This window comes from Castor canadensis, chromosome 7, assembly GCF_047511655.1.
Source record: "Castor canadensis chromosome 7, mCasCan1.hap1v2, whole genome shotgun sequence".
In the NCBI taxonomy this organism is placed as follows: domain Eukaryota; kingdom Metazoa; phylum Chordata; class Mammalia; order Rodentia; family Castoridae; genus Castor; species Castor canadensis.
In genome coordinates this window covers 130,244,600-130,388,778 of record NC_133392.1, presented here as the reverse complement: position 1 = coordinate 130,388,778, position 144,179 = coordinate 130,244,600, and the positions used below count along the sequence as shown (strand labels likewise).

General features: G+C 41.3%; 5 protein-coding genes and 1 non-coding gene across 7 annotated transcripts; 2 read left to right on the top strand and 4 right to left on the bottom strand.

Moving 5' to 3' along the window:
• The first annotated feature begins 27,241 nt into the window (after window positions 1-27,241).
• Window positions 27,242-27,372, top strand: LOC141425308 (small nucleolar RNA SNORA36 family). Its single transcript, XR_012450377.1, has one exon. It is a non-coding gene; the product is annotated as a small nucleolar RNA SNORA36 family (small nucleolar RNA).
• Window positions 27,373-51,294: 23,922 nt separating this feature from the next.
• Window positions 51,295-57,479, bottom strand: LOC109678621 (L-amino-acid oxidase-like). Its single transcript, XM_020154119.2, has 7 exons — window positions 57,449-57,479; window positions 55,620-55,834; window positions 55,010-55,122; window positions 53,697-53,898; window positions 53,024-53,092; window positions 52,676-52,812; window positions 51,295-52,150 (listed from the first exon to the last, which is right to left on the bottom strand). The coding sequence occupies exons 1-7, from the start codon at window positions 57,477-57,479 to the stop codon at window positions 51,295-51,297; spliced, it is 1,623 nt and encodes a 540-aa protein (XP_020009708.1).
• Window positions 57,480-68,988: 11,509 nt separating this feature from the next.
• LOC109678620 (olfactory receptor 2A12-like) lies at window positions 68,989-69,933 on the top strand. The gene has a single exon (XM_020154118.2). The coding sequence runs from the start codon at window positions 68,989-68,991 to the stop codon at window positions 69,931-69,933; it is 945 nt and encodes a 314-aa protein (XP_020009707.2).
• A 5,874-nt stretch (window positions 69,934-75,807) lies between these two features.
• LOC141424681 (putative olfactory receptor 2B3) lies at window positions 75,808-76,755 on the bottom strand. The gene has a single exon (XM_074077956.1). It carries the CDS (start codon window positions 76,753-76,755, stop codon window positions 75,808-75,810), a length of 948 nt encoding a protein of 315 aa, XP_073934057.1.
• A 22,685-nt stretch (window positions 76,756-99,440) lies between these two features.
• LOC141424680 (olfactory receptor 2B2-like) lies at window positions 99,441-102,827 on the bottom strand. Of its 2 annotated transcripts, XM_074077954.1 has the most exons (2): window positions 102,814-102,827; window positions 99,441-100,368 (listed from the first exon to the last, which is right to left on the bottom strand). In XM_074077954.1, exons 1-2 carry the CDS (start codon window positions 102,825-102,827, stop codon window positions 99,441-99,443), a joined length of 942 nt encoding a protein of 313 aa, XP_073934055.1. The 2 variants fall into 2 exon arrangements, with proteins under 2 accessions (XP_073934055.1, XP_073934056.1); XM_074077955.1 differs by lacking the exon at window positions 102,814-102,827 and having other exon boundaries at window positions 99,441-100,382.
• A 32,580-nt stretch (window positions 102,828-135,407) lies between these two features.
• Window positions 135,408-136,346, bottom strand: LOC109679546 (olfactory receptor 2A7-like). Its single transcript, XM_020154718.1, has one exon. The coding sequence runs from the start codon at window positions 136,344-136,346 to the stop codon at window positions 135,408-135,410; it is 939 nt and encodes a 312-aa protein (XP_020010307.1).
• Window positions 136,347-144,179: the final 7,833 nt, after the last annotated feature.

Below are 144,179 nucleotides of genomic sequence, written 5' to 3'. Positions count from 1 at the left end.
TTTAAAGAGAGCCATTTTCAGCTTAGATGTCCAGAAGAGAATGACCAGGTCTTTCAACTGTTCCTTCTCTTCCTTCCTCTTCTACCACCCCCACCCATTCACTCATTCATTGATTTTTCTTCCATTTGCTTATCACTTATCCATTCTTCATAGATTTAAGTTCCTCTTTCAGCTGGAAAAGAGATTCCCTGGAGGAATATGTTCTGTAAATCATGGGAAGGAGGAAATAGAACTGTTTTTGCAGTCAATCCTCTGAACAGAAATGGAGCTTATGGGTACAAGTGAGTAAGAGGTGAACTGGAAGTTTTCTACCCCTGGGTGCCACTGGGTGATGAGTCTGGCTGTCCTGGGAGGTCTCTCTCTTAGAAGTATGTGATCAGAGATGTGAAAGAGGAGGCCACAAGGAGGCTTTTGGCATTGAGTGGACAGTCAGTTGGGGTTGGCCTTTCACCCTGAGCTGCATTGAGCCTGGGAGGGGGAGTGAGGACTGTTGAACCATCACCTGTAGTGCTAGGGGAGTGGAGAGGAGACCATGCAGTTGGGGTTTGGTGCCCTCACCTTACAATCAAAGCAACTCCAATTATTTTATACAATGGGATTCTTCATTAGTTTATTTTGGAAAGGCAGCCCCCTCCCCAAAAGAGAATATTTTTCATTGCCATTGGAAAAAAAATTAATCCCAAAACTAAGAGCTTATTAAATTCCTGTGAAATAATCATTTGTAGGATTTGGGACTCATTTTTCCCCTCCCTCTATAAAAAATAAGCCCATTAAAATTACAGCCTAAGCCTTTGTTTTGCACTTTTAAATCCAGATATAATTGAGAGCAAGAGTTAAAGAATAACAAGTGTGGCAGGATAATGGATTGAGATGTTATTTTGTGCCGGTGGTTTTTGTCCTTCATTCCAAGCAGAGAATGGTGCCTTTGGGTTTTGCCTCAAGGGGTACTATCAGAAGTCTCTGGGTAGACAACTGGTTTTTCAGGCTTTGGTTGATTGATGGTTTGAGTTTACTGAGGGGATTGTGCTGTGAGAAAGTAAAAGAAGGAATGAGTTAGGTTGGGTGGGCAGGTCCTGGAAGGATCCCAGAGGGTAGTTAGTATCTGCTCCATTCTCTTCAGGGAGGTGGGTCCCCAGGCACCTTTGATCCTTGGAAGCCAGTGCTGTCAGTCTTGGGGAAGGGAATGGGTAGGTATTTGGGGTTTCTAGAGGACCATTGTGGTTTGAAGTCTACTGTGTTTCTCAAACATTAAAGTGCCCACAAATAACCTGGGAATTCTGATAAAATGCAGAGTGTGGTTCAGCAAGTCTGAGTGGGTTCCTGAGATAATACATTTCTTACAAGATCCCAGGGATTCTTATGCTTCTGGTTCTTAGACCACACTTTTTGAGTAGCAAGGACCTGAAAGGGTCCTCTCATGTTTTCTGGGCACAATGTCAGCCTTCTAAATTCTTGCATTCCTAGAGCAGGGAGGACCCTCCCAATAATAACAGACCTGGAATTTCCCATCAGCACAGGATGAAGGGATACACCATCAGTTTTAACTTTATTTGGAAGAATCACTTGAGTTTTTGATTATAAACTCATAACTGCTGCCAGGTTAGGTTGCAGCTTTATGGAAATTCAAAGGTTATTGACTTTCTTCTTGTTCTGGGATTGGATTTACCAAGTGGAGTCCATCTGTCCTCCCTTCCCAGGGTAAGAAATTCTTTGGGCATGGTATCCATTGTTTTGGATTTTCAGGGAAGGTCTGGAGCTAGGAGTTAGAGACCTCTTCTCCAGATTTAAATCCCTTTAACTGGTTGCTTATCTTGATTTCTTAGGCTGGAATTTTATCTGCTCTTTATCTTGTCCTTGCCTGGAGGCACAAAATCCCTCTTTAACCCATCTCCAGAGCTACTCCAGCCTAGGATAAGAGATAAACCAAAGAATTGTGAAAATACTCTGCACTCCCCTGCCAGGTGGCCTCTTTCTTTTAGGAGCAGAGTTTGTGTCAACTGGGCTTTTTGACATGGTCATCTCTACTTTTTTTGCCTCCTTAATGTTTTACCTGGGAGTATTTATTATTTTGTAAAGAATAGACAAAAAAACAAAAAACAATACAAAAACCACCAAACAACCTTTCCCAGATTAGCCCTCTTAGTACTTATAGTCAATATCAGAAAACAAGGCAATGCTGGGGATCAAATCTAGGGCCTTGCTCATGCTAGACCCTAGATTCTACCACTGACTTACAAGAAAACAGTTCTTTGGCTCAACTGGTAGAGCACTTGTCTAGCAAGTGCAAGCCCCTCCCCCCTTTTTCTGCAGCACTCTGAAAAAAAAGAAAATAATTCTTCTTAAACAGGACTCCCCTCCTTTCTATAGAATATCATGGAATAATGTGTACTGTTGCAGGAAAAGGAACAGCATCTTATATTTGCATAGCACTTGACACTTTTCCAAGGGATCTAAGATTAATTAAGCATCTATTTGTGATAGGGCAGCATCTCATTTAATCCTCTCAACAGCCCCTTTGAGGAGATATTGCTTGAATCTTCCTGGTTTAAGGAAAAGCTGCAGAAACAAAAGTGGATGCATTGACTGCAAAAAAAAAAAAAAAAAAAAGAAGGAAAAATGAAGTTTAAAGGGGAGGGCCTCTGGCTGTTTTAGCCCACTGACTGGGGATGACAGAGGCTTACCTCACCCCTCTTAGTGTCTGTGGGTAGGACCAAGCCAAGGATGATGATCACAAAGTGCTGAGGTGGTGGTAGTAAGGTAGCAGCTTCTGACTTCCCAGAGGGTCAAAGCCAGCAGAAACTTCTCTCCTTGGGCTATCTGTGGGTCCATTCTCCAGAAGGTAGAGAAAGTGGCTTGGGCAAATTCCTGGACTCTGTCAGTGTCAGGAGCCTGGTTGTGCTGCATCCTGTGTCTAAAGAGGTAAGAGATTTAGAGCAGGGCTGTGCCTAAGCTTGGAAACCAGGTGATAGGACTTGTCCAGAAGTATTGGTGCCAGGAGACTTGTACCTAGCTCAGCTCTTCCACTGACTAACCATGCATGGGTCTCTGGCCATGCATCACTTTTAGGCTCTATGCCTCACTTTCCCCTTGTTGAAAGTGGATTGATTGGATGGGATGCTCTTAAGGTCTGAGACTCTTCTGATTTGGGCTTAAGAAGGAAATAGCTTTCTTTCCTTGAAGACAATGACCTGCTTGCCTTATGGGGTGTGAGGTGGGGAATATACCCACATACACACATGTAGAAATTCACACAGGGGCTAGAGATATAGCAGCGAGTGACAGATGGGTTCTTAGTCTTTATTCTTGTGGAGGTGGCAGAAAGTCAGGAAGAATAGACAGTGAACAAGTAATTAAACAGCTAGAGATTAAGAGAGACTGCAATGATGAGAAGGAACCCACATGTGAAGGGCAAAAGAAAGTTCTAGCATGTGCAGGGCCATAGGCAGACAAGACCACCATGTTTGAGAGGCAGAGGAAGCCTGAGTGTCACAGGGCTGAGAGGAGATGAATGGGCAGTGGCATCTTCCACATCCTGACTTAGGTACAAGGTCCTAATTGGAGGCAAGAGACTGGACTAGGTGACTGTCTCTTTCTATTCTTTGCTTAGGAAGGACACACACACACACACACACACACATACACACATGTTACAACATTGGGAGTTTTGGGTTCAGTCAGGTAGAAGCTGCTGTTCCTCAGTGGAGCTTTGTGGCAGATTATTCAAGTCAGGAAAAACTCTGTTCTTCTCCCTCCCACTCCCACCGGTGGGGGGACCTTGGGGTCTCGCCCAAGAAAGGAAGCACTGCTTCCTGGTTTATGTTGAGATGGGAAAGACTTGCCCAAGAACAATGGCATTTTTGCAAAACACCACTTTGTTCTGGTGAGACCAGGAGGGGGTTTCCTTCGGGACCTAACCTGGTCCCACTGCCCCTCGCCTGCCAACCACAACAGCCACATGGCGTTCTCTCTCTGACCCACCTTTCATCTGAGATAATTGCTCATGCATGGCCCAGGCTGGCTTAACCCTTTGGACTCCTCCCTGCCCAGGGGGTGGCATCTCAGGGCATATGGAAACCTTCCTGGAGATCTCAGGATGTGCTGACCAGGGGAGTTAAGGCTGATGGGATGGGGGAACCAGTCAGACTTGACAATCTGTTTTCCCACTTAAAAGGACTTTCTGGAAAAAGAAAGAACTCAGACCTGTCCTGGAAAATGTCTCAATTCCAAAAATCTTGAAAGCACCAAAGTCAGAAGGCCATCCCTCTATTGTAGATGGGAAACATGTAGAAAAAAGAAAGTGAGTTTCCCAAAGGCACACAGAGGGTTAGTGCTAGAACCAAGGCTAGGATGCAGAGCTCTGACTTACGGACTAGTGGTCTGTCCATGGACTGTTCTGCTCTAGAGGAGGGTGAAGTTTGGGGAGCAAAAGGGAGAATACGTTAGAGTGGCAGATGGATCTGTAGAGGGTAAGAATGTCTGGAAGGAGGTGAGTGGGAAAAGGGCATACAGTGTTGAGAACTAGGCTTCTTGATGTCACAAGCAGTAGGAGGTAACTCCTGTAACCACTCCTGTGTTTTCCAGGTATGCATGGCTCTTTCTCTGTGAATCGCTAAGCAGACTAATTTAGTGAAGCAATTATGTCTGTTCAGAGGGGGACATTAATGGGAAGTGAGTGGGCATATATTGTGTAGACAGAACAATAACTTAGAATAACTTTGCTTTGTCTCCAGCTGTTATTTTCACATTCTGCCTGGCATAGTAACAGGCACAGGTAAACAGTGAAAGTTTCTCATTCCAGTGAAAAGGTATGGTGTTGGTTGCAGCGTAGGGGTTATGGAGGGCTAATGGTGGTAGTTACAACTATGTGGTGGTTATAGTGATGCTAGTGTTGATTGTAATTCTGACAAAATTAGTATTGGTTACAACTGATGGCAGTGAATTTTGTGCTATGTTAGTGTTGGTGGTGTTGGTGTAATGGTGGTGGTTATAGCTCAGGTAAGAATGAAAGCAATGAAGGTGGTGGTGGGTAATGAGAGAGTGATGGTGGTATTGACTGTGGTCATGGAATGGTGGATGTGATGGCAAGCATAATGATGCTGGTATTGGTTAGTGGTAAAGGAGATGGTGTTGGTGCTATCAATGATGGTCATATGTTTGGTGGTAAATGACAATGACAGTTATCTTGGATGACCGTAACTGGGATGTTGGGGTTGGAATAAAGATGAAGAAGGTAGTGTTGAACAAAATGATCTTTTTCTTTTGTGGTACTGGGGTTTGAACTCAGGGCCTACACCTTGAGCCACTCCACCAGCCCTTTTTTCGTGATGGATTTTTTTGAGACAGTGTCTTTCGAGCTATTTGCCTGGGTTGTCTTTGAACCTCGATCCTCCTAATCTCTGCCTCCTGAGTAGCTACGATTACAGGTGTGAGCCACCTGTGCCCAGATGAACAAAATGATCTTAATGATGTTTGTCTTGGCATAATGATGATGGTATTGGTGTTAGTGCTAGTGATGACAATGTTTTTAATGGAGTTGGTGACACCTGCCTGTCCTAGTTGTGACTGCTAAAGTTTGAGGTTGTACCCTCCATAAGGTCATGTTTTGAAAGCTTAATCCTCAAAATCATATGTTAATGGTATTTGGAGATAGGGCCTTTGGGAAGTAACTAGGATTAGATGAGGTCATGAGGATGGGGTCCCTGTGATGGCACTGTGGCTTATTAAGAAGGGGAAGGGAGACCTGAGCTAGTACATTTTCTCTGTCTTGCCAGCAAAAAGGCCCTCATCAGATGCCCAGAAGATGTCAGTGCCATGCTCTTGGACTTCCCAGCCTCCAGAACTTTGAGATAAATAAACTTCTATTCTATATAAATCACCCAGTCTCAGGTATTTTGTTACATCATCAGAAAGTGAACTGAGTGACATTAATGGAAGTGGTAGTGGTGTGGGTGCTGATATCAATGGTGAACTTGATAGTAGCCTTGCTTTTGTGGCTGAGTCGTGGTGGCAGGGCTAGTGGTCACAGCAGTAGTGGTAGTAATAAGGAGAGTGGAGGTGGGTTAGCAATGGTAGTGGTGGTGGTAGAGACAGAGATGGTGACCAGGATTATATTGCCAGTGCTAGAAGCAGTGACCCTAGGAGCCTCCGGCTGTCCACAAGCTCTCTTCTCAAGCTGGCAGAGTTACTGAATGTGGAGAAGATCTGCGCCCATCTGCCCCCAAGCCCTGCTTCCCCACTGGCTGCAGTCCTGGCTGGAATTTCTTCTCTGCACAGGAGAGATGTCTGTTTTCTGGGGGTCAATAGGGACAGTGATGAGAAGCAGGCCTGTGCCTGGGAAAGAGGACAGAGAGGGAGGCTCAGGATTGCTGTATGGGGCAGGTCAGCAGCACAGAGGCACGTGAGGGCATGCCGATGGTGGGGGCCGCACTGGAGCAGGAGGGAGGCTGGTGGCTGCTGGTGTGCAGGGGCTCACGTAGCTGGCAGAGCAAGGGCTGTATTTCCTGCTGACTCAGCAGAGCAGGCTGGGACCAATTCTCCTGTCTTCTCCCAGGGATTAGCTCACACAGTTCTGACTGGGAAAGGGGGAGGGAGACAGCCTCTCCCATCTCCCCAGGTTTAGGAGCCCTTGGAGGGACCCTACATAGACCATGGGGTCTAGCAGAGCTCTCTACATCCTTGACCTCATTCTCAATGGGTCCTATTTGGCTGGCAGGGAGCCAGTCACCTCAAGTATCAGGTGACATAGCTGCCCTACCCCTCTAAACCCATCTCACATGGCTGGTTTACCCTGCATTCACATTCCAGCTCTGCAAAGACAGCATAGCGCTGGGGTGAAACAAGTAAACTCAAGTGAAACTTTCGAACCTCAATTTCCAGGTCTCTCACCAGGTAACTGTGAGACAGACTGCATCATGGGTCACTTGTGACTGTGCTGCTCATGGGCTCCTGTGGGGACAGATGAGTTAAGACACGCAAAGTGTTTAAAGAGGGACTGGTAGGAGCTTTGAAGAGGGAGTTAGCAGTTCTTGTTACTATAGAAAGCTGAGCAACTAGGTGAGACTGTTAACCTCTCTGAACCTCAGTTTTCTCACCAGTATAATGGCGATAAGTCTTAATGTACCTGATAAGAGAGTCAAAAATGATTAAAAGGGCAAGAGCACCCTGTACAAAATAACATGTTAGCTGTTACTATCCTTGGTGTTGTTAGCACAGGGACCAGCCTGGGGTCTTCCCTGGAGCAGGGGCCCATGTGCCTTTCAGGGCTTTGGGTACTTAAACTGCTGCTATCTTGTAAATGCAGGATCTAGTGACAGCCCCTGCTGCCTCATGATAAGAGAGGCAAGCAACTCCTCATGAGAGTAGGAGGTTTGAGATCAGAAGTTATGTGAGCTGCTTGCTTCCTTCCTCCTGCCCCAGCCAAGGATTCATGTCCTGGATGGGATAGAGAAAAGACAAGAATGTTCTCGGGGAGTCTCCTTTACTAAGTCTTCCGCTGGAATCTTTTTAGTTTCATTTCTTTATCTTAAGCACCCTCATTCTTTCTTTCTCCTCTTCCCTTCTTTGTTCACATATTCACTTATTTCTCTACAGGACATGGAAGTCTTGGGGTCTGGCCTGGAGGAGCTCCTAAATTCCCAGTCTCAGGGAGAATATGATTCAGGTTCTAATCAGGGCTTCCTCAATGATTCTGGCATGCATGCAATTTGATATGGCGGCATGTCAAATGAAAATTTAGCTTTCCTTTTTGTTGAGGAAAATAATAATGATACTGTTTAGATAGCATAAAACTGACACCTAAAGAAGAGAATGACTGTAAGTATTGGGTATCTTAAACTGTAAAGAGATCAAAAGGATACACTTCCATAGATTTGATTGTTTTTGTTTTTGTGTGTTTGGATTTTGGGTCCATATAGAATTGAGTCTTTGCTAATGTAATTTTCCTCTTCTTTCCAGATTCTCATTCCCATTCCTTATGCCTTTGCTCACTCCAACGTGCTTTAAAACATGTCCTTAAAATGTGTTTGTCTTTATAAAATATGCATTGATGGAGTTAATTTGCACAAGTGGCCTTCTGCTAAAAACATCCTAGTCTATACTTTTTTTACTCATCACAATTTTCAGATCCACTCGTGTTGCTGTATGTGCATTGACCTCGTTCTCATTGCAACTACACAGTATTTTATCATAAGCATCCAACATGCTTCATGCATTCATTTCCCCAAGTGATAGACACCTCTCTACACAGGCTGATGGAATTATTGACAATATTACACAGAGATCCCTTAATCCTGGGCCTGTCCAAAGTTCCCGTTCAATAAAGTCAGCTGTTGTTACTGGTGTATGATTATTGTTTATGTTCGTGCCCTAAGCTCTGTTGTTTCCATAACAGTTAGCAATCTGTTGCATGAGTACTCTTGCTATTCCTCACCATGATAAGCACAATTATTCTTTCACAGACCACTGGTGCTCACTTGATTCATGTTCAGGGTTGGGTTCAGGATTCAAGAGATTTTACAAGGCCCCTGTCCTGGATGAGCTCACAACCTGAGCACATAGATAATTCAGGACAGTGGTTAGACACAAAGGGTCAGTGATGGGTTCTGTTCATGGGGAACAGAGAAGGTTTTCTAAGGGTGGAGCCACCCGGCTTTGAAAGATGAATAGGAGCTTACCAGGTGGACAGCAAGGAGGAAGAAGTGGGGAAGTGATGCTCCAAATAGAGGGAGCATAATATGTAAAGAATCAGATGCATGCAGCAGCTTAGTATGCTTGGGAAACTTAATGGTTTTGTTATGGCTGAGGCAAAGGGGATGAAAAGGAAGGGACAAGAGACAACAATTGTTGTTTTGAGATAGGGTCTTACTACATAGCCCAGGTTGGTCTCAAACTCTCTATGTAGCCCAGACTGGCATCAAACTGGTGATTCTTCTGCTTCAGCTTGCTGAATGCTGGGATTACAGGTGTGTATTGCCACACCCAGCACAATAGCCAACATTTGTTGTGTTCTTATCGTGTTCCAGGCACTGTTCCACATGATTCAGTACTAGACCTCTTAAAGCCACATCACAATCTTAAGAGGGCACTGTTACCATCCTCATTTTACAGGCAGCAGAGGCTCAGAGGTTAGTGGCCCACAGCCACATAGCTGACTCAAAAACTGCATCAGGGCATGTGGGCTCATAAGGACACAGCTATCACCTCGAAAAGATGGGGAAGGTGATGAGGTCAGGGGTGAGCCATTGAGGGGCAAGGGTAAGGCACCATATAAAGGCCTGGGTGGCAGTGAGTGAGTGTGGGGGACCATGAGAGCACATGAGGGTGCCTGAGCTGCTAGGGCTATATATGAGAGTGTGTCTGAGTGCAGATGAGGGTGACAGGGTGCGGGTGTCTGTGTCATAGTGTTTGGCCCATGTGTTTGTGAAACTGGGTGAGTATGCATGAGTGTGCGTGAGAGAGAGAGAGAGAGAGAGAGAGAGAGAGAGAGAGAGAGAGAGACTGTGCATATCTCTGAGCATGTGTTTCTGGACGTGTAAGTGTGAGCTTTGGTATTCCTGCCACCATGGAGCCCCAGGGAAGCTGTCAGAGCCCGTCAGCCTAGCCGGCTATGAGGGGCCAGTCTTGGCTGCAGAAGCTATGTAGGAACACATCAAAGGCTGCCTGAGCCTAGGACCAGTGGGGCAGAATAATTTAATGAGGAGCCAGTACAGAGGCTGGGCTGCTGGGGGTTGGGAAGGGTGTCAGTTTGTGCCCAGAGCTTCTCTCAGTCTCCACAGCCTGCCATCTAGGAGCTATGTGTGTGTTAGGAAGTGGGGTAGGGCTGGCTGGGCTGGGTGTCTGCCCTATGCAGTGGAAAAACAAACCACACCTGAACCCAGAGATGCCCCACCTCTGCCTGGACACCAATCTAGTCTCTAGGAGTCCCAAGGAATTGTAAGGGAAATGGAACACCATCTCTAAGGCTGTTCTGACACTTCCAGATATCAGATGGAACACACAGAATCATTCCAGACCCACTAGTCTAACTCACTTGCCTTACAGAGCAAAACTGAAACCCTCAGAGGGGTAGGGAATTCCCTGAGGTTACCCAGCAAAATGGAGTCTGGACCAGGCTTAGAATCCAGAGCTTCTGAGTCCAAGGCCAGCCATGTTTTTATACTTCAGGGCCAGGACCAAACCATATAAACATCAGCAAATGGCAAGGTTGTTCATTTGGTGGCCTCTTCTTCTGGGTCCTTGTCACTTCCTCCACTTCTGTGGAATGGAAGCTATTTCTTTAGAGCCTGCACACAAGGGCCTTGCAAGGCAGGTCAGACACAGAGGCTGGACAGAGAGTTTCTTCATCTTCCCCAGACAACAGAAGTGTGTGTGTGTGTGTGTGTGTGTGTGTGTGTGTGTGTGTGTGTGTGTGTGTGCGCGCGCCTACATTCATGCTGTGATGGGGTCAGGACAAGCCTCACCTATCCAATGACCACAGTGTGAGAGCTTTCTCCTGGGAGGCTCCTGTGGCCATTGTCCATTCATGGCAAGAACCTCCCATGGGTCTCAGACCCACCTACAGGATCACAGTTAAGCGTGTTTACCTTTACACGCAATTTGGTTTCTCCTAAGTCTAAGGTCCAGTTCTGGAGTGCAGAACTTGGATTTATAAATTCAAGGTATACCATCTGATCCCAGTCCCAAACTGAAGTGATTTCTTGGCTGTCACAGGATTAAAAGTAGACTTGATGTAAAAGCTTTAGATAGGGCCAAGCATCTCCTATTAGACATAAGATTCCCTATTGGTTTACACCCTCCCTTTTCACTCATCTATAGCAGTTGCTGCCTAAAGTATTTACATTTAAGGCTCTTTTTTTGTTTGTTTTATTTTTGGAGGTAGTAGGGTTTGAACTCAGGGCCCACACCTTGAGCCACTCCACCAGCCCTTTTTTGTAATAGGTTTTTTCAAGATAGGGTCTCACTTTTTGCCAGGGCTGGCCTCAAACCTTGTCCTGATCTCTGCCTCTTGGGTAGCTAGGATTATAGGCATGAGCCACTGGTGCCCTGCAAGATGTTGGGTATTTTTGAGATAGAGTCTCAGGAATTATTTGTCTTGGCAACCTTTGAACCTTGATCCTCCTGATCTCTGCTTCCCAAGTAACACCAGATTACAGGTGTGAGCCACCAGTGCCCAGTCATTTAAGGCTCTTGAACTTGAGTTCTTTGGGACACAGGTTTAGGTATTTTGTGTCACAACTTGTACACAGTAGGTGCCTGATAAATGTTTGTTGAATAATGGTCTCCAATTGGCCTCCACTCCTGCACCTTCAGTCCACCTCATCCACATTTAAGATGTTCTCTGAAACAATTTTTCCTCTGCCTGTACAGCTCTCAGTGAACTGAAGCCTGTCTCTGATCCAACTTGGCTGTCCTCTGTCCCATGCTTATCTGTTAATAGACTGACAGCTGTCACCATTCTGAGGCTAGGTTTTGAGATTAGTTTGTTTGTACAAACACTATGTACATAGTGCTTCAGTCATTAGTAAGGCTTACTTGGCTTAATTGATCCATCTCAAAGTGTCATTCAGAAGTCTGAGTTAGCAGGTTGACCAACTTTGGTAAATCCTATTAGTAGCTTTGAGTGTTTTGTCCCCAAATCCTGGAATCTTGACCTTCATCTCACAGTCAGTATAGCAAGTGGCCTCATGATTCAAGGTCTGGCCCTTTGAGGGAGGAGAGTGCTTGGAATAGCTCTAGGCAGAAGACAAATAGCAAACAAGCTTGGACCAGCCTTGTTCCTATCCTGGACTGGCCACCCCTGGCCTATGACTTGGCACTTTCTAGGGCTACCTGTTAGGCTTGGCCAAGAGAATGTGGGGCGAGTTGCCTGGGCCTGTGAAGAATTGATGGCAGAACCTACTCCCCAGGGCTGCTGATGGCAATGCCAATGTGCACCCACGCAGTGCCACGCTGGTTCTAAGGCTCCCTCTCTTAAAGACTTAGGGTGTAACTTCTACCAGTGTCTAGCTTTAGCTGGGCAGGGTCCTGGTCAGGATCAGCTTATCTCTTGTGCAGCAAGAGGGTGGGTACATGTGAGTGTGGGAGAGGGAACATAGGTGTGAACTATGCATGTGTGTGAGGGTAGGTACATGAGTGTAAGGATTGTGTGTGAATGAGTGGACACAGATGGACATTGTGTATCATATATGCCCAGGTATGTGTTTGTGCCTGTGTGTGATGAGTCCATGTACGCAATGGTGTGTGTGCAGGCATACAAACAGAAGTGAGTATAGGTGAAGTATGATTGTGGGTACAAAGTGTATGTGTATACTCAGGTTTTGGATAAGACTTTACATGCAAACCGTGAGGTATTCGTGTATATACACACGTGACGGTGAGACCATGGAGGTGTGAATTCTATCCTGGTTCTGCCATTTCCTAATTGTTGAAAACTTAAACAACTCCTTTCCCAACTTTCTGTAAAATGGAGTGATCAGGGCAAGGTGATCGCTTAAGTTTCCTTTGAGCTTTGATATTTAATAACTGGTTTAGGAGTTGAGAACAAGTGTGTGACAGTTCTGTTTCCCTGTGTGTGAGCAGCAGGGAAGTTCTGTGCAAAGGGTATTACCCTGAGTTCTGATTCCACACTTAATAGCCTTGAGTCTCACATTAGCCTTTCCTCTCTCTGAGCCTTAGTCTCCTCTTCTGTCAGATGATGCTAATTGCTACTTTGAGGGCCAGAAAAACTGTAATCTGCCTAACCCAGAATCTGGCCCAGATCTTTCTCTGGGAAGTGTGTGTGTGTGTGTATGTGTGTGTACACTCACATGTTTGTGCAGTGTGATGGCCCAGAAGCAGAGCAACTACTCTAGATCACTCTTGCACTGTGGGGCCTTTCATTTCTGTGTTGGCAGCAGAATTAGGCAGACAGCCTCCCAACTCCCCACCTGAACCCATGTGGTCCTGAGGACTCCCTGTTGCCCCAGACTGGCCATCACATGGGTGCAGTGGCCTGGAAATGAGGATTGGTACAGGCAGGAGATGGGCCCCCAAATCCGATTAGTGCCCACCCCACCATCCGGGGTATTAGAGCCTAAAAAGATTCTTCTTCTTAAAGGGTCACCTGCTAGCATGGGATGGTGACTGAGCCAAGCATGAGATCCTACACCCATCCAGAATGAGGCTTCAGAGTGGAAACCAGGAGTAGACAGAGCCCTGACCTCAGAGAGCTCATAGCGGATAAAGAGAACCAGGAGAGACAGGCTGATTCGTGCCTGCTGTGGCTTCAGGGCAGGAACTGCTCAAACCCTGGCCTGGAAAAGGGGAAGGGGGAGGAGCTTGAGGAACTGCTAGAAACTGGGAAGGGAAAGAGACAAGGGCATTCTCCATAGGAAGATCAGTGTGGGCAAAAGTGTGAACACTGGAGTGGGAACTGTGTGTGTGGGTGAGTATGTGTGTGTGCATGTGCACCAGGGAGTGAATGGTATAAGGGACTTGGAGAATATCAAAACCAACCCTTCCATTTTATTGGTGAGGAAACTGAAGCTAGAACAGGGAAGAGACATGCCTCTGTACACAGTAAGATCACAACTGATTTCCAGTTTAAGTATAGAATCTGCCCCACATTCCTGGGCTGAAGAGGGATGTCAAACTGAGCTGCCATGGTCCCTCCCTTTGCTAGTCCAGAGGGGTCTTGGTGAGCTAGAACAGTGATGTCCGCCTTCTGGCCAGTGGTAGGGGCTGGGGTTGGACACCACATTCCTGTCTAGGGTTACCAGATCATCCCACAGTGGCTGTTCACATCTGGACCTGATCCACCAGGGCAGATTCAAACCCAGACCCTGAACACCCAGAGAAGATCCCCACACTGGACCATACACACTGGCTGGGCTCCAAAAGAGCCCCAACAACCTGACCCAGAGACCAATACAGCACCTGGACCCTGAACACAGAGAACCGCTAGCCATCCCTGGACCAGATCATTTATACAGGCTTCCATTGCAAACCTAGCAGTGGATTTCTACAACTGGATCCAGAAACTCAGTGAATATCTCAGCATCCACATGAAAACACCCAACCCCCAAAACCTGAATACTGAGAGATGATCTCAACACCTGGACCAGCCCCACCTGCCTTGGCTTCCAAGCCAGGCCCAGAAGACCCTGATTGAACTGCTACCACCTGACCCACAACCCCCAGAGGCTGCATCACTGGGATGGACTCCCCTAGCCTACTTCTCCCACCTATCCTCCGTCCCACCTGTCGTCAGTCCCACCTATCCTCTAATGAGCTCATCGGGGAGATTTCCCAAGTTTCAAGGCTTTTTATAGAGAAATCAGGATGGAGGAAGGACCACGCCCCTGGGGGGGTGGCAGGGTGGTCTAGTTTGGGGGACTGGGGTGGGAGCCAGCAGGCGGGAGCCCGAAGTTGGGGCGAAAATCGTGCGCCCTCAGTGGCCAGGCTGTCCCCATGCCGTGTGCCCCCCAAGCAGCCCGCCGGGCGCTGGGCGCGGGGCCAGGAAATCCGGCGCCGGCCCTTGAAGCGGCACGGGGACAGGCGGGGGTGGGGTGGGCTCTGGCACCGCGGCCGCCCGCCGAGCAACGTGACCGTGGGGCCCCACTGGGACAAGGCGGCCTCTGTGCCGACCCAGCTGATCCCCTCGGTCTGCAAATCCTTTCCGGCAGACAGCCCCGAGACTGGAGTCTGGGGCGAGCAGCGTGGGAATGGGTAGTGCGGCTAGGGGCCAGGTGGGTGCGGAAAAGGGGAACCCATTGGCTGGGCAGAGGGCTCTAGAAGCCTGCGGCTCTGTACACTGGGGTTTCAACATCTCAGGTTTGCAGGTATTATCATTTTCCGCACAGGTAAACTGAGGCTGAGGCTGAGGAAAGGCTGAATCACAAGTGGAATGTTACACAGCCGGTTTCTTGGTTAAAGCCAGGGTTCTAAATTAGGCTTCCTGATAAAGTATGCACGTTTGAGAATTAGGTGGCATTATTGTTATTCCCAATTTATAAACTAGGGATCTGAGGCTCAGAGTTGAAACCACCTGCCCAAATATAAAGCAAGGCTGGGACTGAAGTCCACCCTTGTCCACTCCAAACACGGGAGCCAGGTGCAAGAAGACATCTAATTATCTAGAGGGAGGTTCTGCATGGGTTTAGGTCACAGGTCTCGTGCTCAAGGTTTTATGTCTGCTTTTTCAGTGTGTTGGATTTAGTAAATGTGTTCAGTCAATCTCTTGTACAACTGTAGGGCTGAAGGGGGTAATGGTGAGGGTGGAGATGATAGGTGGAGTGGATTGGGTATTGGAGGGGTTATGAGTCAAGGACACAACTTTACAGGTGCCCCTGTGCTCTGCTCCCATTGCTGGGGACAAAGCAGGAATGCCAGAGCCTGGAGAATGGACTGTGTGTGTGTGAGTGGAGGGAGGAGGAGGTGTGTGTGTGTGTGGGGACAATGGCTGCTCTAACATCCAGCCTGGCCTCCTGGGAACAAGATGTGGATTGTTCAGTGAATTCTTTGGAATTAAAAAATGGCACCTTCTCTATAGAGGGAGCTCGGCTGTCTCCTGAGTGTTGTCTAGCTTCTGTCCTGCCTCCTGGGACTCTGTAGCTCAGGACTTTCCTCCATTCCTCGACCAATGTTTGATGTAGGGAAGCCAGGGGCAGGGGGGAGGATGGCAAGGGCCTGGGTGTGATCTCCGACTTTTGCTGGGTGGTCTCTCACTTTTGGTTGGAATGTGAATTCTGATGGGAAAGTGCCTGTGTGTGTGCAAGAGTGACTATCTCTGTGAAGAATTCTTCTGTCATATCTCTAAAGGGGTGGGTATATTATATCGGTGTGTCATTTGTATCTGGGATCCTTCATCTTATCGGGATCTGTGTTAGCTCTCCAGGTCCTGTGTGTTTGTGGTTGAACCCTTATCTGGAAGTCTTTGTGTTTATCTGGGTCTCTGCTCCTATTCCCTCCTCTCCTCCCACCCCCAACAGGACCCTCAATGCCATTTTGCTGCCTGAACTGAACGTGCAGAGGAATGTGGAGGGTGAGGAGAGAGGGGCGTACATGCCCTGAACTGCTGGCCTGTTGACTATGGAAAACTACTGAGGCCTCCCAGAGCTGAGCAGGCCAAGCCCGGCCCAGAGCCAGGCTCCGCAGCTTTTGCCCTTCCAGGCTCCTCCTACCCTTTTCTCTGCAGGCCGGGGACCTGCTGAGATGGGTCCTCCATTTAGGCAGAGCACTGGCCTCCCTCCCACCGCTCCCAGTTGGTTTGCCAGGCCTCTGTTCCTCCCTGGGCGTTGGCATCCCTGGGGGGAAAGTGAGGTGGTGATTATTTTTCTCTCTGAAGTCTGTCCCTGGCCTGAATTTCTCTTCATTCTGTGAATGTTTAAGGGATTCAAACCAAGGCCAACTTCACCTACATTTCAGGACCTCATGAAAACACAAGGTCCTTGGCTTTTAGAGCAAGAAGGGCTCATCAAGATTATCTGGTCCCACCTCTTCCATCTTAAAGATGGGAAAACTGAGGTCCAGAGTAAGTGATCCAGTTCCTCCATTCACCTTCCAGAAGGGCAAGAACCAAGTTCTCAGGTCCAATGTGTCCCAGTTGCAGGTCTGTCCTCCACTGGGGCTGTTTTTAGTGCGTTCTGCCTTGCATGGAGGATAAGACATTTGAGATGGCTTGAAAGTGGGGAGCATTTTGGCACTATGGGAGTGGGGTCCAGTTGAGAAGCACTCCAGGTGGCATTGGTTAGGGGTGAAAGTGGGCAGGTAGGAGTACGGTCAGGATGGAGAGTAGCAGGGGGACTCACTGGGTGATAGGACTGAGAAGGTGTGCCTGAGCTAAAAGCAGTCCTCAGAGGCCACTTTATCCTGTGGGAAGTTGTGCTGAAGAGGCAAAGTAGCAATGTAGCAGAGTGCTTCAGAGCAGATGCTTTGCAACTAGACCTGACTAATTATGCAAATTCCAACTCTAAGACTTCAGTAACTCTGTAACTAACTCTATAACCCTGATTGGGTCTCTAATTCCACCCCCACTTTTCTCACCTTTGACATGGAGATAACAATAGTACTTCTTTCACATGGTTGTACTGAGGAATAAACAAATAAGCAAGGATCTAGGTAAGGCCCTTGCCTGATACATGGTACCTGCCCAATATAGTAACAACCATCCTGATGTTGCAACCTGTAATTTTAGGTCAGTCTAAAAGGGAGGGAGACCAGAAGGGAGTCCATGGAGGTCATGAGAGGTCTAGAGGGCCATGATGATGTCTCCTGAATGAATAAAGTGATAGACCAATAATGTCGCCATTTTGTGAATCGGCCAAAATGGCAGCCCCGCCCTTAAACAAATTCCCTCGCTCTAAGACAGCCCCACCCCTACCAGAGTCTACTGCGCATGCCCTAACCGTCTTACCCTCCCCCTTCTATAAAAGCCACTGCTCGCCCAGACTCGGTGCTGCGCCATCTTTTCCCAGCCAGCCTGGCAGTTTGGGCCTGCCATTAAACTTTGCTCTATGGACGTGAGACTTTTCTCGTGAGCTTTCTTTGCGAGCGGCGTTTTCCCTAACATAAAGAGCCAGTGGAGTCCTCAGAAAGGCTTTTGGGCTGCAGGAAGGTGGGCAGAACCCTCCCACAAAATGGCTGTGGGTTTGGACCTGGGAAGCCATGTTTGGAGTAGATGGTGGAGGAGGATTAGTGGGATGGGGCCTGAGGGGACTGAGGAGAGAAGGGGCTCAGTTCTCCATGTGCTCAGTGTAGGTGGGGCCTCATCTGAATTCTGGGTCAAGCCTCGGGCTCTGGAGGTAGATTTGGGCTGGACAGGGAAGTGTGTGCATGGTGGTGAAGTTGTTGGTTTGGGTAAGGTCATCCAAGTGACACTAAAGAGAGAGAATGTGGGAAACCCCTACACAAGGGAGCTTGTCCTTGACACAAGCAGCAGTCAGAAGGGTTGAGGAAATGGAGTTGAGGTGACATAGGAGGATTTGGGAAGAGTGTACTTCAAGAAGGAGACACTCAGATAACCCCATGCTGGGAGGTTGTGAGGGACGCAGAGAGGAGGTGGAGACAAAGGGAAGACAGCATGGTTTTGGCCTTGTTGGTGAAGAGACTGCCAATGACCCCTGTGTAATCTAGCATGCAGAGGGGCAAAACCCAAGCTGGGGCGAGGTGAGGGGTTCATCAGCAGGATGGGGAAGTGAGGCAGAGGCAGCGCTCCACTACTGTTCAGAAGCTTAACTGAGGCCACAGGGACACTGGAAGCAGCTAGCTGGGGAAGGTTCTGAGCCTCCAGGTGAAAGGGAGACAGGGCTTATTCTCCCTGAATTTCAGGTAGAGAAGTTGAGTTTCAGAGAAGTTAAAGGACTTGTGCAGAATCACAATGTATTAATGGGGAAAATTTCCAACTTTTAGTGGATAATTGAAATAGTATAACATGCGCACAGACACACAGAAATTACTGGTTCTGGTCATAGAAGTAAAACGTTCATTGGAGAAATCTAGAAATGCACAAGCGTGTAAGGGAAAATTGTAAAACTCCCCTGTAATATTCTCTTTACACCCCACAGATAATAAGCATTTTTGTCATGTGTGTCAAGAGCTTCATTTTTCCTCCTGCCAGTATGCATCCATAAATACACACTGAGGTCATGTTGTATTTGCTGCTCCATAAATTCCATTTTATTTTGCAACATATTATAAATGCTTTTCCATAGTCATAAATATTTCTTGAGATATTCCCCCTATTTTAGTTTCCAGCAAAGTCAGGGAAACAAGACTTGTGTATGGTAGTCAAGAGCAGAATAACTTAGGCCAGTGGCTCACGCCTGTAATCCTAGCTATTCAGGAGGCAGAGATCAGGATGATCATAGTTTGAGGCCAGTCCTGGCCAAAAGAGAGAACCTATCTCAAAAATATCCAACACAAAAGGACTGATGGAGTGACTCAAATGTTAGAGCACCTGCCTTGCAAGCATGAGACTCTTAAGTTCAAACTCCAGTACTCCCCTCTTCCCAAAAAAAGGCAGAATAATGAGGATGAGGCAGTGGGGGCAATGGGTAGATGGACCATTAAGAACACAGTGAGCTGGCTCTTTAGGTCCTAAATTGGTCATTGACATGCTGGGTTAAGATAGATGCCCTCTCTTTGCCTTGGAATCCTAGAATCTCAAAAGGGTTAATGATAAGTTTCTCAAGGCCAGCTGCCATCATTCTAAAATATTGAGACAGAGACTTAGAAAACGAAACTACTGTTCCCATCATGATTCTTCAAGTTTCACAGAATGCCTTTGAGCCTCAGTTTCGTTTCTTAATCTGAACATTGGGAATCATGTTTACCTCTCTTCCTGCCAGGACTGGTGAGCATCAAATTAGATTCATCCTTATTAATTTTTTGAGACAAGGTCTCAATACAAAGGCTAAGTTGGCCTTGAACAGCCATTCTCCTGCTTCCATCTCCAGAGTGCTGGGTTTATAGGCATGATCACCACACCCAGCTAGATTCATTATTTCGATGCCTAAGAACAGTTAATATTTGGAAAATGGTTTTGGTGTTTACCCACATTATCTCATTTCATCATTTCAACAGCCCTATGGGGTGCATTCCACTTTTGTGTCATAGTTTTCCAGATAAGAAAACCACAGCTTGGAGAGATGAGATTGCTTTTTCAAGGTCATAGGTAGTAAGAGGTAGAGTTGGGATTCAACAGTCATGCAGCCTTGTGCTGCACTATTTGCAGGGAGTTGCTGCCCTCTGGTGGTGTATGTGTGATATGTCCTGCAAGGAGAAGAGTAGCAATCTGTCCTGGTAGAGAGGAGCTGGGATAAGCCCAGAATACCTCAATTCTTCCTTTCAGAATCAGGGCAGGGCTAGTGAGCATCTCACCTAACTGCTCTGGGAAGATGCTTGGTAGATATTTGCTCCCTATCTGGGTGTCCTCTTGTGAGGTTACTGCCCCTTTGCAAGCATTCTGACTCAAGTGCTAGTTAGATGAGGGTTACAGTTTACTTATTTTAAAGCTCCACATTAATGTTTCTATGTATTTCTGTGTCTACGATTAAGATCAAGAGAGAACAGAATTTTTTTTGCAGTCCATATAGGGCAACATTTACTTGGGACTGACAAACCTTTTGGCATTGGAGTAGCATCAGCTTGCAGAGTGCTTAGGCAACTCCTGAAGATATGTGCTGCAAAGAGCTCCTCTTATAGTCACCATAACCTTCTGAAGAAGGTGTTCATTTTCATTTTATTTATGAGAAGATAGGCTCAAGGTCAACCCTGGCCTGCTTGAAACCAGGGAAGTTTCCAAGACTCCACACTGCCCCCTTGTGGCAAACTGACGCGGTTACTGAGTAAATAGGCCATGGCAGTGTGCCCCATGAGGGGATAGGTTACCTCCCCAATCCAAAGGTTCTAAGTTTCTTCCTTTGTGTTTGGAGATGCCCCATGTAACAACTGTCCTTCATTTTCAGGAGGGATGTTTTGGTATATTACAGACCACTGGAAGAAAGAAATTTCAGCAAGGTGGTAAGCACCTTAATTTTTGTGGAATTTCTTCCATGCCCGCGGACATATACATAGGCAGGTGTCTTACTAGGGTGGCTTGGGTATCAAGTACTATTTACACAGCCCAATCAATATCAAGTTACCAGTGTAGTAAGTCAGCATGATCTGTGAAATGGCGGAATGACTGAGGTCCTTGCAGGCTAGGTTTTGACAGCAGGCTGAAGAGAAGAGAGTGAAGATAGAGCTGGGTGCCAGTGGCTCACGCCATTAATCCTACCTACTTAAGAGGCAGAGATCAGGAGGATCATGGTTCGAAATCAGCCAGGGCAAATAGTTTGTGAGACGCTATCTAAAAAAAAAAAACCCCATCACAAAAAAGGACTGGTAGAGTGGCTCAAGGTGTAAGCCCTGATTTCAAACCTCATACTGCAGAAAAGGAAAAAAACACAAGAGAATGAAGGGAGATTGTTAACTTTGCTAGCTAAAGGCTCTCTGCTGCTGGAGGCCTTACTGACTGGCATTCCTGGCTTGTTAAGCCTTTGGATATCTTGTTCTACAGTGTACTAATGAAGTTTTGGCATCTCTCCTTAACTTAATATAGGCAACCAGTAGGTCCAAATTTCAGTTAACTACCATGGTAAGCTCTTACAGACACTTTCAGTTCCTTTTCTTTTCTTTCTTTTTTAAAAAGAGTCAATGGAATTTCTTTTTAGTTTGTTTTTTATTTTTTATGGTGCTGGGGCTTGAACACAGGTTCTCATGCATCCTAACCATGTGTTCTACCACTAAGCCATTCTTCCAGTCCTGTACTCTCAGTGTCTTGAGCTAATGTCTATTTGACAAATTCAGTACAATCAAAACTACATTTTTCTCTCTTTCTGGTTTAGTGCCCTTGGAATCTATTTCTGTAAGTATTCCCCAAGTTTTTGCTGATAAAAACTGGTAAAATCTTGTGGTTCTTTTGTTGTTTTTGGTACCCATTCTCCAGTCACATTTTGTAGTCATTCTCTTTGGATCTGTTAGGATTTGAGTGTCGTCATGTGTCTGCAAGCAAAGAGTGGTCATGACTGAGGGTTTGGAGAATAATCAGCATGCCTGTTCAAGGCAATTACTTCAGTCAAGGGGATCATAGAATCATCAGGAAAGGGGAGGTTAAGATCTTCAGATAAATGCTGGCTTGGTTAGCAAAGGAGGACTGGTATGATCTGAGGATTGACAGGGATTGGAAACAACCCAAAAGTCCCTATTACAGTTCTCAGAGCCCAGCTGGGCATGGTGGTGCACACCTGTAACCCCAGCTACTCAGGAGGCTGATGCAGGAGAATTACAAGTTTGAGACACCAAGACTCTGTTTCAAAAAGAAAGGAAAGAAAGGTAGGAAGGAAGAAGAAAGAAAGAAAGAAAGAAAAAGCAGGCAAGCAAGCAAGCAAGCAAGAAAAGACATAAGGATTCCTTCAAAGCAGTCATGTTTTCTGGCTTCCTATCCATGTAGTCGTCTGAGAATTTAAAGCTCTGACCTTGTTATGTTCTTTCACCAAGTTCTCCAGCATATCAGAAGAAGCCCCTGCATTCTTTATTTCTACCATAGGGTTCCATTACTATAGCTACTTGGTTTTTGAAAGCCTTGCCTCTTATAGGTCTTTGGCTATAGCCATTTGCAGTAATAATTCAAATAACCGTATTACCATTGCATGCCATGGACTAGCAGTGTCTCTTTTTCTAATATGTACAAGGTCATTACTATTTTCTGTCATAAGTAGATCAGAAAACAAATTCCAGAACACTTTCGGTACAAAAGACTTTCAGAGTTTGGCTAGAAGCCACTCTATGTATTCTGGGAATAAAAGGTTTAATACAGATTTAGAAAGTCCCAGGACTGTGGGAGGAGCGGAGCTGAGGGTGCTGCCAAGGTGAGAGTAGCTGCACTGAAGTCCAGATGAGCTGACACAGAGGCTCTCTCCCTAAAACCATGAAGTGCACGATTCCCAAAAGCTGGCTGGGACCTTCTTCTATTCTCACAAATCTCTGAGAAGCTTCCTACCATCTCAATCTGCAACAACAAAGGAGGCATTCTCAAGAGCTGTGGGAGACTCTTGTGTATTCCTGTGTCTAGCTGCAACTTTCTCCAGAGAGTAATGGACTGCTTCTTCAATTCTGTCTTCTAAATCTTGTGAGAATTCCTCTTATGTGTCCAACGAATCTGGAGCCAGATGGGAGAGGGGATTCTGGGAAAGGTAGTTCTCAGCCTTAGAAGGGAGTGGTGGTGGTTGAAAACGGACATGAACTCATGACAAGAGAATCTGAACACACTCACCGCTGTGCCTCAGAGTCAAGTTAACTAACTCTTCTGCTCCGTGTTAATAGTTGTCACACGTTGACATCATTCTACAGAATGTCTTGCTGTCCGCTATCCTCATGGTGCCGTGGTCAGTAGACCCATGAGCCAGAGATGTCAGACATGCTGGGAAGCTCAGTGAGCTGGTGCCATCCCTGACCCTGCCATAGAGGCATAATACCTTCTCGAGGCCATGAAGTCACAAGCACCTAGACGAAAGCGAAGCAGTTTTGCTTAAGTTCAGGATGGATTAACAGGGACCAAATTTATCCTACTTCCTTGAAACAATTTAAAAAAACAACAAAATATAGGAAACAGTGTTTTTTAGCCACTGAACATAAGGCAATGCAAGAACAATTCCCAAAAAAGGAGAAACAAATATGGCAAGTCTTATCGTTGTCTAACCTTAGTGACTGAAGGGAATTTATTGGCCATAGCACAAAGAGGAGGAAGCCAGTGGAAGGCTGGAATGTCTCTGAGTTGAGGAGACAGAAAACTGTGGAGACTGAGGTAGCTAGAATTTGCAGGGCAGGATATTGGAGAGAAAAGATCTGTTCAGAGAAAATCTGTGGAGTGTCTCCCTCAAGCATGCAGCTTGAGCTACAAACTGACTAGCATATGTATGTGAGAAACAAGTCAAGGTAAGAAAAAGGATCACCTGAAAGACATAGAGAGAATAATTTCTGGCTCTCTGAGAGAGAGAGAGAGAGAGAGAGAGAGAGAGAGAGAGAGAGAGAGAATAATTTGTGTTCCTAACTAGCCTGAGCAGAAAACTACATAATTCATTATGTCAGCTCCATCCTCAAATTTATTTTACACCATATTGTCAAACTTTCATTCCAGTCATACAGATGACTTGTTCTCCAAAGACATAATGCTCTTTATACATTCTGTTCCTTGTGCCTAAAATGCTTCTCCACAAGTTGTCTGCTGTTTTTTTAATCAATGCCGGTGACCATGGACTGAACCTCTGAAACTGTGAGCCAAAGTAAAGCTTTGCTTCTTATAAGTTGTTTACCTCAGTATTTGTCACACTGACAGAAAGCTGACAGCTACCTTGGTAGAAATAACGTTTGTGAGAACAATTGTGTGATGTAGAATGCGTTCTGCTCATCTGCGGCTGTGAAGAAGGAAGCAACCCCTCCTGACCTGAGAGCTCTTTCCCCAGCAATTAGAAGGACCTATATTTTGAGGGCTAAACAGTGAAATTCCTCTAATTGGCAGTGGAAAAAAAAACAAACATGAGAGGCACAAAACTTACAGTGTGGAAAGAGAAAAGGGATATTAACTCACAGGATATGGTGATGTTTATTAGGTTGACCAAAAATGACTATTTTGTAGTCTTAGCTAATTTAAAGAGCTGGGAATCATATAAAGTATCTTTTCTGACCACACTGGGATAAAACTAGAAATCAATAAAGGGAGGAATTTTGGAAAATTCACAAGTTTGTTAAACAATCAACAGGAGAAATTAAAAAGCATCTTGAGACCAAAGAAAATGGCCACACAGCATACCAAAACTTATGGAATGCAACAAAAGCAGTTCTAAAAGGGAAGTTTATAGCAATAAATGCCTACATACAAAAGGAAAAAGGTTCCAAATAAACAAGTTAATCTTATAGCTCAGGGAACCAGGCAAAGAACAAAGTACACCCATAGTTAATAAAAGGAAGGAACTAATAAAGATCAGAGCAGAAATAAATGAGAGACTAGAAAAACAATAGAAAAGAGCAACAAATGAAAAGGTTTTTTTTTTATAAGACAAAAATCTATAAACCTTTAGCTAGACTGACTCAAATAAAATCAGGAATGAAAGAGGAGACATTGCAGCTTATACCGCTGAAATACAAAGGATTAAAAAAGACTACTATGTATAATTAGATATCCAACAAATTAGAGAATCCAGAAGACATAAATTCCTGGACACATGTAGCCTCCCAAGACCGAATCATGAAGAAATAGAAAATTGGAACAGACCAAGTAGAGCAAGGAGATAGAATCAGCACTAAAAAGTCTCCTGTCAGAGACCTGCTGGTGTAACTGCTGAATTCTACCAAATTTTCAAGATGAATTAATAATAATACTTCTCAAAAATTAAGGAGAGAGACTACTTCCAAACTCATTTTATGAGGTTGGCATTACCTGTATGCCAAAGGCAGACAAGTACGATACAAGAAAAAGGAGAAAGAAAAAATTCAGGTTAATATCCCTGATGAACATGCATGCAAAAAATCCTCAACAAAACCCTACAAAATCAAATGCAACAGCACATTTAAAGGGCTATTCACCATAATCAAGTGGGATTTGCTCCACAGATGCAAGGATGGTTTAATGCATGAAAATCTACAAATATGATGCGTATCACTCAAAGGATAAAAATCAGATGATCATCTCAACAGATGCAGCCATCATGGACAGTCATATGGAGGTGCCTCAAAAGATTAAAAATAGACCCATATATGATCAAGTAATCCCACTACAGGCTTTACTACCAAAGAAAACGAAAACAGTCTGTCAAATAAATACCAGCACTCCATCTCCCATCGGCACACTTTTCACAATAGCAAAGATAACATGTTAGGTGCTGTGAGCTTTGGGACCTGGCAGAGGGCAGGTGAGCAAGGCTACCACGTAGTATTGCTCACGTGGTAGGCCCAGAAATGTGAAGGGAGGATTTTTATACACTGAGGCTACCTTGTATTTTGTGATTCAGTGTCTCTCTTTCACTCATCTCACACCATCCTCAGTTGCTTCCCTGTAAATTAGAATGATAATCTCTTCAGAATTTTGCAGCAGATTAGGGTGTGTACAGGTATCTTAGCCAGCAGATCCTAAGTGCCAAGCACACTGCTTATGTCCTATCTAGCCCCAAACTCTGAGTGCCCCATGGCTTCCACGCCTACTGCCTCCCTGTGTTCACTATGAGCCTCTGCAGGGGGATGATTCTTCCCATTGAATTCCTAAGGGAGCTGAGACTCATAACCCTAAGCTGGTCACTGAAGGAAGTCAGCCTACATCTACTGCACCCTTGGTTCCATGTCACCAAAAAGGAGACACTGGTGTGGAAAGTGGTATGGAAGAAGTGGAATTTATGCTAGATCTTGAAAAGTAAAGAGAAGATGTAGAAGATATTCCTTGGGCAAGAGAGCAAGAACAAAAGGACGGAGGGTTTGTCAGGCATGTGTGGGGTTTGGTAAAACCTACTTGATTAGAGAAGACAGATTGTGGTTGGCAACTGGGAAGTGAGTACTGTTGAGTGGTACTAAGTACCGAGAGGTTGGCACTGACTGAGAGAGATAGAAAATTCAGCAAGAGGGTTTGGATTTAAGGTGATAGAAATTAAGTCACAGCAGACTGTGAGCACAGCGCTTCTTTGACAAAAGCAATGCTTTGGCAAGATAAGTTTAATAACTACAGAGCAAGGAAGATTCCATCCTTCCCAAACTCCACCCTAAACCTTTAGGGCGTTGGTTCTCAAGCGTTTCAGGGGCATGAATTCCTTCAAGAATATACTGCAAATACTGGACTTTTTCCTCAGGAAAGCACAAACTCCAAATTTGGCACATATTCCCTTAAGACCAAGGATTCCAAGATCTTTTCCAACTTTAAGAATTGAATGGATTTTAGCAAGATTGAAATGGTTATCATATTTTGAATATTAACTATTGAGTAGGCAGTATTTTTGCTGTATTCAGTCATAGCTCAATATAAGTGTTATATCTTGAGTTCTTATTTAATGTGCCCTAACAATTTTCCATATTGTTGCGGTCTTAAAATTTAATTTTAGTTATTACTTAATATCTCACTGAATGGACATTTCCTTGTAGTTGTTCATCTAGGTGGTTTTCAGCTTTTCTTTTTAGAGACTGGGTAAAAAACAACTTTGTGCAAATAACTTTTCCATTATTTTGGATTACTATGGTGGGATAAATTCCCAGGAGAGGTCAAAGTGTTTGAGCATTTTACTTGACGGAGAGTTCCAAGTTTTTCTCCAAATGAAAGGACTGTCACTCATTACGAAAAAGTAATTGTTATTGTCATTTGCTTTTCTGATTGCCATTGTTAATATTTTTTCACATGCTTATTTACTCATTTGATTTGCTTTTATAGAAGTTATTTACATAAAAGTTCATTATAGCTGGGAGCTGGTGGCTCACTCCTATAATCCTAGCTACTCAGGAGCCAGAGATGGAGAGGATTGCAATTTGAGGCCAGCCAGGACAAATAGTTTGCAAGACTCTATCTTGAAAATACTCAACATAAAAAAGGACTGGTGGAGTGGCTTAAGTGGTAGAGGACCTGTTTAGTAAGCATGAGGTCCTGAGTTCAAATCCCAGTACCTCCTCCCCCATTGTCCATTAAAAATTGACAAAAATTCATTTCATTAGCAAAGCCTCAGTTGATAAAGGTATCTTTAGAAAGAAAGAGAGCTTCCAAATTGTTGAGTTAAAGTTCAGGGAAGCTTCTCTGTTCTGTTAATTAAACTTTGTGACATTGAAATCCTCTAGGAGAGATGATTGGATAAAATATTACTCTATTCATTCACCTCCCAGCCTACAGTATAAAAAAAAGAAAGAGAGAAGCTCATTTCTAGACGTGGGTGAAGGAGTAGCTTCTTCTAGAGGGAGGGCACGTATAATATTGGTAAAGAACTCTTTCCTTGGTTAAGAACAAGACATGTGAATTCAGATTTGGTATTTCAGATGCTAGAGTGGTTTATGTTGTATCATCTATTTTCAGAGGCTGCTGAAAAAGGTTCCTTTCTCCCAGAGAAAGGACATTTCCAGGTACAGAAAGTGGGAAATGAAGATTTGTCCCAACTTCCCAACTAGTGCGGGGAAGTGTGTGCTCAGAGCAGGAGCTGGCTGTGTGAAGCCAGTGTGTGGACAGTGACAGCAGCAATGCTCATAAATGGGCACTGCCCAGAAATTCAAAGCAAAGGCTTATTTCCCTGTCAAGACTAGGACATGTAAACTTCGAATTGTTCTGTCTAAAAAAGATGTAACTAATCACAATTATAGAACAAGAAAGCCAGAATGTTCTCTTTGCAGTTTTTAAACTCAGGGGTTCTAGCTGCAGGTATTTGTATTTAAGAACCTAATTCCTTTTTGCCTCAGTTTCCTTATCATAAAATGGAGCCAACCACAGCACCTACCTCACGTGATTATTGTGAAAATACTTAGGACCCCGATACCACACAAGAGTTGGGAAATCACATTATTTTTAAATTTTAATTTCTTTTGGCAGTACGGGGGGTTGAACTCAGGGCTTTGCTCTTGCTAGGCAGGCATTTAAACACTTTAGCCATGCTGCCAGATCTGTTGGCTTTGGTTATTTATTTATTTAATGGTACTGGGGTTTGAACTTAGGGCTTGTTAGGCAGGCGCTCTTGCCATTTGAGCCATGTTTCCAGCCCCTGCTTTGGTTATTTTTTGAGACAGGGTCTTGCTTTATACTTTGGCCAGCCTGGGCTATGATCCTTTTATTTGTACTTCATGTAGCTGGAATGACAGGTGCACACCACCAGACAAAGCCATTAGTTGAGATGGGGTCTCGCTAACTTTTTGCCTGGGCTGGCCTCCAACTGCAACCCTCCTGATCTCTGTCCCTCAAGTTGCTATGATTTGAGTCACTGTACCCAGCCCTATTAGCATCAGTACAGAAACTATTAGGTTAGAATTAGATTAGAAATTTAATATCTTTTATAATAATTCTAGTGTTTACAAACATATGAAAAAAGTCTAGATGATTATACATCCAAAAATCATTATTAAGGAAAAAAAACAATAGAGGGTGAAGAAAATCAAATTGTTCACATAATAGTCAGAGAAGGGCTAGCCGTGTGTGTGTGTGTGTGTGTGTGTGTGTGCATGTGTGTAGTGTGTGTGTTGCATGGTAAATGAGTTGGATCTTGGGTTACCAATTCCTATGTGATTTTTTTCTTAGTCTGGTGCCAAGCCATCTGAATAACTTATACAAATAATAAATGTATTTAATAATAACAAATACCTATAGCAATACTAAAATACATAGGAATAACCAAAAATTGATACTAATGATTGAGTTATTTGATGTTGAGAATTTGGCTTTGAGACTGTGTTTATGCAGTTGTGTCGTTCCCCTGGAGGGTTTTTGTCATTGACTCTCAAGTACAGATAAAATCTTCGTGACTTCAAGATGTGACCCACTCATATTTAGCCCTGCAGAGTGGTCAAGGAAGGTAAGCTGGATTAGATAACGAAAGGTCTTGCACACCACTAAAATATGACTTTGCTATTGACATATGACTTCATCCTGAGGACCGTGGGATCCTTAGAAGGATTTGTTTTCATTTTTATTTGGTTATATTCATTGTACGGGGGGATTCACTGTGGCAATTCTGAATAGGCTTACATTGTAAATTGGTTAGATCACCCCCACCATCTCTGCTCCCTGCAACCCTCTCCCTGCCCCATTTAAAGCAATTGCAAGAGGTTTCATTGTTCTATTTCTTATACATATATGAAGCCCATCAACCATTTTCCCTCACCTCCCTGAAAGGATTTTAAAAAGGGAGTAGTAGTCAGATTTTACAAAAATCCTCTTGCTAACAGTGTGGAAAATCAAGGAGGTAAGCAAGTGAGGGTACACAGAGGTCAGTTGGAAGGCTATTTCGGTGGCCAGGGAGAGAGAGTAAATATAGGTCTGTAGATATCATTTATTGTCGGGTGTTATCTAAATACTTCACGAACACATTGTCTTGTTTATTGCTCTCACAACCTTGTGAGATCAGCGTTATCTTCATCATATAGATTAGGAAATCAGGTAGGTTACTTGCTCAAGGTCACATGGCTTCTGACTCAGGAGCTGGGTGTCTAATCCTGCTGTCTGATTGCAAAGCCTGTGCTGTTGACCAGCAATTGCTTCCATTATCCTCCTGCATGAGTTATAATAGGAATAATGGAGAAGTTAGAAAGAAGTGGCCAAATGAGGGAGACAGTAGAGAGGAGGCACAAGAAGGTTTGACTGATGAGGGAGGGATTCTAGGAACCAGAGTTGACGTCAGGCATTGGATGGACTCGGTTCTTAATTGCTTCTATGTGAACAAAATTTTGAAAAGAAATCCTTCTGTCTTTTCTTGCTTCCTCACTTATTTCTTCTTCAAGGAGAGAAAATGTGGCTAACCTGATGAGTTTGGGAAAAAAGTCAAACTATTTGGCTCAGCTCTTTCATCTCTCCTCTGTGGGGTCAGTCCCCTCTTCTGTGTTGTTAAGTCTCACTAGGATAGGTCAAGCCGGAGGCCCGAAGTTGCCCAGAGCTGTCTTTGCATGGATGTGTCAGTTAAGATGAACTTCACTGAAAATAACAGAAATTCAAAAACAAAGCAAAAACCAACAACCCCCCCCCCAACCAAACCAAGCCAAAATCCCCAGAGATTTAGGTGGGTGAGTATTTTCTAGTTTCCTACATAATATCCAGAAGTGGGCAGCACAGGGCTAGTATGGTGGCTTAGTCTCCCAAAGTCCTTGAGGTCCCAACTGCTTCTTGCTCACTTGTCAGTTAAATCACTCCTGTTTCCAAGCATCAAGGTGGCAGAAGGGATGAAAGGAGGAAGAAGGCACAGAAAACAGATCTTAGGGATGTTTTTCCTGAAGCCTTGAAGAACTGCTGTCTTTCATTGTCCTGTGCACCTTGCTACAAAAGAAACTTGAAGATTTATCTTTATTCTACACAGCCATTTCCTTAGCCCCAAATTAAGATGCCTATTAAAGTGAAAGAGAGAATGGATATTGGGGTACAAGCAGCACCCCCTTCCACAGTTGGTGTGAGCCTGTCTAATTCAGGGTGCCAACCTAAGTAACAAAAACAATGAGGGAGAGATTCGCCAAAGAATACTGATGTTTATTTGGGAGTAGTGGAAGTGCATTGCAACTGGAACATGCCTTAGTCAACTGTGAAAGGAGGAAGAGCCACAGGGAAGGTCATAAAAATGAAAAATGAGGTTGCTCATGCCAGATATTTTGAAACAGTAATCTGTGGCCACGGTGATTAATAACAATGGTGGCATCAGTCCAAGTTTGAACAGACAGTTGCCAGGCCGATGTTCTTGTAGAAGTACCTTTTGTATAAGGTTTTGGTGGCCTCTGTGCAAGCTTGTGGACTGAGAATCCTTTGTGACAGTTACTATCAGGCAATCATGGGTCCGAATCTTCCCTTTGTAACCTTTCAGCTTTATTTACTCTTTTTGGTTAGGAGTGACATAAGCAACTCCATTTTGATTCTGACAACTTTCACATTTCTTTTATATTCCCCTTTTTTGGTCAAGATTTTTCTTGAAAACATCACTGATCAACCATCCTGCAGTTAGGTTTTTATGGTCCCTCATTGCCAGGATGGACCTGTTTTGGAGGTTGGTCTGTTCTCCCACATTGGAGGGGACAGTTGGGAGTCAGTGTCAAAACCCTTTTAACCACAGTTGAGCAACACAGAGGTTTACAGGGAGTGGCTTGCAGGTCAAGTTTACCTGGTTAAGTTCCATTTTGTCTTTCATGTAGATGACGAGCATCATCTCAAAGGTCTGGGTCAGATGATGTTTTCATTAGTAATCTGGTCAAGTAGGTGCCATGAAGATTTTACTGACAGGAAAATGGATTGAGGGTGAGATCCTGCTTGGGGTCACGGGTTGGTGAGTGATCATGATGTTCTATGGCTTTTTGCATGTGGATCACAAAACCCACTAGATCAGGCCCCCTTATGCTTCACACCCTCATGGTTAATCCAAGACTAATTAGACTTTTCCTTGACAAATTCTTTTTTTTTATTGTTTTATTATTCATATGTGCATACAAGGCTTGGGTCATTTCTCCCCACTGCCCCCACCCCCTCCCTTACCACCCACTCCTCCCCCTCCCTCTCCCCCCACCCCCCCAATACCCAGCAGAAACTATTTTGCCCTTATTTCTAATTTTGTTGAAGAGAGAGTATAGGTAATAATAGGAAGGAACAAGTGTTCCTGGTTGAGATAAGGATAGCTATACAGGGAGTTGACTCACATTAATTTCCTGTGTGTGTGTGTTACTTTCTAGGTTAATTCTTTTTGATCTAACCTTTTCTCTAGTTCCTGGTCCCCTTTTCCTATTGGCCTCAGTTGCTTTTAAGGTATCTGCTTTAGTTTCTCTGTGTTAAGGGCAACAAATGCTAGCTAGTTTTTTAGGTGTCTTACCTATCCTCACCCCTCCCTTGTGTGCTCTTGCTTTTATCATGTGCTCAAAGTCCAATCCCCTTGTTGTGTTTGCCCTTGATCTAATGTCCACATATGAGGGAGAACATATGATTTTTGGTCTTTTGGGCCAGGCTAACCTCACTCAGAATGCTGTTCTCCAATTCCATCCATTTATCAGCGAATGATAACATTTCGTTCTTCTTCATGGCTGCATAAAATTCCATTCTGTATAGATACCACATTTTCTTGATCCATTCATCAGTGGTGGGGCATCTTGGCTGTTTCCATAACTTGGCTATTGTGAATAGTGCTGCAATAAACATGGGTGTGCAGGTGCCTCTGGAGTAACCTGTGCCTTGACAAACTCTTAACTGTCCCTCCTGGTTCAGGCTCGGGATGACAGGGAAGTGGTAGTGAAAGATAGCTGATTTTTATGGTAGGTGTTTTCTAAAGTTGTTTGGTATGTTTGGCTCTCAGATTTCTATCATTACTTAGTAACTTACTATCCTGAGATTGTGAAATTAGGGTCAGTGACAAAGTGCCAGGAGATATAGAATGTTAGGATTGCAGCTTGTATGCTGAAGCCATTCAAAATTCGATTGTCCTGTGGAGGTAAACTCCCACCAGATGTCATCACAATGTCTGTGCTGAGCTGTACAAAAGGTCAGATTGTCTACTGCCATACATATTCCATTTGTTTAGAGCAACAAAACTCTACAAAAATAGAACCTTCTGTTGAGCAATTAAATCTAAGCAAAGTTCTCGTGTGCTATATACAAAGCTGTTATTTGCAAAGTAAGCTATTCAAATAAATGACTCAATTATCATGATTTATTTATTAAGAACTATTATGACAAGCATTTTACCAAGTGTTGTGTTTATACTTAACTGTTTTGTTTTATAATGACAGTATCATAGCTTCTGTTAATATGGATTCTGTTACTGAGAGAAGTTAAGTGACTTTTTTTTTTCAAGCAGTACTAGGATTTGAACTCAGGGCTTCAGAATTACTAGGCAGGTGCTCTACCACTTGAGCCACACCTCCAGCCTTTTTGCTTGGTTATTCCCTTCCTTCCTTCCTTCCTTCCTTCCTTCCTTCCTTCCTTCCTTCCTTCCTTCCTTCCTTCCTTCCTTATTATTTGGGGGCTTCATCTGATGTTAGGCCTCTGAGAGTAAATTTCTTTTGAATCCAGAGCCTTCTAATCTTATAAGAAGGGAAATGTTTGTCTTTATTCTTTGAAGACTTTTTGTATCCTTCTTATAGTAGAAGCAAGAAAAAAAAGAGTTGAAATTGTTGTAGAGTATGAAAGAAAAGTAAACCCTCAGAATCTGGAGAAATTTCTTTATGACTATTTTTTCTTTTGGGGATATATTTCTGTTTTCTCCTGTCAGGAAGTGCATTTGCTTGTGTATACAGTAGTTAATTGCATGGGTAGAAGTTTGTATGTAGAAATATTTACTGTTTTAAAATCACATATTATAATCTAAATATTAACAGGAACTGAGTCCCAGCAGTGTACTGTGACCCAGGGAAGCAGGTATAAGCAATAGGTGAGTGGTGAGCTAGTTCACTGGCTCAGGCCTACTTGATTGGTTTCATGCAGTAAAGCAGACTCATGCTGCCAGAGCTTCTAAATTTTTAGTAGATAGAAATGAGGATATTTTTCTTGGTGAAATCTCCTGGAAGCAGCCCTGGAGAGCCATGCCCCCAGGTTGATTTTGAGCTCTTGATCCTCATACCTCAGCCTTCCTAGTGCTGGAATTATAGGCATGGACCAGTATACTCAACTATTTTTCTTTATAGCTGGCAGAAATGGCTCAAGTGATTTTTACTGTTCCAGGAGTGGCTCATCAAGGGGACGGCACTGGGTTTTGCTCTGGTTAATCAGATGACTGGAGGTGAATTCACTGCAGTGCGGGATGTTATTTTGTATTTTTTAAATGGCTGTTATCTTTTTTTTTCAGGTATTTTTACTATGTGATTATTTATTATGATTTTTTTTTTGTGGTACTGGCGCTTGAACTCAGGGCCTTCACCTTGAGCCATTCCACCAGCCCTATTTTTGCGAAGGGTTTTCGAGATAGGGTCTGGCAAACCCTATCTCGAAACCCTATTTTCCTGGGCTGGCTTCAAACCACGATCCTTCTGATCTCTGCCTCCTGAGTAGCTAGGATTACAGGCGTGAGCCACTGGTGCCCAACTATTAGGATTCTTGATGCATAGCACCATTAAATCTTTCCATATTTATTTATTTATTTTTATTTTTATTTATTTTTTCTTTTATTATTCATATGTGCATACAAGGCTTGGGTCATTTCACCCCCCTGCCCCCACCCCCTCCCTTACCACCCACTCCGCCTCCTCCCTCTCCCCCAATCTTTCCATATTTAAGCCCTGGTTCCTCAGCCTTTTATTAATTCTGTGAACCCTTATAAATTCCCTTTTTGCAGAATTGAATTCTTATGACCAAGAACCCTTTTTGGTACAATTACTGCTGGTAAATACAGCAAAACTATTGATTTTTTTCCTTTTTATTGACACATAATTGTACTTATTTATGGGATTCAGTGTGATATTTCAATACGTTTTTACAATGTATGATGATCAAATCAGTGAAATTAGCATTTCCATTTCCTTATCATTTCTTTGCGTTTGGATCCCTCAAACTCCTCTCTTAGTTTTTCATAAAATAAAATAATAGATTGTTGAAAGCTTCAGTTACCTTACTATGCTGAAGAATTTTGGCACTTCTTATCCAACCATATTTTGGTACCCATTATCTGACTACCTTCTCTATCCTCCCTACCCTTTCTAGCCTCCAGCAATCACTATTCTCCTCTCTTCTTTCTGGAGATCAACTTTTTTAGCTTCCACATACAAGAACATGTGATATTTATCTTTCTGTGTCTGACATATTTTGCTTTATGTAACATCCATCCATTTTGATGCAAATGACAGTTTCATTCTTTTTTATGGCTGAATAATATTCCAATGTGTATATATGTGACACCTTTTCTTTATTGATTCATCTGCCCATGGACACCTAGGCTGATTCTGTATCTTGGCTATTATAAATAGTCTTGCAAAAATGAATGTGCAGGTATTGCTTTGATATACTGATTCCATTTCCTGTGGATTTCATATCCAAAGGATTGCTGGATCATATGGCAGTTCTATTTTTAGATTTTTTAGGCACTTCCATATCATTCTCCATAATAGCTGTACTAATGTACATTCCCAATAGCAGTGTATGATGAGTTCTTTCTTCCCATCCTTGCTACCATTTGTTGTTTATTTACTTTGCCTTTTTGATAAGAGTCATTCCAGTTGGGGTGAGATGTTATTTCATTGTGGTTTTGATTTTCATGTCTCTGATGACTAGTGATAAAACTTTGACCTTTTTATGTTATTTTATATCACACCATCTTAGTAACATTCAATTTAAATATTGGTCCTGAATTTAGATGTGAGTTCTAATAGCTGTCCCAGTTAGTTATCTTGATTCAGATTTTCTGGCTCTTCAGATAATCTGCAAACCATATGAAGAAGAGTTTTCTCTGTTTTTCTAGTATCTATACCACTAGATTCCTGTTCTAGACTTATTGCATTAAGTAGGACATCCAGAAAAATACTGAATAGGTCAGTGATAATGGACCTCCTTAGAAAGGATATTCTCTGTAGGTTTTTAAAATGTACACAAGGCTTACCCATGTATCTTGCTATGTGTCACCAACATCAAATGAATGCTCATTTTTATGAAATGCCTTTTCAGTTGCAGTTGAGGTAATCATGGTTTTCCTCTTCTTGTGTGTGTGTGAAGTCAAACCATACTTGCATTCCAGTGGTGATGATAATGTTGACAGTTGACATTTACTAAACATTTGTTGTACACCAGTGTTCTGAGTTCTTTATGTTCCATTCATCACCATAATCCTATGGTGATAAACAACAGGTTATTTTGTTGTTTTACAGATGAAGAAAATGAGTTGCTGAAGAGTTTAGAAACTTACCTAAGTTACTCAGCTGCTTCCTGGGCATGACATTATTAAGCTTTAGAACTTGCTGGTCTTAGCTTTCTTATTCTTGTTTTCAGGAATTTTACATCTATATTTATAAATGGAATTGGTCTATAGTTTTCTAGTTTTTGTGTGCTATCATCTGGTTTAAATGTGAGGGTTATATCTTTATTGAAACATTAGAAGTGTTCTTATTCTGTGCTCTGCTATTCCCTAGTTTCATTTTCTAATTTAGTTGGAATTATGCTTAATAGTAACCACTCACTGAGATCTTACTTGAGTTAGGCAGTGTGTAAAACCCTTTGCGTACATTATTTTTTTCCTCACAGTTAAAAAATTCCTTAGTTTTACTTACTGGATTTTGGTTTTGGTGGTACTAGGGATAGAACCCAGGGCCTTGCACATGCTAGGCAAGGTACTCTACCTCTTGAATCATATCCTTGGCCCTTTGTTTTATTTTTGTTTAGTTTTTTTGAGATAGGGTTTGCTAACTTTGTTGGGACTGGTCTTGAACTTGTGATCTTCCTACTCTGCCTCTCGAGTAACTGGGGTTGTAGACACATACCACCACATCTAGCTGCTTACTAGATTTTTTGAATGAGGTTGAATTAGCAGCTAAGTGTGCAGCTAAAATGGATAGATGTGGGTGTGAATCTGGGCTGTCTGAACCAGAACTTGTATAAACTCTTCTATACTGTCTTCTCTCTGCCTCTCTTTACCATCAAGTCTACACAAGATAGACCACCTCTGTTTCTGCTTCTCCATTTCATGATTTTTCTGCTTCAGCTGTTTCTTTGTGCTGTTTCTAAGTTATAGCTCCCTATGTGCCAATGTTATAAACCTGTGGTGGAAATTAGAAATGTCACGCTGGATGTATGCTTTGACCTACGACTTTTACTTCATGGTTTAAACTTAGAACAAATTATACAAATAGAATTTTTTTACATGAATGGAGATGTATTGTGCCACTTTTTTGCTTTCTATTTACTTTTATTTATTTGTTTATTTTTTCAGTGCTGAGAATAGAGTCCAGGGCTGTGTGCATGCTGGGCAAGGGCCCTAGCACTTGGTTGTACCCCCAGCCCATGTGCTATTTGTTTTTAAAAGGAAAATTAGAAACAACTAATGTGCTCATTGAATGGTGATTACTTAAAAGAAAACACAGTTTTCTTAAGATAGTGCTAATTATCTATTAAGAAATTATGTGTTAGGCATCCTGAAAGTTCATTTTAGGTACTAGTTCATTTAATTTTCCTAATTTTTATTGTGGATGTTATAATTTCCTTTTCACACATAATGGAACTAAAGCTGAGAGAGATTTAATAATTTAGCTGAGGTCCCCCTTCTAGTACATGGTGGAGTCAGGGTTTGAATTCATGACTGTTTGGTTCAGAAGAAGGTACTTGTAACCACTGCATTTTAATACATGTAATAGAATACCAAGAAGCAAATAACAAATAATATATATCCACAGTTTAGGCATAGGAAGAGGCTATTTTATGTTGAAGTGAAAAAACAGATCGGCAAATATCATAGGTAGGATGAATCTATATCCATGCTGTTTTTTTTTTTTTTAATACAGAATGTAGCCCAGGCTGGCCTTGAATTCATGATTCTCCTATTTCAGCATCCTGAGTGCTGGAATTATAGGTGTGTGCACCACGCCAGTCACATATACTATTTTTGTCATTAGTAAAAACCCCAATGTTTTATGTTTGAAAAGTAATACCAAATATTTAGGTGTCACCAGTCCAGAACCCTAAGGTAAGGAAGCCCTCCTTAATAACAAAACAAAATTGATCAGCCCCTTAATCCTGATCCTGAACTCCTTAAGATAAAGAAAACTAACTCTATTTTATCTTATTCTGAGATCAAAAGCAAGAAAAAAGACAATGCTTTGGAAGTCTTTGCTGAATGGTGCATTTCTTTTTCTTCTTTTCTTTTGCAGTGTTGTGGATTGAAGCTTTGTGTACACTGGACCTTGTGTACACTGGGCAAGTGCTCTCCCCTGAGCTATACTTCCAGTCCTTAGTTTCACTGAGTAGCTGAGACTGGACTTGAATTTCCTATATAGCCCAGGTCTTGAACTCATGATTCTCCTGCCTGGGATTGCAGGTGTGTGTCTCCACTCCTGGCTTCTTGGGTTTTACGCTTTGATTCAGTCTAAATGGCTATCTTAAGTGATACACTTCAATTAGCCTATGGTTTTTGCATGCACTAAATGGTTCAGGAGGTCTTAACTTCATAGCAAGGTAGGGAACATACCTAGGCCAGTGAGAAACAGGGAAACCAGGGTGTCAGTCATGAAGAAAAGGCTACTTCCCAGCTTGAGTCAGAGAACCTCCATCAGGGCAGTGTGACTTGCATTCACCACAACCTAGACACAGACAGGTTGTCTGGTCCAGTTTTCCAGCAGAGCTAGAGGCAGAAACGCTCTCATTTGCATTTTCTACATTGAAGAAGATATAGTGGCTTTTTGTGATGCTGTTGCATCTGGAGTAGCTCTTCTGTGTGTTGAATGGTACTGGATAAGAGAAGGAGGTTGCTGTGTGAGATTTGGTTAACCTAGCTGGCAGGTTAACTAACTCCAGGCTAACTGGCAGGAGTCAGCACTTGGTGGAGGGAAGGTATTATACATTGTGAGTAAGAATGATATCTTTTCATAGCTACTTCATCCTTTCTCGCTAGAAAAAACTTGCTCCTTCAATCCTCAGGGTCTTTATTTTACAAGCCACAAGTTGAGATTTATATTCTGACAAAGGGCTAGATATTTGGAAGTAAACTGTCCCTAGAGTCCTTTAGTGTATAGTTCCGGATAATGGTCATTGAATCCTTGGAAATAGTTGGATAACATGTAATTCTGACATGGAAACTGTTTTGCTCTCTCTGTTCACATACATTTGAATGTCCTCTTAGGCAATATCCTTGTGAAAATGTTCAGTATGGTAGAAATGTAAGCAGGTATATAACAAGAAGTTTTAGATCTTGAATCTGTTTTAAACATTTGTAAATTATATTCCAGCATTTATAAATTCTCAGAGTTATATAAATCAGAGCTAATGCTCTTGCAAGTAATGAGTGACCAAGTTAATGTAGAATTCCATTTGGGAATAAATGATTCTTTGAGTGCAACTTGATCTGTGCATCTTGCCTGTGACTCCTGGACAATTACATCGTTGTAAAGGATGGTTAAATCAGTGCTGCAAGGAAGGTTGATCCAAAGATGTTTCTGATCTGAAAATCAAGTGTAGAGACAGGACTGATAAATGTGACATCATTGTATGTTCCTCTGTGAAACTATATTCAAAAGGAAGCTTGAAAAAATTGTGATTCACATTCATGATGCTGGAGCAAGAGCTTGCTATTAGAACTTTCAAGGTACTTCTAGGGTTATAAGGTTTGATTTTGCGATCATAAAAGTCATAGCATGTTATCTTGCATGTCGTTAAATGTCCCAGTCCTTTTTCCCAGCCCTATTATTCCCCCCTGCATCACTTTGAAAACCTTCAGTACTTTTGATTTTTTTTTTGTTTTTGGTGGTACTGTGGTTTGGACTCAGGGTCTCACATTTGCTAGGCAGGTGCTCTACCACTTGAGCCGCTCTGCCAGCGCAGTAACTTCTGGTTTTTTAATTATAGCTGCATCAGATAATTGCTATGTGGCCTTGGGAAAATTATTAATTTTTGTGCTTCAGTTTCTTTATCAGTCAGACGAAGGGTAAAATAAATATCTCCTTCATAGAGGTGTTGTGAAGATTTAATGCATATATGAAAAGGACTTAGAAAAAATGACTGGAAAATAGTGTGCTCTCAATAAAGGTTACTTGTTAAAAAATTTTTAATCCTTCTGATTTGGTGATCCATTCGTGCTTAGAAGCTCAGAGGGGATTGACCTAATTAAGTCTGAGGAAAGGCTCAACTTTATCACTTAGCATAATTTGAAGGTCTTGATGCCTGGGTGGGGTACTGAGAAAAGCAGGTTGAGTTTGGACAGTGAACTCTATTGTGCTATTTCCTTATTAGTACGGGTTGTTTGAATACAGTGTTTCCCTTGAGTATTTCTATTGACCTAAGCTTTAGGTTGTATAGAGACTTGCAGAGTCTTCCTTTTTCATGTGTTTCCTGGGGCAAGGCTCATTGTTTTGTGTAGTCTTTCCTAGAACTGAAATGGGCCTTCTGTCCTCAGTTCCCAAGAATTTTGATAAAAATATGAACCAGACTTTGGGATTAAATTTCAGATGGATAAAAGCTATAAGTGAGTTTGAGAGTTGATTCACTATAATTGGACATTTTCTCCTCTTTTATGTGTATATGTTTATTTTTTAAAATTCTGAAATATTTTTAAAACACTGAAAAATATAGAATTGAATACAAAAAGAATATAACAATCATCCTGGTGCCCACCATGCAGATTTAATACATTTTGATTTTTGCTACTTATGTCTTAATCCATTCTTGTCTAGAAGAGAACACTATTCTAAAGTTAGTGTGTGTTCTTCTGTCCATGTTTGTATAGTTTTTAATCAAGTATGAATGAATTAAAATTTACAGTATTATTTTGTTCTTAGATTTAATATATAATGATATATGTTTTATTGTTTTTCTATTTTTCCTCACTCACCATTGTGTGTGTGTGTGTGTGTGTGTGTGGTGCTGGGGTTTGAACCCAGGACCTCATGCTAAGCACACACACAGAGCTACATCTGAACCCAATTTTTAAAGACTTTTCTAAGATGACACATAGATAATTGAGCTCTTTCATTTTTAACTGCTGCCTAGAATTTCACATTGCCTAAATATACCACAATTTATTTATTTACTCCCCTACCGAAGGACACGCAGTAGGGGAGTATAGTAGTATAGACAATCTATGATTTCCATCCACCTTACTCCCTAGTTTTCTATGTAGTTATTACTAAGTTGTTCTCTGACTTTTCCCACTATTGTCTAGATTTCCTCTTAAATTCAAATATATCAGACTTTCTTAAAATTCTGTGATATTTGAGACATCTCTTCAGGAACCTTCAGACCTTCTGATCTGCCATCACCCTGAAACCTTGCTCTTCTGTCTAATTAAGTGTTCTCTCTTTTCCTCTCTCTTGTGCTAGATTCTCTTTCCTATGCCTCATGCTCCATGTTCACACAAGGGGCTGTAAGGGAAGGATTAGAAGCATGGGTTTCAGAAGAAGAATACCTGGGCTGAGTTTTGGTTTTTTACAATTATGAGCAAATTTATTCCCTTTACTGATCCTCAGTTTCCTCATTTATAAAATAAACATAAAACATCTACCACAGGGGATTAAGTAAAATGTGCATATATATAGACACACACACACACATATATATATTATTTTCTTTCAGGCTGTGGTATAACTTTTCAGTTTGTTTGAAGTTATATTTGATGCCTAGTTATTTATATTTTATTTGTAATGTGATTTGCATTTTAGGTGTTTTGTACAGGTAATCTTTCCCTAGTTCATGAAGGTTATTGTTATCATTCTGAAAGTTTTAAGGTTTTGCCTTCACAATAAACTTAATCCACTTGGAGTTGATCTGTTTATGGGGTGATATAGATGGGGCTTCATTTTTTTCTTTATATGGATAACAAATTTTCCTGAGATCAGATGCTGACTACATCATCCTTCTTTCCTTTGACTTGCAGGGATTACTTTTCTCATATTCTTATTCCATATTCTTAGGTCTGTCTCTGGGCTCTTTATTATGTTTTGTTGATCTAATTCCACATGGTCTTAATTACCATAATTTAAAAATAAATTTCGATGTTTTCAAAAATTGCTTTGGTTATTTTAGACATTTTTGTCCTTTGGCAAAAGTGATAAAATGCCACATGAATTTATATCATACTTCGTATTTTCTCTTGGAGTTTCTGTGTAGGCAGTGATATTATCTGTGAACAGTGGCAGTTTTATTCCTTCTTACCAATTCTTATACTTTATATTTGTTTTTATTGCCTTCTTTCACTAGCTAGGAACAACAGTTGGGGCATCTTTGTTTAGCTCCTGTTTTGGGGGGATTACATCTAATATTTCACCATGAATCTTGAAGTTTTCTTTATAGTTTTGGGAGATACCCTCTGTTGGTTTAAGGAAGTGTCTTTTAATTCCTTTTATTAAGAGAATAATAAATTTTAATTCCTTTTATTAAGAAAATAATAATTTTTTATTTTGTACATATGGCATATGGTCTGCTGACATATCACTTCTCTTTACATCTCTGTTTTAAATTGTTCTGAAATTGGTCTAAATCTTTTCTTTCTTCAACTTTCTCTTCCTAGTTTTGGTATCCAATTATATTTGCCACCTAAAATGAATTTGTGAACATTCTTGTTTTCAAGGATTTTGAACAGTCTGTGTAAAATTGCGATCATATATAACTTAGGCATTTGCCTGAACTTGCCCTTAAGGCTTCCAAGACTTGTTTTGGGGGAAGCAGTAGATTATTATGAACTTCTTTTCTGTTCCACATGTGAGAGAGAACACGTGATATTTGTCTTTTTCAAATGACTTATTTCACTTAAAATGATGATTTCTAGTTCCATCCATTTTCTTGCAAACAACACAGTTTCATTGTTTTTTAATGATGGAATAATACTCCATTGTGTATGTGTATAACATTTTCCTTATCCATTCATCAGTTGATGGTCACCGAGGCTATAGTGAACAGTACTGTTATAAACATGGGTGTGTCGGTATCTCTAGTGTATGTAGATTTACGTTACTTCAGATGTATACCTGGGAGTGGTATAGCAGGATCATATGGTAGTTCTGCTTTTACTTTTTTGAAGAACCTGTATACTAATTTCCATAGTGGCTAAACTAATTTACATTATTTTCCTGATAACTCCCTCAGCTTATTCACTACTGCTATATAGAAAAACTAGACTTTTTTATAGGTGGATTTGATATCTTGTTATTTTTCTGAAGGGTTTATCAGATCCAAGAGATTTTTGGTGGAGTCTTTAGGTCTTTTATGTGTTAGATCATACCATCTGCAAATAAGAGTAATTTGATTTCTACCTTTCCTATTTATAGCCTTTTAATTTCTTTCTCTTGCCTTATTGGTTTGGCTAGGAATTCAAGCACTGTATTGAATAAGAGTGGAAAGAATAGACACCCTTATCTTGTTCTTGACTTTAAAGAAAATGGTTTCTGTTTTTTCCCCATTTGGTATGATGCTGGCTATAGGTTTGTCATATATAGCCTTCATTATGTTGAGGCAAGATCCTTCTTTTATCATGAAGGGATGTTGAGTTTTTGTCAAAGACCTTTTCAGCTGAGATGATCTTGTGAATTTTGTTCTTCATTCTGTTTATGTGCTGTTTATTTTATATATGTTGAACCAATCTTGTATCCTTGGAATGAAACCAACTTACCATGGTGTATATTATTCCATGTTCATAAAGGAAATTAGTGTATAATTTTTTTGGTCATGTTCTTATCTGGCTTTGTTATTAGGGTAATTCTGGCTTCATAGAATAAATTTGGTAGCATTCCTTTTCTTTCCATTTTATGGAGTAATTTGAGGAGCATTGGTATTATTAGTTCTTTAAAAGTCTAGGAGAATTCAGCAGTGGATCCTAGGCTTCTTTGTTGGAACTCTTTATTACTGCTTCAATTTCATTGCTTGTTATATAGTGTTTAAGTGGTTTGTATTTTGCTGATTCAACTTTGGTAGTTTATATGTGTCTAGAAACTTGCCTATTTCTTGTGGATTTTCCAGTTTATTAGAATATATTTTTTTAAAGCATTCCCTAATAGTCCTCTGAATTTCATTGGCATTAGTTGTGATATCCCCTTTCTCATCGCTAACTCTATTAATTTAGGTCTTCTCCTTCTTTCTGTTAGTTGTTTTGGCTATGGGTTTGTCAAGCTTGTTTATTTTTTCAAAAACCAAATTTTTGTCTCATTGACTCTTTGCATTGTTCTTTTAGTCTCCATTTCATTAATTTCTGACCTGATCGTTTTTATTTCTTTCTGTATACTGCTTCTGGGTTTGGATTGTTTCTTGTTTTTCTAACAGCTTGAGGTATATTATTAGGTTGTTTATTTGGGGCCTCTGATTTTCTTTAAATGAAGGCACTCATAGCGATAAACTTCCCTCTTAGCACTGCATTTGATGTGTTCCAAAAGTTCTGGCAAGTGATGTTTTCATTTTTGTTTGATTCTAGGAACTTTTTGATTTCTCCCTTACTTCTTTGATAACCCACTGATCATTCAAGAGTGGACTGTTCAGTCTCCATGTGTTAGGATATTTTCTGTAGTTTCTCTTATTATTGATTTCTAGTGTTCTTATAAAACACAGGAAATTATTTCAATTTTCTTGTATTTTTAAAACTTGCTTTATGTCCTAAGATATGATCTATTTTGGAGAAAGTTTCCTGGGATGCAGAGAAAAATGGATATTCTGCAACTGTTGGGTGGAATAGTCTGTAGAAGTCTGTTAAGACCATTTGCTCAATAATGTCATTTTGTTCTGATGTTTCCTTATTGATTATTTTGTCTGGATAACCTATCTATTGGTGAGAGTGGTGTATTAAAGTTACCCACTACTTTTGTATTGAGATCTACCTGCATTATATCCAGTAATATTTGCTTTATGAAACTGGGTGTGCCATCATTTAGTGTGTATATGCTTAAATTGTTATCTCTTCATGCTGGATTGTTCCCTTTATCAATATGAAGTGATCGTCTTTGTTTCTTCTGACTAATTTTTGCTTGAACTCTGCTTTTTCAGATATAAGTATGGCTACTCCTGTTTGCTTTTGGGCTCCATTTTCTTGGAAAATATTTTTCCATTCTTTATCCTAAGCCTATGTTTGTCTTTGCCATTAAGGCACATTTCTTGTAGGTTACAAATGGTTATTTTTAAAAAATTTAATCTACCAGTCCATGTCTTTTGATTGGAAAATTGAGACCATCAACATTCACAGTTATTATTAAAAGGTATGTGGTGATTCATGCTATTTTATTGGTTTTGTTGTTCTTGATTCTTCCTTACTCCTTATTTGGTTATCTATTCATCTAATGAGATTTATTTTTTCCCACACTTTTGTGATTGCTTTTATCTTCCTCTTCTGTGTGTAAGATTTCTTTAAGTATTTTCTGCAGCACTGGTTTATTGGTCATGAGTTGCATTAGTTTTTATTAATTGTGGGATTTTTTATGTCTCTTTCAGTTATGAAGGATAGCTTTATGGGTATAGGAAATAGATTGGAAATTATTTTTCTTTTAGGGCTTGAAATCCATCATCTCATGTCCTTCTTGCTTTTAGAAATCTGCTGTTACTCTGATAGGGTTACCTTAATAGGTGACTTAACACTTCTCTCTTGCAGCTTTCAATATTTTTTTTTCTTGTTCTGTATGCTTAATGTTTTGACTATAGTATGAAATGGGAATGTTCTTTCTTGGTCTTATCTTTTTGGAGTCCTAAAAGCTTCCTTTGCCTGAATGATCATCTCTTTCTCAAGATTTTGAAAACTTTCTGCTATTATTTTATTGATTATGTTTTCTATTTCTTTAGCTTATACCTATTCTATCTTGTCTTCAAGTCCTGATATTCTCTCTTCTATTTAATCTTCTATTTGATTGGAGAGATTTTTGACTGAGTTTTTAATTTGACTTATTGAACTTTTTATTTTCAGAATTTCAATCTGATTTTTTGAATTTCTATCACTTTATTCCTCTTCCATGTTCTGTATTGTCTTCTTTATTTAATTTAGCTCTTTGAGGTTTTTAAAAATTCATTTAGGCATTTATTCATGTTCTCTTTAGTTTCATTGATCATTTTTGTAATCAGTTTTTAAATTCTTTGTCTAAGATTACATCTGCTTCTTGTCATTAGTGTTCATTACTGTGGAGTTGTTGAGTTTTAGAGGAGTGATGTTCTTTTTTTTTTTTCATATTTCTGAGGCAAAGTCATTGGTTAGAAGTTCAGTTGAAATTAGTCTCAGTGTTCAGGCAGGACAGTGTAAGTAGCTGAGTTGAGGTGCTATTTCTCAGCACTGGAGTTAGGGTGTGGCTCAGTAGCTAAGCAGTCACCCATGTGCTCAGGGCACTGGGCCTGATCCTCAGCACTGCTGAGATCAAAGTAATCTAGTTGGAGTCTCTTGTAGAAGGGTTGGCTGCACAGGTTCCCACTTTCTCCATAAGCTACCCAGTTTGTGTCCTCAGGAGCAGCAAGCATTCAAGCCTTGGGGTAACCCCAAAATGCATCAGAATGGGAGGAGCACACAGAGCATTGAGTTCTGCACTGGCTATGGGAGAACTGTGGGACATAGTCATTCCGTCTCTGGTCTCAATGTTTACAGACCCTGTCTAGCAATTCACCTCCTTGTGGGAAGGAGGAGGAAGTCTCATGATTTTAAGGGTCTGGACTCAGACCTGCCTGAAGGCAAACCCGTGTTGAGATTAAGTTCCCAGAGATGGGTCCCAGTGCTTTCAAGCCCCACCCAGCAGTAGATCTCCCTGTCGTGGAAGTCACATGATTTGGGTGGTCTTAGCTCAGAACCCTTGGACTGGCTTGGCAGCTAATACACACCAGGATGCAGTTCCTAGAGGTGGGCCTCAGTGGTTTCAGACCCTGCCCAGCAGTTCACCTCACCATTCAGGGGGAGAAGGTAAGCCTCCTCCACATGATTTGGCAGGCCTGGGCTGGGAGTCCTTACACCCACTTAGAAAGGAACTAGACTTATGAGTCAGACACTCTGGCTGCAAATTCTCCCTTATCAGTAACTGGCAAACATTCAGCAAGTCACTCAATCCCACAGAACCTGGAGTCCTCACCTTTAAACTGAGGATACTTTATCTTATTAGAGGTCAAGGTCCTACTTAATGCATATAATCAGTAAGTACATTTTATAAATACTCTCTAATTCCCTCAGCCATGATATGATGGGATGTTATTCTTACTATACAGAGGATAGACTAATGAGGAAGAGATATCTTGTGTCCCTCCTGCTCAACCTTTGGGGCATCACCTGATGTTCATTTCATGGTTGCTCAGTGTCAATCCCTGTTACCAACTGGGAAATCTACTATTGGAAATCTACTATTTTATGGAAGGTACCATCTTATCTCCCATTATGATTTGAACATGAAGTGTTCTTCCAAAAGGTTCATGTGTTGAATGCTTGGTCTCCAGCTAATGGCATTATTAAGAGTTAATTAGGAGAAAGGGTAGAGGAGAGAGGGAGAGGGCAGGGGATGGGGGGAGATATGACCCAAACAATGTATGCACATGTGAATAAACAAATAAAAAAAAGAGTTAATTAGGGGTTGGGGATGTGGCTCAAGTGGTAGAGTACCTGCCTAGCAAGCATGAAGCCCTGAGCTCAAACTCTTGTATTGCTCTCCCAAAAGAGAGTTAATTATATTATGGAGCTCTAACCTTATCAATGAATTAATCCACTGATGAGTTGGCTATGGTGAAGGAGCCTAATTGGAGGAAGTGGATCACTGGCAGTGCACCTTTGAAGGGTAAATCTTGTTCCTGGCCTTTTCCTCTTGCACTTTCTGTTTTCTGTCCACCATGAGTTGAGCAGCTTTGCTCTACCATGTACTCCACGCCATGATGTTCTTATTCCCCACAGTCCAATGGACCCAAATGACCATGGATTGAATCCTCTGAAACCATGTGCCAAAATAAACATTTCCTTCTTTAAGTTGATTTACTCAGGTATTTTTTGTCACAGTGATGGAAAACTGACTAACACACCTCCCAACTCTCAAATGAAAGAATGTTGTTGGTTGGTTCCCTGATCTCTCTGACTCTCAGGAGCCAGGGACTGGGCACTGACCTAGACTTAGTCAATTTTAAACTTCCATCTGGGACTTTGAATCTGGGAGGAGAGACATAAAGAAGCAGTGGACAATTGGCAATTTGCTGTGGTAGCAATGGTAGCATCTTGTGGCCCATGGTAGTGGTCACAGTGGTTGCAGTCAGTGCTCAGTGGCCACAGTGCCATCTATCAGGCTTCTCCTACAATTTGACTTTGGCTGTGGCTCAGGCCATGTGGTCTACTTTGCAAGACTGTTTTTTAGCCTTCCCATCAATTCTGTGAGCCTCTTTATATTCTTCTGCAATTTCCTCTCCAAACTTGAGTGGTTCAGATTTGGTTTCTGTTATTTATAGTCCAGAATCCCATGTGGTAGCTCTGTATCCTAGTGAGAATCCCTTGCTATCTCTGAGATTTTTTTGTCTTCTGCTTAATACTTCCATCCAAATGCTAGGAGTCATTTACCTCTGAGCCACAGATTCATCAGTCTTTCACTATCCATTCTTCCCTCATCCTGCTCCCTCCTCTCTGCACAGCTTACTCTGTGCCTTTTGGGGGTTCATCATTTTTATAGCCAGTGGACAGAGACCAGCAAGGAATTGTTGTTTCTGGTAAACTCACTGTCCAGTTCATTGCCCTGTTCTCTTCTCTGACTTGTTTCTTTAAGAACCTGTGAATTCTTAGGAATTCATGGTGTCTTGTGTTGAGCTCTTCCTCAGAGCCCTTCCTATCCAATGGTCATGCCTTCTGCTTCTTTCTCTGGCTGGTCTTCACTGGATCAAGACTCCTCTCAGACTGGCTCTGAGAATCTTAAGACTTTTGTGAAAATCTTAAGGGGAAAGTATCAAATCTAAACAGGAGACAGTTTTGAAACAGACTCCTCCCTTGATGGGGCCAGGTTCTAGAGTGCAGTTTACTTGGCCTCTGGTTCTCCATGTGTATTGTGACTCTGTTGATGGTGAGTCATGTAGTGTTGGAGGACTGAGCGAGTTGGCTTATCCAAGCTCTGGAGTAGTTTGGCTGTATTCCTTAGCCCAAATATGGCATCAAGAGGAGTTGCAATTTGTGAGTTCATCTATTATTTTAATCTGCCCAGAATATTGTTTTTAAGGACTTGTCCCTCTTTCCATTTCTGGTGGCCACTGGAATTGCCAGTCAAAAGACACACTTCTAAGCTAAGGGGTGGCTCCTTGATCAAGAAGGAGGATGGGCAGAATAGAAATATATATGAAGACTTGGGAAGAGAGGAACTCTTTCTTTTCTCTTGTATGACAACATATAAAAAACATGATCTTGGAATTGCTTCTGACTGGGTTCTTTTCCAGAAGAAAAGCAGAAGAAGGGGTTGGAGATGTGGCTCAAGCACTACAGTTCAAACCCCAATACCACCACAAAAACAAAAACAAAAAAAATCTTGAGAAAGTCTTTCAAAAATATGTATCAAATTAAAAAAAGAAAAGAAAAGCAGAAGGAAGCTGTATTGGTTTTCTAGGGATGCTGTAATAAACATCACAAAATTGGATAGCATAAACAAGAGAAATTTATTTTCTTATAGTTCTAGAGGCTAGAAGTTTAAAATTAATGTGTCAGCAGGCTTGACTCCTACTGGGGCTTTGAGGGAAACTCTGTTCTATCTCCCCTACATTTTGGTGTTTTCTGGAAATCTTTGGCATTCCTTGCTTTGTAGATGCATGTATCTGCCTCTATTCAAATGACTGTCTTCTCTCTGTGTATATCTGGGTTCAAATTTCCTTCTTCTTATCATTTGACCTCGATCACATTTACCTAGATCATATTTCTAAGTAAGATTATATGCATTTATTCTAATGAATTTGAAGTATGCTATTCAACCCAATACAGAGGCTACATTAGAAAAGCAGCCAGGAGATGGGAAGACAGAGAACTCTGATGACAGCTTTTCTGTTCTGAGCCCAGTCTTTCTAGGTAAAGCCAGCTTCATCCTGAATGTCCTAGATATGAGAGCCAAAACATTATCTCCTTTTTCCTTAAGCTAGTTTGAATTTGATTTCTGACACTTGAAAGTAAAAACATCCCAACTAATGTAGTGGTGAATAGAAACCCAGAAAAAAGCAGTACAGGGTCTTAACAATTGACTAAATTTTAGTAAGAAAATGTGATTTTTTTCTTTTCCTCCTTCCTGTACCATCTGCCAGTCTTAACATTGAACTCCCTACCAATACTTTACTGTGCTTGTCTCTAGTGCCTTCCAGGGTCTCTCTGGTGGGACTGTTTTCCAGGGAGAGAGCTTATGACTTGACTTACTTTTTCTTTTGCCTAATTGGACTCAAATATCCAGGAATATCCCTTGGTCTCCAAGAATTGAGGACAAAACTTGAGCTGGATTTGCAAGCCGATGCAGGGAAATATTTGGGACATAAGAGAGAGTAGAGGGCTGATTCATAATGCTACTCCTTCTTGGCATTTCTGGTGCCCAACACAATGCCAGACATGCAGTAGAAGTTTAATAACTACTGACAGGCTGAAGGAAATAGCATGTATTTGATGGTTATAAAGGAAAATGTGAACAAACTCATGAAAGATATGATCGCAGCCCTTGGGAGCCCTCAGTATATTTGGAGAGATAATACACACCTATGAAGTACTTATATAATAGCATAATAAGAGTTGCAGCCTAAATGTTTGGGACTCTGGAAGGAAAGAGCTGTGGATCAAAGGAGAGAGGTCACTGAATATTGGGGAGCCATCAGGCAAGGACTTGGGGAGGGGGAATAACTTAAATTGGGTCTAGAAAGACAGAGTAGCTTTTAGAAAGGAGAAGAGTAGAGAAGAACATATAGAAAGAGCTTGGCATCCTTCCAGGATGATGTGTAGACCGGGTAGGTGGAGGTGGTGGGGTTCTGGTTGGTGATGGGGAAGTGAGGGTGAAGAGGAAAAGCCTTTGGACCCTCAGGCTCTGGGAAGCCAAGATCCCACTCAGTAACCCTAAAGAAGAGCAGAATAGAATCATTTCCTCTCCCAGTCATCTAGACTTCACATTGGACAAGATGTGAGGTCCTATAATGGGGTTTTGTGTGTGTTGTGGGTTGTGCTCAGGTTGTCAACCTGCGGTTTAATGTTGCTGTGGTTTGAGTTTTGTCTGTTTCTTTAAGGACTTCTAGCTGTATGTGACAGAAATTAGGCATTGTTGAACCTTTTCCTTTTTGCTTGTTATTAGTTTGCAGCAGGAGACAAGTTCCTCCAAGCTCAGGGCTGATTCTAGCATTCTCTACCCTTATCCTCCCGTATACTCTAACTTTACTGCTTCCTTTCTGCGGGGGCTGGCAGGGGAGGGAAATAGGTAAGGGGATGATGTTTCTTGCCAATTTTCCAGCTGGGTTCTATGTCTGGCATTTTTGGGTTCCTGCTTGTGGGCGAGAGAGACCAAAGGTGACCTCTCTCCTGGATTGCTGCCTATCCCTCCCATCTCCCAGCCTGCTCCTGCCAGACTCCCTCAGGGATTGCTCTTAGGAAAGAAACTGTCTTGGATGTTGGTGAAAGGCTTCTGCTGAGGCATCTGTCCTCCTGTGGCCTCCTTGTCCACAGCAGCCTGGATGTCCCTGGCAGCCCGGATGCCGGACTTAATGGCAGTGTCGATCCAGGCATGGGGCAGGCAAGTATGCTCACCAGCAAAGTAGATTTGGCCCTCTGGCTGGAAAAGCTGCTTTGAATAGTCCACAAATTGGTAGGGTGTGAACTCAGCAAAGGCACCAATGGTGAGAGGGTCCAATGACCAGTGTTTGACCACTGAGGAGGGGCACATGCGCTGCAGCAACTCCTTGGGTATCTGGTGCACTGCTGCCAGGTCATCCAGGACAATATCCACCACCTGCTCCTGCTTCATGGCAGTGAAGAAGAGCGAATCATCATCCACTGTGTAGGAGGCCAGCAGAATGCCCTTGCCACCTGGGAAGCTGTGGCTGGGGTAGTGGATGTAGCGGGAGGGCCGGTCAGTGATGGAGACTCCTCCCTGAATGCCATCCCGTTCCCAGAAGCGCTCATCACAGATCAAAACTACTTTGGTAGCACTGGTGTAGTGCACTGAGCGCAGGGCATCTCTCTTGTCAGGGGACAGAGGTGGCTGGAAGGTGATGAGGCGAGTAGCCTTGGCTGAGGCAGAGATGATGACATAGTCAGCGGTGAGATTGTGCAGCAATGAAGTGGGCCCGCCTGTGCGGTACAAAACTTGAACTTCAGGCCCATCCCTCACTACCATCTCCACCTTGGACCCCAAATGGATGGTACCAGGCTTCAGGCTGGAGCAGAGGGCACTGGGGAGCTGGTCAAAGCCACCAGTGATCTCAGAAAATCTGCAGGGGTGAAGAGAGCGTGAAAGTGGGAGACACTACCAGGCTTGTGTGACCCATTGCCAGACGTGTTCCTGGTCTAAAAAGGGAGGGAACCAGCTCCCTACACCTTGTGCAGGACACTTCATATACCATAATCATAATTAATATAGAGTGCTGTGTCAGGAAGGGATTGCTGCTTAATTTGATAGCTTGGATAACTGACCCAGAGAGAAGAGATTTTCCCAAGATCACATACGCAGTCTAATGCTGGAGCCCATGAATTCAGCTGCCTTGTAATTCTCCTTCTGAGCAGTCCTACAGATCTGGGTTTGGAGTCTGGCTTCAGCCCTAGCCCAAGTTGTGTGAACTTGGGTAAATTTTATAATAACTTAGCATCATCACCTATGAATTAGCTTGGAATAATAGTATCTACCTTTCAGGGTATCCTTAGCATTAAATGTGACAATGCCTGGAAAGTGCTCTGCACAGCACCTGGCATATACCCAATGGGAGTGGAGTCCCATTTGGGCCCCAGATGAGCCTTACTCGTCACTCTTGGAGAAGATGCTGGCAATCCTCAGGGACTCCAGGAGGGACTTTTGGTATCCAGCATTCTCGTTCATCACATCCCCAATCATCTGCACTGCTCCTCTGCTCAGCATCCCTTCTTTTAGCAGGAAAGCCTGTTGGTAGGGGGTTGGGGGGGCACACCATAGAAGGAAGTGTAGTATAGAGGGCCCAGTGTAAAGGAAGGGGCCTGCAAGGGTGGGACTGGACTCCAGGAAGGCAAAGGCTTTGTCAGTGAGAAGAGAGCATCCTGGTATGTAGAGGAGAATAGGCCAAGCACAGAGCCCATCACCCCACCTCCATCCTGGGGCTTTTTATCTCACTCACCTTGGTGGAGTAGGAATCATAAAAAGACATCAGGTGGCTACAGTTGAATGTCTTCAGACTTTGTTTGAGCTGCAGAAGGGGAGGAAAGACACCACCATCAAGGTGGGCCTCCTAGTCACAAGGAGCATTCAAGCTGCTGTGGACAAGGAGCTATGGGGATTGGGCAACGGGGAGCTATGGGGATTGGGTAACGGGCACCTATGCATGCCTTTAGATGAGTTCTCTAGGTGTCCCTGGAAGAGGTAAGGACAAGGAAGAGGGGTGATGAAAGGACCAGGGGAAGGGTTCTTCTAGGAGCTCCTACATGCTTTTCTTCCTCTAAGTTTCTCCTCTTTGTTTAAAGACCTTTTTGAGACTAAAGTTTAGGACAAAGATCTTCACTATGACTCAGGAGAATTGATCACCACCAAGAATTGGCTGATCCCAATCTAGTAGTCTCTTTCCTCCCACTGTTGCTGACTAAGTAATGGGCCATTGGACCACCCAGGGACAGGAAAAGAGAGGGAGCTAGATGTGGGGTTGAGGGTAGGACAGTCTTATAGGAGGAAAGTGGACCAATCACAGAAGCACCAGGTAAAAGTCAGAGGACCTGAGTCCATCCACTAACTTGTTGGGCTACATTAGGCCAGACCCTTTTCCTTCCAGACCCTAGCTGGGATAATGTAGTAGGCACCTGGGTGATGGACTGGTGCAAGAGATTCATAGCACTCTTGCCCCTCTCTTTGGGGTTCATGGAATAGCCCAAGAGCTCTGGGTTTTCCTTGATCTCCCAGGCACGATAGTGTCGTTGGTTGATAAGGTACCAGGTGTTTTTATCATATTGGATGAACTTGTTCAGCTTCAGGCCAAGCTTCTTGATATAGCTGTGAACCAGCCTAGAGCAGAGACAGACATAATGTGGTCACTATCCTTGTTCCTGTTGGTCCCATAGTAGAAACTGCTTCCGGGAAAATCCATTTCTTCTTGTGCCCAGGGGGCTCAGCCTAACTGCTTGCTCAATTCTAATCTCATTTTCCTCTTGCTATAGGCATTGTTTTTTTCCCCCTTCTGGTTTGCCCTGGGGATATAGGGGGTGGGAAATTCACCCATCACTCAATTAAGACCCTTTAGGAAATCCTAGATAATAGGACTCAAAAGTAGAGCTAGAGGCCTTTTAGTTTGGACAATTTTTGAAATTCCATTTTCCATTTCTAAGTAAGTTTGAGGCTGTATCTAATGACTCACAGTTTGGGCTGGTTGAGTTGTTTTTTGCTTTTTGTGGTTTGGAGGGAAACTTTGGGTTCAATTTACATAAAAGGCAAAAAATAAAAAAAACCAGAAGTCATATTTGTGGAGGTATGTGGGATGCCAGGTTGGAGATCTTTGTTTTGTTTTGGAAGCCTCAGAATCCGGGGCTTTGTTCTCTTCTGGAGTCAAATATGGTTTAGGAGTCAGGCATATGATTTGATTTTGAGGAGCTCCATCACTTTCTCTTAGGAGAAACTAGAGTGAGTCACTTAACATCCCTGAGCCCATTTCTTGATTTGTAAATGAGAATAAGAGTGTCAAAATACAGGGTGGTGAGGATCAACAACTCCATAATTAATATAAAATACCAATTAATATAAATATAATGCTTAGCACAGGGCCTGGCACAGCTAGTGCTCAACACTTGGTAGCTATTAATAGTAACTATTATTGTAATTTCACAGCCTAATGTGATATAATTGACATATAAGAAACTGCCTATATTTAAGCTGTACAATTTGATGAGTTAATGGCAACGGTTATAATTTGTTTGGGATCTGTCATTTCCCATGTGACTCTCAGCTTTGAGCCCTAATCTCCTCTGTTAAATGGAAGAAAAGCATTAGTCTTGACTTACTGAGTTGAATCGCCTGATGCAGTGAACCTGAAAGGGCTTTGACATGATGGTGGCAGGGTCCCTCCCAGCTCTTCCTTATCCCTCCTACCTGCCCTTTGCTCCCTCTCTCTCCCTCGACTCACCTGTGGGATTTGGGGATTCTCATGGGCCCGAGTTCATAGTACCAGCCTTCCTCCTTGTTCCTGAATGTGACCACTCGACCTCCAACATGGTCACTGGCTTCCAAGATGGTTACCTAGAGTCCAGAGAGGCTGCTGTCATTTCTAGAGATGATCTGTCCCTTCTCCCCTCCCTCTGCTTCCACCTCCACATGGCCATGTGCTGTGGCCTAGAATCCTCAGCATCAGGCCCCACACGGGCAGGACAGCTTTACCGGGTCTGGTTCCTCCAGAGGAGTCCTGAGTAATGTAAATGAATCTGAAGAGACCCTGTTGGCCAGGGATAGGCATCTCTTGGCCCTATCTAGGCCAAGATATGTGATATAATTGACATATAAGAAACATACTAGACATACTAGATAGGGACAAGAGATGCCCTATCTAGTAGCACAGCTCTTTGCTTTTGTTTCCATGAGAACACAAATGGCCCTTAGCAATGATTTAAGGGTGAAGAGTTTCAGAGACCCAGTGGGTTATGTGCAGAGAGTTGGCTGTAATTCCATCCTTTTTTTTTTCCCCACCCAAGGAGGCAAATTGGAGGCAAATGATTGAGATCCCTCCAAGGACTCCTCACCTGGTGACCAGCGTCCTGAAGAGTCTTAGCTGCTGTCAGGCCTGCCATGCCAGCTCCCACTATAACCACACGCTTGGACAGTGGGGAGGTGTGGAGTCCATCCTGGGCTGTGATGAGGAAGGACTCATAATCTGGGTCCTGGAAGCACTTGGCCAGGTCCTCATAGTAGGAAAGGCAGTTGGAGGCAGCCAACAGAAGTCCCAAGATCAGAATTCCTGTGGGCAGAAAAAGCAATAGATGTGGCCTTTCTGGGGCCCAAGCTCTGGACTCTACCCGCCCTGCCCAGGATGAGCTTGACTGTGTGAACAGGTATAGGAAAACCAGATCAGGACAGTGTCTGGTGAGTATGTGGTTGTAGATGGGTGTATTTGTGACTGTGTCTATGTAGGAGTGATTGTGTTGTGTGGGGTATAGATGCATGTGTGAACTGTAGTGGTGTTAGTTTGTGATTAGTGTGTGATTGTGAATGTGGCTTGCAAGTTTATGTGTGTGCATGTGATTGGAAATTCATGGGTATGACAGGTTGATATTTGATTGTGCCTGCTTCTGTTGGTGAGTGAATATGTGGGTTTGTCTGTGAGTGTGTAAAGGACTGATTCTGTACACAAGTCAGTTTGTGAGCACGTTTATGTTACTGCTCTGTACAGCTGTGTATTGTTCATGATTGTATGTGAGGAGCATGTTTGTGGAATGCTGTGGGCATATGAACCTGTATGGGAAGGCAAGACGGACTGAGAACTGGAGTGTGTGGACCTGGATTTGAAAGAGTGAGGGTAACGAGCCTGAATGCGAATATGGGTGCTGGTGTGCATTCTGTGCATGCATTTTGAGAGTGAGGATATCTGTATTCGGGAATGTATGTATTTGTGAGTGTGTGTACCTGTGTGCAAAAGAAAGGGTGTGTGCAGGCATAGTTCTCTTAGGAGGTAGGGAGTGAGGAGTGACCTGTAGAAAACTGGCAGTCTTACTATTCTCCAGCCTTACAATATTTTCCCCAAAGCTTTTTTAGGTATTGAATGTAACACTAAGATTAGAAACCATTGCTCAGGGAGTTGATGACCACCATGCAAAAAGTCCTGAGTGATTTGATTTTCTTCCTAGAGAAACACATTTGGGAGCCTAACACTGTGGTCTCCTCAGTGTCTGTCAACTGCTCCCAAGTGGAACAGGCAGGAACTATGTACATTGCACTCCTACTAGCTCTAGATCTTTGGCAGGTGAGAACCTTTCAGTTCAGTCTTTGTACTGGTGGCATAACTGAAGCTTCCAGAAGGAAAGGGAATTTCAGGGAGTACCTGCTGAGGATGAAGCAGGAGACCCAGACAGCTCACAGTGCATACCTTTCCCAATATCAGGAGAGCCTTCCACTGGGCCAACCCTTCAGGAAAGAGGAAAGGGGTCACCAAGCCCAAGGGAAAGAATCCCCAAGCCTCATCTCCTCTTTCCACACCAGATCTACCTCAATCTCCCTAGTCCATTTTTCTCTCCTGGCAAATTTCTCTATCTCCCTGAACTATTGCCATTTCTGTCTCAACCCCGTGTCCTCCCACTTGAGTGGACGCAACCTCAAGACTTGTTCTCCAGACCCATCTCCATTCTATTGGCCTGCTTTCAACACCTCTACCCATCCTCAGCCCCTGGATGAGCTTCTATTCCTTCCCCATCTTCCTTCCCCGTGCACACTCCTAAACTCAGACTTGTCCTCAGACCCATGTCAAATCCTTTGACGTATATCCCTCCTCCTGGTACAGTTCCTCTCTCAGTTTCAGTGTCCAATACCTCCATCTCAGGCTCTTCCTTCTCAGACCTAGAGGAGGGACTCCACTTACCATTCATCTTGGCCATGGCCCTGAAGCTCATGCTGGGCCCTAGGCAGTTCCCCTCTCTTTATGAGGAGCTAGCTCACTTTACCAGTAATTGGCTCTTGTCCCGGCAGCCTGCCCATTGGCTGGGTCAAGCAGGACAGCCCTGCCCTCAAGGCTTGGTCTGTCAGGTGAGATGACCATGGTGACTAACTCCACCCTCAGTTTCATCTTCCCTCCTAGGAAAAGCCCCTTCTCAGCCCAGATCCTAGCTTTGGGTGCCAATTGGGAGAGGGGATGTAGGAGCAGGAGGGCCATCCCAGACCTGCTATGATCACCTCCCACCAAGAGGTGAGGGCTGGCTAGACACTCAAGTGTCTGGGCTCCCATTACAGACCAAATTTCCTGACTGCTCCCAACAGACAAAGTCCCGCTCCCACTGGTGTTCCACGTATGGGCTCTTCTGCTCTGCTGTGAGTCTATGGAGGGGATCTGCCAGGCGCTCCAGTGGAAAGGCCATGCCCTCCTTGCCCCTCTTAGGGGCATCTGGCAGTCAGACAGAGTTCTCTGGCCTGACCTATTTGCAGAGGAGAGTATCTTTTGCCCCTTCCTCTGGGCCCTCCAGGGTTTCCTTAGGCACAGTGGGGCTCTTTGGCACTGGAGCTCCTTCCCCTGTGAATGAGGCCAGCTAGCTGAAGTGCCAAGGCCAGTTTTTCCTCTGTGCACTGCGGGGGATGGGGGTTGGAGGGGAGGGCAGGAGGAGGGAGACAGGCTGGCTAACAAGAGAAGTGGGCAGAAAGGGTGCACCACCAATCAGAACTATGGAGCTAGGGAGGGGGCAGGAGGGGCACAGTTAGGGGCACTGTGTAGCCAGGGCCCAGGTCTCTGATCCTGGCACCAAGGGTGGCTAGTCTTGAACTCATGATCCTCTTGCTTCAGCCTCCCAAATGCTGGGATTATAGAAGTGAACCACCACACTCATCTTCCTAGGATGTTTTAAGGGTGAACTGAGATTTTTTGAATGAAGAGTCTGGCATAGCACCTTGCACTTGGTAGTTACCTAAGTTGGTTTTCTTTTTTCCTGTTGGAGCTAGGATTTGGACTGAGACCAGACGGCAAAAACTGTAATACCTTTGAAATGGCATTAATTCTTCTACCACAGGGCTTCTGGGAGGAACCAGTGCAAGTGGAGACTTACTGTATGAACTGCAGGGCTTTGGACATAGGTCAGGCTCTCTCTTTTTCTCTCCCTCTCTTTTTTCCATTTCCTTTATTTTTTGTAATAGCTCTATTGAGACATAATTCACTTGTTTAAAGTGTATTCAGAGTTGTGAAAACATCACCACAATCAATTTTAGAACATTTTCATCACTCCTAAAAGTGATGAAATATGGTATTTTTCAAGCCACCACTTCCCACTCTCCCCATCCCCAGCTCTAAGCCACCAATAATCTGCTTTCTGATTCTGGAGATGCTTATCCTGGAAATTTCATATGACTAGAAGAATAAATACATGGTCTCTGTGGCTCACTTCTTTCAGGTAACGTCTTCAAGCTTCATCTATGTTGCAGTATGTACTGGTATTCACTCCTTTTCATGGCTAAACAGTATTCTGTTTGTGAATATGCCACATTTTATGGATCCACTGATTAGTTGATGGCTATTTGTCTTTTTTCCACTTTCTGGCTTTTATGAATGATGCCGCTCTAATCATTCAATACTTTGAATTCAATACTTTGAATGTTTAGATTCTTGTCCATACATGATTTTGTGTGGACATAGTCTTTCCTTTCTCTTGGAATTATACTTAGGAATAGAATTGCTGAGTTGTATATCTACATTTAACATTTTAAGGAACTGGTAGACAGGTTTTTAAAGTGGCTGCACCATTTTACTCCCCACTAACAATGGGTGAGAGCTCCAATTTCTCTTCATCTTCACCAACAGTTTTCATTATCTGTGTTTTTGATTACATTCCTCCTTGTGGGTGTGAAATGGTATCTTGCCATGGCTTTGATTTCTATTTCCCTGAGCGCTATTGATGTTGGATATCTTCATGTTCTTCTTGGCCATATGTCTTCTTTGGAGAAATGTCTGTTCAAATCCTTCCCTAGTTTTTAAATGGGTTATCTCTATCTTAATTATTGGGTTGTTCTTTATATACTGTAGATACAAGTACTTTATCAGATATATGATTTGTAAGTATCTTCTCCTGTAGGGTTTCTTGATGGTTTCCTTTATAGCACACACAGAAGTATTTATTTTGATAAAATCTAATTTATCTGTTTTTTTTCCTTGTAGCTTTTGGAGTAGATCTAAGAAACCATTGCCTGATCTAAGGTCATGACATTTTACCCTTAGGTTTTATTTAGGTCTTTGGTCCATTTTGGAGTAATTTTGTATATGATATATGGTAGGAGTCTAATTTCATTCTTTTTCATGTGAATATTTGTCTCAGCATCTTTTTTTAAAGAGACTATCTTTTCCTCCATTGAATAGTCTTTGTGTCCTTGTCAGTATCACTTGACAATTAATTTTAGGGTGTATGTCTGAACTGTCAATTCTAGTACATTAAATTGCATGTCGGTCTTTATGCCAGCACTATACTGTTTTAGGTACTATAGCTTTGTAGTAGGTTTTGACACTGGAGGCATTAGTCTTCCAACTTTCTTCTTTAAGAATGTTTTACCTATAATGGGTTCCTTGAACTTTCTTATGAATTTTCGGGTGAGTCTGTCATTTTCTGAAAATGACAGAATTATGATAGTGATGTATTGAATCTGTTGATCAGTTTAGGGTATACAGACGTCTTAACCATTTAAAATCTTCTGACGTATGAACCATGAACCACCAAATTGCCATGTGACCGGAACTCCCCTCATGAAGTAGGTGATATTTGACTTACAAGGTACTGGGGTATGCACAGTAGCTCCACAGAATCAAATGATAGTGCACAAAAAGTTGGGCTTTAGCAGGCCCTGAAGGCATAAGTGGCCCAAGCAGCCTACTCCTGCTACCTTGCCCTCCATAGCCTGAACCTGCTGCCTCCTGTGGAGTCCTATGATTGATGCATGAAGAAGGGAAAACTCATGCCTGGTTTTCAAATGATTCTGCATATTGTGCAGGCACCTGAAAGTGGACATCTGCAGCATTATGGCCCCTGTCTGGGATACCCCTGAAGACTATGTGGAAGAGAAATCTTTCCAGGGGAAGAACACCAAGCAGGGCACTTGGTGGTTCCTTTAGTATGGACAGGAAAATGAGTTAGAGGTGAGAGTCTGTACTGTTCAATGCACTGTGGCCAATGGGTTGGCTAGATGGTCAGGGAGCTGGACAGAACGTGATTGGAAAATTGGTGAGAATGAGTGTGGGAGAGACAGCACTCTTTGAACTGGAAAATGTTGTGAATATGTCTGTGTCCCATGCAAATGCTCACTAAAGGATGCCCTCACGAAAGAGGGCTTTTAACAACCAAGTGGATACAATGACCTTTGTGAATGGCCAGTCAGCCTCTTTCTCTGGCCATTCCTGTTACTGCCCAATGGATTCATGAACAAACTGGCCAAGATGTCAGGGATGGAGGTTACACTTGGGCTCAGCAACATGGACTCTGACTTACCAGACTTAAAAAGCAGGCTTGGTTTTATTCTTTTTTGTCTTCTTTCTTTCTGGGTGGCTGGTTGTTAACCATTTACCACCTGTTAAATCTCAGACTGCCATTACTAATTCTCTGTAACTCTTTCCTCACCTGAAAGTGATGACAATAATACGAGGTCTCACAGAAATGTTTTGAATATTAAATGAGTTATTACAAGTAAACACTTAGAAGAATACCAGGTACCCCGTAAGAAACACCCTATAAGATTTTGCTATTATTTTCATCATCACCGTCATTTTGCTGTTATTTTTATTCTATTAGTTTGTCAGATCTGTGTGTCCTTCTGTTGACTCACACAGAATTGCCTGGGGAAATACAAACACCAGGACTCAACATGTAGAGGATATACAGGATCAGATCCCTGTGATTAAATAATTATTGCTGGGCAGATGGACAGCTCTTTCTTCAGTTTCCCAGAGAGGAAGGCAGATGAGATAACCTGGGGGTGGGGCAACAGAAAGGGCTCATAGCTGGGAGGCAAGACATTGAGATTCTAGTCTGCTACACTAACCCTGGTTCAGAGTCACTTTTCTTTTGGGGGTTTTAATTCGCATGGCTGTAAAAGAGTAGGGATATGGATATATTGAAAGCCTTTTCTGACTCAAAGTAGCTCAGTGACCAACAACAGTGTGAGTGACTTCCTCAGGTTTGGCTCACGATAGATGCTCAGTATCTGTCATCATTATTGCCACCGTCATCATCAGACCATGATCACCGTCTATGAAACGGGACCATAAGGCCTCCCTCTCACGAGTGCTGGGAGGACCCGGTGAGAAAATATACGTGAAAGTGCTTTGTAAAGGTCTGTGAGGATCCCAAGGGACCAGTAAGATACTCTTCATCATTAGTATCATTACCACCTCCTGATATTCCCTTTAGCTTCCCTCCCCAGACACAAACCCAGAAAACTTTCTGGGTTACTTATCTTACTAAATGGACTAATTCCCAGAAGAGCCCTTCCAGAGGCATTCTCAGCCTGGGGACAATTAGGGACTCCTAGGTTGTTAGGATTGACACAGCCCCTAGCTTTTTCTTGTCATTGTCTTCTCCTTGAAACCTATGGGCCACTTCATTCAGAATCAAACCTTTAGAGTCTGCTTCTTTCTTTTTCTCTTTTGGGGTACGGGATTTGAACTCAGACCTCACACTTGTTAAGCAGGTGTACTACCACTTCAGCCACTCTCCAACCTTCGACTGGCCTCATCTCCACTGGTGATCATGACCAGAAGGGACTTTGGTTACAGTTCAGGTACAACCATTAGTTTAGACCTAGATACGTAAGCACATAATATTACAAATTCAGCCCCCGCCCAAGAGGCAAGTGCTGGGTTCTGGTGTTGGCTCTACATTGTCTAGCTGCAATTTGACCTTTGCCAAATCCCTCTCATTTTCCTGGTGTGGTTCACTTCTCTGGGAAATAGGCAAATAGGACCACACTTGTCCATCTTTGAGTAATTCTGTTATTAAAAAAATTAGAGTGGCCCAAGTTTCATCCTATTTATGACCCTAGATGGATTCTGACCTCAGGCAAGTCACTGCATTTCCCTGAGCCTCAGTTTCCTCTTCTATTCAATGGGGAGATGAATCTCTACCTGAACTAGACCACCTCTTCAGAGCTGAAGTGAGGGTCAATTACAAGTGTGAGAAGAGTTCAGGCCAGTGGTATGCCATAAGTACTTAACATTCAGCATTGGAAGGGGCCCAGAGCTGGGGGTGGTTCTAATTTGTGTTCTTTGCCAGGTTTTGTGGTATAAATATACCCATCATGGCCAATGCCAAGGTAGTAACAATAGGTCACTCTGCACAGTAGCACATTAATATATAGTATTTCCACCAAATAAATCCAGTAGACATATGAAACCTCTAGAACACAGGCAGCATTAAGATGTAGCCAAACAATTAAGATGTGCAGAGTTTTAAGCATCTATTGCCTTTGTAGTTTTTTTTTTTTCAGTGCTGGAAATTGAACCTTTAACAGGCTAGGCAGGCACTATATACCTCTGCATTTTATCCACATTGCTTCTGATGAAATTTATTTAATTATAGTGTTATAGTTTAACTTTAAAAGTGGATATGTTCACAACATTTCTAAAACTTTAACAATTGCTCCAGGGTCCTGAGGCAGAGTAGAAAGGACTGCAGAGAGTCCAATCTGCTCCTTCTGAATAGTTGGGAACCAAGGCCCAGAAAGAGGCAGGGACCAGCACTGATTGTCCTGGAAAGTTGGCTAGGACTTGTGCCATGGTTGTCAACATTTCATTTAATCTTCCCAGCAACCCCAGAAGAGATTACTATTAACATTTTACAGAGGACTGAGGTAGAATAACAGCAATTTTTAGAGAACAGAAACTAAAGCTTGACAGATCTGAATGTGAATTCTGGTTCTGCCCCTGTAAGATGTGAGCTCCTGAGCAAGTACCGTCACTTCACTGGGCCTCCATAGCCTTGTGTGTGACATAGGGATGATGTTGCTTACATTTGACAGAACTTAGTTTGGGACTTGATATAGGGCAGGTCTTATTATCAGCAGAGAGAATCACCTGTTCAAGGTATTCTACTGGTAGAGAATGCCAGATGACTTTGATTTGCCCAATGTAGTTCAGGAAGAAATAGAGTGACTCAAACATGGTCTATTTGACAAGTCAGGTCTCAGGAGTTTGAGCAGTAAAAGCATAATTGGAATGAGAACTTAAATTCTTGACATGTCTACCAAGTGACCAGGTGCCACCCCCTCTCACCTGAACTACTTATATCTCCTAAGAAGGCTAGAAAAGGAAATAGGTCACTCTCTCTCCCTCTGGGGGGTTGTTTCCTCCTGCTCTGTCCCCAAAGGCCTCTTCTTTGTAGGGTTCTGTTGACAGTATTCAGGGAATTCTATCTTGGCATCCTCTCTAGGGACAGGGGCAGCACCCCCCCCTCGGTCTCCCAGGAAGGCCAGATGAAGAGGCAGGACCATAAAACCTTAGCAGCTTGTCTCACTGGGAGGGGCTGAAATGGTTGAGTCTTCTCCATCAGCATCCAAAGACCCAATGGTCAAGGTCTTCAGGAGTCAGGGTTGGTTTGGCCGGGTGCAGAGAGCACCTCCATAGAGAAAAGGCAGGAGCGCAGTCCCTGACTCTCAGAAACCTTGGGCTTTTCTGGAGACTGGGCTAACTAGAATTCTGAGTCCCTGGACTCAGTTGCCAAAGAAACTTCCTGGTTAGTTTCTTTTCCTTAAAAGCAAAGAACAACCTTTCAGTGGATCCATGGGGAATAAGATGCTTGGGGCTGTGGGTAGGATCCCAGGCATCTGTGGGGTTGGAGGTCAGAAGTAGCCAAGCCATCCATCCCCAGGTCCTCTGTGTGCCTACATCTCAACACCTCTCTAGCCCTTCCCTCACTGCCCACTGTTCTTTCCTAACCACCTTGTATCTCAACCCCCTCTCATTTGTTCCTCCTTCCTGGTCCTTATTTTATTCATTTATTATTTTTTACTGTAGTTCTCTGAATCAAGTCATATTCTAGGTAGTAGAAACAAGGAAGCAAATAATACAATGACTTAAACTTAAAGGTATTCAAGTTAAGTGGAAAGACACATTCATGAAAGGACAGTGATGGTCCACATCCTGGAAGGAGCCTTCTACTGTCCCAGAGACCCACCTCCAGGCTCTTTAGGGGTCTGGGGTATTGTAAGTGAACACAGAGACTGCTGGGCTGGAAAATCTTGGAAGACTTTGTGGACTAGATGGTGTCCCCCATCTCATGGAAAATTAAGTTTGACTCAGAGAGAGAGGCTTTTACAAAAATTTACTAAACCCCAGATGGTCATAAGTTCCCAACTCTCCTTCCATTGATTCTCTTTCAATACAACCCCATAGCCTCCCACATTCAAGTACTGATGGAGGCAATCTTGTAAACAGAAGTGGTTTGTCCCTACCACTTCAGTCCTATGTCCTGGGAGGGTTCTGGTACAATCTTGTATGGTCACCTTACCTCCCCCTCTGAATTCCACATAGACCATGATTCTATAGTATCCCATGTTAAACCTCAATAAGCTCAAATTCATGTGCCAATGGGGGAAATTTGCATTCTTCACTTTTTCTACTTAAGAGACTGGTTGCTGGAGGTAGGAGAAGGTGATGATTAAGAATATGCTTTAAAGTAAGTTTGCCTCAATTCAAATCCAAGGTCCACCATACCACCATGTAATCTGGAAGAAGCCACTTGCTTCTCTATGCTTTAGTTTTATCACCTATAAGGTGTGGGCAAAAATAGTTCCTTCAATGAGATATTGTGAGGTTGAGCTGAAGTTAGTGTAATAATGCCTGGCAGACATAAATTACTCATTAAAATAGCCATTATCATTATTGAAAGGAAAGTTATGAATTCACTCTTTTAGTTGTACTTTATTGCAGGTATGCTATTTCCATTATCTGGGAATTTGGTTAACAGGAGAGGAAGAAAGTTTTTCCAAGTTATTGGGTCTGTGAGGTCTCAGCAGATGCTCTCCAGGTATCTGATATTAGAACTCTATAGGATTCTTAAGATCATAATTTGCCAGTAGACAAGAAATAGAAATATGCACCTTATCTGGGTTTGGGAGTGGGAGGTGATTTGACTGGTCAGGGAAGGATTTCTGCATGAGCCAAGTCCAAATGTGGAGGAGATGGAGATGCTGCTGTGGGCAACAGGGCTGTAGGAGGTGGTTCTCCTCCATGCTGAGGGTGTAGACAAGGGTCTGAAGGTGTAGAGAGGAGAGACATGCAGGATGTGGTCTGATGGTGTAGCCAGGGATGAGCTCTAGAAGTGTCCTGCCAGGGATACAGGGAGTAAATTATCAATATTTCATTATTTGGTTGGACATTTGCTGCTGCTTCTTTCACTGGAGATAAGTGTTATCACATCATGAAACTACATATTTCTTTTAGTTAGTATTTGTGTGATATTTTCTTCTGTTTTGCCTTTCTGTTGTATTTATGTTCTTAAAGTGTTGTTCTTATAAGCAATATGTAGGTTTTAATTTTACTTAGTCTAAAAATGTCTTTTAATGAAGATCTTTGGTCAACTTACATTTAAATTAATTACATATACACCTAAGTTATATTTACCATCTTTCTATGTATTTTTATTTGAACTACCCTTTTCATCTTTTTTTTCCTCTCAATTAGAATATTATTTTGGGTAAAGCATATTTTATCAGTCCATTTTTGAAAGAGTAGTTTGTTAGATAAACCTTCATTATGTATTCTTTAGTAATTTCTCTAGCTATTAAAATAAAAATTCTTGGTTTATTATAGTCCAACACAATTATGCTAAATTACGCTAACTACTTAGACCACGCTGACTTCATTCACGGCCTCCATTTTCTTATGCCCTTGTTGTCATGATCTTTAATTTTCATTTATTTTAAAACTCACAAGACCTTATTACTGTGCCGTACTAATTAACTTCTATTTATCCACATATTTTTCCTTTCCTTGAGGTTGTTTCATTCCTTTTTGCATTTTTGTGATTCTTCACTTTCTTTCAGCCTGAATAATTCCCTTTAAATTATCCCATGTTTTATTTGCCTGAAAAAAGTTTTTATTTCACATTTAAAATTTTTTAACTTCAAAAAATTTGATTTCAAAATAACTTCAAACTTACAGAAAAATTGCAAGAATAGTACAAAGAAATCTTATATGCCTAGTTCCTAGGTTTATTAATTTTTAGCATTGTAACACATGTTATAATTCTTTATATAAATATGTTTTATTGTTATAGATTTTAGAACCATTTGAGAGTAATTTGAAAATATCATGTTCCTTTACCCCTTAATGATTTAATGAATAATTCCTAAGAACAAGGATGCTATCTTATACAGGAGTTACCAAATTCAGGATATTTAACATTGAAAAACTACTTTTATATAATCAAATATAATCCAATTCATGTTCCACGGTTATCAATTACAATAATACTATTTGCAGCATCCCTCCTTTTACATAGTGCATTAGTTGTGGTTGTCTCTGTGTCTATTATACAGTCTCTTTTTTTGTTTTTGGTGGTACTGGGGTTTGCACTCAGGGCCTCAGGCTTGCTAGACAGGAGTTCTACCAACTTGAGCCAGTCCACCAGTTATATTCTCATATTTACTTTTCATTGATATTTTAAAGATTATAAACTTGTTAGTTTTATGGGGCATTCTTCAATTTGGGTTTCCTTGATGTTTCTTCATGATTAGATTAAAGTTTTATGTTTTCAGCTCAAATGACATATAATGGTATATTCTTTGGATTTCACATCTGGAGGTACATTTATGTCTACTTGCTCCTCATTGATGATAGTTATGATCACTCAGTTAAGATGTTGTCTAATTTTCCTACTGCATATTCATTATTTTTAAATTTTTAAAATTGATGCTTTGAGGATAGATAGCTTGCAACTAAGTAAATATTCTGTTCTTTATAAACTCACTTCTTACAGATTGAACATCTTTATCAGTAATGATTTAGTCAGGAGGCAGAGCAGACCAGTAATTTGAACAGGGAAAAGTCAATATAACGAATTGTTAATCAGTAAAAAAGTGGGCACTAGCTAAGCACTGGTGACTCACACCTGTAATCCTAGCTATTTGGAAGGCTGATATCAGGAGGACCACAGTTCAAGGTCAGCCAGGGCATAAAGTTGGCCAGAACCCATCTCTAAAATAACCAGAGCAAAATGAACTGGAGGTGAGGCTCAAGTGGTAGAGAGCCTGCTTTGCAAGTGCCAAGCCCTGAGTTCAAACCCCAGTCCAACAAAAAAAACCTAAAAAACAAAAAACAAAAAAACAGACACTGAAAGGGGGTAAAATAGAACTCTGAAGCAATTCAGAAGTAGCAAGGGGAAAAATAAACAAAAATAAAAACACCTACTTCCTCTAGGCTGAAAAAGAGTACACACTAAAGGAACTAAAAATTTAAGAGATGTCTTCTTCCCTTCCCTGTTCCTAACCAAAAAAAAAAAAAAAAAGGAACCAAAAAATGCTTGAGATTCAGACTCTTTCATAGAGTTGTTGACTCACAGGAGCAATAGCCTGCCAGTGGGCAGAGTTTGCATAGAAGTGGCCATTCTGTGGGGAAAGTGTTGCCTAGGGGGTGGTCAGGTTGGCAGAGGTGATTGTTGGGTGGAAGAATGGGGTCCGATGGTGTAGCTAGGGCTGGTCTCTAGTGTCCTGCCAGGTGGGGAAACAGTTGCCTGAGAGTATGGCCATGAAAGCAACCTGCTAGAGCTGCCAAGGGTGCAGTTGCTGGATGGGAACAGTGTGGCTGAGGTGCATGACTAGTGTTGGTCCTTTGAGGTCAGTTGTGGTGACTGCTACCAACTCTTCCACGAACTACTTGCTGACTCTCAACCTGGTGTGGACTGATGCCAACTGGAAGCCAACAACTGTTGCTGTTGTAGTTCAGTGCTCTCCATTGCCCTCTATTGACAAAGCCTCATATTACACCACCTGGCCAAGGAGAAATGTTTGCAGGTGTGAGGAGAAGCATGTAGCACAGCCAGTGTTCTCAAGGGGGAGGGGAACTGCCTGTCTAAGAGGTTTGGGGTCTGGGGCTGATATGGTATAAACTGGTTGTTGCTAGATCTGTAAGTGACCAGTTGTGTACTACAGGGTCGGGAATGAGAGTAGGGACATTACATACAAATATTTTGTGTGTTATTTAGTATTTGAAGACATTAGTTTATATGTTTCACATACATTGTAAAAATACAGAGAGATGGGTGCTATTAACCACATTTTATAGCTGGAGAGATTGAAGCTCCAAGAGGTTAAGCCACTTGTTCATAGAAACTGAGCAGTGGGTCCAGAATCGAAATCTTAGCCTACCTTATATCTGGCATTCTTGTTAAGCCACCATACATTAGATGACATGTAAATTAATGTGATTTTCTTAAAGGCTTTGCCATGTGGATGCTTCCAGGGAAGAACCAAAGTTGGGTTTCTGAATTCATTCTGCTTGGCTTCTCCGGTGACCCTACGTCCAACAGGATCCTTTTTATTGCCTTCCTTTTCATCTACCTGAGCTCAGTCCTGGGCAATGGGCTCATTGTCACCTTGATCTGCCTGGACACATATCTCCACACTCCCATGTACTTCTTCCTCTGTATCCTCTCCTTGCTAGATATGGGCTACATCACTACCACCATACCCCAGATGTTGGTGCATCTTCTTGCTCATTCTCAGACTATTTCCTTTGCTGGTTGTTGGCTGCAGATGTATGTGTTTGGTGCCCTGGGCCTGACTGAGTGCATCTTCTTTGTAGTCATGGCTTATGACCGATACGTGGCCATTTGCTACCCACTGCATTATACTGCCATTCTCAGTCGGGGCTTGTGTATGCAGTTGGCAGCTGGGACATGGGCCTGTGGTTTTATCTTCTCTCTGATTCATACCTTCCTCACCATGAGGCTTCCATATTGTGGGCCTAATATGGTCAACCACTACTTGTGTGAAGGCCCCTCAGTACGGAGCTTGGCTTGCATGGATACTCATCTCATTGAGATGGTGGACCAAGTCCTCAGTGTCTTTGTGGTTGTTACCCCACTTTCCTTCATTTTGGCCTCCTACATTCGTATTGTTCTGGCCATTCTCAAGATCAAGTCCACCCAGGGCCGTTGCAAGGCTTTCTCTACCTGTGCCTCCCACCTGACTGTGGTCACACTATTCTATACTCCAGCGGGTTACATCTACATGAAGCCCAACTCCAGCTACTTCCCTGAACAAGACAAGAAGTTCTCACTTTTTTATAATGTCTTCACAACCCTGCTCAACCCTGTGGTTTACAGTCTGAGGAACAAGGACATTAAGGAGGCTTTTCTCAAGGTGATAGGGCATGGTAGAGTGGCCTAATCAGTAGAAAGCTAGGGGAAGCTTGGGGTAGAATGTTCAATGTTGAAGAAAGGGTAGGCATCTGTAATACAAGCAACCAACATTGTGCATTTGAACCAACATACTATTTGATTAGTGGAACAAATGTTCATGAACCCAATAGGTTTGCCTTATTTAACTTGCTACATTGTGGTATAACAACAAACCTGTTTCAGTGGCTTACAAACAACAAAAATTCATTGATTGTTCATGTTTCATGTTAGTTGTGGGTTGGTAGTGACCTGTAGTTTCAGATCCACTCTGAAGGAGGAGCCCTTATCTGGAATATGCTATTCCATGACAGAGAGAAAGGAACAATAAAAAAAAAAAAAAACTCATGATGACTCAAATCTTCTCAGAAGTGACACACATATCTTTGCACACATTTCATTGGCCAAAGCAAGTTTTGTGGTCAAGCCTGATGATGAAGGGGTGGGAAGTATTTTCTTCCTACAAAGAAGTAATGTAGGTCACATGGCAATGAACAGGTATGTACAGTTCCTCTACAGGGAAGGAAGCAAATAATAACAATAATCTAACCTACTAAAGCATCACAGAAACCAGTAGAATACATGTCACCAACGTGAAAGATGAGAGCTGTAAGTAACATGGTAACGGAAACAGAAGACAGCTAAGGTGATATAAGCAAAATAGAATATATAAATTATATGCATTGCTAATATTGAAACTTAAGTCAATAGTATGTGGAACCTAATACAGTCCAGAGAGCTAACTTGGTGCATGAAATCAATGTGGTTCATGGGATAATATGGTGCTCTACATTGTGTCGTTAAGGACGCAATGCTAAGGGACCTGGTTCCTCATCGCAACTTGCCAGTTTGCTGTGTGTCTGTGTGACTTTGGACAAGTTGCTTCTTCTCTCTGGATCTCAATTTATTCATCTATAAAAATTAGCTCCTTGAATTAATTGTCTCCAAAAGTGCTATGATAGGTGATAGAATGGGCACAGTGTACAAAATTAAAGTGTAATAAATTTGTGAATACTAGAGAATAGTATCTCTCTCTCTCTGTCACACACACACACACACACACACACACACACACACACAGGAACACAACCAGAGGATGGTCATCAAAATGCTAGGACAGCCCTCACCAGAACCTGATGATGTTGCTGGCCTGACCTCAGACTTTGTAATAGCTAATCTTAGGTGTAACTTGACTGGATTGAGAGATGCCTAGAAAATTCGTAAAGCATACTTCTTGTGTAGATGAGGGCGCTTCCAGAGACAATGGCATGTGGATTCCTGAACTGAGGGAGGAAGACACACCCTGAATATGGGTGGCACTGCCCTATAGGCTGGAACAAAAAGTGGCAGAAGGGGAAAGCTCACCCACACTCAAGCTCAGGTGTGTTTTTGCTGCTGCAGTAGCTGGTAGATTTCAGACTTCAGCTTCTTCAGCCTTTGAACATGGATTCATACCAGTGACTCTCTAGGGAGCTTCAAGGCCTTCATTCTGGGGCTGCATCATTGATGCCTCTTGTACTGAGACTTCCAGCTTTTTGGATTGAGCAGCTTCTTGAACTACTAGATTCCCTGGCTCTCCAGCCTGAAGATAGCCATTGTGGGACTCTGTGTAAGCCGATCTGATAAATTCACCTTTTATAATTATACATGCATATTGTATTAGTTGTATTCCTCCAGAGGAAACTACCCCCAACAACCCTCCCCACACACAGGACATGTGGTGTCTGTCCCTAGAGAGAATTCAGGTTGAAGTTGTTGGGAGGAGGATGTTTGTTGGTTGTGTTGCTGGAGTTTGTATGACAAGAAGAGGGAAAACTGGAGAAGAGCAAAAGTGAGATAAGCAGAGTGCTCAATGAGAAATGGAAGTCTGGGGATAATGGATGACTGAGATTTTCTGGCAATTTCTGGCCTGGGCCATAGGCTTAGAATGCACATTGACTTTGCAACCTCAGGTTATGGCCATCCTCTCAGCATGGAAACCAGAGCCCCACACAGCCAGCCACCTGCGTGATTCCCTCAGGAAATCTTGGTGTGCAACTACCTGATGGACTCATTCAGCAAGCCCCCAACATGGTGCCCAAAGTCTACAGGGTCACACCTAGAAGCTATTTTTTCTGCAAGCCCACCCACCGTGAAAGGCTTTCTGCTCCCACGGGCAGCAAGCATTCAAGTTCATGTCTACACAGTTGATTGCTGAGTGCCTGCTCTCTTATTTATATTTGGGGGAAGGGTATAGTTTGCTTATCAGTTCCAGAGAAGCTCTGGCATGGCTAATCAGAAAATTCCATTGCAAGTCATTGCCTGAACCATATCTTTTCTAATGAGGTCTGAACCTCTTCCAAGTTTGTCCTTCTTTAACCTCTACCTCTTGGCCCTTGGGTACTATTTATTGGTAGTTAATACCTATTTAAAAATTTTTTTTGTTTAACCACTGAGTGGTTTCTAACTTCTGATTAGACACGGGAGATACAGTTTTTCTTTATTTATTTTACTGAATGAAAGACAAAACCGAAACTCAGAAAACTGAGTTTTCTGGTGCTCAGAGTTTTAGGGGCCATATCCAAAGTCCTACAGCTAGTAAATGAAGGAGATAGGATTTCCACCTTGCTCTGTTTACTCCATTTATTATCATTACCACCCAAAATATTCACCCTAAAGCATCCATCCATCCCATATATTCTTTCTCAGGTTGAATTTAATCTCCTCTTTTTAAAATCACTTTTCTTAGAATTAAGGCACATTCAAAATTTCTCCACTGAATGAGGGAAAGCCTAAATTTGGAGGTCACACATCTGAACAATACATTGTTAGTTTCCCACTAGCTGTGCAGTGAATAACACCTATGCTGTGTGGAGTATGATAAAAGTTGCCTAGATTACCTTGCAGGGTGTTGAAGGCCACTTTTGCTGGCCTGCAGATGTCCAATGGGGTGTAAATGCTTGGCATCTGTCTTCTTATTCTGTTTATCTCCTTTGTGACCTTAACCTTTGGGTCACATCTTAGTCAACTCTGCATGTAGACATGTTGCACACCTGAGAAATGTTTTGTACAGAACTATAATACAGGGTTAACTTGACTTAGACTTGCCTAGTGTCTTTTTCTCCCTGCTTCAAAGCTAATGACACCTACGAGCCACCATGACCAGAAGCACCAGACCTTGAAAGAGATGGCACCCAAGCTCCTGGAAGATCTCCACCTATTTCCAATAAAGACATGGATATCCACTCCCTTTATTAGTCAGTGCCTCACCCTCATTATTCCTATCCTATATCAGTAACCTATTAAACCCTCTGGAGTTGAGAAATTGAGAACTCCTTTTTTTCTGTTCTTAGGCCACTGAATAAAACCTTTCTTTCTTTCCAATATTCATATATCAGACAGTGATTTTTCTGAGGGATAAGCTTCTGGACCTGCGTCTAGTCAAAATGTTCCCTTCATTTCCTTGCCAAAATTTGAATTTCTTAGGAACTGTACTCTTGGTTGGGCCTTTTTATAATCACTTAGAAGCTTTCCTGCTCTGAAATCTAAATCCTGTATTGCTCACTGTTCCAGCAACAACCCCTGCTCTCTCCCATCCTTACTTCCACCATATCTGTTCTCTGACCTAGTTAAATACATTTGTCCTCTCATCTCTTCTTAATGTACCACTCTTATCTTTTTTATTTTATCCTGATGTAGGCCAGATAGCATGATCAAACCCTCTAATATTTCTACAAGTTTTCCCTTGTCCTTGTGATTTGGAGGTTTGTGACATAAACCAATCTTTCTATATGGTTGCTGCCAGCTCCATGTCCCATTATTCCCAGCCTTGTCTTCAAGTTCCCTTCCTTAATATTTTCCAAAACATGGTCAGCAAATGCCCAGTAACCAGCTGTGAAATGTGAAGCCAAATATTATTCTTCCTTAAACCAGTTATAATCACCATAACTGTCATCAATACCATAGCCATCATTGTTTTCCTTACTGAGTTCAAACTCTTTTCAATGATATCTGATCAGACTAAATCATTATCACCTTCATCAGGGCCATCACTATATTATTGAGGACTGTTAGTTAATGAAGGTTCCATAATTCTTATCTTAAAGAAGCTGACTATGAAAAGTTTTAAACTTTCCTTTGTGCTCAAAGCAAGAATCTGACTGTTTTCTCATGGCAGCATTTTCTTGAATAACCTGCCATTTATACCCATTGGGCAACTTGGACTTCCAAAAATCAAAGCCAAGTTTGGAGCAGGAAAAATCTGGAATGGTTGTATGGACTATGCCAAGGATTAGTGAATATGAGGAACTCTTTCCTCTACCCAGCCCCCTTTTCTTCTGGTGTTGGTAAGGGGAAGGCCAAATGTGGAGGCAATTCTATAAAGAACAGATAAAAGGATAAAGTCTCCTCATGAAAGCTTCTCTCTCTGAGTCAGGCTTGCCTGCCTTTCTGGATATGGATATGTGGTCAGTACAATTTCCTAAATTCTGTGGAGCAACTTATTTATGCCTCCTTCAAGGTGCCAGGGACTTTATGGGACCAAAGCCATGGGTTGAGGGTTTTGGCACTGGTAAGGGAAGCCAACACCATTATGATCGTCATATCCTATCTTTTCTCTTAGCAATCTCTTTCTGTTTGTTTTTATTTTTATTTTTGTTTGAGACAGGGTCTCACTATGTAGCCCAAGTTGGCCTCAAATTCGAAATCTTCCTGCTTCAACTTCCCAAGTGTTGGGATTACAGTTGTGCACCAAGACGCCTGGTGCTCCAACAATATCTTAAGTCAAGTACTCCAGTAACACCATTATTACTCAGTTCAGATTTGGACCAATATTTATTAAAAGTAGTAACATGAGGAATGTAAAATGAAGGTATCTTTGAGGAGTGCTGGCTGTTTGTCATTAGGATCTCATCAGGCAGCATCTTGAGGGACTGTCATCATTTGAAGGTTTTACTGACTGAGTTGATGGGTTGGTGACAGACCCAAGTTAACTAAATCCACAGCAGACTGAAATATAAACAAATGCCAGCTTTTTCATTTGTAATATCAGCTATCCCTTTCTCAAAAGTGGAATGACCCCTTTCTCTGGGCTGAGATGGTCTCAGAGTCTGCTTGATAACTGTGATAGTAGGAAAAGAAAAATGGAATAGAAGAACATCAGTATTTACATAAAGCATCCAGTGTGTCAAGCTCTATTATAAGAACTTTTCATAACAATCCTTTAAAGTGGTGGTTTACTATAATTGCTGTCATCATCCCAATTTTTTACAAATAAGGAAACTGTCTTACTACAAAGTAGAGCTCTTAACCACTGTGATATAGTTTGGGTCTTGTTTCATCTGTGTACTGAGAGCACAGCAAGACCTCACTTCTCCAAGGACCAGGTGAATCATGTATTCTGGGGCTCACACTCCCTGGGACAGTGTTGGATGGACAATGGCTAATCTCTGAACGCTATTCCTAAAGTCACTTTTCCTTTACCCTACGACTATGTTTCATTAGACCTTTTCTTGCTTCTGATTGAGCTAAAATAAAGTTATTGATTCGGGGTCTTCTGAGTCATCTTGTCCTAGCCATCCTGAATTGATTTTAAATACCCAGTCCTCAGGTACTCAGTCAAAGCAAATGTTAATGATGCTTTGTTTGTGCCAGGACTTTTGCTGGCCCCTAGAGAATAGAAATGAATCAAAGATCAAAGGTCCTGTTTGACATTCTAGCTGCAGTTGGGATAGCCCAACTTCTGGAGTCCCTACTTTTTTACCTAATCTCCCTTAACTATCGGTCAATGATTCTTGCCTGTCCACTGTGTGTTGGGAGAGAATAGGATAGAAGGACCACAGACCCTGATCCTTCAGGTTTAGTTGTGGCCTTCTGTATTCCAGTGGCCTCATGCAGGGACTCTGCCCCAGCCTGTTACTTTGAGAAAGGCCCTCTTCACATCTTTGTTTCTAAGGCTGTAGATTATGGGGTTGAGAAAGGCAGAGATAACATTGTAGAACAGAGCCAGTTTCTTGTCACGCTCTGGGGAGGCATTGGCCCCAGGATTCATGTACATAAACATAGCAGGTCCACAGAACATGGTGACCACAGTGATGTGGGATGCACAGGTAGAGAAAGCCTTGAGCTGACCCTGGGTTGAGCGGATTTTCAGGATAGTGGCAAAGATGCGGACATAAGAGGCCAAGATGAAGGAAAGTGGTACGAGGAGAAGAATGAAGCCCAGGATGAAATCTACTCGGTCATTGAAGGTAGTGTCTGCACAGGCAAGCTTCAGCACAGCAGGGACCTCACAGAAGAAGTGATTGATCTCATTTGGGCCACAGTAGGGCAGGCGCATGGTGAAGACCGTGTAGACGAGGGAACAGCTGACACCCCATAGTCCACAAAAGACTACCATTGCACCACACAGCCATGGACTCATGATAACCTTATACCTGAGTGGGTAGCAGATGGCTACATATCTATCATAAGCCATGACAGAGAACAGCCATCCCTCAGTGATGCCCAACACCAGAAAAATGTACATTTGGGCCACACACCCAACATAGGAGATAGTTTTCTTCTGGCAGACAAGATGCACCAACATCTGTGGCACAGTGGTTGTTACATAGCTCATGTCCAGCAGGGAAAGAATACTGAGGAAGAAGTACATAGGTGTGTGGAGACGGGAGTCCAGGTGGATCAAAGTGATAATTAGCCCATTTCCCACAAGTGTACAGAGGTAGAGGAAAAGGAAGATGTTGAAGAGGATTACGTTAGTTTGGAAATCCCTGGAAAAGCCCAGAAGTATAAACTCAGGCATGGAGCTGCAGTTCTCCCAGGAGAAATCTTGCATTCTTCTTTAGCTGCATAAAGAGAAATGGACCTAATGGTCCAACTTAGAATGCACATTGAGGTGTCATGACCATTGTGTTGCTGGAAATGTCAATGGATATTTGACCCTATTTGGAATTAATGTCAGTTCAGAGACTGAAGTCTAACTGAAGTGAGCCTTAATTTGTAGAAAGGAGAGAAATCTTCATGGAATATTTAGTTTTTCAGGTCAAAAAATCTTTTCTGAGAATTCCCAAGTTCTCATTTCCTTCCCTTTCATCAGTCCCAGAAAGGCCACCTGCTTTCCTTCCTTCAGGACCTTCCATTATATATACCACATTGCTTGGGGATTACTCATATCCCTAGTTCTGGCTACAGAGTAGGATGATGATGATTTGAAATTCTTCCCTCCCTTCTTCCTCAAAACACATATCTAGAATCCTTTCTTTTGGTGCCTTAAACTTTTGATTACTGTGGAGAAACTGTCAGGAAGAGTCAGAAATGTGGGGTAAGATATATATATGGCTCCATAAACAGGAAAGTTCTTGGGAAAATTTACTTGTGTCTATATTTCTTGATTGTTTTGAGCCTCTGGAAACATTTTGATGTTTTATGGAGTTACTCAGCAATTCTGACTCTTCCTATCCTTACCCACTCCTGAAGGGAAGGTTCTTCCTACTTGACTGAAATTTGACTATACTGAAGGCAGAACAATACCTTTCTTCTTTGTTTAAAGGCAGATGTGGACTTCTTTGAAGCCTTCCAGCCTGGTGGAAAAACCCTTACCTATCAGAAATGCCCTTACCAATGATAATCTAGCCTTAGAGTTCCTTTCTTTCTTTAAGATTTGTGATTGGCAGGCAGTCCAAGACAAAGACTGTGCCTGGATTTAGTTTGCACCTTCAAAGATGAAGCTTGATTCTCTTGTTACAAGAAGTGTTTTCTTGTGGAGAAACAAGGGATTTGGAATCAGAACACTTGAGTTTGAGTTTAAGATTTGCTTCTTCTGTGACCCTTGTTATGTAATTTAATCTCCTTGAGCCTCAATTTCCTTCTCTGTAAAATGGACCTAATACCTATCAGGGAGAATACCCTATGAGTAGCAACATATGACATGCATGAGGCACTGAAACTAGTGCAGAGAGGGAGCTCAGTAATACCAGTTTCTTATATTCCAGACCATGGAGAGGAGCAGACAGATTAGAGAGAGGTGTAGGAAACTGAATCAACAGCACATTCCACCTGTGGGCTATAGAAAATGAGAAAGGGAGGAGAAAAGGATGAGCTTGAGGAATCAGGCTTGAGAACATAAGTTGTCATTGGCAACACTCAACAAGATAGAAACTAGGTAGAGGTAAAGGAGGGAGAGATGGGATGTGGAGGGTAACAATTCTGTTATAGACATACAGAGTTTGAAACAGAGGGCACCCTTGAGGAGCTGGGCATTGGAGAGTTAGACATATAGCCTGGGAGCTCAAGAAGGAAATCTAAGTGGGAGATAAAAACCTGCATTTGGAGAGTAATGAAGGCCTAAAACAGAATTCTTTTTTTTTTTTATTTTTATTTTTATTTTATTTTATTTTTTTTTCATTTTTCTTTTATTATTCATATGTGCATACAAGGCTTGGTTTATTTCTCCCCCCTGCCCCCACCCCCTCCCTTACCACCCACTCCACCCCCTCCCGCTCCCCCCCTCAATACCCAGCAGAAACTATTTTGCCCTTATCTCTAATTTTGTTGTAGAGAGAGTATAAGCAATAATAGGAAGGAACAAGGGCTAAAACAGAATTCTTAGCAGAGTGTCCAAACACACAATTTAGAAGCATTGGGAAAGAATATTGGTGAGATCAGCTGAGGAAAAGGTAGGGCTTAAGGAAGAGCACCCAGGAAGACAACAGGACTTGAACAAACCAAAGAGGTAGAGTGCCAGTGGTGTTAAACGCAAAGAGAAAAGAAAGGAAAACACTATCCAAAAATGTAATTATGTGAGAATTATTAATGACTTTAATGTGAGAAATTTCAGTGGTGAAGACAGAAGTCAGATTGCAGTGGGTTCTGAGGAGTGAACTGGGTTGTAAAGAAAAGGTATGAGAGGAGATGCTAGATCAGGACATAGATCAGGGGAATGTATACACACTGAAGGGAAAGGCAAATGAGAAGAGAGAAGTGATGGAGTGAGGCCTCTGAGGAAGCAGTTAGCAATAGGAATAGCACATGTCATGAGTGGCTGTTGCAATAGAGTAGAAGTGAAGGAGAGGAAGTGAGAATGAAGTACGGAGTGGAGTTGAGATGAATTTAACTGTGGCCAGCAGAAAACTCAAGGCACATTCCCACAGACCAGTCTCATTGGTTCTTCTTTCACAACATCTTTTTTCACAGTGAGGAAGGTCTGACTCAGAACTAGAGAATTAGATATGCAGTCTCAACTGGACAGAATGCTGTGGCACTAATGTAATAGCTCCTGTCCACTCTTTTGGCAGAAGTCAACTGTACCAATCTCAAATGGGGTAGCAGTGTTTTGGGAAATAACTGAGAACTTAAACTGGATCAGCATAGCTGGGTGTGTAGCTCAAGGGTAAGATGCTTGCCTAGCATGAGCAAGGACCTAAGTTTAATTCCTAGGACCACACAAAATATGCACATTCTAAGTTGGATCACTGTAATGAAGCTTCTAAAAAGCCAACGTGAGGCTACATCAAAAGGATCCTAGCAGCTCAGAAGAGGTTGCATGGAACTATGTCTGTAGTAGCTGGATCACATATGGAAAGCCATTCCTTCTTCTGGGCCATATTTTAAGGGGAATGTGGACAAGCTGGAGCAGGTTATGAAGAAGGGGCTGGAAATGACATTGTGTGAGGAAGCAAATAGGGATTTTTCTCCTACAGAACTGAAAGGCAAAGGACATTCTGGAAGCTGAGGATCAACTCTCTGTAATCAAGACCAACTCTCTGCAAGTCATGTGGAAACACAGATGAGTCCTTTCATGTGGAGGATAGATGAGTGTTGTTCTGGGAGATCCCAAGAGATAAAGTTGGGAGTTATACCAAGAAGGCAGGTTTTAGCTTAATATAATTGAATTACATTAGACAGGGTCAGCTGTCCTGGAAATTAGTGAGCTTCTTGGACCCATCAAAGGATCAAGAAAAAATAGTTGACCATGTCAAGGATACACTGTGACCAGTCTTACACATGGTGGGGCAAGAGAGTCCCTGCACCACTCCAGCTGGAAGAGTTGAGGACTCTTCTTCTCCATTCATCCTCCAGCTTCATCTGGACCTGATGCCTGGACCATTGTAGTAGTGTCTCAGTAGGCATCTTGCTCCCAGTCCCTGCGATAAACTGACCAGAACATGATACAGAATGGAGAAAATGAGGAAAGGAGAGTGTCAAAGAGGGCAATAGAAGGGCCAGAAATAGATGAGTAGGGAGGACTTCAACCCTGTTATGATCTACTTTACAACCATCCCAAGGCCTGGCCAGGGGCTGGTCCAGAAAGAAATGCCAGGATGATGTTAGTATCCAGTTTGTTACTTTTCTTCCCTCCTCCAATGAGTGTATTACAGTTCTTCTCAGCTCTTCTTGATTCTCCTGTAGCCTCCAATGGCATTTTCTGCAACTCCTATAATAAATTACCTCTACCTTTACCACTCCTACCAATCTCTTGTCCTATATCCTCAGTCCAAGGATTCAAAATCTGATTATTTGGATGCAGAGGAAACCAACTGCCTTAGCTCAACAGCAACAGCCTTCAGCCCTTTCCAGCTTTTTTCCTTTTGACTCAAAAGCAAATAGAGACAAAGAGACAGTTAAACAGAGAGAAATCAGTTAGCAGATCAAGACAGAGATCAAGGAGAAGATCAGATGCTAGGCCCAAAGAGCCTGAAATGAATGAAAGAGAGGCCATAGCACGCAGGTGCTCATGCAGACAGAATGAGGAGCAGAGACAGGTGGGAAGCACCAGGTAAGGATGGTCCAGGTGGAAACTGCCTGCCTCAAGCCTATACCCCGTCCCTCCTTACCTGGTTCTGGACTCTGTGTGAAGGATGAGCCAGAAGCCTACTGGGTACTTCTTTAATGTTCTACTCCTGATCCTAAGGGAGAACAGATCTGGCAGCTTCTTAATGAGTCTTCTGTGCCTTGGGATCTTCTAGGCTGCACCACAGCCCTCCCAAGCCCTGAGCACACATTTCACCTCCTCAGCTTGGCACCTAAGACCTACATACCCAGGACCTCTGACTCTCCCAATCTAAGGCCTCCTGCTCCCCATAGCCTCTCTCTATTCTGTCTCACAGTCTAGAGGGAATAGATGTGTGAACATCAATTGAAGTAAGTGCATGGAGTGCAAGGGCAAGGGTTAAAAAGAATAAATATGGGTTTCCCAAGGTCAGGGGATGTGGGTATGGCTCCTCTTCTTTCAGCTCCCAGGGTGTCCCACTCCATCCTCTCTGCTCTGCTAAGCACTTGCTTGCATTGAACCCTGATATCTTGAGGCCTCAAATGTCTGCAACTTCCTGAAGGAAAAAGAATGTTCTCCAAACAATGGTAGGATCCTTTATGGGACTGGATCAGGATGAAGCAACTGACAAATAGTCCTCATGGGAGCAAAAATCTTGGATATTCAGAAGACCTGAGTCCAAATCCTTATTCTGCTATGGACAAAATAACAACTTTCCTATACCTCAGTTTCCTTATCAGTGAAATGATAGAGTAACACTATAGGGTAGTGGTGGGGGATAAATATGATCAGGTATGAAACAGGTATAATAAAATTTCATAGAATTTAATTTTGACATGACTGTCTGTGTATGTCAGATAGTTTGTCCTACAAATGCATGTTTCTGCAATTAGATCAAGAAACGCAACTTCTCCCACTCAACTGTACCTCTCTGCTTCTTGATTGGGGAAAGACATACGGATGGTACTTCATAATTTTGACCAGAATCAATTTCAAGCATAGATGAGGAATATAGCTTTTATATTCTGGGGGTGAATATTAGTGTTTTAACTCAGGGCTTCACACTTGATAGCCTTTTGAATGAAATAATGTAAGAAGTCTGAAGTAGCCTTCTTTGATTTCAAATCCCTACCACCAGCGTAAAATATTAATGTCATTGAGATGGCAAATTGAGTCATCTTGTTTTCCAACTGTGTGGAAGTGTTTGCCCAGAGGATAGGTGTGACAAATTTAAGCCACATCAAAGCTCACTGAGAAAGACTGCCAGGATTTATCAGTAACATCTTCCATAAACACTGGAAGGGAGATTAGTGGAGCATAGTATAGATATTATTAGTATGGTGTTCAAAAAGTCGCCATCAATTTTTTTTGTCATTTCCTACTTTATTAGTATCCCACCTGCATCCAGCAAACATGTGTTGACATTCATTCTATGACATTTAGATATGCAGGGATAAATGACACATCGTCTGGTGCCCTCCTGAGGCTCATAGCTTAAGAAGGAGAAACTGACAAAACATACTAGTACATTGTGATAGTACTGTGTTGGGAGATGTCCAAGGTACAGATGTAGAAGTGATTATCCCGGGTTGGGTCATGAAGATTTCACAGGAGGATTCTTGCATTGAACTCTGGATAACGAGAAGAATTTTACCAGACAGAAAAGAGGGAGAAGCTGTGTTTCAAACAGAGAGCAACCTGTACAAAGGCACAGAGAATGCTGTGGGAACACATAGATTAGAGGAATTCTCCTGGGGCCCTGTGGCAGACATTCTGAAAGAAAGGACATTGACACTGAGACTTTAAGGCCAGATGGTCAGAATTGACCACAATAGTTGTGAATTGGTTGTCTCCTCCTATGTTCATTATTAGGAATTAATGCTGGTTTTGTGGGAGCAGATTCAATATTGTGGGAGTGAGATCTTTGCAAAAAGATGAGTTTGGTCCCCTTTCGCCTCTCTATTGAGCATGATCTCTGGTCCTTCTACCCTCTACCATGACAGTAAGAAGGCCCTCACCAGGTACCACCCTCCTTCCATTGTACATTTCTCAGCCTCAATAACTATGAGTCAATAAATACTTATTCATTATAAATCACTCAGCCTACAGTATTGTTCTGCCAGCACAGAACAGACCAGGACAGAAAATTGGTCTGGACAGAGAAGTGGGGCTGTTGCTAACAAATATCTGAAAATGTGGATGCAGCAATGGACAGAGGCTGGAGAGTTTGGAGGAACAGGCTATAAAAGCCTGTATTTCTCTGCATGAAGTGTTAAGGGTGATTCTGGTGAAAGCTTGGAAGAGAATTGTGGAGAAAGCCTGAAACTTCTTGGAGATGGCTTAGTGGTCATATGGGAATGTTGGGACAGACTACAGATAGTAAAAGACATCTGATGAGGTCTTAGATAGAAATGAGAAATACCTTATCAGAAATTGGAACCAAGGTCATCCTTATTATGGAATAGCAAAAACAAAAACTTGGCAGAATTGTGTCTGTGTCCTAGTGTTTATGGGAGGCAAAATTTAAAAGAGACAAACTAGGATACACTGTAGAAGAAATTTCTAAGCAAAATATTGAAAGAGTTGCATGGCTTCTTTTAACTGGTTGCAGTAAAATGAGACAAGAAATGATTTAAAGAGAGAAGGCACTGCCCGAGTCTCAGTTTTCATTGTCCTGCTTCCCACAGTCCAGTTCAATGCTCCTCAACTGCCATAGACATGGTTCAAGTGAGCTCAGGTGTGACTTAGGCTTCTACTCCAGAGGGTGTAGGCAATAAGACATGTGGTGCTAATTCTGCTAGTGCACAGAATGCTTGAGTTGTGTGGCTGAGGAAGCCACCATCTAGTTTTCCAAGAATATATCAGAGAACACGAGGTCTCAGGAAGAAACCTGCCACAGGGGCAAAGCTGCCACATACGAGCAATGTCTAGTGGAGCTGTGGGAGCAGGCCTGCTTCCAAGACAGCAAAACTCTCCATGTTTGGGATTGCTGCAGCATAAGCCTCCAACCTGTAGGAGCTACTGCATGGGCTGAGCCCAGCAAAGCCATAATGTTACTAGTGAGTGATCTCAGAAGACCTTGGTTGAGAAGCTCTCAGGTCCTTGGTGTCCAGAACAAAGAATTGGGTGGAGACTGCAAAGCAACACCAGTGTCATATTGAGAATGAGAGATTGTAAGTGAAAGCAGGAAAATGCATTTTCCAAGGAAGAGGTGGGGCGGGCTCTGGCAAGGTGGCTTAAGAGCAGCACCTGTAACACAAGATCACCAGTGCCTTGGTTTGGATAGGTAAATCTATACACTACAAAGGGTGAACAAGGGGAGGAGATCTGGGTGGTATTTAAGGGTTTCTTTTGGAGTTTGACAGATTGTGCATATGAATTCACTGAGCTATAATTAGGGCCCTTGTGCATGTGCTCCGGTTTGGGTCCAGATGCAAATGCTATTTCAAAAGGGAAATTTTGGTGTGGTTCTGAGTGGAGCTAGATCACTTGTTCTCCATGATATGATCTGTGAGGAGGCCACCTGTGTCCCCATGACTTGGTTTGGGTACTTTTCCTGTTACTAGCCTGCCTCAATAGGAGTTCAGCAGCCTGAGGACTTGGGACCCAATCGCCACCCCAATGTCCAGGAGATGACATAAGGGGTGAAGGATTAATCCGGAGTCTTAAGATTTAATGTTGCCTTCCCTGTTGGTGAGGATTACTTGAGGACTGTTACTCCTTCCTTCCAGCCTATTTATCTCCCACCATTGTATTTTGGAAGTAGAAAATTTGTTCTGATTTCACAGGCTCACAGTTGGAGGGTATTTGTCTCAGGATGAATGGTGCCTTGAATGTCCCCTGTATCTGATCTAGATGAGACTCTGGACTTTGAGTTGATGCTGGAATGACTTTGGGGACTACTGGGATGGAATGAAAGTGTTTTGTATGTGAAAAGGATATGCATTTTGGGGAGAGGCACAGAATGCTCTGGTTTGAATTGTTTCTCCCAAACTCCTGTTGAAATGTAACTGCCATCCTAACGGTATTATGAGGTGGAACTCTTAAGAAATGGCTAGACCATGAGGGCTTCACCTTAGTGAATAGCGTTGTTATTGTGGTTGTGGATTTGTCACCATGAGTGGGCTTCTCATAAACGGGGAAGTTCACTCCCTTTGCCTCTCTTTACCTTGCCTTTCCATCTTCTGCCAAGGATGTTGCAGTAATAAGGCCCTTGTCAGATGCTGACCCCTTGACCTTGGATTTCTGAGCCTCTAGAACCATGAGCTAATAAATTTCTGTTCATTATGGATTTCCCAGTCTGTGGCATTCTATTATAACAACACAAAACATACTAACCCAAATGGAATGTTCAGTGTTATGAGTTGAATTATATCTCCCAATAAGGTATGCCCATGACCTCAGAATCTTTGCAGATATAATTAGCTAATATTAGGTCATATATTCTTATATAATTGGTGTCGTTTTTTTTTTTTTTTTTGCAGTAATGGAGTTTGAACTCAGTGCCTATACCTTGAGCCACTCTACCAACCATTTTTTGTGATGGGACTTTTATTTTATTCATATGTGCATACAATGTTTGGGTCATTCCTCCCCCTTCCCCCCATCCCCTCCCTTTCCCCCACCCCTTCCCCATCGCCCCCCTACCCCCTCGCTACCAGGCAGAAACTCTCTTGCCCTTATCTCTAGTTTTGTTGAAGAGAGAGTATAAGCAATAATAGGAAGGATCAAGGGTTTTTGCTAGTTGAGATAAGGATAGCTATACAGGGAGTTGACTTGCATTGATTTCCTGTGCATGTGTGCTACCTTCTAAGTTAATTCTTTCAAGATAGGGTCTTGTGAACTATTTGTCTGGGTTGGTTTTGAACCATGATCCTCCTGATCTCTGCCTCCTAAGTAGCTAGGATTATAGGCGTGAACCACCAGCACCTGGCATAACTGGTATCTTTTTAAGAAGAGGGAAGACCATATGCAAACAGGTACAAAAGGAGAACACCATGTGATGACAAAGGCAGAAATTGGAGTGATGCAGCTACAAGCCAAGGAATGCTAAGGATTGCCACCCACCTCTAGAACGTAGGAAGAGGCAAGGAAATATTCCCTTTTGCTATTTTAAACAAATCAAAGAACATATATACCTTGACATGTTATAGATGTTGAAAAGGCATTTGGCAAAACAGCATTCATTTCATTTGATAAAATTTGACTCCCATTAAAAAGACTTTTTGGTATTTTGGGGTTTTACTAAACCCCAAAATGAAAAACTTATGAAAGGAACTAAAAATTTTTTTTTTGTCCAATTGGAAGGCCATTGTTTTGTGGCTGTATCCTATATCAGCTGCAGCTAATATTCAGAATATTTTTTTTCTTTTATTATTCATATGCGCATACAAGGCTTGGGTCATTTCTCCCCCCTGCCCCCACCCCCTCCCTTACCACCCACTCTGCCCCCTCCCTTTCCCCCCATCCCCTCAATACCCAGCAGAAACTATTTTGCCCTATTTCTAATTTTGTTGTAGAGAGAGTATAAGCAATAATAGGAAGGAACAAGGGGTTTTGCTGGTTGAGATAAGGACAGCTATACAGGGCATTGACTCACATTGATTTCCTGTGCATGTGTGTTACCTTCTAGGTTAATTCTTCTTGAACTAACCTTTTCTCTAGTACCTGTTCCCCTTTTCCTATTGGCCTCAGTTGCTTTTAAGGTATCTGCTTTAGTTTCTCTGCGTTAAGGGCAACAAATGCTAGCTAATTTTTTAGGTGTCTTACCTATCCTCACCCCTCCCTTGTGTGCTCTCGCTTTTATCATGTGCTCAAAGTCCAATCCCATTGTTGTGTTTGCCCTTGATCTAATGTCCACATATGAGGGAGAACATACGATTTTTGGTCTTTTGGGCCAGGCTAACCTCACTCAGAATGATGTTCTCCAATTCTATCCATTTACCAGCAAATGATAACATTTCGTTCTTCTTCATGGCTGCATAAAATTCCATTGTGTATAGATACCACATTTTCTTAATCCATTCGTCAGTGGTGGGGCATCTTGGATGTTTCCATAACTTGGCTATTGTGAATAGTGCCGCAATAAACATGGGTGTGCAGGTGCCTCTGGAGTAACCTGTGTCACAGTCTTTTGGGTATATCCCCAAGAGTGGTATTGCTGGATCATATGGTAGATCGATGTCCAGCTTTTTAAGTAGCCTCCAAATTTTTTTCCAGAGTGGTTGTACTAGTCTACATTCCCACCAACAGTGTAAGAGGGTTCCTTTTTCCCCGCATCCTCGCCAACACCTATTGTTGGTGGTGTTGCTGATGATGGCTATTCTAACAGGGGTGAGGTGGAATCTTAGTGTGGTTTTAATTTGCATTTCCTTTATTGCTAGAGATGGTGAGCATTTTTTCATGTGTTTTCTGGCCATTTGAATTTCTTCTTTTGAGAAAGTTCTGTTTAGTTCACTCGCCCATTTCTTTATTGGTTCATTAGTTTTGGGAGAATTTAGTTTTTTAAGTTCCCTATATATTCTGGCTATCAGTCCTTTGTCTGATGTATAGTTGGCAAATATTTTCTCCCACTCTGTGGGTGAGGAACTAAAATTTAAATGTAGTTCTCTTTACAGTACCTTCCTCGTATGGCCTGTCACAAATGCTCTGTCATCCTGGCTATATCAGTTTCTAGGGCTGTCATGACAAAGTACCACAGACTGGATGGCTTAAAACAACAGAAATTTACTCTCATAGTTCTGGAGGCTAGTGAAGAAGTACTAGTTTGATTAACCTTCCATTGTATTAAGTTTGAAATTGGGAAGAGTAAGTTCTTTAAGTTTATTGATTGTTCTGGATCTCTTGAATTCTCACTTGAATTTTAGAAACAACTTGTCAATTTCTCCTAAAAAAGGTAGTGGGGTTTTTGGTAGGGATGAGTTAAGTCTGTAGATATTTTTGGAGAGTGTAGCCATCTCAGCAACATGAAGTTACCTGATTAATGGACATGGGATATCTTTCTATTCTTTTAGGTTATCTTTAACTTCTTTCAATGATGTTTTATGATTTTCAGTGTCCAAGTCTTGTACTTCTTTTAGTAAATTTATTCCTAGGTATATTATTCCTTTTTTATGATACTGGACTAAATTTGTTTAATTAATTAATTAGGTGGTACTGGGGTTTGAACTCAGGACCTCACACTTGCTAAGCAGATACTCTACCTTTTGAGCCAATCCACCTGCCTTTTTCTGTGTTGAGTATTTTCTTTTTTTTTAATTTTTATTTTATTCATATGTGCATACAATGTTTGGGTCATTTCTCCCCCCTTCCTTCCGCCCCCTCCCTTACCCACCCCTGCTCCATCCCTTACTCCCCCTTATCCCTCGCTACCCTGCAGAAACTATTCTGCCCTTATCTCTAATTTCGTTGAAAAGAGAGTATAAGCAATAATAGGAAGGAACAAGGGTTTTTGCTAGTTGAGATAAGGATAGCTATACAGGGAGTTGACATGCATTGATTTCCTGTACATTTGTGTTACCTTCTAAGTTAATTCTTCTCGAACTAACTTTTTCTCTACTTTCTGGTCCCCTTCTCCTATTGGCCACAGTAGCTTTAAAGTATCTGCTTTAGTTTCTCTGCATTGAGGGCAAAAATGCTATCTAGTTTTTTGGGTGTCTTACCTATCCTCATAGCTTCCTTGTGTGCTCTCGCTTTATCATGTGATCAAAGTCCAATCCTCTTGTTGTGTTTGCCCTTGATTTAACGTCCACATATGAGGGAGAACATACGATTTTTGGTCTTTTGGGCCAGGCTAACCTCACTCAGAATGATGTTCTCCAATTCCATCCATTTACCAGTGAATTATAACATTTCATTCTTCATGGCTGCATAAAATTCCATTGTGTATAAAGACCACATTTTCTTGATCCATTCATCAATAGTGGGGCATCTTGGCTGTTTCCATAACTTGGCTATTGTGAATAGTGCCGCAATAAACATGGGTGTGCAGGTGCCTCTGGAGTAACCTGTGTCACAGTCTTTTGGGTATGTCCCCAAGAGTGGTATTGCTGGATCAAATGGTAGATCGATGTCCAGCTTTTTAAGTAGCCTCCAAATTTTTTTCCAGAGTGGTTGTACTAGTCTACATTCCCACCAACAGTGTAAGAGGGTTCCTTTTCCCCCACATCCTCGCCAACACCTGTTGTTAATGGTGTTGCGAATGATGGCTATTCTAACAGGGGTGAGATGGAATCTTAGTGTGGTTTTAATTTGCATTTCCTTAATTGCTAGAGATGGTGAGCATTTTTTCATGTGTTTTTTGGCCATTTGAATTTCTTCTTTTGAGAAAGTTCTGTTTAGTTCACTTGCCCATTTCTTTATTGGTTCATTAGTTTTGGGAGAATTTAGTTTTTTAAGTTCCCTATATATTCTGGTTATCAGTCCTTTGTCTGATGTATAGTTGGCAAATATTTTTCTCCCACTCTGTGGGTGTTCTCTTCAGTTTAGAGACCATTTCTTTTGATGAACAGAAGCTTTTTAGTTTTATGAGGTCCCATTTATCTATGCTATCTCTTAGTTGCTGTGCTGCTGGGGTTTTGTTGAGAAAGTTCTTACCTATACCTACTAACTCCAGAGTAGTTCCTACTCTTTCCTGTATCAACTTTAGAGTTTGGGGTCTGATATTAAGATCCTTGATCCATTTTGAGTTAATCTTGGTATAGGGTGATATACATGGATCTAGTTTCAGTTTTTTGCAGACTGCTAACCAGTTTTCCCAGCAGTTTTTGTTGAAGAGGCTGATATTTCTCCATCACATATTTTTAGCTCCTTTGTCAAAGACAAAGTTGGTTGTAGTTGTGTGGCTTCATATCTGGGTCCTCTATTCTATTCCACTGGTCTTCATGTCTGTTTTTGTGCCAGTACCATGCTGTTTTTATTGTTATTGCTTTGTAATATAGTTTGAAGTCAGGTATCGTGATACCTCCAGCATTGTTCTTTTGACTGAGTATTGCCTTGGCTATTCCTGGACTCTTGGTTTTCCATATAAATTTAGTGGTAGATTTTTCAATCTCTTTAATGAATGTCATTGGGATTTTGATGGGAATTGCATTAAACATGTAGATTACTTTGGGGAGTATCGACATTTTTACTATGTTGATTCTACCAGTCCATGAGCATGGGAGATCTCTTCACTTTCTATAGCCTTCCTCAATCTCTTTCTTCAGAAGTTTATAGTTTTCCTTGTAGAGGTCATTCACATCTTTTGTTAGGTTTACACCTAGATATTTGATTTTTTTGAGGCTATTGTAAATGGAATTGTTTTCATACATTCTTTTTTAGTTTGCTCATTATTACTGTATAGAACTGCTAATGATTTCTGTGTTGATTTTATTTCCTGCTACCTTGCTGTAGCTATTGATGATGTCTAGTAGCTTCTGAGTAGAGTTTTTTGGGTCTTTAAGGTATAGGATCATGTCGTCTGCAAATGGGGATATTTTGACAGTTTCTTTACCTATTTGTATTCCTTTTATTCCTTCTTCTTGCCTAATTGCTCTGGCTAGGAATTCCAGTACTATGTTGAATAGGAGTGGAGATAGTGGACATCTTTGTCTAGTTCCTGATTTTAGAGGGAATGGTTTCAATTTTTCTCCGTTAAGTATAATGCTGGCTGTAGGTTTGTCATATATAGCTTTTATAATGTTGAGGTACTTTCCTTCTATTCCTAGTTTTCTTAGAGCTTTTATCATGAAATGGTGTTGGATCTTATCAAAGGCTTTTTCTGCATCTATTGAGATGATCAAGTGGTTTTTGTCTTTGTTTCTGTTAGTGTGGTTTATTACGTTTATTGATTTTTGTATGTTGAACCACCCCTGCATTCCTGGGATGAAGCCTACTTGGTCATGGTGAATAATCTTTTTGATGTGTTGTTGAATTCGGTTTGCCATTATGTAATTGAGGATTTTTGCATCAGTGTTCATTAAGGAGATTGGCCTATAGTTCTCCTTTTTGGAGGTGTCTTTGCCTGGTTTTGGGATAAGTGTAATAGTGGCTTCATAAAATGTGTTAGGCAGTTTTCCTTCCCTTTCTATTTCATGGAACAGTTTAAGGAGGGTTGGTATCAGTTCTTCTTTAAAGGTCTGATAGAATTCAGCAGAGTATCCATCAGGTCCTGGACTTTTCTTTTTGGGGAGACTCTTGATTGCTGCTTCAATTTCATTTTGTGTTATAGATCTATTCAGGTGATTAATTTCCTCTTGGTTCAGTTTTGGATAATCATATGTATCTAGAAATTTGTCCATTTCTTTAAGATATTCAAATTTATTTGAATATGGGTTCTCGAAGTAGTCTCTGATGATTTCCTGGACTTCCATGGTGTTTGTTGTTATCTCCCCTTTTGCATTCCTGATTCTACTAATTGGGGTTTTTTCTCTCCTCATTTTAGTCAAGTTTGCCAGGGGTCTATCGATCTTGTTTATTTTTTCAACGAACCAACTTTTTGTTTCATTAATTCTTTGTATGGTTTTTTTTGGTTTCTATTTCGTTGATTTCAGCTCTTATATTTATTATTTCTCTCCTTCTATTTGTTTTAGCATTTGCTTATTCTTATTTTTCAAGGAGTTTGAGATGTATCATTAGGTCAGTGATTTGGGACTTTTCAGTGTTTTTAATATATGCACTCATGGCTATAAACTTTCCTCTCAGGACTGCCTTAGCTGTGTCCATAGGTTCCGGTAGGTTGTGTTTTGATTTTCATTGACTTCCAGGAACTTTTTAATTTCCTCTCTTATTTCATCAATGATCCATTGTTCATTAAGTAATGAGCTATTTAGTTTCCAGCTGTTTGCATGTTTTTTGTCTTTACTTTCATTGCTGAGTTCTAGTTTTACTGCATTGTGATCAGGTAGTATGCATGGTATTATTTCTGTTTTCTTATATTTGCTGAGACTTGCTTTGTGCCCTAGGATATGATCTATTTTGGAGAAGGTTCCATGGGCTGCTGAGAAGAATGTATATTGTGTAGAAGTTGGATGAAATGTTCTGTAGACATCAAGTAGGTCCATTTGATCTATTGTATATTTTAGATCTTGGATTTCTTTATTGATTTTTTTGTTTGGATGACCTATCTTTTCATGATGATTGGGTGTTAAAGTCTCCCACAGCCACTGTGTTGGAGTTAATATATGCTTTTAGGTCCTTCAGGGTATGTTTGATGAAATTGGGTGCGTTGACATTGGCTGCATATAGGTTGATAATTGTTATTTCCTTTTGGTCTGTGTCCCCTTTTATTAGTTTGGAATGTCCTTCTTTATCTCGTTTGATCAATGTAGGTTTAAAGTCTACTTTGTCAGAGATAAGTATTGCTAACTCCTGCCTGTTTTCGGGGGCCATTGGCTTGGTAAATCTTCATCCTAAGCCTGTGCTTATTTCTTTCAGTGAGATGGGTCTCCTGTAAGCAACAAATTGTTAGATCTTCCTTTTTAATCCATTTCGTCAAATGGTGCCTTTTGATGGGTGAATTAAGTCCGTTAACATTAAGTGTTAGTACTGATAGGTATGTGGTGATTCCTGTCATTTAGTTGTCTTGGTTGTTTGAAGGTTTGATTGTGTGTGCCTAAGTTGAGGTTACTCTCTACTGTCTTGCTTTTTCTTTTCCTGTGGTTTGGTGCTGCCTGCCCTTTCATGGTTATGTTGGGTTGCACTTTCTGTGTGCAAAATCCATTGAAGAATCTTTTGTAGTGGTGGCTTTGTGGTCACATATTGTTTTAGTTTCTGCTTATCACGGAAGACTTTTATTGCTCCATCTATTTTGAATGATAGTTTTGCTGGGTAGAGTATCCTGGGGTTGAAGTTATTTTCATTCGGTGCTCGGAAGATCTCACCCCACACTCTTCTTGCTTTTAATGTTTCTGTTGAGAAGTCTGCTGTGATTTTGATGGGTTTACCTTTGTATGTTATTTGTTTTTTCTCTCTTACAGCCTTCAATATTCTTTCTCTAGTCTCTGTACTTTTTGTTTTCATGATAGTATGCCATGTTGTAGTTCTGTTTTGGTCTGGTTTGTTTGATGTTTTGGAGGCCTCTTACATCTGTATGGGAATAGATTTCTCTAGATTTGAGAATTGTTCTGTTATTATTTTGTTGAATATATTATGCATTCTCTTTGCTTGCACCTCTTCTCCTTCAATGCCCATGATTCTCAGGTTTGGTCTTTTGATGGAGTTGATGAGTTCTTGCCTTTCTTTTCACAGGTCTTGAGTTGTTTAACTGATAGTTCTTTGGTTTTTCCTTTAATTACCACTTTATCTTCAAGTTCTGAGATTCTGTGTTCTGTTTGTTGTATTCTGCTGGATTGGTCTTCCATTTTGTTTTGCATTTCTGTTTCGTTTTTTTCTGAGGTTTTCCATATCCCAAGTCACTTCCTCTTTAATGTTGTCTATTTTTGCCCTGAGTTCATTTATCTCTTTATTGTGTTCTTTGTTTCACTTTGGTGTTTATACAGTGCTTCTATGGTTTCTTTTATTTCTTCTTGTGCTTTCTCAAATTCTCTATTTTTGTTGTCTTGGAATTTCATGAGTGTCTCCTGTACATTTTGGTTGACCATATGCAGTATCGTCTCTATAAAATCTGATTACTTATAGGATTTCTTCTTTCATATTATTCTTGTTGGCTTCATTGGGTTCTTTGGCATAGTTTATCTTCATTTTGTTTGAGTCTGGATCTGAGTATCTGTTTTCTTCATTTCCCTCTGGTTCCTATACTAAATTTTTGCTGTGGGGAAATTGGTTTTCCTGCTTTTTCTGTCTTCCCATCATTGCCCTTGGTATTGTTACTGTTCCTGTACTGTGTGCAATTAAGTATTTTCTGGCTTATAATAACAACAATGGTGATATTTAGAATGGAAAGGTGAGAGGAGAGGGAAAGCAAAGAAGGTAAGGAAAAAGGGAAAAACAAATAACAAACAAGTAAAAAAAACCAAAAAAAACAGTGTCAAAGATATAAACAGGGAGAGATATTGTAGTAATCAACAGTAAGCTAAACAGGCATTAGAGAGAGAGGATTCAAAAAAAAATCTCTAAGTTCAAATGCAATAGTTTCAGTCTTAATAATTTTTGTGTTAGTTCCTCAGCCTCCAATCCTGGAGATGTGTCTCAGAAGTAGTTCTGTCATTGTCTCATCAAAGGGGAAAGCAACGAAAAAAAACAAAAAAACCTCAAACCACCACAAGGTGTTCCAAGTTCAAATATAATACAGTTTCAGTAAGTTTTTCAGCATGCACGTGTAGTTCAGTTGTCTCATCAAAGGAAGAAATAAGAAGAAAAAAAAAGAGTCTGGAGACAGCTTTGTGAATGTCTATCTGATGCTGAGGCTCACCTGCTTGCTACTGTCAGTCAATTGTTGCTGGAAGCTTTATTTACACAGATCTCAAGAGTGAGTTTAACACTCACCTAGCCCCTCAGGCTTTGTTTAGAGTTCACCAGGGAGCGACCGCCACTGTTACAAGCTTTTCCCTTTCCAAGCACACTGGGGGAGGTGGCGCTGCACATACCTTCTCCGGCAAGAGTGTTTTACTGTTCATGTGGGAAGTGGGCCTTCCCCCCGTCCAGTGGAGTTTTCCTCCCACAGCCACTTTTACAAGCTTTCCTGCTCTTGGTTGCTGGGCGGGTGCCGCCACTTTTGCCTTCTCCAGCGGCTTGTTTATTTACAGTTCTGTGTGTGATTTCCCCTCCCCCACCCTTCTGCACTCAGGGCACCCCACCCTGTTTGCTATGTGTCTTTTTTGGTTGTTGTTTATTCAGTTTGGTTTTTTTCTCCTTTTTCCCTGGGTGGGGGTTGGTCTGTCCAGGGGGCTATGCTGATCTGGCCCAGGGTTGTCTGTGGGAGTACCACATGCTGCTTAAATCACCTGGTGGTCTGCATCTTCCCAAGTGGTCTGGGAGCTGGCATCTGGCGGTGCAGGAGCCCTCCTGGTTTCTCTGTTTAAGGTGGTGTGGGGATGCTATGTGCAGGCTGGGGGTGTGGAGGAGTCAAAGTTTTGCCTCTTCTTGGTGGTTTTTCCTGTAAGGTGTATCTCCAGCATCTCTCCAAGATTTTATTTTAGGAAGCACGCTTTCTGCTTCCTCCCTCTAGTCACCATCTTGGAATCTCCCATGTTGAGTATTTTCAAAATAGGGTCTTACAAACTATTTCCCCGAGATGTCTTCAAATGGTGATCCTCCTGATTTCTGCCTCCTGAGTAGCTTGGATTACAGGTGTGAGCCAGAGGCACCTGGCCTTGTTACTTAATTTTTGAATTCATATAGAAATGGACAATTGATATTTGTATATTGATCTTATATTCTGAAACTTTGCCTAAAGTTATTCAGTGAGCTCTGTTGTGTATTTTCTTTAGAATTATTATATAATACAAGCAGGGATACTTTTACTTCTTCATTTATAATCTATATATCTTTCATTTCTTTTTCTTATCTATTTTTACCTGATTAAAACCTGCAGCACAGTGTTGAACAGCAGTGGTGAGAATAGGTATTATTGTCCTTTTTCAGGACTTAGGAGGAAAGCTTTTAATCTTTCACCAATAAGTATGATGTAGCTATTTTTCACAGACACTTTGTTAGGTTGAGGAAGTTCATTTTTATTCCTAGATCATTGATACTTTTATTATGAAAGTTGTTGGGTTTTGTGGAATGATTTTGCTATACCCTTTGCCATGACCCTGCATTTTTTCATTTTATTCTATTCTATTGAATATATATGTATATATACTGTATATTTATATATGCATATACATATCTGTATATATACTGGGGATTGAATCAAGGGCCTCATGAAAGCTAGGCAAGTGTTCTACCACTTTAGCCACTGTTCAGTTGTTTTTGAGGTCAGAGTTGAGTGCTTAGTTGGTGGTGTTAAGAGTTCATGGGGAAGCCAAAGTCTTCATCTGGGCTAAAGTGTCCAGGAAACTCCCTGAAGAAGAGATCTGCATGGCATCTTCATGAATGAGATATTTGGAAACTGGAAGAAGAGGCATTCTAGGTGGACTAGCCTATACAAACACATAATATCCAAGACTGGCAGAAGTAGAGGGATCATGTTGGGAGGTGAAGAAAATAATTGGCCTGCTGAGTGTTTTTAGTGCTTTGAGAGATCTGAGAAGAAAGCCCCAAGATCCCTTTAGTTCCAGTAAATGATTCTCAATGCCCCCTCTAGTGATCTCAGAACAATTTTCTTAACAAGTCTCCAAGAAACACAATCAGCATGTGTTTGGATAATTCCATTTCTGTTTCCAGAAAATCAAAGCTCCCCTTTCCTTAGGGATTGTTGGCTTAGAGGCAGTGTCCTTCATTTGGGCAGTAAACCTTGGCACCAGAGACTTTTCTTCTCAGAGTTCCACATCACTCTTAGAACTTGTATTCCTTTAATGCTTGGCGAATATTAAGAGAAATGTATGGTGGCAATTCCCCTAAGTTTATCTTCTGGAGAAAGTGCCAATGAGCAAAGCACACTTTTAATGTTTATTGGTCTTTTGTGTTTTCTTAACGTTTAGATGTTTCTTGGTTTATAGATAAAACTTCTTTCAAAGCAGTTAAGAGCAGTTGGCATGTTTTATTAATTAAATCCTGTTAGAAAGACAGGGGAAGAGTACCCAAAAGGTTGAGGCAGGAGGATTGCAAGTTCAAGGCAAACGTGGGCTAGATAGTGAGTTCTAGGTTGGCCTGGTTTACATAGTGAGACCTTGTCTCCAAAAAAAAAAACCACCTAATTTAAAAGTTCCTGTGTCAAAGAGTAGGAAATACTCTGGAATTAGTAGGTATAGGTAAGAACTTTCTCAACAAAACCCCAGCAGCACAGCAACTAAGAGATAGCATAGATAAATGGGACCTCATAAAACTAAAAAGCTTCTGCTCAACAAAAGAAATGGTCTCTAAACTGAAGAGACCACCCACAGAGTGGGAGAAAATATTTGCCAGCTACACTTCAGACAAAGGACTGATAACCAGAATATACAGGGAACTCAAAAAACTAAATTCTCCCCAAATTAATGAACCAATAAAGAAATGGGCAAGTGAACTAAACAGAACTTTCTCAAAAGAAGAATTTCAAATGGCCAAAAAACACATGAAAAAATGCTCACCATCTCTAGCAATTAAGGAAATGCAAATTAAAACCACACTAAGATTCCACCTCACCCCTGTTACAATAGCCATCATTAGCAACACCATTAACAACAGGTGTTGGCGAGGACGTGTGGGAAAAGGAACCCTCTTACACTGTTGGTGGGAATGTAAACTAGTACAACCACTCTGGAAAAAAACTTGGAGGCTACTTAAAAAGCTAAACATTGATCTACCATATGATCCAGCAATACCACTCTTGGGGACATACCCAAAAGACTGTGACACAGGTTACTCCAGAGGCACCTGCACACCCATGTTTATTGCAGCACTATTCACAATAGCCAAGTTATGGAAACAGCCAAGATGCCCCACTATTGATGAATGGATCAAGAAAATGTGGTCTTTATATACAATGGAATTTTATGCAGCCATGAAGAATGAAATGTTATTATTCACTGGTAAATGGATGGAATTGGAGAACATCATTCTGAGTGAGGTTAGCCTGGCCCAAAAGACCAAAAATCGTATGTTCTCCCTCATATGTGGACGTTAGATCAAGGGCAAACACAACAAGAGGATTGGACTTTGATCACATGATAAAGCGAGAGCACACAAGGAAGCTATGAGGATAGGTAAGACACCCAAAAAACTAGATAGCATTTGTTGCCCTCAATGCAGAGAAACTAAAGCAGATACCTTAAGAGCAACTGAGGCCAATAGGAGAAGGGGACCAGGAGCTAGAGGAAAGGTTAGATCAAAAAGAATTAACCTAGAAGGTAACACACATGCACAGGAAATTAATGTGAGTCAACTCCCTGTATAGCTATCCTTATCTCAACTAGCAAAAACCCTTGTTCCTTCCTATTATTGCTTATACTCTCTCTTTAACAAAATTAGAGATAAGGGCAAAATAGTTTCTGCTGGGTATCGAGGGGGTAGGGGGGAGGGGAGGGGGTGGGTGGGTTGTAAAGGAGGGGTGGGGGCAGAGGAAAGAAATGACCCAAGCATTGTATGCACATATGAATAATAAAAAATAAATAAAAATAAATAAATAAATAAAAGATCCTGTGTCACTTTTTGCAAGGGAATTTAATATTTTTTCTGAAACAGAAACTGGAATGATAGAAATTTGAATTGTTTTGATAACACTAGAAATAGTTTCATTCCTGGTCAATGTGGCAGCTTATATTGTGATAGTGCCCCACTAATATTGGTGTGTGTTCAAGACATGACTATATGCAGTCAATTGCCACCTCGAGTGTCACTCATACCTCCTGAGCTCACAATGAACCTGATCTTAGCTTTTGAATTTGAAAAACACAAGCTATTATTAATTTAATGAACATTTTGTAAGATAATTAGTTTTGAAGGCAGTTACTCTAATGATAATATATACAATTATTTAAGTTATAACTCCTATTCCCATTTGAGATTAAAAATAATTTATGGTACACCAATAATATGCAGTCATTATTTCTATTTTGAGTAGAAGAAGACTGAAATCCAGAGAGATTAGGTGATTTTTTTCCCTCACGATTTCAAATCAAGCTGACACTAAGGTCCAGGGGTCTTCCCATGGTCTCTGTGGTGGTAGAGGAAATTTAAGGGTAAGTTAGTTGTGGAAACCAAGACATTTTCTTTGTAAATAAGTGTCTGGGCATGTAAAAGCTACATTTGGGGTAGATATAATAAAAATAAGAGAAGGGCCCAAAGAAGATCTGAAAGCAGAGTTGAGAAGATTTCAGACTTCAAGGATGAGGATGGAGCTGACAAAGTCACTCGCCAAACATTTATTAAAGAGTTAATATTGCATTGATCGATACTATTTTCTTAGGTTACAGAATCTTGGTAAGGAAGATCTGAAGTTCCCAACAGAGCTCTAGACATCAAGGATCTGACCCTGTAGTTGTAACTTAACTTAGAATAATAATCCTATGTCTTTTCAACTTTTGCCAGCACCATTCTGTTATCTCAGGTAAGCCTCAAGCTTCTGTTTTGGCTGCTTGAGAAGTAGGTGGTGAAATATAATAGATAAAAGCCTGGGCTTTGGGATTATGCACTCTGGGTTGAATCTCAGCCTTGTTACTTTCTAGCTTGGTAACATTGGGAAATTTATTTAATCTTCTTGTCTGTTTCCTCACATGGAAAAGGAGATAATATCTGCTTCTACAGTTATTATAGAAATTAAAATAAGTACATATCAACCAGGCATGGTGACATGCACCCGTATTTCCAGCTACTCAAGAGTCTAAGAATATGAGTTTAAGGTCAGCCTGGACAACATAGTGAGAACTTATCTTTAAAAAAAAAGACATAAAGCTATATAACACTTAGACAATGACTCTCATATAGAAATCACTTGATAAAGTTAGCTATTATTATTTAGACATTATAAATATCACGAAAGATATTTTCCTGAAATGGAGATTAAATCCCAGAGAAGTTAGGGGACTTTTCCAAAGCCACAGAAGGTCAATGATGTAGTTAATCCTTGAACACAATCCTTTCTGTGTTCTTTCCTGATGTTTCCATTAGCAATGTGAATGTGTTCTTTTTCCAGCTATCTCCTTCATCCTAGGGGCCTTAATTCACACCAGTAAATTATATATGGTATAAACAAGAGATCAGAGGCACTGCAGATCTTCATGGTCCATGACTTATCGAATGTCCTCACTCATCCCAATTAACTTTAGGAAAGCCCTCTTCACATCCTTGTTCCGGAGGCTATAAATAATGGGGTTAAGAAAGGCAGAGATGACATTATAGAATAAGGCCAACTTTTGGTCATTCTCTGGGAAGGCTTCAGAACCAGGCCTCATATACATGATCATGCATGGAATACAGAACATGGTGACCACAGTGACATGTGAGGCACAGGTGGAGAAGGCCTTCATTTGCCCTTGGGTGGAGCGAATCCTTAGAATAGACACAAAGATATGAATATATGAGGCCAGGATAAGGGATAATGGGATCAGAAGTAAGATGAAACCTAAGATAAAGTTTACTTGGTCATTGAGAGATGTATCTGCACAGGTCAACTTCAAGACAGCAGGAATTTCACAAAAGAAGTGATTAATCTCATTGGGGCCACAGTAGGGCAGATTCATTGCAAAGACAGTGTAGACAAGGGCACAGATAAGTCCACAAAGGGCTGAGCTGACTGCCAGAAGTACACACAGAGTTTGGCTCATCTGGACTCCATAGTAGAGTGGATAGCATATGGCAACATATCTGTCATAGGCCATAGCTGCAAAAATGCAGGTCTCAGTGATGCCTAGTGTTAGGAAAATGTACATCTGGACCACACACCCAACATAACAGATGGTCTTATTCTTGTTTACTAGATGGACCAACATCTGGGGCACTGTAGTGGTGGCATAGCTGAGATCCAGGACAGACAGAGTACTGAGGAAGAAGTACATGAGTGTGTGTAGACGTGAATCTACTCTGATCAGGGTAACAATAAGCCCATTTCCCAGGACTGTAAATAAATACAGGAATAGGAAGAAGAAGAAAAGGATCCAGTTGATCTTGGGATTTCTGGAGAAGCCCAAGAGGATAAACTCAGTTACGGAGCTTTGGTTCCTCCAGTCTCGACTGTATATGGTCTTCCTTCTGAAGAAAGAAGATATATTCCTGACTCCTTTGAAGACCCAATGGGGGAATGCTATGTGAGATCCACAGATGTAGGAGCTGAAGCCAAATACCTACCTCCACATCCAAAGAATGTCCTGATCCAATTGGCCTAGCATAGCTGTAGATATTTAGAAGAGATTATAATAAATTCTTGTGGTTTATCTAATAATCTAAATTATCTAATTTATCAAGGTAAAATGTCAAGGTTCCTGTGATGGGAACTGTACAGAGCAGAAGTCTTGTGTTGAAGAGACACACAAAACACACACACACACACACACACACACACACACACACTCATACACACACACACACCCCAGACACATAGAGCACAAACCGAACAGAGTAGGCTAGGGAAATACAAAATATTTTGCAACAAGCCAACAAGATCTACACCTTCCTGTAGTTTCTAAGGCATTATTTCAAATATCAAGACTAATAGGTCCTGCAAAGGACAGTGTAGATGTAAAAAAAAAACTTAAAAATTCAGTTTTTCTTCTTTAGCTTTTTCTACTCTGATGTTGTGTCCTTGAAAACCATGCCATAAATTTTCAGGAAAAAGGGGAATTTCACAAAGCCTTTTTTTGGGAAGTGAAGAGAATCTTTCTCCTAGAACTTTTATCACCTTATCCCACCTTCCAATCCCTCCCTGAAAGGATTACAACTGTGTAGAATAAATAAATTGACATGTAAAGATAGCCACAGAGACTCAAGAACTGAAACCTAGAGAAAACTTTTGTGTCCCTAGAATATCCCCAGAAGATGAACCATGTTTATTTGGAAATGAAATGCTTGTGAGTCTGGAAGCTCCTCTTAAAATCCAGTAAGGAATCCATAGCTATGTTGTTCACAGGAAGAACCAAGTGATGGTAGGATGGATCTTCACTCAAATTTAGACTCTATTTTGATACTAGGTCGGCAGCCAGGATAACAAGAACATGTTACTGACCAGTGTTTTTCTTCTTATCCTTTTATTGGTCCTTAAATGACTGCTATAGAATGACATCACCTGGACATGCCACCTTTTCCAGACCCTAAAGAAAAAAATGGTCATTTATTAAATGAGACTGTATAAAATGTCTTTTTTTTTCCATTTTTCTTTTATTATTCATATGTGCATACAAGGCTTGGTTCATTTCTCCTCCCTGCCCCCACCCCCTCCCTTACCTCCCACTCCACCCCCTCCCGCTCCCCCCCTCAATACCCAGCAGAAACTATTTTGCCCTTATCTCTAATTTTGTTGTAGAGAGAGTATAAGCAATAATAGGAAGGAACAAGGGGTTTTGCTGGTTGAGATAAGGATAGCTATACAGGGCATTGACTCACATTGATTTCCTGTGCGTGGGTGTTACCTTCTAGGTTAATTCTTTTTAATCTAACCTTTTCTCTAGTTCCTGGTCTCCTTTTCCTATTGGCCTCAGTTGCTTTAAGGTATCTGCTTTAGTTTCTCTGCATTAAGGGCAACAAATGCTAGCTAGTTTTTTAGGTGTCTTACCTATCCTCACCCCTCCCTTGTGTGCTCTCGCTTTTATCATGTGCTCAAAGTCCAATCCCCTTGTTGTGTTTGCCCTTGATCTAATGTCCACATATGAGGGAGAACATACGATTTTTGGTCTTTTGAGCCAGGCTAACCTCACTCAGAATGATGTTCTCCAATTCCATCCATTTACCAGTGAATGATAACATTTCGTTCTTCTTCATGGCTGCATAAAATTCCATTGTGTATAGATACCACATTTTCTTAATCCATTCGTCAGTGGTGGGGCATCTTGGCTGTTTCCATAACTTGGCTATTGTGAATAGTGCCGCAATAAACATGGATGTGCAGGTGCCTCTGGAGTAACAGTCTTTTGGGTATATCCCCAAGAGTGGTATTGCTGGATCAAATGGTAGATCGATGTCCAGCTTTTTAAGTAGCCTCCAAGTTTTTTTCCAGAGTGGTTGTACTAGTCTACATTCCCACCAACAGTGTAAGAGGGTTCCTTTTTCCCCGCATCCTCGCCAACACCTGTTGTTGGTGGTGTTGCTGATGATGGCTATTCTAACAGGGGTGAGGTGGAATCTTAGTGTGGTTTTAATTTGCATTTCCTTTATTGCTAGAGATAGTGAGCATTTTTTCATGTGTTTTCTGGCCATTTGAATTTCTTCTTTTGAGAAAGTTCTGTCTAGTTCACTTGCCCATTTCTTTATTGGTTCATTAGTTTTGGGAGAATTTAGTTTTTTAAGTTCCCTGTATATTCTGGTTATCAGTCCTTTGTCTGATGTATAATTGGCAAATATTTTCTCCCACTCTGTGGGTGTTCTCTTCAGTTTAGAGACCATTTCTTTTGATGAACAGAAGCTTTTTAGTTTTATGAGGTCCCATTTATCTATGCTATCTCTTAGTTGCTGTGCTGCTGGGGTTTCATTGAGAAAGTTCTTACCTATACCTACTAACTCCAGAGTATTTCCTACTCTTTCTTGTATCAACTTAAGAGTTTGGGGTCTGATATTAAGATCCTTGATCCATTTTGAGTTAATCTTGGTATAGGGTGATATACATGGATCTAGTTTCAGTTTTTTGCAGACTGCTAACCAGTTTTCCCAGCAGTTTTTGTTGAAGAGGCTGCTATTTCTCCATCGTATATTTTTAGCTCCTTTGTCAAAGATAAGTTGCTTATAGTTGTGTGGCTTCATATCTGGATCCTCTATTCTGTTCCACTGGTCTTCACGTCTGTTTTTGTGCCAGTACCATGCTGTTTTTATTGTTATTGCTTTGTAATATAGTTTGAAGTCAGGTATTGTGATACCTCCTGCATTGTTCTTTTGACTGAGTATTGCCTTGGCTATTCGTGGCCTCTTGTGTTTCCATATAAATTTCACAGTAGATTTTTCAATCTCTTTAATGAATGTCATTGGAATTTTGATGGGAATTGCATTAAACATGTAGATTACTTTTGGGAGTATCGACATTTTTACTATGTTGATTCTACCAATCCATGAGCATGGGAGATCTCTCCACTTTCTATAGTCTTCCTCAATCTCTTTCTTCAGAAGTGTATAGTTTTCCTTGTAGAGGTCTTTCACATCTTTTGTTAGGTTTACACCTAGGTATTTGATTTTTTTTTTTTTTTTTTTTTTTTTTTTGATTTCCCCATGTTGTGTTTGTTTTCTTGATGATTGTCATTCTGACTGGGAAGTGAGATGGAATCATAGTGTACTTTTGATTTGCATTTCCTTTATGGCTAATGACACTAAAAGTTTCTTTATGTATTTATGATCCTTTTGTAGTTCTGAGAACTGTCTGTTCAATTCATTTGCCCATTTACTAATTGGGTTGCTTGTTCTTCTGGTGTTTAATATTTTGAGTTCTTTGTATATTCTCCATATTAATTTTATTTACTGAATAGTAATGGTAAAGTTTTCTCCCATTCTGTAAGTTTTCTTGAGTCTGATAATTGTTTCTTTGATTGCCCAAACTTTTTAATTTTTTGCAAGTCCATCTTTCCATTCTTGTTCTACTTTCCTTGGCAATTGGAGTCCTATTCAGAAACTAATTACCTATGCCTATATCTTCCAAGGTTTTCCCTACATTTTCCTGGTATTTGATTTTTTTTGAGGCTATTGTAAATGGAATTGTTTTCATACATTCTTTTTCCGTTTGCTCATTGTTAGTGTATAGAAATGCTAATGATTTTTCTATGTTGATTTTATATCCTGCTACCTTGCTATAGCTATTGATGATGTCTAGAAGCTTCTGAGTAGCGTTTTTTGGGTCTTTAAGGTATAGGATCATGTCGTCTGCAAATAGGGATATTTTGACAGTTTCTTTACCTATTTGTATTCCTTTTATTCCTTCTTCTTGCCTAATTGCTCTGGCTAGGAATTCCAGTACTATGTTGAATAGGAGTGGAGATAGTGGGCATCCTTGTCTGGTTCCTGATTTTAGAGGGAATGGTTTTAATTTTTCTCCGTTAAGTATAATGCTGGCTGTAGGTTTGTCATATATAGCTTTTATAATGTTGAGGAACTTTCCTTCTATTCCTAGTTTTCTTAGAGCTTTTATCATGAAATGATGTTGGATCTTATCAAAGGCTTTTTCTGCATCTATTGAGATGATCAAGTGGTTTTTGTCTTTGCTTCTGTTAATGTGGTTTATTACGTTTATTGATTTTCGTATGTTGAACCACCCCTGCATCCCTGGGATGAAGCCTACCTGGTCGTGGTGAATAATCTTTTTGATGTGTTGCTGAATTCGATTTGCCATTATTTTGTTGAGGATTTTTGCATCAATGTTCATTAAGGAGATTGGCCTATAGTTCTCCTTTTTGGAGGTGTCTTTGCCTGGTTTTGGGATAAGTGTAATAGTGGCTTCATAAAATGTGTTAGGCAGTTTTCCTTCCCTTTCTATTTCATGGAACAGTTTAAGGAGGGTTGGTATCAGTTCTTCTTTAAAGGTCTGATAGAATTCAGCAGAGAATCCATCAGGTCCTGGACTTTTCTTTTTGGGGAGACTCTTGATTGCTGCTTCAATTTCATTTTGTGTTATAGGTCTATTCAGGTGACTAATTTCCTCTTGGTTCAGTTTTGGATGATCATATGTATCTAGAAATCTGTCCATTTCTTTTAGATTTTCAAATTTATTTGAATATAGGTTCTCAAAGTAGTCTCTGATGATTTCCTGGACTTCCATGGTGTTTGTTGTTATCTCCCCTTTTGCATTCCTGATTCTACTAATTTGGGTTTTTTCTCTCCTCATTTTAGTCAGGTTTGCCAGGGGTCTATCGATCTTGTTTATTTTTTCAAAGAACCAACTTTTTGTTTCATTAATTCTTTGTATGGTTTTTTTGGTTTCTATTTCGTTGATTTCAGCTCTTATTTTTATTCTTTCTCTCCTTCTATTTGTTTTGGGATTTGCTTGTTCTTGTTTTTCTAGGAGTTTGAGATGTATCATTAGGTCATTGATTTGGGATCTTTCAATCTTTTTAATATATGCACTCATGGCTATAAACTTTCCTCTCAAGACTGCCTTAGCTGTGTCCCATAGGTTCCGGTTGGTTGTGTTTTCATTTTCATTGACTTCTAGGAACTTTTTAATTTCCTCTTTTATTGCATCAATGATCCATTCTTCATTAAGTAATGAGTTATTTAGTTTCCAGCTGTTTGCATGTTTTTTGTCTTTACTTTTGTTGTTGAGTTCTACTTTTACTGCATTGTGGTCAGATAGTATGCATGGTATTATTTCTATTTTCTTATATTTCCTGAGGCTTACTTTGTGCCCTAGGATATGATCTATTTTGGAGAAGGTTCCATGGGCTGCTGAGAAGAATGTATATTGTGTAGAGGTTGGATGAAATGTTCTGTAGACATCTACTAGGTCCACTTGATCTATTGCATATTTTAGATCTTGGATTTCTTTATTGAGTTTTTGTTTGGATGACCTATCTATTGATGATAATGGAGTGTTAAAGTCTCCCACAACCACTGTGTTGGCGTTTATATATGCTTTTAGGTCTTTCAGGATATGTTTGATGAAATTGGGTGCGTTGACATTGGGTGCGTACAGATTGATGATTATTATTTCCTTTTGGTCTATTTCCCCTTTTATTAGTATGGAATGTCCTTCTTTATCTCGTTTGATCAATGTAGGTTTAAAGTCTACTTTGTCGGAGATAAGTATTGCTACTCCTGCTTGTTTTCGGGGGCCATTGGCTTGGTAAATCTTCTTCCAGCCTTTCATCCTAAGCATATGCTTGTTTCTGTCGGTGAGATGAGTCTCCTGTAAGCAACAAATTGTTGGATCTTCTTTTTTAATCCATTTTGTCAAACGGTGTCTTTTGATGGGTGAATTAAGTCCATTAACATTAAGTGTTAGTACTGATAGGTATGTGGTGATTCCTGCCATTTAGTTATCTTAGTTGTTTGAAGGTTTGATTGTGTGTACCTAACTTGATGTTACTCTCTACTGTCTTGCTTTTTCTTATCCTGTGGTTTGGTGCTGCCTGCCTTTTCATGGTTAAGTTGGGTGTCACTTTCTGTGTGCAGGATCCCTTGCAGAATCTTTTGTAATGGTGGCTTTGTGGTCACATATTGTTTTAGTTTCTGCTTATCATGGAAGACTTTTATTGCTCCATCTATTTTGAATGATAGCTTTGCTGGGTAGAGTATCCTGGGGTTGAAGTTATTTTCATTCAGTGCCCGGAAGATCTCACCCCACGCTCTTCTTGCTTTTAATGTTTCTGTTGAGAAGTCTGCTGTGATTTTGATGGGTTTACCTTTGTATGTTACTTGTTTTTTCTCTCTTGCAGCCTTCAATATTCTTTCCTTAGTTTCTGAACTTGTTGTTTTAATGATGATATGTCGTGAAGTAGTTCTATTTTGATCTGGTCTGTTTGGTGTCCTGGAGGCCTCTTGCATTTGTATGGGAATATCTTTCTCTAGATTTGGGAAATTTTCCGTTATTATTTTGTTGAATATATTACGCATTCCCTTCGCTTGCACCTCTTCTCCTTCTTCGATGCCCATGATTCTCAAGTTTGGTCTTTTGATGGAGTCAGTGAGTTCTTGCATTTTCTTTTCACAGGTCTTGAGTTGTTTAATTAATAGTTCTTCAGTTTTTCCTTTAATTACCATTTCATCTTCAAGTTCTGAGATTCTGTCTTCTGTTTGTTCTATTCTGCTGGATTGGCCTTCTGTTTTGTTTTGCAGTTCTGTTTCGTTCTTTTTTCTGAGGTTTTCCATATCCTGGCTGTTTTCTTCTTTATTGTTGTCTATTTTTGTCCTGAGTTCATTTATCCATTTATTCATTGTGTTCTCTCTTTCACTTTGGTGTTTATACAGTGCTTCTATGGTTTCCTTTATTTCTTCTTTTGCTTTTTCAAATTCTCTATTTTTATTGTCTTGGAATTTCTTGAGTGTCTCCTGTACATTTTGGTTAACCCTATCCAGTATCATCTCTATAAAATTCTCATTGAGTACTTGTAGTATGTCTTCTTTTAAATTATTCTTGTAGGCTTCATTGGGTCCTTTGGCATAGTTTATCTTCATTTTGTTGGAGTCTGGCTCTGAGTTTCTGTTCTCTTCATTCCCCTCTGGTTCCTGTACTAATTTTTTGCTGTGGGGAAACTGGTTTCCCTGTTTTTTCTGTCTTCCTGTCATTGTCCTTGGTGTTGTTACTGTCCCTGTACTGTGTGTAATTAAGTATTTTCTAGCTTGTAATAATAACAATGGTAATATTGAGAATGGAAGAGTGAGCTGAGATGGAAAGCAAGAAGTTAAAGAAAAGGGGAAAACAAATATACAGACTAGAGGGAGAAAGCAGAACAAGGTATCAGACAAGAGAGTTTCAAAGGTATAAACAGGGAGTGTTAGTGTACTAATCGACAGTAAGCTGAACAGACAATACAGTGACAGAGAGAGGATTGAAAATCAAAGATAAAAAAAATAAAAAATAAGTATATGAAAGTAATATCTATTTATAAAAATGAATTAAAATAAAATGGAAAATAGAAAATTAAAAAAAAAAAAAACAAAAAACCAAAAAACTTCCAAGTTTATATGCAATGCAATTTCAGTCTTAATAATTTGGATGTCCGTCTCAATCTCCAGTCCTGGAGTTGGTGCCTCAGATGTTGTTCTGTAGTTGTCTCATCAAAGGGGATACATAAAGTAGAACAAAACTACACTCACACACACACAGAAGATAAAAAAAAAAAAAAGCCCCACCAAGTGTCCCCAGTTCAAATGCAATACAGTTTCAGTAAGTTTTTCGGCTTGCAGGTGTAATTCGGTTGTTCTCTCATCAAAGGTAGGGAGAAAAAGAAAAAAAAGCGTGTGGAGGTAGTTCTGAGAGTGGTATCTGCAACTGTGGTTTGCCTGCCTGCTGCTCTCCGCCTGTAGCTTGCGGCGTTATTTATGCAGATCTCTGGGGTGAGCTAGCACTCACCTGGTCCCACAGGCTTTGTTTGCTCAGAGTTCTCCTGTGCGGAGGCCTCTGCCACAGGCTTTCCCCTTTCCAAGCACTGGGAAAGGTGACACTGCCCGGCGTTGTCAGGCCTGCGTGTTTATTTACAGTTCACTGGGAAGTGGGTCTTCCCTCCTCTCACAAGCGTCCCCGCTCCTGGTTGCTGGGCGCGCCCCGCTCCCGCCAGAGCCTCTCCGGCCCGCCCGGCTCGTTTATTTACAGTCCCGGGAAGGCTTCCCTTCCCCCAATCTTCAGCGCTCAGGGCGCCCCACCCTCTTTCCAGCGTGTCTTAACTGTTCTTATTGCTTAGTACTCAGTTTCTCTTTTTTTCCCGGGTGGACGTCAGTCTGTCCAGGGGGCTATGCTGCTCTGGCCCAGGCTTGTCTGTGGGGCTACCACGGTACCGCGAAGCTCACCTGGTCCGCGTCTTCCCAAGCCGTATGGGCGCTGGCCACTGGCGGCCCCGGGGGCCTCCTCGGTTCTCCGTTTAACATGCAGTGGAGATTCTCTGCACCGGCTGGAGATGTGGAGGAGTCAAAGTTATGCCTTTTCTCGGTGATTATGCCTGCAAAGTGTGTCTCCAGCGTCTCTCCAAGATTTCACTATAGGAGGCTCGCTTTCTGCTTCCTCCCTCTAGCCGCCATCTTGGAATTCTCTCTATTTTTATTGTCTTGGAATTTCTTGAGTGTCTCCTGTACATTTTGGTTGACCCTATCCAGTATCATCTCTATAAAATTCTCATTGAGTACTTGTAGTATGTCTTTTTTTAAATTATACTTGTAGGCTTCATTGGGTCCTTTGGCATAGTTTATCTTCATTTTGTTGGAGTCTGGCTCTGAGTTTCTGTTCTCTTCATTCCCCTCTGGTTCCTGTACTAATTTTTTGCTGTGGGGAAACTGGTTTCCTTGTTTTTTCTGTCTTCCTGTCATTGTCCTTGGTGTTGTTACTGTCCCTGTACTGTGTGTAATTAAGTATTTTCTAGCTTGTAATAATAACAATGGTAATATTGAGAATGGAAGAGTGAGCTGAGATGGAAAGCAAGAAGTTAAAGAAAAGGGGAAAACAAATATACAGACAAGAGGGAGAAAGCAGAACAAGGTATCAGACAAGAGAGTTTCAAAGGTATAAACAGGGAGTGTTAGTGTACTAATCGACAGTAAGCTGGTCCGCGTCTTCCCAAGCCATATGGGCGCTGGCCACTGTCGGCCCCGGGGGCCTCCTCGGTTCTCCGTTTAACATGAAGTGGAGATTCTCTGCGCTGGCTCTAGCCGCCATCTTGGAATTCCTCATAAAATGTCTTAATAAATATTATCTCATTGGATTATCACCACAGTTCACTGAGGTCAGCATCATTATTTTCATTTCCACAAAATCAGACATCCAAAGTTTAAAAGCAGTAAGTGATACAGTCATAACTTAAACTCCAAGTCCTATATTTTTATAACCACATTAGGTTAGAATTTGTCTCCCACACAATCAGATTTCACGAAGGGTTTAGCAGGGCATCAAATACAATACAGACCCACTTTAGCTGACATTATTTGAGAAAACTGACCTGTGCATCTAATTATTGGCATTTTACATGGTAGAAAGTAACATATCTTACAACATTGAAAATTGTTCTGTTTTTAATTTTTTGGTAGAAAATTCCCAAACGTTGGGTCAGGATTTCAATGTCTGAGATATCTCACAGGAAACAAAAGGCTGATATCTACCAATTTAGGTTAAAAATAACACCCATAAAACCACGGACAGGACTCAGGCTCAGCTAGATGAGGGAAATGCTGTTAACATTATATTGAAGGCAGAATGCGATTGTATGGGAGTTATCAGGATCTGAATTTGAATCCCCACTCCAATGTGAATACACTAGGCTGTAGGTGCTAATTATTGCTGGTAAATCTGAAATAAAGTTCCATCCTAAATCTTTCTCAATTCATTTATTCAATAGCCTACTTGATATCTATCTCCATTGGGATGTGTAATAAGCAACTTATACCTAATATTTTCTGCAATCAAACTTGCAATCTTCCCCTATAAACTTGCTCCTCTTATGGAGTTAATGGCAATTTCATCCTTTGAGGTGGCTAAAGGAAAAAAAGAATCTTAAAGTCTTTCATACTTTTCCCTTTCTCACACCACACATGTAACACATCAGCAAATATTGTGGGTTCTCTTTCAAAGATACATTCCAAAAAATATCTCTTCTCATCATCTCCACATTACCATTGATCTAAATCATAATCTTCTCTTGCTAGGAATATTGAAATATCCCCTAAATAGACCCATGTTTTCCACTCTCCTTCACAGTCTTAGTATGGTTACTACAGTAAGTCTAGGTGCCAAAATCACTAAAGTGATCATGTAAATCTTCTCATCAAAAGCCTCCAATTGCTTCTTGTGTCACTCAGAGGAAAGCCCAGGTTCTGAAAAGGGGTTCAAGGTCCCTCACCTTCTCCCTGTTCTTACCTCCTGCTTCTTACCTCTCACTCCATCTGCTTCAGCCATACAGCCTTTTGCTGTTCCTCACTCAAGCATGCTCCTATTTCAGAGCCTTTTGAACTTGCTGTTCCCAGTGCAGGAAATTCTCTTTCTCCATATTTCTTTATGACTCACATCCTCTCCTCTTTCAAGTATTTGCTCAAGTGTCATTTTCTCAAGAAGACTGGAGTCTTTCTGACCATCCTGTTAAAATGGGAACATCCCACACCTCCTCACCCTCTCTCCTGCTTTATCTTTTGCTATGGTATTTAGTATCTTCGAATATAAACATAATTTAAAAGTTTTTAGTTTACCTGAAGAATGCAGGACTTTCATCTTTTTGATTCACTGTGCATCACCATATTCTAGAACAATGCCTAGCATATAATGGGCATTTATAAAAGTTGGATAAATGAGCTGAATCTGAGCTTGGTTTCTGGGGAAGGGAGTGAGCCACCGGTGGAACTATCCTTGGTGCTGAACTTTGCTTCCTGTGGAGCCAGCCACCATGCTGACCTTCTTCTGGGGTTTTCCCCTCTGATTTATACAACTCTGAACAGATTTCTAAACAGAGTGGGTCTGACCATTTACATAAATTCTCCATAGCCACCCCGCAACACCACAAAGCCAATACCTACACACATCTTAAAACTGAGGAAATAGATTTGTGAAGATTAAGCAAAAAGTTCAATGGCCTCCCAGAACACTGTTTTCAATTCTTGGACCTGCAATTTAAAGGAAAAAATGACAAAGTAGGTAATGTATATCTAGGAACAGAGCTTATCAGCAAAGAACTTGTGAAATAATCTTAATTAAGAAGGATAAAATACAATGAGAAAGTTTAGTTTAGAGACCTACAAGGAACTTGAAAGATCTCATCAAATATCCCAAAGATTGTGAGGTAGAAAAAAAAGTAGAAATGTATACTTTATGTTTCCAGAGAGAAATTGAGAAATTATTAGTGAAAGTTATGGAAGGGAGAATCTTAAGTTCAATTTATAAAAAAAAAATACACCTAGTGATTTATATCACTCCATAATGGGCATGGTTTTGGGAGGAGAATGAGACAGTAAGCTCTCCATTTTCAAAAGTATTCACACAGAAACATAAGGTCTTCTCACTCAGGGGTACCATCACCGCTTTGGATGTGAATTTAGACTGGGCAACTTTAAAAAGTCCTGTTTACCACAAACACTTAAGGTTCTAAAGACTGATGACATCAAGATTCAGAGAATCTATAATTTTAAGAGTGACTTTTCAGTACGTACTCAACCTTATGGCATAATCAAAACGAAGTAATATGACAATAAAAGGAACAAAGGAAGCTTAAAAGTGAGAATACAAACTTGGGTCAACTGAAGTGTAAAATTTAAAAGGATAATTTAAAGTTTCTACTGTCTTATTTTTGTGGATATGGAGCTTCCTTGGGTGCCATGCTTGATATCTAAGAAGAGTTATTCTGCTGCCTCCTCAGTAATGCTCCACATTGATTCCATCCCAGAAGGAAAAGAGAAAACCTGAGAAAAGGGATTGGTTACATGCCAAAAAGAGAACTGAAAGGGGGACAAGAAAGAGCAATGAGCAGTGAATCTTATCAAAGCACGTTATATGCACATATGAAAATGTCACTGTGGAATCCCTACAATTAATATAAAAATGAATAAAAAGACCCAAGAATCTAGCTTTGATTGCTAGAACCAATTGCAGAATGTATTATGATCTTGTTTTGATTTCATGTAGATCAGTTTTACTCTGTACTACTGATACATTTTCATACTTCGATTTATCCAAAAAAGAAAAGAACTGTTGTAAAGCCTGTTTTAAAGCTTTGTTATGTTTTCCTATCTAAAATTCTTCATTCTTGTCTCCTTTGAGAGGATGTTCTAATAACCAAACTAAATAAATCTAAACTATTTTAATAGTTGTCAAGTAGTAACTGTATTTAAATTACAGAAACACCCTACAAGATGCAGAGTGAAAGGAACTTCTCAGAAGAATATTTCCACTAAACAGTAAGGAAAGCTTCTTCCTTAACACCTCTCCTGTTCCAGTCTCTCTTTCACTCAATCAACCCTATATTCTGTCTGAGTAACCACTCAAAAAACAGAACTGACTATGCCATGTCCCCAGTTAAAAGTCCTTAGAGAATTATCACATCTCTGAGCACAGTGCTTAATGCCTTTGGAATCTGATCTGTGTCTACCTGGCATTGTATCTTTTTTTTTCCCTTCAACCCAACCCTCATGTTTCATTTGGCTTTCTAGCTAGGAATGGATTTTGCATTTTAATATATTTGAAAAAAATATTAACTTACATCTGTGGTTGCTTTTTCCCTCCAGCAAGAGTTGAAAAGTTGTTATATAGACCACAAGTGTCTTGCATGCCTAAGATATTTACTATCTGGTTCTTTATAGGAAAAGTTTTCTGACTGCAGCTCAAGACAAACCAATTCATTCACCATTCTCCAAATACTCTGGATACTTTCACAAAGCTTCAGTTCATGAGGCAATATTATAAGGGAGTCAGTAGAGGCTCTGGGTAAAAGAAAATTAAGAGTTGGTAGTTTAACTCTGCCATTTACCAATAGCACAAACTAGAGAAAGTCATTAACCTTACTAACCTTCCATTCCAGTATCTGTAAAGCTAGAATAATAACATATGTTGAAGTTTTTATGAATGTCAAATAAGATTTTAGATGTGTGGAACACTATAGCAGTAAACTTGGTGTTATTATTACTACTATTATTGTCACTCTTCTTGTTAAAATGTCCCTGTTTTCTTCTCTTAGCAAAAATTCTAGTCATGGAGGTATTCCCATCACATCTTTCCTTCCTCTGATCTCTGCTTGTATCTTGAAGGTAACTTTTATTACTGCCCATGTCTATGCTAACACACACACGCTGGTCTGTAGATGGAGAACCTGGTCTTTCTCACTAATTCTCACCTTTTCATCTCTAATTCTTAGCACAGGCTATGGGCAGGTGTTAATACTGGATTAGTGCCAATGGTAAATGAGTGAGTAATTTATAGAATGGACACCCAGTCCAATGGTTTCCCATCACTTTCTCTTTCAAAACTACTTCAAGTTCCTCTCTTCCTTGAGTAGTTCTACCAGATTATTCCCTCCCAGCACAGCTAAAATCCTCTCCTTGACACTTTGCTAATCGAAATGAATAAAGTCATGGAAATCAGGATAAATTAAATCAAGAACACATGGATAGCTCTTACCTTCCTCTGGTGAGCTTCTCTTCCAGTCTTAGGTTATCAATTGAGAGCTTGTTTAGAGGTTCTAGCAGGGGATCACAGCTACTCATATACCCTTGACCAAAGAACAGTCCTCCTCTATCAGGGATGGTTGTCCTCTTTGACAGAACATGCAGCTTTGGAAGGGATACACATGGAACAGTGAGGAAGGAAGGGGACACCCGCCTAGTCAGCCAGATCAGCCAAATCAAATCTGGCGATCAGTGGGGTGACAGATGTCACAGCCAAATAGCCCTCACATCCCAGGCTATCACTTGGGATGCCATTAAGGTGGGGGTGGACAGGCATAGAGTCATTTTCATTGGGCACTGAGTGATCGTAAATCAGCGGTAAGATAATGGTTAAGAGTGTGGGCATCCATTAGAATCACACCTGGGCTCTAGTCCTGACTCCATTGCTAATTAGCAGAGTGGCCCTGGACAAGGTATTCAACCTCTGTGTCTACATTCTCTTCTAGAAATCAGTGATGATAATAGTACCTAATTCAAAGGGTGGCCATAATGATTAACTGACATACTTCATGTAAATTTGCTTAACACTGCACTGCAGCATAGTGTTAAAAAAGAGTAGCATTTAGCAGTAGTTTAAAAAGAGTCTACTTACTCTTTTTTTATCCTCACGTCTTTAAAAATTCTGAATTTTTAGATAAAAGGGAATTGAGACAGAATAACTTGCCTAATGTTGCAGCTATTAAAAGACACAATCCAGTTCTGCTGTTTTCCCAAGACCTTTCTTCACTGGACTCTGCTCTTCCTGCATCATCAAAGGTAACACTGCCAGAGCTATCCCAGAGCTATGGCTGGCAGTGAACTATAAATGTAGTCTTCTCAGGTGTCTTGTCTTATCCTTCTAAACCCTAACCTACCATCCCACCTTACTCCCATGTCTAGTACACACCCCTCTCCTCTATACCCATATCCTACATCTGCCTTAGGTAGTAACAATATCCAGATACTGGTCTATAAGCAGGACCTACTTTGGCCACCCTCCAGAAGCTGCTACAGCTCAGTAGCTCCCTGGGAGATGCCCTCGGTGGGGTCTTAATGAAGCTCATGGGTAACAGGGATCAAAGAGTCTTTAAAGGCATAACCAAACAAGACCCCAGTGTTACCTCAAGAGCTTCCCAGTCTTGAGGGATCCCATTACTCAGAAGATTATTCAACAATGAGGGAACAATCAAAGGAGAGCTATACACATCCCAAAGGAGAGCTAAAGTTTTGAGGGGTGGGTAACTAGAACTCCAGAAGGAATGTGGAAATAAGTCCTTTAACCCAGGACTCCATTTTGGCACCTGGAGGTAAATGCAGCAAGGAAGACACTAGGACCCAAGTTTTAGCTACTCTCCTGGCCTTATCTAGGTCTTCCATAGAAAAAGAATGCCAAAATTGAAACACCTTTCCAAAATCACATTTAAAGGTGGGGAAACTGAGACTCAGTGTTTACAAATAACTGTGGAAAGTCACACAAGAACAACTAGGCCTAGGGGTCAGATACCTTGTGGTTTTCTCACCTCTTCAGTCATTGGTATACACTACACTGCACTAACCTACCTTTTTCTCTTCCCATTTCCATGCACTACCGCTTTTAGCTTTTTTGCATCTCAGGAAAATCTCTTCTCATCTTCATCTCCACTAATTAAACCACAAATACTTTGAGCGAGGTGGGCATTCAGTAGGAGTGGGGCCAGCAGATGGGAGATGAAGATGGAGGAATAATCAGAGCCAGATCATGGGGGATCTTGTAGGACAGTCTGAACAATCTATATTATGTACTGAGGGGATCAAGGAGCCATGAAAATTTATTATTCAAGAGAGTGACATTGTTCACTGGTGTGCTGGAGCTGGCTCACAGTGGCTCATGACAGCCAATTGTGCTCATTTTTTCCCCCAATGTTGTGTTTGATGACACTATATTGGTAGCTTGAAATTGGCCATGGTAGGAATTTTACTTCAAAGAAATCAGCAAATTCAATAAGACAGGGATTTAAACTTTTTTCTAGAGAGATGATTTTTCAGTATTTACCAGCACACAATTTTGTGGTCAGACAAGGGTTTTTGAAAGACATAGACAGTTTGACTAATAATACTAGAAGGAAGGAGTCCAGTTGGTGCCTATTAAAGTAGTCCCAGTGAGAGATTATTAGGTCTTACCATTCAGATATAGTGAAACTGGAAAGAAAGGAACAGATATTCATTAATTTGTTAACCCAGTTCATTCTGCCCTCATCCCTTGTTTCAAGCCTTCTTCCAGAAGATCAACCATCTAGGATATCACCAACCTGAGCTGCTGCAGATCATCTGCCTCTTCTCCCCATCCCTTGGGTCTTTTCAGAGGACTAGTGAGCCCTTGCCTTTCTGGCCTTTCCTTCACCTTTCCTCTTATGTGATTTTCCTCACACCATTACTCCTTCTCTCCCGAGTGTCCTGTAGTCCTCTTAGCCCTTGGTTGAGCTTCTTCCTGAAGATTTCTGGTATCTTCATCACATCAAGTTTATAAGCAGGGGTAAGATCATAGGCTGCTCCCTCTCATGGTCTCTGACATGTAAGGCTGAGCTGAAGCAAAGGCTCTAGTGCACCACTGGCTTCTGCAGTCATTCACAGACCATTCTCCTGACACACAGAATGGCCACCTAAGGCTCTAACTTGATGGTAGCTGGGAATGAGTCATTTCCTAGAAGTTATATTTATCATTTGGGGTTTCAGTGGCAACAAATTTCTACCCCATTATCTCTTTAGTAACCTCTGCAGTTTTCACTTCTCTTCTCTTGAGCCTCAGTGCCTGACTCAGTGACATCTTCGTGATCATTCCCTAGATTGAGGGGGGATCCTCTGACTTCTTGCCTTGCTGCCTGATCCTCTTCACTGACATTAGCTTCTAAGCCCTTTGAGGAGGCGGTGGTATTGCATCCCTCATGTCTTCCACCCTTTCCTCAGGGAAATGAAGCACCACAGGGTGCAGAAGACCAAATTCCTGCTCACAAAGCCCCACAAAGCCCTTTGTTCACAGTGCAGAGGCCTATGGCTCAGTGCAGGGGCTGGGCACTGACTGCAAAGCATGAGTAGAAGTTGAGGTAGCTGCAATTTGAACCAGAGGTTCACTCAGCAAGATGGGGTTCAGGAGGAATGCTTGCTGGCATGACAGGGAGAGTGACTTTTCTGACTCTTTCCTTAGAGGACATTGAAATGGTAATATGGGGAGCATTTTCCTTAAATCTATTTTTCCAAAGAGGAACACTCCAGCTTCAAACCTAGAGTAAAAATGCAATGTATGTGTGGGTGGCACATCATCTAGGGGCTCATCCCTCCTTTTGTAGATTTCTATTGATGATTTTTAGCCCATATCTCACTCTCAGCCTGTGTTTTGGTGCCCTTGGCCCCTTTATTCTCATATTTCTTAAAGAATAAACCTCCAGCCTCCTGTGTGGGAGAGATGTTATAAACTTGGCTCCACTTATAAGTGTATTAGTTAGCATACTCCTAACTAATGCCTACTTGCAGTACTTGTTTCATACCTGCTATCTCAGAGTCCTTCTTGAACCTCTCTCCAGAGTTCTGGGCAACCTAACTTCCAGGTCAGCATCCCATTAGACTTGTTTCAGCTCAGCCTTCATGTCAGAGACCATGAGGGTTTTTTTCCACCCTCCTACATCAGCGTTCTATGGTCTACGTCTTCAGTGGTCTTGATTGCTGTTTTCCTTTCATTCTCACAGACATTATGGATTCCTACCTTATTTAAAAAATTCCTTTATTGTTCTTTATTGTGATTAAAGGGATTCACCAGAGAAGACAGCGGAGATCCTTATATGCACATAGTCTGCCTGGAATTCTCACTTTGGATTAAGAGAGTTTGAATCTGTGAACTTGGATAGAAATGAGAAAAGCAAGACTCATATAACAAAAGTCAGACTTTGGGTTTCAAATGTGAAGTTTGGTCCAAAGCTGCCACACATTTTAAGTTTGGCTTAAAGGTTTCTCCATAAGTAGTGACTAATAACCTAACCTGATGTAAACACTGCAGTCTTCTCTTACTTATCTTTATTAATTTTTTGAGATGGGATCTGATCTCACTGTGTCATCCAGGCTGTCCTGGGATCTTCCCACTTTAGCTTCCCTAGTGTCTGGGATTGCAAGTGTGTACTACCATCACTGGTTATAATTTTCTCTTATAGCAAGTAGATGAGGCTCAGCCAACACAGTTGTTCAAACCATGCTGAGATATGACACATGCAAACTATTATCAATCAGGCAGGCCTCTATACCTCACTTTCCTTTTCTGAAGAGCACCTCCCTTCTTCTGACTATAAGTATGACCTGCCCATGTGAGAGGGCAGGACATTTTGAACTATTTTTCATCTAAAGTGCAATTTTAGAATTGTAAATAAAGTCAATTATAACCCTTAAAATGACATCTATTATAATTTTTAAATTATTTTTATTTGTTTTCCCTTTTTGGCAGTATGGGGAGTTTGAAAGTACCTTGCACTTTATAGGCAGATACTCTATCACTTTAACCACATCCCCAAAACAAAAACCCCTGGGTTGTTTTTTGTTTTTGCAGTACTGGGGATCAAACCCAGGGCCTCACACATACTAGGCAAACACTCAGCCACTGAGTTACATCCTCAGCTCTGGAATTTGTTTTTTAAACAAAAGATGTATTTATTTGCCTGGCCAGTGCACACTTTGGGTATTCAATACAAAGACTGGCCCCACTGGTGGAATGCTTCTTATGGAAATTATCTTCTTCCAGGCTCCACTTTTTAATCTTATAGATACTGATGTCATTTTTAGACCCTGAAGTGGATCACCCTCTGGTCCTGGCATTCTGGGTTCACTGAGAGAGGACGTAAGATCAAAAAGAAGCCTATGGGAATGCAGAAAGACCTGGGTTTGAGTCAGATGGACTTCACTATGCCTGGGCTTAAATCAGGTCCCACTCTCCTGATGTATGGCAGCTGGTACTTTCCCTTGCTAAACACTGCTTGTGAAATGGAGATGCCAACATTGATGTCACAAGAGTCACAAGGTTGAAAGAGAAGAACCTATGCAAAGATGAGGCTCTTTACTTCCCAGTGCCTACATTGGAGCTACACATGTGTCCTCCCCTATTCTCCTAGAAAGTAAACTCCAAAAGGAAGGTACTATCTATCTAAGTGGAACCCCAGCACCTAAGACAACATCCAGCACATGCTAGGTATTCAACAAATATTTGTTAAATGAAAAAATGAATTTGTTGAAGGACTCACACAGAGAACTGAGTAAAAGTAAGTACTCTGACACATAAATCTTATAGCATCTACACCGCACAATTAACTTAAAGAGCATATTCTCAACAGATGCTTCCAGGAGACATGAGGCTGAGAGCTACTCATTGAGTGTGGCTTCTTGTGTCCCCATACTGAGGTTGGGGGTACTCTGCCTGAATAAGGTGAGGACCTGCAGGGGCAGAGAACCCTACATTGGGGCCGATCACGCCTTCTGCCCCCAACCACATTACTCTGGAACTCCAACTTAATTACCCCTTGTGGTCCATAACTCCCAGGTCTACTGTTTCTTGGGGACTATATTTTCTTATACTGCCACCATGGTGTCATTGTCCCCAAGTTTCTAGTGATGAATAGACCTGGAGGATTTGTAGGCCCCTTGCAACATGGATGAACACAATTCTTCTATCTGCAAGGCCCAGTAGAGTCTGAAGAGGGCAGGCCTGGCGCCAGCCATACCTCTCCTTCCTATTGTGTGGTGAGCTTGCCATGAGGGGGTCCAGGAAGGTCGAAGATGCAACACCTCCACATGCATACTTTGCACCCATGGAAGCCAGGCCTTTACTCCTTAAGAAAAAGGAGGGGTGGTGAGTTGAAGAACTGGTGATTTGTAATTTTTTATGTTGCCCAGTTATCTAACTTGGATAATTTCTGTCTTTCCCCCCATCTTCCTTCCTTCAGAACCATCCTCATTTTACAAAGATTCGGTCATTGACCAACCTCTTTTTAAACCAGGCCTGACTTTTGGACTTCCATGTTCATCTCTGCATTGTCCAATTGCAGCAGCAATCCTCCACCTTTTCTACTGACCACCCTTGATATTTGATCAGGGTCCTCATTCTCCACCATCCCTAGATAATATCTGCCTTCAGCAACAATCCTCTTAGGTCAGTTTAGCCAGCATCCTACTGTACCCCTGAAGTTTCCTCTTAGAAATTTTACATTTATTGACTCATACCTTGATCCTTAGCTACAAACTCTCGCTTGACCATTTTGTATTGAATTGAGCCCAATCTAGTTCTCAACTGCAAAATCCCAATTCTCCTACCCATATTTATAGCAATAGGCACCACCTTGAATGAAATCTCAATGTGATCTTTCACAATCACTGAACAGTTGATTAATATTCAATACATATCATTGAATAATTTCTTCATTAATACCTTCCCTTATTTACTAAAAACTTATCCCTGCTCCTTTTCCCTTTTGAGCAGTCATCACTTCTCCAGATCTAGCTGCATCTCTCTGTGTAAGAGGTGGGGATTCCCTGGCACCCTCTCCCTGTCTCTTGCTTTCTCTCTCTGTAAGGCAATGCTCTATCTCTGAAGAGGAACTGTTGTGAATGAGCAGCACATTTGCTCCCTCCATTAGAGAACCTGGATTGACTGAGCCTGTTATTCAAATCTCCATATGGTAGCCCTGTGGCAGAGCCTCATGTCCAAAACTGGAGCTGTGTAATAGATGGGAAGTCCAGGCCTCAGGAATAGGGGAACTATAGGGTACAGAGAGTTCTTGGGAAGGAAGAACTCTCCAATATTACTTGAAAGAATGCAACTGGGATAAGCTAAGAAGCCAGGAGCAGTACCTTATTGGTTCTAAGTTGGATTCTGTAACCTCGTTTCTATTCTTCCCAATCAACATCATAGTAGCCCACCCATGTTTATTGAAAACTTACTGTGTGCCAGGCACTGTTCTCAACACTTTACTACCAAATTTACTCGTCCTCACAAACTCCTGAGATACTTCTTGCAATATCTTCATATTTATGGCAAGAGCACTGAGTCATACAATTACTTAGAAATTTACCTAAAGTCACCCGATGAGTAAAGCGAAGGCAGAACTCAAACCCAGGCCAGTTCAGCTCCCACCTCATTCTCTTGGCCAGCACCTCCATTGTCACCAGGCTTCTCAGTGCTTCCTTCCCAAGTGAAGAAGCCATGCCAACCAAGGACTCTGAGTCACTTTCAGTCTGTATCTCTGGGTGTCCCTTCATGCTCCATGAGTGGTGCAGTGGATCAGATTCAGAAACCTGACTGGGAGATGCAGCCTGAGTTAGGAAAGAGTCAGGATTTGGGACCAAGTGTGTTTTTGTCTTCAGAGTCACCCGTGTTCTGTGCCGTTGCCACATCAGTCCCATTTCCTGTCCACTTGTCTGTGTTCTTTTTTTTTTTTTCATTTTTCTTTTATTATTCATATGTGCATACAAGGATTGGTTCATTTCTCCCCACTGCCCCCACCCCCTCCCTTACCACCCACTCCGCCCCCTCCCTCTCCCCCCCCAATACCCAGCAGAAACTATTTTGCCCTTATTTCTAATTTTGTTGTAGAGAGAGTATAAGCAATAATAGGAAGGAACAAGAGTTTTTGCTGGTTGAGATAAGGATAGCTATACAGGGCATTGACTCACATTGATTTCCTGTGCGTGGGTGTTACCTTCTAGGTTTATTCTTTTTGATCTAACCTTTTCTCTAGTACCTGTTCCCCTTTTCCTATTGGCCTCAATTGCTTTAAGGTATCTGCTTTAGTTTCTCTGCGTTAAGGGCAACAAATGCTAGCTAGTTTTTTAGGTGTCTTACCTATCCTCACCCCTCCCTTGTGTGCTCTCGCTTTTATCATGTGCTCATAGTCCAATCCCCTTGTTGTGTTTGCCCTTGATCTAATGTCCACATATGAGGGAGAACATAAGATTTTTGGTTTTTTGAGCCAGGCTAACCTCACTCAGAATGATGTTCTCCAATTCCATCCATTTACCAGCGAATGATAACATTTCGTTCTTCTTCATGGCTGCATAAAATTCCATTGTGTATAGATACCACATTTTCTTAATCCATTCGTCAGTGCTGGGGCATCTTGGCTGTTTCCATAACTTGGCTATTGTGAATAGTGCCGCAATAAACATGGATGTGCAGGTGCCTCTGGAGTAACAGTCTTTTGGGTATATCACCAAGAGTGGTATTGCTAGATCAAATGGTAGATCGATGTCCAGCTTTTTAAGTAGCCTCCAAATTTTTTTCCAGAGTGGTTGTACTAGTCTACATTCCCACCAACAGTGTAAGAGGGTTCCTTTTTCCCCGCATCCTCGCCAACACCTGTTGTTGGTGGTGTTGCTGATGATGGCTATTCTAACAGGGGTGAGGTGGAATCTTAGTGTGGTTTTAATTTGCATTTCCTTTATTGCTAGAGATGGTGAGCATTTTTTCATGTGTTTTCTGGCCATTTGAATTTCTTCTTTTGAGAAAGTTCTGTTTAGTTCACATGCCCATTTCTTTATTGGTTCATTAGTTTTGGGAGAATTTAGTTTTTTAAGTTCCCTGTATATTCTGGTTATCAGTCCTTTGTCTGATGTATAGTTGGCAAATATTTTCTCCCACTCTGTGGGTGTTCTCTTCAGTTTAGAGACCATTTCTTTTGATGAACAGAAGCTTTTTAGTTTTATGAGGTCCCATTTATCTATGCTATCTCTTAGTTGCTGTGCTGCTGGGGTTTCATTGAGAAAGTTCTTACCTATACCTACTAACTCCAGAGTATTTCCTACTCTTTCTTGTATCAACTTAAGAGTTTGGGGTCTGATATGAAGATCCTTGATCCATTTTGAGTTAATCTTGGTATAGGGTGATATACATGGATCTAGTTTCAGTTTTTTGCAGACTGCTAACCAGTTTTCCCAGCAGTTTTTGTTGAAGAGGCTGCTATTTCTCCATCGTATATTTTTACCTCCTTTGTCAAAGATAAGTTGCTTATAGTTGTGTGGCTTCATATCTGGATCTTCTATTCTGTTCCACTGGTCTTCATGTCTGTTTTTGTGCCAGTACCATGCTGTTTTTATCGTTATTGCTTTGTAATATAGTTTGAAGTCAGGTATTGTGATACCTCCTGCATTGTTCTTTTGACTGAGTATTGCCTTGGCTATTCGTGGCCTCTTGTGTTTCCATATAAATTTCACAGTAGATTTTTCAATCTCTTTAATGAATGTCATTGGAATTTTGATGGGAATTGCATTAAACATGTAGATTACTTTGGGGAGTATCGACATTTTTACTATGTTGATTCTACCAATCCATGAGCATGGGAGATCTCTCCACTTTCTATAGTCTTCCTCAATCTCTTTCTTCAGAAGTGTATAGTTTTCCTTGTAGAGGTCTTTCACATCTTTTGTTAGGTTTACACCTAGGTATTTGATTTTTTTTGAGGCTATTGTAAATGGAATTGTTTTCATATATTCTTTTTCAGTTTGTTCATTATTAGTGTATAGAAATGCTAATGATTTTTCTATGTTGATTTTATATCCTGCTACCTTGCTATAGCTATTGATGATGTCTAGAAGCTTCTGAGTAGAGTTTTTTGGGTCTTTAAGGTATAGGATCATGTCGTCTGCAAATAGGGATATTTTGACAGTTTCTTTACCTATTTGTATTCCTTTTATTCCTTCTTCTTGCCTAATTGCTCTGGCTAGGAATTCCAGTACTATGTTGAATAGGAGTGGAGATAGTGGGCATCCTTGTCTGGTTCCTGATTTTAGAGGGAATGGTTTTAATTTTTCTCCGTTAAGTATAATGCTGGCTGTAGGTTTGTCATATATAGCTTTTATAATGTTGAGGAACTTTCCTTCTATTCCTAGTTTTCTTAGAGCTTTTATCATGAAATGATGTTGGATCTTATCAAAGGCTTTTTCTGCATCTATTGAGATGATCAAGTGGTTTTTGTCTTTGCTTCTGTTAATGTGATTTATTATGTTTATTGATTTTCGTATGTTGAACCACCCCTGCATCCCTGGGATGAAGCCTACTCACTTGTCTGTGTTCTTATGAGTATATCTACTCATCTCTCTGTTATGCGGTGTGATTCCTCACCCAGTCCCATCTTGGTGACTATCTCATGGTGATAATGAAAATAATAGCTAACATTTACTTAGCACCATGTGCCAGAGACTGTCCTAAGCACTTGTTAATCCTCAGAACAACCCTAAGAAATAGGCTCTGAGAAGTTAAAACACCTGCTCAAAGTTACACAGTTAATGAGTCTAAGAACCAGGATTTGAATCTAGTTTCTCTAGATTCTGAGATAGTAACATCTGAAAGTTGATAATGAGTGAAAGCAATATTAAGGACCTTAGCAATACTTTTGCTGGTTTGATAGTTAAGAAATTGACATTGTGGTTGATATGTCTGTCTCTTGTGAGCTTGCTTAGTATGGTCCAATTTCTAGCATCAAAGTAGAGGACTATGAGACTTATCCCAGGTGACACTTCCCTAATAGGTCTTTCCAGGTCTACTTCTGTGCTCTATCTCACAGCATTCTCAAACCCCAGGACTTAACATCTGTGGATTCCTCCAAGTTACCATGCCACACATGGAATTTCTGGTGATTGTATGAACTTGAGAAAAACAGCATCACAGTTCACGTTAGAACAGAACTCCCTGTCCTCTAGGACCCGTCTTAGACCAGGTGCTCCCTTACTGTGTACTGAGTGTCTGGCACACTCTGGGTGCTAGGAGCAGAGCTGAATAAGGCCCTCAAGGAACTCACAGTCTAGAATGGCACTGTCCAGGATGATGTCCATCAGACACACGTGGCTACTTGAAAATAAACAAACACAATTAAAAATTTGGTTTCTTAGTTGCACTAGCAATGCTTCAAGTACTCAGTAGCCACATGTGGCTAATGGCTTCTGTCTTGATCACAGCAGATGTGTGAGAGTTCTTTTGGACAGTGCTTGTATCTAAGTTACTTTAGGACAGGAGATGCATCCAATGTATCTTTACTTAATAGTCTCTGACACAGTATGGGCAGATGTGTTTGGTCAGTATTTGCTGACTGATGTGGTGTCTGTGGGAACCTTCTGCTTACATCATACATGAGCCCTTATGTCATCCAGAAACACAGATGGCATCACAAGCTGGCAGAGGTAGATAAGCACCTTAACTACTTGTTGGTGTGAGCCATGCCTGGGTCTTATCTTGACAAGGCTCAAATAGCCTTCTGAAGGTCACTACCTTCCCGAGGCTAAGAAGAAAATGAGCCATTATTTCACTAAGAAGCCACATTGCTAGCTTGGGGACAAGTAGCAAGCATCTTTTGTGCCCTGCCAAGTGAGCTTTCTTCAGCTTGGGCCAGTGGTCCAGAAGCTGAAACCACTCCAAACAGGGCTATAGCTTGGGCTGGATGAGCTCAGAGAGAAAGAGGGCTCAGAAGCTCTGTGGGTTCATTTTCTCTACTCAAGACCCACATTCTTACGTGACCCAGGTGCCCTGATATGGGCTCTGGATGTATCCCAGCTGAGTAAGGCCAGTGACACCCTGGGTCTGGTAACTGCTTATCTTGGGTTCTTTCAGGCCGTCATGTGCTTTAAAGTCTATTATTCCTTAAGGGATATGGGAGTTATCATTCATACCTGGAGTCTATGTGTTTTTTCTTTTTATGGAATCTGGGTTAAGGCAATGACTTCCTACCTGGTGTCTCTGCCTCCACTTACTCTTATCTATCCTTCAGCCTTGTTAGCACTGGTTATTTTGGAGATAGGGTCTCATTTTTTGTTCATTAGCCTGGACCATGATCCTCCTATTTTATGCTTTTGCACTGTTGCTGGGATGACAAGCTTATGCCAACATGTCAAGTTTTTTCCATTGAGATGGAGTTTCACAAACTCCCCCCCCACACACAATTGGCCTTGAACTGCAGTCCTCATGATCTCAGCCTCCCAAGTAGCTAGGATTATAGGTGTGAGCCACTAGCACCTGGCTTCATGCCAGAGACTATGTATTGAGAAATACTGAAGAGTCAAGAAACATAATGGCTCTTACCCTCCACCATCTTACTTAATTGGAGCTGATTTCTCTGAAATCTCTGGGTTACTTTTCAGTTAGGTCCAGATGCAGAGACCCAGCCAAGGAGAATTTAACAAGAAAATATAATGGAAGGTATCATTTGCAGTAGCTACAAACTGTATTATCAAGGAATTAACCTAAGAAGGAATGCTTATGCCCACGTGTGGCTCTGTTTCTGAACTACCATTTGTCTATGTTTGTAGCAATACCACACCTTAATTACTCTAGTAATTAAATTATAATTTGGATAATAAGTCCTAATGTCTGCTAGGGAAGAATCTCTTAAGATTCTTTGAGCCCTTTGCATGTCTGTGTAAATTACAATCAGCTTTTCAAGTTTCCCAAAAATACCTGTTGGGATTTTGATTGGGATTGCAGTGAATCAGATAGAGAGCACTTTTTAAAAGTATCATGTGTTAATCGGATGCTGTCATCTGGGCAGGTCTGACATAGATTTGCCTTCTAGACTCTGTTACCTTTCACTTTCTGAATAGAGATGACCGAGCAGCTCAACTTTTAGGCTGTTGATGAAAACACAGTGGGCTCTCTATTTCCATCAAGAGGCATTGCTCAAAGACAGAAAGTTCCTGGCCTGGTTCTAGGAACTTTCCAAGATGGCCAGGTTCTAGGAACTTTTTCTTCCCAGGATGAGGAAAAATGTGATCTGGGGATGGGGTGGAGCCAGAACAAAACAAAATAAACCTTGAATCCCCATCAATCTATCGTGGGGGCCTTGTGCTCTGTGAGTTCTCAGTCACCCTTTAACCTAGAGCAGATCAGCAGGATGAGTGCACTTAGATTTCCTGTTCTCACTCTGTCTTGTCGCTGGTTCTGCAATTTTGTCTGTGGTTATAGTCAGTCCAAGTTTTACAGAGAAGCCAAGTACAAATGTAGAGGTTCATGCAGGTTAATCAGGTCCTAGAATAAAGGAAACAACTCTGGACCCAGACAATTGTTAAAGGTATTCTGGCACCTGAAGAGTATTACCAGTAAGGATGAAGGAAAAAAACAGTAGTAAGAACCAGAATCTGGTCACAGACAAAAGGTCTCATAACTAACCAGTGAGATGCTCCAGGCTGGATGTCAGCTCCATCATCCTGCGTTCCCTATACTCACCAGGTCAGACTGCTGGGAACCCATAGTTCTGGTAATTCTGAACAGCATCAGTAGGAGGGAAGTCATATCCCCAGGATGAGATTTGTGATCATCTAGTCTGGTTGGGGATGGCTGGGTTGTCAGTAGGGAGTAGTGAATAAAGAGCTAGAAAGAAGGGCTGGGAGGAGGAGTAGGGGCAAAAATAGAGGAGTAACAGGAAAGGGGGGCAAAATGAACAGGGTACTTCCTGGAAAGTCTGGAAGGTCCAGGGGATGAGTTGGGTAGGGAGATCCTTACGGTAGGGTAACAGGAAGGGGTGGTCAGAGGAGGGAAAGATGTAGGGCAGTTAACAGAAAGGGTTGGGTTGCCCTGCAGGGTAGGCTGAGGCCTGGAAGACTGAGGAAACAAGGGAGGGAGAGAGATTGGATGATGAGAGGGAGAAGGAACAGAAGGACGAGGGGGAGGCTGGGGTTGAGATAGGAAAATTCTAGGTAACTTTCTTGCCATCTTTTCAGAAGACATTCCTAACTTCTTATTTCACTGAAATCAGTCAAGCTGAGTGAATGAAACTTGTGCCAGACCTGTTCCAACAATTATGCCACGCCCTGCCCCGCATCATCCAATGACTAAATACCCATCATGAGCACATACTCCCACCCTTTCAGTCCATGAGTGGGTTCCATCAACTGGGGAAATGGTCCAAGTTTCTAGGTTTAAGAATGATCATGGGAAATAGCAAGAGAAGGAATGGAACTGTAGTGTGAGTCCCTGTTTTTGGAATGACATGCAACTTTGCTCCTCAGTAGGCAAGATTGATCAAAGGGATGGATAGAGCTAAGATCTGGGGCCTGGAAGAGCAGTCCTGAAGCAGGAATTGGGAAAATGGGAGGAGTTCTGTGCTCCAGTACATTTTCCAAAAGCTCTTCACATTTATATCACTGCATGCACAGAGTAATCAGAGAAGAGATGTTATGTCCATTGTACCAAGGAGGAAGACAAGGGAAGGAAATATCTTAGGCAGGCAGTGGGTAACAGAGCAGATGGGACTAGAAAAATTATTACTAATTTTACAGAAGAGTGTATTTCATTATGACATTTTTATGCTTACATTTTATATACTGGATCTATTCACTCCTATCACCCTCTCTTGCCCCCTTCCTTGTTCCATTGGTCCACCATCCCCACAATTGACACTCTTTTGCCTTCATATCTTTTTAAAAAATATGTTTTGCATATAAGAGAAAATGTGATATTTTCCTTTCTGAGTCTGTCTTATTTCACCAAACATGATCTGAAGTTCCATCCATTTTTCTAAAAAGACATGCTTTCATTCTTCTTCATAGCTGAATAATACTACATTGTATATCTATAGCTCATTTTCTTTATCCATTCATCCATTCTTGGGAATCTAGGCTGATTCCATGACTTGAGTATTGTGGATAGTGCCACAATAATCATGGGTATGCAGGTATCTCTATTGTGTGCTGGCTTTGATTCCTTTGGATGTATACCCAGGCAGGATCATATGATAATTATATTTTTAGTTTTTTTGAGGAAATTCTGTACTGGTTTTCATAGTGGTTGAACTACTTTACATTCCCACCAACTTTTCCTCATCCTCATCCTTATTTGCTATTTGTTTTCTTAATGATAGCCATTCTGACTGGAATGAGATGGGATCTCAATGTTATTTTGATGGCATTTCCTTTATGGCTAAAATTTTTCAACATTTTTTTCATGTATTTATCAGCCATTTGCATCTCTTTTTTATTGAACTGTTTGCTTAACCATTTGCCCATTTATTAATTGGGTTGTTTGTTCTTTTGGTGTTTAATTTTTAAAATTCTTTATATGTTATAGATATCAGTCCCTTGTTAGATGAACAGAGCAAAGATTTTCCCCCATACTGTAGGATGTCCCTTCATTGTAGTCACTGTTTCCTTTGGTGGGCAGAGGCTCAATTTGATGCAATTCATTTGTCAATTCTTGTTGTTTTCCGAGCTCTTGGAGTCTTGTTCATAATGTAATCGTCATGTCCTTGTCTTGAAGCATTTTATCTATATTTACCTGTAATAGTTTCAATGCTCCATGGCTTAGATTAAGGTCTTTGACTCATTTGCAATTGATTTTTGTATAGGGTGAGAGGCAGGGATCTGGTTTCCATCTTCTTCCCACTTGCTAAAAGTTCTGCTTTTTATCCAACATATGTTTTTGGTGTTGAGAATCAGATGACACTCTGATCTTCCTCCCTTCACCCAACCCCTTTCCTTCCCATACCTCACAAAACTTTTCAGTTGTAGTTTTTGAAAATCCAAATATATGATTAGCAAACTTCCTTCTTTCCTTTACTTTTTCATTGACTGTTCATTATCTCTTGGCTTTAACTGTAATCTGGATTTCTCTCAAAGAGGACACTGCTTCCCTTGGATCTCAAGTAGAGACTGCTTATTTTCCCAAATTTTAAAAATCCATTAGGGTGGGGGTATGCTTTATGGCTTCTCCTTCCTCCCCCCAATTCTTTTCAAAACACTATTTCTTTCTTCTTATTAGAAAATTTCTGGTTCCTTAGAAGATTTTGCTACTCATCACCACTCTCCTGACCACTGACACCTTTGTATTTCCTGGATACTCTCTTTTTCTATGAAAACATTAACACTTGTCCCAGTCTTATTCTTGAGTCAATCATCCTGAGTGACTTTAATGTCCATGTAGATGATCTGACTCAAGGCTATGAACTCTCCTTTCCTTGATTTCTTTATCACTAAAGTTCACCACTTACATTACACATCAGCATCCTATGGCCATATCTGTTGCCTAAACCGCTCAGTCCAGGTATGAGTCTCTTTCTCTCCGTAACTGTCTCTTGTGGCTAACTCCCACTAGACACTGTGGCAAGGTGATCCCAGGATCTCTGACTTGGGATTATTTCTGTTTTCATGTCCCCAGAGTATCTCAGTCTCAAACAACAGTGCCCCTCTTCAACATGGAGCCTAGTGATAGCTCCAAGATACAGGATATGAAGCAACAGATTTCTTCTCCACGCAAGGAGAGTCACTATGAGACCAAATCCCCCCACTTGATTTAAGACTTGTAAGAATCATATGTCCTATGGAAAGGACTGCCAATCTGTTGTCACAAGGCTGCCCAGTTTACCTTATGGTTGTGACTGTGGGTTCCTCTCTCCTCCCACACTCCCAAGGATCCAGGCTTGGAGTTGTGACTTTTTCTTACTTTTATCTGCATCACATTTCTCTTTTTCCATGCTTTCAGCCTAGATGCCCTTCAGCCAATGAATGGATAAAGAAAAAAATGTATATATATGGTGGGGTATTATTTAGCCATACAGAAGAATGAAATTATGTCATTTGCAGGAAATTGGATGGAACTGGATATCATCATGTTAAGCAAAATAAGACAGGTTCAGAAGGACAAATATCACATGTTTTCTCTCATATGCAGAATCTAGGCCTAAAGTACATGTGTATGTGTGTGTGTGTGTACATACATATACATATACATATACATATACATATACATATACAATGAATGTAATTGTGGGACTGTTTGGGGTGGATGAGGAGAGGGGGAAGAGGGAGACAGAATGATGTGGGGTGAATAATAATGAAGTATTTTGTGGCTATCTATGTATGCAGATGACAGAGTGAACCCCACTAAAAACTGTTAAAAATAGAGGAGCAAAGGGGATATGGAGAAGAAAGAGCAATAGAAGGTGCTGATCTGAGATCAGGCACTTGCAGGTGGTATATAGATGCTAGAGGGGGCTAATCTGATCCAAGAACAGTATGTGCATGTATGAAATGCCACAGTGAAACCCTTGTATAATTGGTTTACACTAATAAAAAAGAACTAGTACTGGTCTTAATGACAGATGAGATAGAATTAAATAGAAAAATTAGTAAATTGGAAATCAAAGAATATATGCAAACTGAAGCAGAGTGAAGTAACAGCTTGGAAAATATAAGTGTCATGGTGAAAGGCTATTGGACAGAATATATGGCTGTAATTATGTTAATTGATATGTGCAAGCAAAAAAACAACACACAAAGATATTAAGAATAGTTAAATGGCTGAGAGGTGATACTTAGGGCGTATTTTAGTCACTTTATATTTTTCTGATTTTCTAAAATTTATATGTAATTATGTTTAATAATGAAGAAAAGGATTGATTTCTCTTCCCAAAACCACCCATGTGTACCACAGCATTTCTAGAGTACATTTTAAGAAAATGCTAGCTTCTTTGCCTCATAAATGTTCCAAAAAGAAAGGGTCCTATTATCCAACAAATTTGGTAAATACTGTGTTAAAAATTATTAATAGGTATTATGTTAGTCAGCTTTCTGCTGCTGTAACAAAATACCTGAGAAATAAATTTAAAGGAGGAAAGATTTATTTTGACTCACAGTTTCAGAGATTTCAGTCAATGGTCACTTGGCCTCATTGCTGTGGCCTGAGGCAAGGCTGAACATCATGGTGGGAGCACATGGTGGAGCAAAGATGCTCACCTCATGGTCTCAGAAAAGCAGAGAGAAAAGAGGAAGGAGCCAGGGATAAAAGACAGTTTCCAAGGACATGACCCCAAGAACCCACTCTCTTCAACTAGGTCCATCTCTTATGAACCCATCAACGGACTAATCTGTTTGTGAGGTCAGAGGCCTTCTGATCCCATCACATCCTAAAAAGCCATCAGCTGGCAACCAAGTCTTTAGCATATGGCCTTTGGAGGACATTTTAGATCCAAGCCACAGCAGGCATTTTTTCCTCATTTTTAACCGTTCACTTATTTATTTACTTATTATTATTAGACCCCTTAAAGTCCTTACTTTTTTAATATGCCTTGAGAAACATGAGGTTTTTATCCTATTTGAGCAAGAAATTTTTACATCTGAGAATGTTACATTAGGCATTGGAAAATGCTTGTCCAGAGAAGATAAATCCTAAGTTCTTTTACCCAGCAAACCAGGTTCGATCTGTCACAGGTACCCTCTCCTGTCTAGTTTATACTTCCCATTCTGCATACTATCCATGTCTCCACACTTTTAACATTCTGTGTCCTCTGTGTGAATTAACCCCAACCTGATTCCCCTGCCCTTTTCTACAATTATCAAACTTTTACTCATGCTTCCAGCACTTAGCAGAAATAAGGCTTCATCTGTGAAGCCTGGCTCACCAGGCTTAGAGCTTTAGCCATGCCTCCAATAGCACATTTTGCTCCTATGGAATCCATGCCTTAGAACTTGTCTTTTCTGCCCTAGATCAGAACTTACATAACTCATATCTGCATCCATTGGACTGAGCAGTGGGCTGCCCATAAGGTGGGGATCAATGAATGTTTGATGAGTGAGTTAATGAGGTCAATATCGTGGCTTATTTAGTCTTTTCTCTGACAAGACAACAAATATTTTTCAATGAATGTTGATTTCTTTCTGGTATAAAACCAATATGTGCTGATTGCAATACTGCAAAATTTTTAGATAGTGAGGGAAAGTATGACCAAGATTAAGAATCATTTTTGTCTTACTACCCAATGATATTCAGTGTTAGCATGTTAATATATATTGATATATGTGCTTTCAGGATTTTAAGAATGAATGTATGCATGTGTGGTTAGTGTTCTATTGCTGTGACAGCTACCTGAGAAAAATAGCTTAAAGGAAAAAAGATGGTACATTGTTTCAGAGGTTTCATTCCATGGTCACTTGGTCTCATCACTTGAGCCTGAGATGAGGTCAGACATCATGGCAGAGAGTATATAGTGGAGCAAATTTTCTCATGGTAGGCAGGAAGACAGAAGTGGAAGAGAGAATGAGGTGGGGGAGGGGAGAATTGGACAAGAAATGCCCTTCAAAGAAACATCCGCAGGGACCCACTTCTTCTGATCAGGACCCACCTTCCACAGTTTCCACCATCTCTCAATAGTCTGTTGAATTACCTATTAATTCATCAATGGATTAATTCATTGATAAAGTCAGAACTCAGGATCCAAACACTTTCCACAAGCCCCATAAGCTAACAACCAAACTTTTAATACATAAGCCTCCTAGAGCTATTTCAGATTCAAACCATAACAACATGTTTTATGAAACTTAGGTTAATTTTATATAAAAATTTAAACATTGTATCATACTTTTCAGTGATATTTAATGCTACTTCAAACATGATATATAATATTGTTTGCATAGTATTTCATAAGGTTGATAAATCATATTTATAGTTATTTGCAATTACTTCATGAACATCTTGTATATAAAACTTTGTCTGCATTTGTGATTTTTTCCCTTAAAACAGTCTTAGAGATAAAATTTCAAGACTCAACTATGTGACTATTATAAAACTTTATGATTTTTTACCTGCTTTCCATTGGTTTGTATTTTATGCAATAAATTAATATATGTAAAATATTAAAACTGCATTTGGAATATAAATGTTCAATAAATAGAGCCATAATAATTAGAATTATAACTATTTTACAAATAGATTGTATATCTATCATGTGGAAGGCCCTATTCTAGAAACAACTGTCTTCAGCAGCGAATGTGGGGGTCAGTCTCATCACATACTTATCTGCATTGAATATCACCATTTTTATAACTTTGCTGGTCTGAAAAAATGGTATGACAGTGACTCAATTCATCTTTATTATTAACAGCAGCAAACATTTTTTTCCATATGATTATGGTTAAATCACAACATTGAATCCTCTTTATCTTCTCCCCATTTTCCTTAAGTGCCATCAATGTCTACATTTTTCTACTCCTAATACATCAACTTGCCACTCACCAGCACTATCTTCCTTCTCTTGCTTTTCCTGTGGGGTTGTTCATTCCTTCATGCACAGCATCTCTGTGGAAGGTCAGTTTGTGGACAGCATAGTGCTAGGTCTTGAAGATACAACAGTAAACAAGCTGATGTGGTTCCTGCCTTGTGGAACTTGCAATCTAGCCAAGAACTAAGATGTTGGGCCACATGCTGTTATTCTTATGAGAGAGAAGTATAGGATGCTCAAATCTTTGGGGCTCAAGGAAATTCTTCTTTGAGAAGCTACAGTTTAAGTTACAACCTGATGGATAAATATGACTTAACAGCTGTTTGGGATTGGATTAAGGGTAAGGAAAGAGAATAGCATATGTGGAAGCCTTGATGTGAAAAAGACATTTAAAGCTTTCCATGTTAGTTAACTTTATGTCACTATGACCAAATAGCAGAGGAAAACAACTTAAAAGAGGAAATCTTTATTTTGCTCATGGTTTCACAGGATTCAGTTAATTATGGCAAGGATAGTGTGGTGAATCAGAGCTGTTCAACTCATGACAGCTAGGAAGCAGAGAAAGGGAATACATGAAGGGGCCAAATATAGTCCCCAGGGACATGCCCGCAATGACTAACTTCCTCCAACTGGGCCCCACCTCCTATCCTTTACCACGTCCCAATAATACCATCTATGATGACTCCATCAAGATGTTAATTCACCCAAGAGATCAGAGCCCTCAAGATCCAATCACTTTCCAAAAGCCCATCAGCTGCCTACCAAGCCCCCAAAATATGAGTCTGTGGGGACATTTCATATTAAACCATAACAAGGGCAATGACACCAGTCCAATGTACATGAAATGTGAGAAAAGAGTAGAGGGTGACCTGAGATGAGTCTAAGAAGGTCAGTGCAGTCAGATTGCACTTTGCCTCAAGCCATCCCAACTTGTCTTCGGTCTGCATATCTGAAACTCATTTCTCCTCTTGGGCAAGGAATTCTCCAAGTCAGTGCCCCATTCTTGTATCCAGCTCACCTAATACCATATGTATAGTTTCCAGAGGATAGAGAACCTTTCTCAAGATTCAGTCATAGACATACCCCCAACCCATTCCTTTACCTCTATAAAAAATTTTAATGGCTCAGAATCTCCTTTTTCGAGAAACACTAAAACCTTAAAACAAAAGGGAATGGAAGCACTGATGTTCTTGGAAGATAGGCTCCAAGGGACCTGTCCAGAGTTGAGATGAAGGGTAGAGGGTAAGTGTGTACTGGTGCTGCTGAGTTATATGAATGGGTGTTTAGGGCAATGGCTGTGCACCGTGAGTCTTCTTTCTCTGTTCTTCCAAGGACTTATTCTGGAACCCTGCCCCATCCTGTCACCTTGAGGAAAGCCCTCTTCACATCCTTGTTCCGGAGACTGTAGATGACAGGGTTAAGAAAAGCAGAGATGACATTGTAGAACAAGGCCAGCTTCTTGTCCTCTTCTGGGGAGGCCTTATAGCCAGGCTTCATGTACATGACCATGGCTGGCACACAGAACATAGCGACCACAGTGATATGGGAGGCACAAGTAGAGAAGGCTTTCATCTGCCCCTGTGCTGAATGGATCTTCAAGATGGCAGTGAAGATGTTAACATAAATGATAAGGATAAGGGACAGTGGGATCAGTATGACACTAAAACCAAGAATGAAGTCTACCCGGTCATTGATTGAAGTGTCTGCACAAGCCAGCTTTAAGACAGCAGGGACTTCACAGAAGAAGTGGTTGATCTTATTTGGCCCACAATAGGGCAGGCGCATAGCAAAGATGGTGTAGACAAGAGCAGAGGTGACACCCCATAGGCCACAGAAGGTGACCATTACCCCACATAGCCATGGGCTCATGATGACCTTGTACCTAAGTGGGTGGCAGATGGCGATATATCTGTCTATAGACATGATGGCAAACAGCCAGGATTCAGTGACACCTAGCACCAAGAAAATGTACATTTGAGACACACAGTTGGAAAAAGAGATGCTCTTCTTCGGGCTGACCAGATGTGCTAATATCTGGGGTACAATTGTGGTGGTATAGCCTAGGTCCAATATGGAAAGGATACCAATAAAGAAGTACATGGGAGTGTGGAGATGTGAGTCCAGACAGATGAGGATGGTGATCAAGCCATTGCCCAGAATAATCAACAGGTAGAGCATCAGAAAGGCTGAGAAGAGCAGAGGCATGGTCTTGGGGACCAGGGAGAAGCCCAGAAGGATGAATTCTGTCACAAAGCTCTGGTTGGGCTCTTGCATTGTGTTCTACATCTCAATGAAAAAAGAAAGGCATCAATTCAGACAGGGTACCAACTAAGGTATGCACTAGAGCTGAGGTTACTGATGGAATTGGGTAGTGGTCAATGACCTCCTCTGTAAGAAAACCCATTCTATCTGCTCTTGCCCCCTGGTAATACAAGAAATTTATGAAGAGGGGAACTTCACATCTAGTACTGGCTTTGCATGTAAACCACCAATAGTTCCCAATCTCAACCTCAGTTTCCTCCACTGTGAAATAAAAACGTTGGGCAGACTGATTCCTAATTCCCTTAGCATCCTCTTCTTAATAAGGCATTTAAATTTCTTCTATGCACCCATGTGTTTAGAGATAAATACTGATGTACAGACCCTACACAAGATGGCAAATTCCACATGCCTGAGACAGGCATTTGGTCCTTTCAGAAACATCAACTTATTTTTCCACTTTAATTTTACCTTCTGTCCATAGGCCGGGATGGCTCTCCAACTACCTACCCACTCACCCCACCTCAGGCTGCAGTATATTGGAATGAACACTGATTTCTTACTCCTTAATATATATTTTCCCTAGCAAGTCATTTACCCTTTCTCCCAACACTTTGAGACTCTGTCTACAAGTACAAAATGGGAATAAATATGTCCTTGTGTATCAGTTTGCTGCAAGTATCGAATAATATCTTGGCATGAAAATTATTACACAGAAGGTAGGTCTAAAATGTTGTAGGTGCTCAGTAAATTCTAATTGCATTTCTGAATGGTTTTCTGTACACAGACTGGAATTCATGTTCAAGTGACAAGTCATCCTTGATGCCCACAGTCAATTACCACCCTTCCAGGTATCTACTCTGGGTTTTTTCTCCCTACAAAAGCCAGCATCCCATTTTCTCTTTTAGCTTCTTACTGGCTCTGCTTAAGCTTAAACTTCCTGAGCCTTAGTTTCTTCCCTGGAGTGGGAAAGGACAGCTACTCTGAAGAGATATTATTTGCCTTGTGGTACTTAGGAATGGAGCAGTTTTGGTGCTGTCAGTGTTACTCCTTCTCCTGGCACGAATTTATCTGAACCCAACCTTCTTGTTCTCCTTCTGAGCACCTAGAATGACTCTTCATAAGAATCTGTGTCTATTCAATACATGAGGTGTTTTCTTGACTTTGGCCAACAGGATTTTATGCTATTTAAACCTCCAATGTGCTAAGCACTCTTCTAGGACCTTTACAGACTTTATCCAATAGTTGTCAGGTACCTGGAAGACAGCTGTTTTTTCAAAAATTAAATCCCTATTGTTCATCAAAGAGCCTTTGTAGGCCACATTGTCCCTCTAGGTTGGCTTCAGCTTTTCCTTCTGCTCAAAGGACAATGGTGCTTAAGTCAGGCAGAGTTAAAGGGAGAGAAATCATATGGCAGAGTGGGAAGGGCATGTTAAAGGCAGCTGGCTCTGCTTGAATCCTGGCTCTGACTTTTCTGTCATGTGACGTTTCTAGGCCTCAGTTCCCTCAGTTGTAAAATAGCAATAAAAATATCTTCTTTGCAAGCTACATTCTTGCAGTCCAAGGATATCAGAATATTTTGCTTTGGAGGCTAGAGCAGGAAAACATGCTGTCACTTCTCACTTTTCATTTTTTACACAAAGTCAGTGAGTGGGAATTTTCCTGAAGGATCAGATATTTAGGAATGTTTCACCTGGCTGAACTGTGAGGACAGACTGTGATCAGTGGGGACAGCTGTCTATAAACCAGCCAAGTGAGCCCAGGGCTGTCATTCCACAGGGAGGACTTTGGGACAGAGACTCAGGCTCCCTGAGCCCCGGAGTACCTAAAGGTATGTAAAGTACTTGGGAAAAAAACTGCCTGACTCTAAGGCATGGGAAGCAGAAACCACACAGGAGGAAGAACAAAAAGCAGCATCATTCTCTCCCAAGATGGAGCTGGCCTTTGAGTATTTGTTTGAACAAAAAATGTAGCTTTTGGACTGTGCCTTACTTACAAAAGCCTTGACATTCATTCTCTTTGAGCCTCATAGTGTCTCTGTGAGAATCATGGAGTAAGTCTCATTGGGTTTCCAATGTGTGGCAAAACCATAACTAACCAGAACTCGACTTACTGATAGAGCCCTCAACTTATTGAAATGTTTCCTGTCCTTGAGTTTTAGGAGGGGGGAGGCAAATCATGAGGGCAAAGACTCTTGTGTTGGGTTTAGTTTAATTATATGTATATACACATATGAATAAACACGTGTGCACACACACAGAAATTGACACCTGTAAGATCAATTCAATCAGACCAGTCTTGGGTAGACTTAGGAAGGTCACTCAGTTCCTGTCTTATGACTTATATACCATCTGTATTCAGGTCCCATTGCTGCCACCTCCAGAGTGCCTCTTTCACCCATCTATCCCTCATCCCTCTTCAATCCCACTACCAAAGTCCAGTTCAGCTCAGACACTCAGCATCTCTCTCTCTCTCTCTCTCTCTCCTGCTCTCAGTCCTTCCATTGGACCCCTGTGCAGCGTATCTCTGCACTAGTCTTCAGACCACTCTAAAACAAAAATCTCCCTGTGCCATTTTCTCATGACTCCTTTGTCTACAGGGAAAAGTCTAAGAGGGTTAGACCAACTCCCTGGCCTCGCTCTCAGTTTTGGCCCCCACATTCTGAGGCAGGTTGGTGGGCTCCACCCTTTATAGAGATCTTCAGTGGCTGAGAAAGACCCTGCAGTTCAGGAATCCACATCCAGAGAGGAGCCATGGAAACTGACTTTCAGCTGGTGCAGAGTTGAGAATAGGACCCAGACCTCTTGGCTGCAGGTTGGTCAACTCCTTGGTCTCTGTCCTAGCTCAAGGCAAACCCAAACTAACTTGGAAACTCTGCAGGTCAGACACAGCTGAGCAGCTCAGCTCCACTGTGCTTGACTTTGTTTTCCTCGAATCTCCTTAATACATAGCCTGGCACATTGAAACCGAAAAAAACCTTATCAAGTGATCTACATAACAGGAGACACTGGGAAGTCAGAAAAAAAAAAAAGAAAAGGAATGTCTACATTTTCTTTATAGTTTTCCTTCCTGTTTCCCAGGGGTCAAAAAACCCCCATTTGTGCTGGAGGTCATGAACACCTCAGAAGAAACCAGGGAATAAGTTCATGGAAGGAGGATCGGGATAATTGGTACTAGATATTAGGAATCTTTCTGCCATTTCTCTCAACTGCTGCCCAACCAATAAATAGTAGTAATTCTAATTATAGTAGTTTCTTATGTGCCAGGCACTATATCATGTGCTTTACATTCACTATTTTATTTCAGCCCCACAATTAGGGTAATAGCTGAAAGATTTGGCAAAGAATTTGAGTACCTTCTGATTAGAACCAACACCTGCAACAGGAAACAGGTAAAGCTGTACTAACATGCCTGCAAGCTGGACAGGAGCCCCAGGAGGTAGCCATTATGACTATATCCATTTTAAAGATGAGGAAAGAGGCACTACACCTTGCAATAGCTGTGGCAGATGTTGTACTCCTAACCATGAGGCAGTGTCAGTAGAAAGAATGTGGTTGGCTGAACTGCTTGAAAACTGGTCCCTTCTTGCTCTGCATCACTTTCTCACTCACTTGCTGGCTCATCACTGTCTCCTCCAGAGTAGAAGCCAAATGAAAAGGGGCAGGAGGGACAGAAAGTATGGCCCAAACAGCAAGACAAGTGAGGATGGGGCAGGCAGCAGGGTTGTACTTGAAAGATCTTATCACTGAATCTGCAAGCACATCATACAACACCTGCACCCTATTAATTACATTCATTGCCACGTCCCTCACTGTTATTTAGAGTACATGAATTATTTTCTTTGCATTACTAAGGCAATCTGATTCTCATCCTCAACCAATATTAATGAAAATAGGCCTCTGCTAATCAAGTCAAATGCCTGATATTAGGTAGTGTATTTACCAGATTCTTAGTCTCCAACAATATTACCCCCATAATATCCTTTAACTTACTATATCACCTTACCCAAAACTCACAACCTTCCTGAGTGCTTCAGACAGGAGCTGCCTTCAGAGGAAGATGCAGTTCCAGTTCCTCGATTATGGTCTTGCCTCTTAACCCTGCTAAGGAAGGCAGTCCCGGTCCTCTACAGAACCTCTGTACTTGGGAGGGGTCTGGTCTGAGGTGGATAGGGCAGGCCAGGAGTCCAGAGCCAGCACACTGTAGGTCCTGCTTTCATCTGTTCTGGCTTTTAGTCATCTCCCTGAACTGCCAGTTCCTCCTCCCAGGAACAGATCTACTCCAGACATCTTCAGAGATTCACTAAACTTTGGACTGGATGTGATCTTGGAAATCCAGCCCTTACTAGGGCATCTGTCTTTTTTGCATCCTTGTTGCCAAAAGGATGCTCAAATACTCCCAGGGCCAGGAGGCTCACTCTTTTCTCAGGGCAGTTTGGTTGCTGTGACTCTGTCCTTCATAAGTTCTGTACCGAGCTAAGAGCAGGTACTGGTCCCTTCTGACCGGGGAGTTCTCTAAAGTGCCTCACTCCCCCATATTTTGGCTCTCTACACTTCCAACTCCAACACCACTCACCCTTCTCTCCTTGAGAATTGTCAACTGAATTATAATACAGTAGCCCTTACCTTTCTTTAGAAATCTCTGTGGAACTGTCTGGGTCTCTTCTGTCTTTCATAAATCCTTCTTGTCCTTGGCTTCCATCCAACATCTGTAATGCCAGATGGCAGCCCCAGCAGACTTCTCCTGCCAGCCACAGGGACCTTTTACTTGGCACCTAAGGGCTCCCAGGAATAACCTCTAGGGAAGCAACTGCTACGGCAAAAGAGCCTAGAGTTTTTAGTAACACAGACTTGGTCACTGTGACGTAGGCAAGTCATGTAGCTTTCCACAGCCCCTGTTTCCTCTATAAATTGGAGCTGTGTTCCCTATATCATAATCATACCTGCAATTTTTTGAGTAGTCATTATAGACCAAGAATTTGGTCTATAATCCTTGCAGCATTATTACCCCCATTTTACACACGGAAATGAAAACTTGAGCATTAAATGGCTTGTGTGGAGCTGGGATTATGAACAGAGATTTGTCTGACCACACAGACAAAACTTTGTTTATAATCTCAACCCAGTGCCATGATCCAGTACAAGCCAGACCAGGGATAGAGAGCCATGAGGACTTTAGGGTCACATAGAACAAAGTCACATGTGGAAGTGTCCAGGAGTGGGAGGTACACAACTAATGGACTCTAGAGCCAAAAGCAACAATTTCTGGGGCAGTGTGTGTTCTTCTGGGGCTTTTGCTAAATACATACCTTCCTGAAGATTCAGAAGAAAAAGAGAAAACTACTGGTGTTTATTGAACACTTATTATGTGCTTCATACCTCATATATTTAGTTCTCTAACAAGCACATTGTTTCTATATAAATCAGGACACTGAAGACCAGAGAGATAAAATGACTATTCAAGGTCAAACAGTTGTTTAAGATTCCGTCCAGGTCTGAAAAATTGTCAAGTGTCTCTGCCGCACTCTTCTTAGGGGAAGGATGTAATGATAAGCCAGGACCACCCAAGTCTCTAGCCTGGAGAGTCTGCCCTCAGCTTTTCTGATGCCCGAGTTACCTGCAGAGTGACTGCCCCCAAGTGAGCCTCCAGTCTTTCCAAGAATCCTGAGTCGTTCTCGAGGTCTCTACCTCAGCTACAAGTGGCAGATACTGAGCAAGAGAGAATCTTGATTCATAGTCTGGAGGTGGTTCCACTGTGGATTCCTTTATGCCCAGGATAATCCCTGCTAACCTTCCCTGTTCCTAAGTTACAGTAGTAATCCACGTTCCTTAAGAAAATCAATTAACGAAGAAAGGTAGAAAGAAGAAAACATTGTTTCTTAGTACCACACAGCAAGAAAAGTTCCCATTATGCCTTCTTGATGCTCTTCTCCAATTTTTTTCTATGACTAAATGATACTGAGGTTGATATTTTCACTCAATATTATTGTGACAGAAATTATTTGGTTGGCTATCCATTTATCCCATGTTTGCCAATATAAATCTACCCTACTGACATTTGTTTTGGAGGTTTTTTTGGTAGACCTGGGGTTTGAATTCAGGGCTAGATGCTAGCAAAGCAGTCACTCTACCAATTAAGCCACACCTCCAGTCCTGACATTTGTTTAGGGTAGTGAACAGATCGTGGATAGTCCAAGCCCAATGACAACTCTGCTTCCCTTTTTCATAATCTCTATTAGGAGGGAAGATATGGAACTCAATCCTGAACAATGAGACTTTTGGGGAAATTCCACTAATGAGTTTTTATGAAAATACTTTGTTTCCTAACATAAGGGATAGTACAACTACAATACAGCCCCATTCTTCAAGTCTTTTTTACCCCCATGAATAGAGATAGATGTAGTCTGGAGTTAGGCACACCATCTTGATTCCATGTGGAAAAGCTCAAAGAATCACACTGGTTTTCTCACTAGCATTGTTCTTCATTAGCTAATATAAGTAGTAACTTACTCAAAACTTATTATATGAAAAAATAAACTACACCATTGTTAGCTGGATATTTGTTTCTTTTTGTAGGTAAATTCTAATGGGTTAAGTGTTCTTAAAGACATAATATATGATAACCAATTTACCATCTACTACCATATTCTTTATAACCATTATTTTCAGGCATTTGTTTGCATTCATTGGACTTACAAGTTTAATCTCATTTTTCCAGGTAAAACTGTACTGTTGCAAACACTTGTGCATAAAAACCTTGAGTTGAGTTAGTTATAAAATATAAATATATAAATTCCAGAATTTATTCCCAACCAGTGTGAAGTAACAGGAACCAGAATTATCCATCCACTTATAACTAAAAACCTAAGCAAAATGTGTGAAATAATGTTCTCCAAAATGCTGAATGTCAGGCAAAAAGAGATGAAGATTTATGAATGATAGAGAACCAATGAGCTGAGTGCTACAATTTGTCCAAGTTGCTGCTTAGAAAGAGTTACAGGCTGTCCTATGGGGATTAAAGACACAAAGGAGGCTGAAGTTCTCCTGGGTTAAGGAGATAGAATTGGAAGCTGAGGTGACTGGGTTCACAGAGCAGGATATTGGATGAATGAGAGCTGCATAGAGAAAGAGCTCTGGAGATTAATAGCATTCCCTTGCAACAATTCAGCTAAGTAGTAATCAGTGTATTATGTAAGGAAATACTGGAGGATGCTTGAGGGGGAAACAAGTGAGTAGGGAGGGAATACAAGTTAAAGGTTTAGAGGGAACAATTCACTGAGCTCACACAAGACCAGTGATAGATCCTGTTTTTGCTAGCCAGGCTAAATACAGCTCTGATCTCACCTAACAAAACACAAATGCAAAACTCAAGAGGATCAAAATGTTAACAAAGAGCTTAATTGCATTCCAGATAAAAGTTCTGAATACTTAATTGCATTCTGATAAAAGTTCAAGAATACTTATTAAGAATCCAAAAATATCTAACACAGCTGAATCAACAAGGCCTGATAGCCAATAAAAAAAAAATTACCAGGAATGCAATGAAGCAAGATGAAACAACCCATAATGAGAAACCCATCTTGGAAACAACCAAGATGCCCCACTACTGACAAATGAATTAAGAAAATGTGGTATTTATACACAATGGAATTTTACTCAGCCATAAAGAAAAATGAAATCTTACCATTTGCAAGTAAATGGATAGAACTGGAGAACATCATCCTGAACGAGGTTAGCCAGGCTCAGAAGACCAAAAATCCTATGTTCTCCCTCATATGTGGACTTTAGATCAAGGGCAAATACAGCAAGAAGATTGGACTCTGGTCACATGATAAGGCAAGAGCACACA

What these genes read in the sequence shown, in the direction of transcription:
- LOC109678620 (XM_020154118.2), top strand. Translation starts at nt 68,989, where the DNA reads ATGTGGATGCTTCCAGGGAAGAACCAAAGTTGGGTTTCTGAATTCATT.
- LOC141424681 (XM_074077956.1), bottom strand. Translation starts at nt 76,755, where the DNA reads ATGCAAGATTTCTCCTGGGAGAACTGCAGCTCCATGCCTGAGTTTATA.
- LOC109678621 (XM_020154119.2), bottom strand. Translation starts at nt 57,479, where the DNA reads ATGAGCTTCAGGGCCATGGCCAAGATGAATG. An exon ending in AGAATCCCCAAATCCCACAG is followed by an intron (nt 53,899 to 55,009) that starts GTGAGTCGAGGG and finishes TCTCTGCTCTAG; the next exon opens with GCTGGTTCACAGCTATATCA. An exon ending in TGCACCAGTCCATCACCCAG is followed by an intron (nt 53,093 to 53,696) that starts GTGCCTACTACA and finishes CCCCTTCTGCAG; the next exon opens with CTCAAACAAAGTCTGAAGAC.
- LOC109679546 (XM_020154718.1), bottom strand. Translation starts at nt 136,346, where the DNA reads ATGCAAGAGCCCAACCAGAGCTTTGTGACAGAATTCATCCTTCTGGGC.